The 110,334-nt window shown below is 44.8% G+C and overlaps 3 protein-coding genes across 3 annotated transcripts; 1 reads left to right on the top strand and 2 right to left on the bottom strand.

Moving 5' to 3' along the window:
* Nucleotides 1–19,395: 19,395 nt before the first annotated feature.
* LOC140727345 (G-protein coupled bile acid receptor 1-like) lies at nucleotides 19,396–21,549 on the bottom strand. The gene has a single exon (XM_073044618.1). It carries the CDS (start codon nucleotides 21,139–21,141, stop codon nucleotides 20,011–20,013), a length of 1,131 nt encoding a protein of 376 aa, XP_072900719.1. The 5' UTR covers nucleotides 21,142–21,549; the 3' UTR covers nucleotides 19,396–20,010.
* Nucleotides 21,550–41,422: 19,873 nt separating this feature from the next.
* aamp (angio-associated, migratory cell protein) lies at nucleotides 41,423–101,208 on the bottom strand. The gene is made up of 11 exons (XM_073046278.1): nucleotides 100,992–101,208; nucleotides 99,008–99,130; nucleotides 94,329–94,448; nucleotides 92,442–92,581; nucleotides 88,920–89,064; nucleotides 86,603–86,686; nucleotides 77,231–77,346; nucleotides 72,043–72,155; nucleotides 68,253–68,343; nucleotides 66,337–66,491; nucleotides 41,423–43,302 (listed from the first exon to the last, which is right to left on the bottom strand). Exons 1-11 carry the CDS (start codon nucleotides 101,083–101,085, stop codon nucleotides 43,227–43,229), a joined length of 1,257 nt encoding a protein of 418 aa, XP_072902379.1. The 5' UTR covers nucleotides 101,086–101,208; the 3' UTR covers nucleotides 41,423–43,226.
* A 268-nt stretch (nucleotides 101,209–101,476) lies between these two features.
* On the top strand, nucleotides 101,477–108,652 carry LOC140728092 (uncharacterized). The gene is made up of 3 exons (XM_073046279.1): nucleotides 101,477–101,630; nucleotides 104,620–104,851; nucleotides 108,146–108,652. The coding sequence occupies exons 1-3, from the start codon at nucleotides 101,594–101,596 to the stop codon at nucleotides 108,330–108,332; spliced, it is 456 nt and encodes a 151-aa protein (XP_072902380.1). The 5' UTR covers nucleotides 101,477–101,593; the 3' UTR covers nucleotides 108,333–108,652.
* The last annotated feature ends 1,682 nt before the right edge of the window (nucleotides 108,653–110,334 follow it).

The raw sequence follows: 110,334 nt of genomic DNA, 5'->3' as shown, positions 1-110,334 counted from the left end.
AGCATGTACCTACAATGTAAACGGCATTATAAAAAGAGGTTTAAAGTGTTTACAGTGCAGTGATTGAGGTTATAGATAGAGGGGGATGGGAGGGGGGAACTAGAATGGTTGATCAGATTAACTGCCTGGGAGAAGAAACTTTTAAGGTGGTGTAAAATGTTTTAAAAGCCTTATTGCACTTTGCAGAAGGAAACTTCGGAAAAGACAGTTTGCAGGGAGAACAGTCATTTTCCTGTCCACTGTGTCCTAGACTCCCACCCTGTTCTCTCCCCTCTCTCATTATATCATTCCAGTCAACATTCAGGGGAGCTCTCCCTCAGATGAGGGGCCATCACAGCAGGGTGGCATGATAATTGGCAGTGAGCGTAATGCCTTACAGCATCAGCGATCAGGGTTCAATCCCACCACTCTCTGCAAAGAGTTTGGACATTCTCCTCGCGATCCTGTGGGTTTCCTCCACGAGCTCAGATTTCCTCCCACATTCCAAAGGCCTACAGGTTGGTAAGTTGTGGGCATGCTCTGTTGGCCCCTATCTACCTGAGACGCCACTGGGGAAATTCAGGGTTGTAAACCCTGGGACAGAAGTAGTGGATCTATAGAAGTTTGTCAAAGTTTTAGGTAATATACCAAATCCAGGCAAACGTTTAAGAAAGTAGTACCTTCTTTGTGATGGCATTATGTGCTTATCCCAGGACAGATCGTCGCATATGATAACGTCAAGCAATTTAAAGTTACTGACCCTCTCTACCTCCAGTGTCCTAATGAGATCTGGCTCATGGACCCCCAGCTGGTGAACTATGAGCAGACTCCACTGCTACCCCCTACGCGATCCGTTCAGAGCTGTGACATCATCAAGAGCATGGGTGTGGACATAGAGGATCATATGGTATAAGAGGCAGATGCTCAGTGAGTGGAGCCCTGGAGATTGCAAGTTCTCCCTGTGACCACGTGGGTTTCATCCTGGGTGCTTTGGCTTCCTACCACACCCCAAATACCACTGTAAACTGCCCTAGTAAAGGGGCGGAATCTCGGATGTGTGGGCGGGAAGAAAGGGGCTTGTTTTGGTGTTGCTGCTTTGTTGCCTGCATCGTTCTGCATGCTATCTTGCCGCCAGAATGCACGGCAGCACTTGCAGGCTGCCTCCAGCACGTCCTGAGGTTGTGTTGGTTGTTAAACACAAATGACCCATTTCACTCTATGTTCCAATCAACCTGCATCTGGAGATGTCTCTGAATCTGTGCTGCTGCCTTCAGAGGCCCTTGGACAAGGAGGAGGGGTGACTCGACAGAGCTGTACAAGATGATTAAAAGGCATAGATTGAGTGGACAACCAGAGACTTTTTCCCAGGGCAGAAATGGCCTATAAAAGGGGGCATAATTTTCAGGTGAGTGGAGGGAAGTATAGGGGATGTCAGAGGTAATTGTCTTTTTACACAGAGAGTGGTGCATGGAACATGCTGTCGGGGTGGTCGTAGACACAGATACATTCAGGACATTTAAGATACTCTTAAATAGGCACATGGATGATAGAAAAATGGAGGGCAATGTGGAAAGGAAGGGTTAGTTTGATCTTAGAGTAGGTTAAAAGGTCAGCACAACATCGTGAGCCAAAGGGCCTGTACTCTGCTGTACGCTGAGGTACCCTGTTGCTCAATGTAGGTTTTGGCCTTCCACATCCTCCCCATCTTATCACTTCCAACTTATCAGTATTAAACTCCATCTGCCAGTGCTCTGCCCGTTTTGCCAATTCATCATCATCCTAACTGGAATATTTGGCGCTACCAAACGTGTGTGACAGCTTCCTGGTAGTCAAAATGCTAAGAAATCTGACTAGAACCATCTAACATTACAGCACAGAAACAGGCCTTTTGGCCCTTCTTGGCTGTGCCAAACCATTTTTCTGCCCAGTCCCACTGACCTGCACCTGGCCCATATCCCTCCATACACCTCTCATCCATATACCTGTCCAAGTTTTTCTTAAATGTTAAAAGTGAGCCCGCATTTACCACTTCATCTGGCAGCTCATTCCACACTCCCACCACTCTCTGTGTGAAGAAGCTCTCCCTAATGTTCCCTTTAAACTTTTCCCTTTTCACCCTTAACCCATGTCCTCTGGTTTTTTTCTCCCCTGGCCTCAGTGGAAAAAGTCTGCTTGCATTCACTCTATTTATACCCATCATAATTTTTTACACCTCTATCAAATCTCCCCTCATTCTTCTACACTCCAGGGAATGAAGTCCTAACCTACTCTGTAACTCAGTTTCTCAAGCCCCAGCAGCATCCTTGTAAACCTTCTCTGAACTCTTTCAACCTTATTAATATCCTTCCTGTAATTCGGTGACCAAAACTGCACACAATACTCCAAATTCGGCCTCATCAATGCTTTATACAACCTCACCATAACATTCTAACTCTTATACTCAATACTTTGATTTATAAAGGCCGATGTACTAAAAGCTTTCTTTACTACCCTATCTACCTGTGACGCCACTTTTAGGGAATTTGTATCTGTATTCCCAGATCACTCTGTTCTACTGCACTCTTCAGTGCCCTACCATTTACCTTGTATGTTCTACCTTGGTTTTTCCTTCCAAGGTGCAATACCTCACACTTGTCTGCATTAAACTCAATCTGCCATTTTTCAGCCCATTTTTCCAGTTGGTCCCGATCCCTCTACAAGCTTTGAAAACCTTCCTCACTGTCCACTACACCTCCAATCTTTGTATCATCAGTAAATTTGCTGATCCAATTTACCACATTATCATCCAGCTCATTGATATAGATGACAAATAACAATGGACCCAGCCCTGATCCCTGTGGCACACCACTAGTGACAGGCCTCCACTCAGAGTAGCAATCCTCTACTACCACTCTCTGACTTCTCCCATTGAGCCAACGTCCAATCCAATTTACTACCTCACCATGTACACCTAGTGACTGAATCTTCCTAACTAACCTCCCATGCGGGACCTTGTCAAAGGCCTTACTGAAGTCCATGTAGACAAAATCCACTGTTTTCCCTTCATCCAGTTTCCCTGTAACTTCCTCAAAAAACTCTAATAGATTTGTTAAACATGACCTACCACACACAAAGCCATGTTGACTATCCCTAATAAGTCCCTGTCTATCTAAATACTTGTAGATCCTATCTCTTAGTACTCCCTTCCAATAATTTACCTACTACCGACGTCAAACTTACCGGCCTATAATTTCCTGGATTACTTTTAGAGCCTTTTTTAAACAACAGAACAACATGAGCTATCCTCCAATCCTCCGGCACCTCACCCATAGATACCGACATTTTAAATATATCTGCCAGGGCCGCTGCAATTTCAACACTAGTCTTCTTCAAGGTCCGAGGGAATACTCGTCAGGTTCTGGGGATTTATCTACTCTGATTTGCCTCAAGATAGTAAGCACCTCCTCCTCTTCAATCTGTATAGGTTCCATGACCTCACTACTTGTTTGCCTTGTTTCCATAGACTCCATGCCAGTTTCCTTAGTAAATACAGATGCAAAAAACCCATTTAAGAACTCTCCCATTTCGTTTGGTTCCATACATAGCCGACCACTCTGATCTTCAAGAGGACCAATTTTATCCCTTACTATCCTTATGCTCTTAATATACCTGTAGAAGCTCTTGGGATTATCCTTCACTTTGACTGCCAAGCTACCTCATGTCTTTTAGCCCTCCTGATTTCTTTCTCAAGTATTTTTTTGCATTCTTTATACTCCTCAAGTACCTTATTTGCTCCCTGTTTCCTATACATGTCATATATCTCTCCCTTCTTCTTTATCACAGATCCAATATCCCTCGAGAACCAAGGTTCCTTATTCTTATTCACTTTGCCTTTAATCCTGACAGGAACATACAAACTCTGCACTCTCAAAATTTCTCCTTTGAAGGCCTCCCACTTACCAATCACATCCTTGCCAGAGAACAACCTGTCCCAATCCACGCTTTTTAGATCCTTTCTCATTTCTTCAAATTTGGCCTTTTTCAAGTTTAGAACCTCAACCCGAGGACCAGATCTATCTTTATCCATGATCAAGTTGAAACTAATGGTGTTATGATCACTGGAACCAAAGTGCTCCCCTACACACACTTCCATCACCTGTCCTAACTCGTTTCATAATAGGAGATCTAATATTGCATCCTCTCTAGTTGGTACCTCTATATATTGATTTAGAAAGCTTTCCTGAACACATTTTACAAACTCTAACCCGTCTAGACCTTTAACAGTATGGCAGTCCCAATCAATATGTGGAAAATTAAAATCCCCTTCTATCACAATTTTATGTTTCCTGCAGTTGTCTGCTACCTCTCTGCAGATTTGCTCCTCCAATTCTCGCTGACTATTGGGTGGTCTATAATACAACCCCATTAATGTGGTCATACCTTTCCTGTTTCTCAGCTCCACCCATATGGCCTCAGTAGACAATCCCTGTAATCTGTCCTGCCTGAGCACTGCTGTAACATTTTCCCTGACTAGCAGTGCCACCCCTCCCCCCCCACCCTTCATCCCTCTGTCTCTATCACATCTGAAACATCAGAACCCTGGAACATTACTGCCAGTCCTGCCCCTCCTGTAGCCAAGTTTCACTAATGGCTATAATGTCATAATTCCATGTGTCAATCCACACCCTCAGCTCATTAGCCTTCCCCACAATACTCTTCACATTGAAATAAACACACCTCAGAAGATTATTACCACCACACACAACCCTTCTATTTGTGACTTTGCATGAAAGTTTAACATCATTTATTTTCACCCCCACTCCACTATCTACTCTGACACTCTGGTTCCCATCCCCCTGCAAATCTAGTTTAAACCTCCCCCCCCAATAGCACTAACAAACCTCCCTGCAAGGATATTGGTCCCCCTGTAGTTCAGGTGAAACCCATCTCTCTTGTCTCCTGCCCCAGAAGTGGTCCCAATGATCCTGAAATCTGAAATCCTGCCCCCTACACCAGTTCCTTAGCCACGTGTTCATCCTCCAGAGCATCCTACACTTACCCTCACTGGCACGTGGCACAGGTGAGCAATCCTGAGATTACCACCCTCGAGGTCCTGCTTTTTAACTTCCTACCAAGCTCTCTATACTCATTCTTCAGGACCTCCTCACTCATTCTTCCTACGTCATTGGTACCGATGAGTACCATGAGATCTGGCTGCTCACTCTCCCATTTCAGAATGCTGTGTACGCGATCAGAGACATCCCTGACCCTGGCACCTGGAGGCAACAAACCATCTGGGAGTCTCTGTCGCGACCACAGAACCTCCTGTCTGTACCTCTAACTATCGAGTCTCCTATCACTACCGCTCTCCTCTTCTTCCCCCCTCCCTTCTGCACTGCAGAACCAGACTCAGTGCCGGAGATCTGGTTTCCGCAGCTTGTCCCAGGAAATTCTTCCCCCCCAACAGTATCCAAATCGGTATACTTGTTGTTGAGGGGAATGGCCACGGGGAACCCTGCTCTGCCTGTCCTTTCCCTTCCCTGACGGTAACTCAATTACCTGGGCACTGCTCCTTTGGCGTAACTGCCTCCCTGTAGCTACTATCTATAAACACCTCATTCTCCCGAATAATCCGGAGGTCATCCAGCTCCTGCTCCAGTTCCCTAACGCGGTTTGTTAGGGGCTGCAGCTGGATGCACTTCTTGCAGGTGTTATTGTCAGGGACACCGGAGGTCTCCCTGACTTCCCACATCCTGCAAGACTAAAATCATCAATAAAAATTCCTTTTCTGATGTAAATTCTGTTAAATTATCATCGCAAACAGTGAGCAATGGCGAGGCGAGTTCGAGAGATAAATTCGTGCAGATGGAGTTCTGATGCCCGTTCAGCTGTCCCAGGAGCGAGGCTGGATTGCTCTGGGCACCAAGCTGATTTGAAGAGCATGAGAACAGCTTCAGGCTGGGTGACAAAATCTGGGCTCGGAGCGTGTCACTGGGTGGTGTGGTCTAGGCCCAGATCCTTTTGCAGCAGCAGTGCCTGGATCCTAGTGTGAGGGTCAATGCACTGTTTGGACAATTTAAAGATTGGCCCAGATCGGAGACAAGAGCCAATTTTGCTCACTTTCCGTGATCTTCACTCCTCTCTCCAGGGCACTGAAGCCTTTCATTATTCTGTCATTGGGTCCATTAAAACGTCGGCCCAAATAGACTGAAAAGACAAGGTATCAGTCAGGACAAAACCCGATTTCACTCATTCTCCATGATGGCCATCTTCACAGCGCTGAGGCTAAGAAGACTGCCCCAGCTGCTGTGCTCCGTGCCCGCTAATTTGATGAACTGATAAGCGAGGCTTTGGGCCTACTCCGAGCTACTCCAGCGTTCGGATCTGAGGACTCAATTTTTGGTTCGGAATGCTGTTGTTTGCATAACTTGTATTTTTTTTTCCTTTCTCTTGCTCACCGAGTGTTGCTCTTTTATTTTTATTTGGTTTTTTCTTTAAATTGTGTTCTTTCAGGTTTCTTGCTTTGCAGCTACCTGCGAGCAAGGAAATCTCAAGGTTGTATAATTTATACATTCTTCTTTTTCGCAATTTACTTTTAAATGAAGTTCATCATCAAACGTTTCCATAAGATGTACTTCAGATACTGTACATATATATCACATATTCATATTTGCCACAATGTTTACATAATTCATTACAGGTTAAATGTAAAAAGTACTTGCCATCACGTCATTTTTGAACACCTGGCTAAAATAAAACTAAATGTACTTGAGTTATCCCCGGATCCTGTGTTTTTCTTTTAATTAGTGTTATATCTTGGAGTCACAAAACGTAACAGAGAGAGATTACCCAAAATCGTTAAGTTCAGTATTAGGCACTAATGTGCTGAATTAGCATGTGTTAGTTAAAATCTACCTCAGAGTTCTAGTATGTACCCATTCCTTCTTCGTGGGTGTCTGATTGGGTCGTGGAATCTGACCACTCTCTGCAGCTCCCTGTGCGGCCAGTAAAGGGAGATGATGCACACTATCCCAGATTATCACTGACATGTGACAGGAAATTTATTTTGTGGTAGCAGTACAACGCAAAGACATAAAATTACTATAAATAACAATAAAAACAGAAAATAAACAGTGCAAAAAGGGAGCAAAATAGAGAGGTAGTGTTAACAGTTCAGAAATCTGATGGTGGAGGGGAAGAATCTGTTCCTGAAACGTTGAGTGTGTGTCTTCAGGCTCCTGTACCTCCTTTCTGATCGTAGCAATGAGAAGAAAGCATGGGCTGATTCTTTATGTCACCAAAGACTCTAGCAGAGTTCTACAGGTGTACCATGGAGAGTATTGTGACTGTTTGCATCAGCGTCTGGTGTGGGGACCTCAATGCACAGGATTGCAGAGGGTTACAAACTCAACCATCTCCATTGTGGGCACAACACTCCCAACAATCGAAGACATTTCAAAAGGATACGTTTCCAAAAGGCAGCATCTATCATCACCACCCAGAACATGTTCTCTTCTCATTACTACCATCAGGGAGGAGGTACAGGAGCCTGAAGACACACACTCAGTGTTTCAGAGCAGCTTCTTCCCCTCTGCCATCAGATTTCTGAATGGTCCGTGAATCCATGAACACCACCTCATTATCCCATTTTTGAACAATTTATTTTGTAATCTTTGTGCTGTACTGCTGTTGCAAAACAACACATTTCATGTCATATGGCAGTGAAATAAACCTGGCTGAATCTAAGCAGTGAGGAATTGATTGTGGGTTCACGGACTGTTCAGAAATCTGATGATGGAGGGGAAGAAGCTGTTCAGCTTGAACATTCAGAGCTGCAAAGAAGGGAGTCAAAATTCAATGCAAGATCAGTCAAGGATGTTGGTCACACTTGCTTCAATAACTGGAAGTCTGTGACAAACCTCCACCCACATCCCTAGATGCAACAGGGTCCTTTCTGTTTACTTACGCGTGAACGACGCAGATGTGAATATCAGAGATTCAGAATCGGGTTTAATATCACTGGCCTGTGTCGTGAGATTTGTTGATTTGCAGCAGCAGTACATCGTGATGTATAATAATAAAAACATTACAATAAGAAATATACTGCATATATAAAACATTTAAATTGGATACGTAGTGCAAAAGGAGAGCAAAAAGGGAAAAAAAATAGTGAGGTAGTGTACATGGGTTCATTGTCCATTCAGAAATCTAATGGTGGTGGGGAAGAAGCTGTTCTTAAAACATTGAGTGTGTGTCTTCAGACTCCTGTACCTCTTCCTGATGGTAGCAATGAAAAGAGGACATGTCCTGGGTGATGAGTATCTGTAATGATGGATGCCACCTTTTTGAGGCACCACCTTCTGAAGATGTCCTCGACGCTGGGGAGGTTAGTGCCCATGATGGGCCAAAGGCATCATTAGAAAGCTTTCATCCCCTCATCCAGCTCTGGAAGCCTTGTCCTATAAGATGGAGACCACAGTTGTCTATCAATGCACAAGTGTGGGAAGGCCTCCACATTGTCTTGTGGTAGCGAAAAAGATTGCCAAGGAAGTCAATGGTAGGAGTGAGGCCAAGGACAGGGATACTGTGTTGCAAAAGGTTAATGGCCTAGCATGTACAGCTGAACAAAAAATTCTAGAGGGACTCAACAGCATCTATGGAGGGGAATAATGAATCGACGTTTCAGGTCGAAATCCTTCATTAGGACTGGAAAGGAACGGGGACGAAGTCGGAATAACAAGGCGGAGGGAGGGAGAGGGCAGGTGATAGGTGAGACGAGATGAGGAAGAAGGCAGGAGGGTTAATCGCCCCTAACACACCCATCTATCTTCCCCACATCACCTGGATCCTCTCCAGTCTTGTTGAGATCCTCCTGCATTTAGGTGATGTAATTTGCAGGCACAGATAAATACCACAGGGCATAACCTTAAGGTGCAAAAGGGAAAGTTTAAAGGATGTCTGGAATGGTCTAACAGGCTGTTCCAACTCTTGTATTTGATTCTTTGATTTATGAAGGCCAATGTGCCAAAAGCTTTCTTTACAACTCTATCAACCTGTGATGCCACTTGCAATGAATTATAGACCTGTGTTCCCAGATTGTTTATATTGAGAACACAACAAAAGAACCAGCACCAATCACTAGTCACGGGCCTCCAGTCAGCGAGGAAACCATCTACTACCACTCTCTAGCTTCTCCCACAATCTGATAATCCAATTACTACCTCATCCTGAATGCCAAGTGATTAAACCTTCTTGCCCAGCTTCCCCATGTGCAGTTTGTCAAAGGCCCTGCAAAACTCCGTGTAGTTGCAGACAATGACCACTGTCTTGCCTTCATCAACTTTCCTGGTAACTTCCTCGAAAAACTTTGTAAGGTTGGTTAGACATGACCTACTCTGTAAAAAGCCATGTTGACTCAGTCCCTGCCTATCTGAATACTTATATATCTGGTCTCTTAGGATTCATTTATTCATTATGTGGGTGATCATGGTCTTGACCATGACTGCTCTTGACAAATTTTTCTGCAGTAGTTAGCCATTGCCTTCTTCTGGACAGTGTCTTTACAAACTGGGTGACCCCAGCCATTATCAATACTTCTCAGACATTGTTTACCTGGCATCAGTGGTTGTATAACCAGAACTTGTGATATACACCAGCTGCTCATACGACCATCCACCACACGCTCTCATGGCTTTACGTGACCCCGATCAGGGGGTGGGGGGGGGTAAGTAGGTGCTACACCTTGCCCAAGGGTGACCTGTAGACTGGCAGAAGGAAGGAGCACCTTTCTCCTTCTTTGGTAGAGATGCAGTTCTAACACTCGTCCACCCGCCACCCTTAGAATACCTTCCAATAATATACCCATTACTGATGTCAGACTCATCGCCTAAAATTTCGCTGTTTAAAGCCTTTCTTGAACAACGGAGCAACATTAGCTGTCCTCCGATCCTCCAGCACCCCACTCATGGCTAGGGACATTTTAAATACCTCTGCAATGACCAGTATACAAGAAGCAGCAACAACAAGAAGATACCCTTTTTCCACCCCTACTACCACCCCCCCCCCCAGCCATCCACACACAGATGAGCCTCAACCCCCAGAGAGGCCTCCTGAAACCATCTGTGTTGTTGTTAAGGACTTGAGACCTGGAACGTCCATCTGACAGAGACATCTCTGCAAGATGTTTCTGCTTTGGGGGAGTTCTATAAATATTTAATTTCAGCATTCTGAGTCTAATCTGATAACCACCTCTTGCTCCATAAAAGGTTTGAGTTCTGCTGTGGTGATCGATGATGGAGCAACTATGACCTATTTCCTGGAGGAACGCGTCCCATAGGTTTGATCCAAGATATGTTGATATCTAATAGCAATCCAGAGCAGTGGGATTTGTTTTTTCTACTTTCTAACATTCCTCTTTTCTTACTCTCTAAGATAAACCGCCACGATGGCTGACAGTCCGCTGGCCACATTAACTCTTTGAATTCATAGAACAGTACCACAGATTACAGGCCCAACCAGCCCAATGACCCGCATGTGATCAATCAACCTACTTGCTCTTCAGCATGTGGGAGGAAACTAGAGCACCCGGAGGAAACACATGCAGACACAGGGACATTGTACAAACTCATTAGAGGCAGTAGCAGGAATTGAACCGGAGTCGCTGGCACTGCAGCAGCATCACGCGATGGAAAAAGCACTCACAGGTAATTGGAGGTGGGGGTAGGGTGGACGTGAGAGAAACACAATTGTGTACAAGTTCCTTTAAACACAAAGTCTGCTCAGTGCTAATATTGCAAGCACCACACCAAAGAGCAGAGAACATGGAACATTATAGCACAGTAGAGACCCTTCAGCCCACAATGTTGTGCTGAAATTATAACCCACTCCAAGGACAATCTAACCCTTCCCTCCCACAGCACCCTCTATTTTTCTCTTATCCATGTACCCATCTAAAAGTCTCTTAGATGTCCCGAATTTATCTGCCTCTACCACAACTCCTAGTAAGGTGTTCCATGTACCCACCACTCTGTGTAAAAAAAAAAACTACCTCTGATATCCCCCTATACTTTCCTCCAACTACATTAAAATTATGTCCTCTTGTATTAGCCATTCCTGCCCTGGGAAAAAGTCTCTGACTATCCACTCCATCTATGTCTCTTATCATCTTATCAAATCACCTCTCCTCCTCCTTCTCTCCAGAGAAAGAACCCTAGCTCACTCAAACTTTCCTCTTAAAGCACGCTCTCTATTTCAGACAGCATCCTGGTAAATTTTTAAAGGGGATGGGGGGGGGGGGGGTCCTAACCAGTACTATAAAGGTATACCCAATAAACTGATCATTGAGTGTAGATCCATAATTCCTTGAAAGTGGCATCACAGGTCATAAAGAGAGCTTTTGGCACATTGGCCTTCATAACTCAAAGCACTGACTAGGGGAGTAGGGGTGTTATGTTGCAGTTGTATAGGATGTTGATGTGACCTAATTTGGAGTACTGTGTGCAGTTCTGGTCACCGACCTACAGAAAAGATGGCAGTGAGATTGAAAGAGCGCAGATAAAATTTACAAAGATGTTGCCAGGACTCGAGGACCTGAGTTGCGGGGAAAGGTTGTATTATTTCCTAGAGCGTAGGAGAATGAGGGGAGATTTATAAGAGGTACACAAAACTATGAGGGGTGTAGACAGGGTAAATGCAAGCAGACTTTTTCCGTTGAGCCTTGGTGAGACTAGAGCTAGACGATATATGTTGAGGGTGAAAGGCAAATGTTTAAGGGGAACATGAGGAGTATCTTCTCTCTGAGGTTGGTGCAAGTGTGGAACGAACTACCAGCAGAAGTAGTGGATGTCAGTTCAATTTAGGAGAAATTTATTGAAACTTAGATATTTGTGAATACGCCAGACACAGCAGTCAGACCGGAAGGATCTACAGTTTTCAGGATGGACCGAACTACTGACTCTGGTAAGGCAAAAGGAGATTGGGTGTTTTACGGTCAATACTCCCACGTGGCAGTTATGTCAAACTTGTGTTTCCCTAATTTGGAACACATAATGATCAAGGATAGGCCATTCAATTTGCCTTGGGAGTTCACATCTGTGATCCTGACCACAGCTTATATATCACTGGCAACCAACTATAAGCAAGCAGTCGCGGTACTGCAGGACATCTCTGCAGACAAGAAACAGATGATCATGACGCATTTCAAATTATAGTCAGAGACTTCAACCAGGCCTGTGTGAAAAAAACCCTGCCTAGTTATCACCAGCATACAACCCACTGCACCAGAGGTCCCAACACACTAAACCATTGCTACACCATGATAATAATGCCTACCGTTCCTTACCCAGACTGACTGCATTTCGGTAAATTGGATCACTTGGCTGTTCTCCTGCGACCTGCATTTAGCCTTTCACTCAGTGTCAGCAACACCAAGGAATTGGCCATAGACCAGGAGAGGCAAACTAGAGGTCCATGAGCTAGTCTTCATCAGAGGATCCAGGTGGAGAGGGCTAGCAACTTTAAATTCCTGGGTGTTACTATTTCAGAGGACCTGCAAAGAAAGCATGGCAGTGCCTCTACTTTCTTAGCAGTCTGCGGAGATTTGTCATGACATCAAAAACCTTGACAAACTTCTATAGATGTGTAGTGAAAGTGTACTGACTGGCTGTATCATGGCCTGGTGAAAACCCAATGCATTTGAATGGAAAATCCCACAGAAGGTAGTGGATTCGGCCCAGTACGTCATAGATAAAGCCCTCCCAACTACAGTACATGAAATGCTGTCGTAGGAAAGCAGCATCCATCATCAGAGATCCTCACCACCCAGGCCATGCTCTGTTCTCGCTGCAGCCATCAGGTAGAAGGTACAAGAGCCTTAGGACTCACACCACCAAGTTCAAGAACAATTACTACCCTCAACCATCAGGCTCTTGAACAAAAGGGGTAACTACACCCACTTGCCCATCCACTGAGGTGTTCCCGCAACCAATGATCTCACTTCAAGGATTCTTAATCTGGCTATTTCATGTTCTCGTTATTTATTGCTATTTATTTATATTTGCACATGCAGTTTGTTGTCTTCTGAACTCTAGTTGATCTTTCATTGATTCTGTTATAGTTACTATTCTATGGATTTGCTGAATAGAAAATGTATCTCAGGGTTGTTTGTGGTGACATATACGTAGTCTGATAACAAAATTTACTTTGAACTTTGGAATTTCTATAGGTACATGTTGGGAGGGGTATGATGTGCCATGGTCCAGGTGTAGGCGGATGGGACTAGGCAGATTAATTGTTTGGCACAGACTAGATGGGCCAAAGGGCCTGTTTCCGTGCTGTAGTACTCCATCATTCTATGACTGTAGGCTTATTATCACTGAAATGTGATGTGAAATTTCACGGCAACAATAGAGAGTAAGATATAAAAATCTATAACAGCATAAAAGGTATAGTGAGGTGGTGCTCTTGGGTTCATAGACCATTCAGAAATGGAGGGTAAGAAGCTGTTCCTAAAACACTGAGTTGTTTTTTCAGGATCCTGTACCTCCTGATCGTAGCAATGAGAAGATAGCATATCCCGGATGGTGACTATCTTTAATGATGGACACTGCCCTCTTGAGGCATTGCCTCTTGACCATCTCCTCGATGGTGGGGAGGATTACCCATAATGGAGCAGTTTACAACTCTCAGCAACTCTACCCTCTCTACACTCATGATAGTGTGGCCGGGCACAGCTCAAATATCATCTATAAATTTGCCAGTGACACAACTGTTGTTGGCAGAATCTCAGATGGTGACGAGGAAGTGTTCAGGAGTGAGATAGATCAGCTGGTTGAGTGGTATCACAACAACGTCAGCAAGACCAAGGAACTGATTGTGGACTCCTGGAAGGGGAAGTGGAGGGAACATCAGCAGTGGAAACGGTGCGTGATTTCAAACTCTTCAGTGTTACCATCTCTGATGACCTACCCTGGGCCAACATATTGATGCAATTACAAAGAAATCACAACAGCTGCTATTTTTCATTAGGAGTTTGAGGATATTTGGTACATCACCAAAGGTTCTAGTACATTTCTACAGATGTATGTGGGGAGCGTTCTACCTGTTTGCAACACCATCTTGGTATGAAGGGCCACTGCACAGGATCGGAAAAAAGCTGCAGAGGGTTGCAAACTCAGCTGGCTCCGTCGTGGGCACTAGGCTCCCCAGCATCAAGGACACCTTCAAAAGGCAATGCTTCAAAAAGGTGGCACGCATCATTAACAGCCCGCATCATCCAGGAATGCACTCTTGTTAATACTAGCATCAGGGAGGAGGTACAGGAGCCTGAAGACACACACACTCATTTTAGGAACAGCTTCTTCCCCTCTGCCTTCAGATTTCTGAATGGACATGAACCCATGAACACTGCCTCACTATTTTTGACTTTCTTTTTACACAATTTAATTTATTCTTGTTTCTATACTTACTATATGTTCATTGTAAGTTAGAGTTCTTCTTTTGTACTACACTGTACTGCTGCCACAAAACAACAAATTTCATAACGTACGTTGGTGATAATAAACCTGATTCTGACTCTTTCCCAATCCTGTGCATTGGCCTCCGACTGGTGATGAAACCAGTCATAATGTTCTCCACAGTACATCTGTAGAAGTTAGCTAGAATCTTTAATGATGCACCTCAATAATAAGCAAATACCTTCAGCTTGCTAGGACCCAAACTGAACCCCCTACCAACACAACTGATTGACAGATGACACAATAGCCACTGCCCTACACACCATCCTTACATATCTGGAGAAGAAGGATGCTTATGTGAGAATGCTGTTCTTGGACTACAGTTCAGCATTCAACACCATAGTTCCATCCAGGCTCGACAAGAAGCTCAGAGACCTTGGCCTTGACCCTGCCTTGTGCAGCTGGATCATGGACTTCCTAGCAGATTGCCAGCAGGTTGTAAGAGTGGGCTCCCTCACCTCCAACCCTCTGACTCTCAATAGAGGAGCCCCTCAGGGCTGTGTACTGAGTCCCCTCCTTTACTCCCTGTTTACCCATGACTGTGTTGCCACCCACAGCTCCAATCTGCTAATTAAATTTGCCGACGACACTACATTGATTGGCCTTATGTCAAACAATAATGAGGTGGCCTACAGGGAAGAAGTCATCTCTCTGACACAGTGGTGTCAAGAAAACAACTTCTCCCTCAATGTTGCAAAAACAAAGGAGCTGGTTGTGGACTACAGGAGGAATGGAGACAGGCTAACCCCTATTGACATCAATGGATCTGGGGTTGAGAGGACAAACAGCTGGAAATTCCCTCAGCATCTTCATCACCAAGGACCTCATGTGGTCTGTACACACCAGCTGTGTGGTGAAAAAGGCACAACAGCACCTCTTTCACCTCAGATAGTTGAGGAAGCTTGGTAGGGGCCCCCAAATCCTAAGAACTTTCTACAGGGGCACAATTGAGATTATCCTAACTGGCTGCATCACTGGCTGGTACGGGAATTCTACCTCCCTTAATCGCAGGACTCTGCAGAGAGTGGTGTAGAAAGCCCAGCGCATCTGTAGATGTGAAATTCCCAAGATTCAGGACATTTACAAGGACAGGTGTGTAAAAAGGGCCTGTAGGATCATTAGGGACCCGAGTTACCCCAACCACAATCTATTCCAGCTGCCACCATCCGGGAAACGGTACTGCAGCATAAAAGCCAGGACCAACAGGCTCCAGGACAGCTTCTTCTACCAGGCCATCAGACATTAACTCACGCTGACCTGAGTGTACTCTGTATTACATTGATTGTTCTATTTATTATAAATTACTATGATTGCACTTTGCAATGGAGACGTAATGTAAAGATTTTTACTCCTCATGTATGTGAAGGATGTAAGAAATAAAGTAAATTCAATTCAAATCTCCTCAAACTCCAAGTGAAGTAGAGCTGCTGGTATGTCACCTTTGTGATTCCACCATTATATTGGGCAAAGGATAGATAGTCTGAGATTTTCCAGTTTTAGGAAACCCATTCTCCTTTGTCCCACTGTCCACCTGGGGTATCTCTCTCTTTGTCCATTTCCCCCATTACCCAGACATATCACCCTCCACCTCCTGGTCCTTTCAGGGTAGAATTCACGTACCAATTCACCAGGGTTATTTCTCTCTTGCTTCACATTTTACTCCATCCCCCCCCCCACCCTCCCCCACACCGGCTCCATCTGCTCATCCCTCCTTCGTATGGTTCCAGCCATCACTTCTCAGCCCCCTGTCTCAACCCCACTCCCTCACTTCTTACACCATTAGACACAGGAGCAAAATTAGGCCATTTTACCCACTAAGTCCACTCCGCCATCCCATTATAGCGGATTCATTATCCCTGTCTATTCCATTCTCCTGCCTTCTCCCTTTAATGCCCTTACTAATCAAGAACCTACCAATCTATACTTCATATATAACCAATGACTTGGCCTCCACAGCAACTAATCCCACAAATTCTCCACCCTGTGTCCAAAGAAATTCCTCCTTATCTCTGTATTCTGAGGCTGCACCCTCTACACTCTCCCACGATTTGAAACATCCTCTCCACGTCCACTCTGTCCAGGCCTTTCAATATTCGATAGGTTTCTAAGAGATCCCTCCTTGTTCTTCTAAACTCCAACATGTACAGGCCCACAGCCATCAAAAGCTCCTCATATGTTAACTCCTTCATTCCCAGGATAATTCTTGTGAACCTCCTCTGGACCTTCTCCTGTCACGATGTGCACTGGTAACGTCGGAACCCAAGTGCAGAGGAAAGGCAGACTTTGATGTAGAGACGGTGACCAAAGTTTATTCATAAAAATTGCAACGGAACATTGGCCGGGCGACACCGTAACATGTATCATTCTCAAAATTAGGACCCTGCAATTAGTGCTAATCGGGCTTTGCTTAAATAATACAAGTAATATGGAATCCAAGGGCCGATCAAAATAAATTTAACAAGTTTAAAGAGTAAGTACAAGGAGACCGCATTACAAAGAGTGAGTCCCTCAAGAAAAGACGGAAGGAACTCTGAAGCAACAATTAACCAGTTCATGATCGCATAATAATCTCAAAACCCAAGGCTCTCCTTCCCCCCACACAAGACTGAAGAGCCCATTATACGCTCCAATGCCAGCACATCCTTTTTAGATAAGAGGCTGAAAATTGCTCAAAACACCCCAACTGTGGCCTGACCAGTGGCTTATAAACCTTCACTCACACACCAGGGACAATTTACAGTGGCCAATTAACCCAACGACCTGCACATTGCTGGGATGTGTGAGGAAACCAGTGCACCCGGAGGAATATGTGAGAACATGCAAACTCCACACGGACAGTGCCCAAGGTACGGATCGAACCCAAGTCATCAAAACTGTGGGGAAGAACTCTACTCATTGTGCTGTCCTGGTTCTTCTTTGTTACAAGATATTCCAATAAGGCCAAACAAGTAAGAAGTATAAATAGTTTTATTAAGTTATCAAAAAAGTATTCACCCTGGACACAGACCCAGTTGATTCCTGTGCTCCTGGTTTTGACATCGGCACCCAGACCCTTGATTCCAATGCAGGGGTAAGTGGAGAGACTGGCCTCCTGTCAAACTAGGAACAGAAACTAACCAGCTAGTCTGCTCCGGTACAATTCAGAACACATTAAATCTCAATAAATAACATTTCAAAAGAGAAATGAACAAATACATGTCCAGTAGCAGATGCTGGAAATCTGAAACAGTAACAGACAAATTCAGCTGGTCAGTCAGCATCTGTGGAGAAGGAAACAGAAGCAACGGGGACCTGAGGGACAACATCGCAGAGTGATAAGTGTGGGAGCAGGCCTTTCACCTCAACTTGTTGCACAGGGAGCTGGTCCCATCTCCACGCATTTGGGCCACAGCTCTCTAAACTTCCTCATCCGGATATCGGGAATGAGCTGCCAGAAGTGGCTGAGGCAGGAACATGAACAACTACTTGGACAGGTATATAGAGAGCGCGTCTCATGAGGATAGGGATGAGCTAGGGTTTTTCTCTCTGGTCTAAAGGTGGTGAGAAGCCACTGGACAGAGATGTGCAAGATGAATCCAGGCACAGACAGAGTGGACAGTCAGTGACCTTTATCCCCAGGGTGGAAATTGCTAACTTGAGGGGCTTAATTTTAAGGTGAAGGGAAGAAAGTAGGTTGGCGGTCTGAGGTAAGTTTGTTTTAATTTACACAGAGAGTGTTGGTTGTGTGGAGCACCCTGTTGTTGGTTGTGTGATGGCAGAAACATCAGGGACATTTAACCTAGACTAGACCTAGACTAAAACCTACAGACTCTCACAACTACCTAGACTATTCCTCCTCCCACCCTGTCTCCTGCAAAAATGCTATCCCTTTCTCTCAATTCCTCCACCGCATCTGCTCTCAGGATGAGGCCTTTCATTCTAGGACAAAGGAGATGTCTTCCGTTTTTAAAGAAAGGGGCTTCCCTTCGTCCACTATCAACTCTGCCCTCCATCACGTCTCCCGTATTTCACGCACCTCTGCCCTCACCCCATCCCCCCGCCAGCCCACCAGGGATAGAGTCCCCCTGGTCCTCACCTATCACCCTACCAGCCTACAGATCCAATGTATAATCCTCCGTAACTTCCGCCACCTCCAACGGGATCCCACCACCGGACACATCTTCCCCTCCCCCCACTCTTGGCTTTCCGCAGGGATCGCTCCCTATGCGACTCCCTTGTCCATTCATCCCCCCCCATCCCTCCCCACTGACCTCCCTCCGAGCACTCATCCCTGCTACACCTGCCCCCACACTTCTTCCCTCACCACCATCCCAGGCCCCAGACAGTCTTTTCAGGTGAGGCACCACTTCACCTGCGAGCCAACTGGGGTGATATACTGTATCCGGTGCTCCCAATGTGGCCATTTATACATTGGGGAGACCCGCCGCAGACTGGGAGACCGTTTCACCGAACACCAGCGCTCAGTCCTCCAGCAGTGGCGGGATCTCCCTGTGGCCACACACTTCAATTCCACAGACCACTCCCACTCCGACATGTCTGTCCATGGCCTCCTCTACCGTCAAGATGAGGCCACACGCAGGTCGATGGAGCAATACCTTATCTCCCGCCTAGGTAGCCTCCTTCCTGCTGGCATGAACATTCAACTCACAGACCTCCGTGGATACCCCTGCCCCCCCCCTTACCCCCATCCCTATCTATTATTTTAGTCTGGTTCTCTTTCTCTCTCTTTTCCCCCCTCACTATAATCTCCCCCCCCCCCCCAGCCCTACCTTTCTTTCTCTTTTATTTCCCATAATTCTCCACCTTCCCCCTAGTCCATTTCCCTCCAGCCTATCACTTCCCAGCTCTCTACTTCATCCCTCTCCCCACTTCTTATCCCCCCTCGACCGTCCCATGTTACTTCAGTCCTGATGAAGGGTTTCGGCCCGAAACGTCGTTATTACCTCCTCCCATAGATGCTGTCTGGCCTGCTGAGTTCTGCCAGCATTTTGTGTTTTTATTTATTTCCAGCATCTGCAGATTCACTCGTGGGACATTTAATAGACCCCTTTGTAAAACAACAAAATGGTCCAGAGAAGTTTCTAGGCAATTTACACACAGATAGTGCCGGAGGAAGACAGCAGGTCCGGCAGCATCTGTGGAGGGTAATAAAATGTCGACATTTCGGAGTGAGAACTTTCATCAGGGCTGGAAGGAAAAGGGGCCCAGGCGCTGAGCAGGTCGGGCGGTGTCTGTAGAGAGAAAAACAGCTACCCTGTGCCGCTGATCTGAAACGGGAGCTCCCGTTCCCCTACCACAGACGCTGACCGGCCCGCTGATTCACTCCACCGTTCTGTTGCTGTTGAAAGGATTACACCAAAATTGTACACTGCAGGACGCCACCAACGTGACTGACGGTGGCCCCCGTCCTCCTGGGGTGGACGCCGGACGGAGAATTCCCCCTGATCTTCTCGGGACCGTGGGATCCCGGGCAACTTTCGGGGCAGGAACGGAGGGAGAGTGGTGGGGAGAGCGAAGTGAGGTTTTACCTGATCTGCGATCACCCGACCCCTGTATGTGGGGCAGCGCTGCCCTCCGGCGACACGGCCGGGACTGGTGGGGTGCGTGAACCCCCGATTTGCTGCATGGGGAACGCCGCCAGGCCCTCGCCCAGCCGCCGTCGGGCCCTGGAGCAGACTTGTCTCCACACCCGGAGGTACTCCTTGTTACCGAGGGCCAGCGCGAAAGGGACGAGGGCGGCGCTGCTGACGCCCAGGCAGGACAGGATGATGTGGGTGTCGAGTCCCCCGTCCGGCAGCAGGAAGCGGGCGTGCAGATGAACGATGTAGGGCAGCCAGCAGACGAGGAAGATGAGGAGGAAGCCCGTGACGCTGCGGGCGTACCTGAGATTGAGCCGGTGCTCCAACACCGACGCCGGGTCCCCTCCTCGCTCCTGGGCGCACTTCATTCGGCTCGCACCTTCCTCCGTGCTCCCTGCTGCCCCCTCCTCGCTCCTGGCGCCTCGCACCGCCCTGTATTGCCTCCGAATGTCCCGCATCTGCCTCCGAGCCAGGCGGAGGAGGCAAGCGTTCAGGGTGCAGGTGATCAGGATGGACGGCATCAGCAGACCGTAGACTTCCAGGTAGATGTACTCCTGCGTGAAGACGTGGCTGAAGCGGCAGCAGCACGACTCCCCTTCTCCCTCCCGGGGCGGCCAGCCGTTCCAGCCCAGCAGCGGTAACGAGGCGAAGAGCAGGGGCAGCAGCCAGACGGCCAGAATGGCCGCGGGGGCGCGTCGCTGCAGCCAGCCGCGGTGCCGCAGCGGGCGCGCGATGTAGAGGTATCGGTCAGCGTGCACGAGCACCAGGTTGGCGAGGAGGGAGAGCACGGTGAAATTGGGGAAAAGGTGGGCGAAGAAGCAGAAGAAACGGGGGGCGAGCGGCCGCTTGCGGCTCATACCGGGCAGGGAGGGCAGCGCGATGCCGGTGGCCAGGTCGGAGAACGCCAGGCTCAGGAAGAACCAGTTGGTGGTGGTGTGCAGGTGCCTGTTGGCGAGGATGCCCACGATGATGAGGAGGTTTCCGGCTACAATGAGGCCGGAAAGAGGCAGCGTCAACCAGCGAATTAAGTCCAGGTGCGAATTCGGGCAGTCTTTCGTGTGATTGGCGTTAACGTGGCAGCTCTCGTTCATGGTCTCGGCCGGCGACCGGCGCTCTCCGAACGGCGGGGACACCGGCTCCCCACAACGGAACGAGTTCTGACTCCTCCGGAACCGTCTCACGTCCGGATTCCCCGATCTTCCTCCCCTTCGCGGGCACTCGGCTGAAGCCCAACGCTGGCGTTGCTAAGGGTTCCCGAGTGCCTGAAGATCTTCCCCTCCGAGAGGTCTCAGCTCCCCGGCGTCCACCCTCCGCCCGGGGTAACACCAGCGTCCGTAAATCCGAAACTGGTACTCGCCCGTCACCCCGCTCCGGAATTAGTCAGGGGTTAGTGGAAGGCTGCGTTCCCAAACTAACGCTGCCGGTGGCCCGATGCAAAGTCATCACAACACGAAAAATAAAAGCACGCAGGAGATTCCAAATAAAAGCTCTGAAGATTTCTCAACTACTTCACAATCAATCCAGGTGTCAGTCCCGTTGAACGTTCCTGGAACCCGTCCAGATGCAATAGCATTGGAAGGAGGATGTGATGCTGAGGCTTTATAAGGCAAAGGCCCGGCCGGACTTCTGAGCGGTTCATGGGTCCCTTATGCTGGCATTGGAGAGGGTCCAGGGGGAAGTTTAGGAGAATTATCCTGGGGACGAAGGGGTTAACGTTTGTTGGCGCTGAGCCCGTACCGATTGTATCTGATTGGTTGGGTGCGTGAAACGCGCTGCCGGGTTGATGGTAAGGGCAGATATATTAAGGGCATTTAAAATGCTTTTAGAAAGGCACATGGGTGATAGAAAAATGCAGGGCTCCGTGGCAGGAAAGGGTTAGATTGATCTTGGAGTGGGTTAAAAGATTGGCACAACATCGTGGCTGAAGGACTTGTCCTGTGTTGTCTGTTTGCTCTATGGTCTGTTGGGATGTGGGCTGGGGTGGGGGTGTCTAATGGGATTAGTGTGACCGGGAGGTGGTGGTCAGTTTGACCTCCATGCTGTACCATACTCTAATGCTCTCTGTAGGAGACTAGGAAACCAGTTGTTGTGAACTCTCTCCTGCCCAGTTCTGCCCCACGATTTGCCCTGCTCATGCCCGATGGACATGGGAATGGGAGATGGCTGAGTTCAGTGACCAGTGGAAGAAGTCTCCCCTCCACTGACTGTGTGAAAGTAACAGATGATCAACGAGGAAGGAAAATGAGGAAATGAGAAACACAGATAAATACAAAAACCCCACACACAAAAAACTATATCAAAGTTCACAGGCAACACACACAAAATGCTGGAGGAACTCGGCAGGGCAGCATCTATGGAAAAGAGTAAACAGTGGATGTTTTGGCCTGAAATGTTGACTCTGCTTTTTTTCCACTGCCTGGCCTGCTGAGTTCCTCCAGCATTTTGTGTGTGTTGCTCAGATTTCCAGCATCTGCGGATCTACTCTTGTTTGTCAAAGTTCACAGAAGCCAGCCTCCCCTCCATGGACTCTGTCTGCACTTTTCACTGCCTCGGTAAAGCAGCAGGCATAATCAAAGACCCCAGCCACTTGGACATTCACTTCAATCCCCCCCCACCCCACCATGGGGCAGAAGATATAAAAGCCTGTCACCACGAGAGCAGGCTCAAGGACAGCTTCTACCCCACTGTTATCAAACTATTTCCCCCTACAGTAATTAGGACACACCCTCACAATCTACCTCATTATGATCAAGCACCTCATCGTACTTTCTCTGTCACTTGTCAGCACAGAACAGGCTCTTCCAGCCCAAAAAGCTGTGCTGCCCAGAAACCCTAGCCTAATCACAGGACGATCTACAATGACCAACCAACCTACTAAATCATACATCTTTGGAATGTAGGAGGAAACCAGAGCAAACCCACATGTTCACAGGCAGATTGTACAAACAGCGTCAGAATTTTAATTTGACACCGCGTTCAGTGCAGACATTGTGGGCCAAAGGGCCTGTCCCTGTAATGTTCTATGTTCTCCAAACTACGAGACGTACAGGAATGGAGTCCAGTCATAGAACAGGCCTTTCTGCCCAGCTTGTCAATGCTAGCCATCAGATACCCTGGTGGTTTATGGAACTTGTATGTCCATTGTTCATTAAACTAGCAGTGGAAATTAATAATGTCATTATTATTAATACAATAGAATTATTGTTGCTAAGAAAATGGCTGAAATGAGGTGGTATAGCTTTAAAGAGATTAGAGGAACACATGGTGAGGTGTCAGAAGTTATTTTATACACAGAATGGTGGGTGTGTGGAACGCCCTGCCAAGGGTGGTGATAGAGGCAGATACATTAGGGACATTTAAGAAACTCAAAGATAGGCACAAGGATGATAGACAAAGTTATGTGGGAGGGAAGGGTTAGATTGAAATGTTGATACAATGCCGTGGCCAAAAGGGCCTATACTAGATAGATAGATAGATAGATACTTTATTCATCCCCATGGGGAAATTCAACTTTTTTCCAATGTCCCATACACTTGCTGTAGCAAAACTAATTACATACAATACTTAACTCAGTAAAAAAAAATATGATATGCATCTAAATCACCGTCTCAAAAAGCATTAATAGCTTTTAAAAAGTTCTTAAGTCCTGGAGGTAGAATTGTAAAGCCTAATGGCATTGGGGAGTATTGACCTCTTCATCCTGTCTGAGGAGCATTGCATTGATAGTAACCTGTCACTGAAACTGCTTCTCTGTCTCTGGATGGTGCTATGTAGAGGATGTTCAGAGTTATCCATAATTGACCGTAGCCTACTCAGCGCCCTTCGCTCAGCTACCGATGTTAAACTCTCCAGTCCTTTGCCCACGACAGAGCCCGCCTTCCTTACCAGCTTATTAAGACGTGAGGCGTCCCTCTTCTTAATGCTTCCTCCCCAACACGCCACCACAAAGAAGAGGGCGCTCTCCACAACTGACCTATAGAACATCTAATGTTCTAAAGCTCTAATGTTCTCTGCTCATTTCTATAAACAGTCCATCTGACCCAGAGAAAAGGTCAGGTTTAGATCTTTCATCTCCTGCCTGCACTTGGGAATTGTTCACATAAGGGTCTGCAGAGGCTGGATTCTGCAGCAACACACAGTCTGCTGAAGGAATTCAGTGGGGTGAGCAGCTTCTGTGGGAGGGGGAGGAATTGTCAACGGTTTGGGCCAAGACCCTGCGTCAGGTCTCAGAGTGAGTGGGGAGGGGATAAAGAGGAGAGGGTGAGCGAAATGGTGAGACAGGATCCTGAGGTGATCAGTGGACTGAGGAGAGGTGAAGGAGGTGGCTAATGGCGATGGAAAGGTCAAGAGAGGGTAGGATAAGTGTAAACTGATCACCTTTCACCCCTCCTCAATCAACCAATCATCTTGGGCTCCTGTTTCATCCATGTGCTCGTCTCTTTGTACTGGAATTGGAATTGGATTATTATTGTCCTTTGTGCTGAGGTACATAGGAAACATTAGCTTTGTCATATATACAGTGAAATGCATCGTTAATGTCAAATCAAATCAGCAAACAGACTGCACGCTTCCAGCACCAACATAGCACAACCTCAATTTACTAACTCTAATTGTACATCTTTCAGGTGTGGGAGGAAACCGGAGCACCCGGAGGAAATCCACACAGTCACTGAGAAAACATGCAGTCTCCTTACAGACAAAGGTGGGAGTCAACCCCTAATCTTACAGTTGGCTCTGTAAAGCGTTTGCCCTAAAGCTTGTCTTGCACACTGTTTGCCCAGGTCATTTCACCACACAATACATCGAGGAGAACAAGGTAAAACAATAAAAGTGTTCAGAATAAAGTGTTCCAATTGCAGAGAAAAATGCAGTGCAGGTAGACAATAAGGTGCAAGACCACAACTAGGTAGATTGTGAGGTCAAGAGATTTTTTTTTCCCCCAAGAAAGAAATGTCTGTTAGGAGGGGCATAATTAAAGGAGATTGCAGGAAAGTGTAGGGGAGACTCCTACTGACCCACTGAGAAAACAATGCCTCATACACCAGGAGGTTCATCAACTTCAGCTTGCTGTTTAACATGATCATCCCTCAGAGTCTGGATGGCAAACTGTCCTTGTTGGGACTCAACACCCCTCTCCGTAACTGGATCTTGGACTTCATGACAGAAAGAGCCTAGTCAATAGCTGTTCCTCGATGTCCTGGTGGCTTCTGGGGGGGGTCTGCAGTACAATCCCATCAGTGTGATTCTACCATTCCTATTCCAACCCAAATGGACTTGGTGTCTGATCCCTCCATAGTTCCTCCCGAGTGCAGCTATGATATGGTCCCTGGTTAGATATGCAACTCTCCCCAACCCCCACTTTTACCTCAATAACCTGGTACATTAATCACCCATTCCTGCCCCTCTCTCAACCAAGTTTTAGTAATGGCCACAACATTGTAGTTCCATGTACCGATCCATGCTCTGAGTTCATTAATACTCCTAGCATTAAATACACACATTTCAAACCATCCAATCCATCATACCTGCTATTTTGATTTTGCCTTTCAACACTTTCCCTTCCAGTCTAGTCCTTCCCTGACTGACCTGGTGCTCTGGTTCCCAGCCCCCTGCAAAATTAGTTTAAACTCTCCTGAGTAGCATTTGCAAACCTCCCAGCCAGGATATTGATTCCCCTCCAGTTCAGATGCAACCCATCCCTCATCCCCAGAAAAGGTTCCAGTGATCCAAAATGTGCTCCTGCACCATCTCCTCAGCCACTCATTTATCCATGTTATCACCCCATTCCTACCTGCACTAGCCCTTGGCACTGGGAGTATCCCAGAATTACTATCTTGGATGTCCTTCTCTTCAGGCTCCTTCCTAACTCTAGGACCTCCTTCTCTTTTCTGCCTATGTCAATGGTGCCAATATTCACCACAACCTCTGGCTGTTCACCCTCCTCCTCGAGAATATCCTGCAGCTTCTCCGATACATCCTGGACCCTAGCACCCAGGAGGCAACACACCATACTGGTGTATCTTTTGTGGCCACAGAATCTCCTTTCTGTCTCATAGCTATCAAGTCCCCTAAAACTACCAAACTGTCTGACTTTACTTTTCGCCGTCGAGCCTCAGTGTCGGCCACGGTGCCACCAGCCTGGCTGCTGCTGCCGTAACCTGATGGGTCAACCCCCCCCCCCCCCCGCCGCACCCCCCAGTGGTATCCAAAGAGGTTTTCTTATTGTTGAGGGGAATGGCCACAGGGGAAACCCTGCTCTGACTTCCTAATCCCCTTTCCTCTCCTGATGGTCACCATCTACTGTTTGAAGCCAGTACTCTAGGTGTGACCATCTGTCAAAAGTCTTGTCTATAATGTCTTCAGCCTCCCGAATGATCCTGAACACATTCAACACCAGCTCCCACTGCTCAGCCCTGTCAGTCAGCTGCTGAAGTTGAGTGCATTTCCCGCAGATGCATTCATCAGTGAAACCCTCAGCTATCCTGAATTCCCACATCTGACAAGAGCAGCATTCCATCCTGACTACTCTGTACTAACAAAAAAGCTTACTTCTTCTTAACTGTGCCACAGCCTGTTAAGCCAAAGCCTACCACTCTGTTGCTGGCACACTCCGACAATGGCCACACCGACAGTGACCGCTCCAACAGTGACCACTCCGACAGTGACCACTCTGACAATGGCCATTCCGACAGTGGCCATTCCGACAGTGACCACTCCGACAATGGCCGCTCTGACAATGGCCACTCCAACAGTGACCACTCCAACAGTGGCCACTCCAACAGTGACCACTCCGACAGTGACCGCTCCAACAGTGACCACTCCGACAATGGCCACTCCGACAATGGCCACCCTGACAGTGACCACTCCGACAGTGACCACTCCAACAGTGACCACTCCAACAGTGGCCGCTCCGACAGTGACCACTCCGACAGTGACCACTCCAACAGTGACCGCTCCAACAGTGACCACTCCAACAGTGACCACTCCGACAATGGCCATTCTGACAATGGCCACTCCAACAGTGACCACTCCAACAGTGACCGCTCCAACAGTGACCACTCTGACAGTGACCAGTCCGACAATGGCCACTCCAACAGTGACCACTCCAACAGTGACCGCTCCAACAGTGACCACTCTGACAGTGACCACTCCGACAATGGCCACTCCAACAGTGACCACTCCGACAATGGCCACTCCGACAGTGACCGCTCCAACAGTGACCACTCCGACAGTGACCACTCCGACAATGGCCACTCTGACAGTGACCACTCCGACAGTGACCACTCCGACAGTGACCACTCCGACAATGGCCACTCCGACAATGGCCACTCCAACAGTGACCACTCCAACAGTGGCCGCTCCAACAGTGACCACTCTGACAATGGCCACTCCAACAGTGACCACTCCGACAATGGCCACTCCGACAGTGACCACTCCGACAGTGACCACTCTGACAATGGCCACTCCGACAGTGACCACTCCGACAGTGACCACTCTGACAATGGACAATGGCCACTCCAACAGTGGCCGCTCCAACAGTGACCACTCCAACACTGGCCGCTCCAACAGTGACCACTCCAACAGTGACTGCTCCAACAGTGACCACACCGCTTGAGCCTACCCTCCTTCTATTTGCAACTGGGTTTAGGCCTCTGATGCCAACACTTTCTGCACCTATGCAGTCCAAGCAGAGTGTCCTTGCCCGAATCTTCTCCTTTTATCCTCTCTCTGCTGACTTCCACAGGGTTCTGACACCGATACTCACTCTCCCAGTCCCTGAGCTGCCAATAAAAGGCCAGATTTACCCAAGTCTGTTCTTTTTATATTCACACACCAAACTTTTGGTAGGCCACTGACGCAGACCCTCGTACCGGTGCAGCCAAAGAGGCCTGCCTTGCCTGAATCTGCTCCATTTACACTCTCTTTTCCAATTTCTGTAAGGCTTGGCTACAGACACTCATACTACCCGCACCTGAGATTCAGGAGTACTGTTACACTCAGGTGTAGCGGATTCTTCAATGCTTTTTCTGTTACAGTTTTGTTTTACCAGTCAAGGTTGTTAGCCCTGAGCCGAACCCTTTAAACTGAAGGACCAGTAGACCACTCTTAGTCTAGCCTTTACCCTTTGACCCATTTGTCATGGGTGACCCTACCAAGAGCCAAATTATAAAGCCCTGACACCAATCAACATAGCTCTCTAGGTCATTAAGGCATGCAAGCCTCCAAACCCCACAACAAGGTTGTGGTCCTCCTGGAGGATAATTTTGTATACCTCTATCAAATCTCCCTCATTCTCTTTTGCTCCAGGTGAAATAACAGTCCTAACCTATCCAACCTTCCGTTATAACTCAGATCCTCAAGTCCTGGCAACATCCTTGTAAATTTTCTCTGTACTCTTTCAAGCTTATTGATATATTTCCTGCAGGTAGGTGGCTAGAACTGCTCACAGTTCAACATATCATCCTAACTCCAGTACTCAATACCTTTATTTATAAAGACCAATGTTCCAAAAGCTTTCTTTGCAACACTATCTACCTGAGACACCACTTTCAAAGAATCATGGATCTATATTCCCGGATCCCTTTGTTTTATCACACTCGTCAGTGTTCCACCATTCGCTGTGCAAACACTATTCTAGTTTGTCCTCCCAAAGCACAACACCTAACACTTGTCAGCATTAAATTCCATCAGGCATTTTTCCAGCTGGTCCCGATCCCGTTTCATGCTTTCGTTCTTCCTTATTATTCACTACACCGCAACTCTTGGAATCATCCGCACATTATCATCCTTACAAGAGACAGGTGGGAGTCAGTGGGTTTTGTAAAGTGGTAAATTGGTTTATTGTTGTCACATGTGCCGAGATACAGTGTAAAACTTGGCATGCATGCTGTTCATACAGATCATTTCATTACACAGTTCACTGAGGTAGTACAGGGTAAAACAATAACAGGGTGCAGGATAAAGTGCAACAGTTACAGACATTTTCAACCTCTATTTGATACGGTCAGAAGTTCCCACTTGCTTTGAAAGGGCAACAGTGCCCAAGAAGACCCGTGTGAGCTGCCTTAATGACTGTCGTCCAGTCGCACTCACATCTACAGTGATGAAATGCTTTGAGAGGTTGCTCATGACTAGAATCAACACCTATCTCAACAGGGTCCTGGACCCACTGCAATTTGCCTATCTTCACAATAGGTCTATGGCAGACACAATCTCAATGGCTCTTCACATGGCCTTAGATCAATACAAACACCTATGTCCAGATGCTACTTATTGACTACAGCTCAGTGTTTTACTCCATTATTCCTACATTTCTGTTCAAAAAGCTATAGAACCTGGGCCTCTGTACCTCCCTCTGTAACTGGATCCTCCACTTCCTAAATGGAAGACTACAATCTGTGCAGATTGGGAATAACATCTCCACTTCACTGACAATCAACACAGGCACACCTCAATGGTGTGTGCTTAGCCCACAGCTCTACTCTCTCTGCACCCATGACTGTGTGGCTAGGTACAGCTCAGATGCCATTTATATATTTGCTGATGATACAACCATTGTCGGCAGAATCTCAGATGGTGATGAGAGGTCGTACAGGAGGGAGATATACCAGTTAGTGATGTTGTGGCAACAACAACATTGCACTCAATGTTAGTAATACAAAAGAGCAGATTGTGGATTCAGGAAGAGTAAGATGAGGAAACACACACCAGACCTCATAGCGGGATCAGAAGTGGAGAGAGCGAGCAGTTTCAAGTTCCTGGTTGTTAATATCTCTGAGGACTTAACTGGTCTTAACATATCGATGCAGCTATAAAGAAGGCAAGACCATGGCTATATTTCATTAAGAGTTTGAGGAGATTTGGTAAGTCAGCTAAAACATTCACAGATTTCTACAAATGTACAGTGGAGTGCATTCTAACTGGCTGCGTCACCCTCTGGAATGGGGGTGGGGGGGCCATTGCACAGGATCGAAATAAGTTGCAGAAAGTTTTAAAATTAGTCAGCTCCATCATGGGCAACAGCCTCCATAGTATCCAAGACATCTTCAAGGAGCGATGCCTCAAAAAGGCAGTGTCCATCATTAAGGACCCCCACCACACAGGGCGTTACCATCAGGAAGGAGGTACAGAAGCCCCATGCAAATGTTCCCACAACCACTATACAGAAGGAGGCATGCGCTCAGTGATTCAGGAACAGTTTCTTCCCCTCTGCCGTCCAGTTTCTGAATACACTTTGAACCAATGAATACCACCTTACTACTTTTTTAATTTCTGTTCCTGCACTACTTAACTATTTTATATATTATATATAAAACACACACTTACTGTAAATCACAGCTTTTTCTTATATTATCATGTATTTTATTGTACTGCTGCCGCAAAGTTAACAAATTTCGCAACATATGCTGGTGATTTCAAAACAGATTCTAATTCAGAGAAAGTGCAATGGAGGGAGACAGTAACGTGCAAGATCATAAAAAGCTGGACTGTGAGGTCAAGAGTCCATCTTATCGTAGTAGGGAACCACTCAATAGTCTAATAACAGTGGTGTAGAAGCTGTCCTTGAGCCTGACAGTACATGCTTTCAGCTTTTATATCTTTTACCTGATGGGGGGGGTGGGGGGGAAGAGGGAATGTTCAGGGTGGGTGGGGCATTTGATTAAGTTGGCTGCTTTACTGAGGTAGCGAGAAGTGTAGACAGAGGCTATGCGTGGGGGGGGGGGGGGAGGGAGTCTGGTTCCTGTGATCTGCTGAGATAAACCTGCAGCTCTCTGCTGTTCCTTGTGGTCACCGGCAGTTGCCATACCAAACCATGGTTTTTAGCACAACATCACTTATAAAGGACGATGCTGTTACTTGTCTCATCACTGGTTTAGTGAGTCTGCTACTGGAATTGTAGACCGAATTCTGTTGCTATGATGATGACTGTTGTGTCTGTGCACAACTTCGTATGTGTTAAGTATAAGCACACAAGCAGGAGATGAAGTTTGCACAGTTCTGCAATGTATTTGACCGTTTCCTTTAGTAAACCAGCGGTTTAGGGCTCAAGCAAGTTTGTAAAATTATAACAATTTCGCCGAACGTCTTGCTTGCTGGTTTTGCAGAGGTTACTAAGTTGCGTAAGAGATTGCACGTTCAGCTAAGTAGTGTAGGGGCCTTCATTTGCTCCTCCACGTTGTTCACATTACAATACAGTTCCACCCTCTCCATAACTGACTACCAGCCTTCATTAGCATTATCAAATTCATCAGCTTTCCCGACTGAAGCCATCGCCACGTTATTTTCACTTTAAGTTCAGCACGTCTTTCACTGTTACGCCTTCAGCCTTCCGCTTTCTCATGCAGTTTAACCCTCTCTGTTTCATTCCATGACTGTTGGTGCAGTTAGTGATATTTTCTGACATTCAGGTTCGTACTCGTCACCAATTTGTGTCTGAGCACAACCACATGTATACTAAATAAAACCACATTTCCATTTGCAGCAAGAAAGAGAAAGCAATGCTCTCACGTAGATAACAGCCCATGCACAGACAACAGATCAATACTGTGGGGGGGGGGGGGGGTCATTGCTTTCTAAAAGAAATAGATCCATTCATTGCAATGACGTTGTCCAAAGGCAGGAAAGGATGTGAACTGTCATCTGGGCCTTAAAAAGAAATGGTCTGGAGGCTTCAAATATCCTGCATGTAATGGGCCCAATGTCCTTCTGCAAAACTTGTCAAAGGACTTATAGGAAAGGGTGGGGGGTGACAGATGGCCAGGGGTTTGGTGCATTGGGGTGGGAGGTGGAAAAATCAGTGATGGGGCGTTGTTGCAGGGGGTTGTGATTCAGTCAGCTCCATCACTGGCACAATCCTTCCCACCATAGAGAATGTCTTCTAAAGGCGATGGCTCAAGAAGGCAGCTTCAATCATGAAGGAACCTCACCATATAGAATATGCCCTTTTCTCATTACTACCATCAGGGAGGAGATACAGGAGCCTGAAAACACAATTCAGGAATAGCTTCTTCCCCTCCATCATCAGATTTCTGAATGGACAATGAACCCATGAACACAACTTCACTATTTTACTCTTTTTTTCACCATTTATTTATATATTCTTACTGTAGTAAGTTCTATGTATTGCAGTGTACTGCTTCTGCAAAACAACAAATCTTGTGACATATGTCAGTGATAATAAACCTGGTTTTGATTCTGTTCTGACTTGATAGACCCAGGATAGGGCAGCTGAGGAGCAGATGGGGAGGTAGATGCTGGTCTGGTCACAATCCCACGGCCTCCAGTCACTCACAGAGCCGGCAGCAGCATCTGGTTTATCTCACTGTCACAAGCTCCGGCACGATATCCGGGTAGGACTGACGTAGGCAGGAGCAACAGCATTTCAGCCGCCCACCCCCAAGCACGTCACAACCCATGACTCAGATTCAAATTCACGAAAGGTTATGGGGAGAAGGCAGCAGAATGGGGTTGAGAGGGTTAATAAATCAGCCATGATGGACTGGTGACACACACTCGATGGGCCAAATGGCCTGATTCTGCTCTTATAGGTCACATGAGTGTAACTGGGCAGCATGGTTTTGCTGGTCCAGATGGGCCTGTTGCCGTGCTGTATCTCTAAGTTAAATTAAATAGAATTAAGTTATTCAGCCCCCGGAATCTGCTCAAGCTTTCCATCATGCAACACACGCAAAATGCTGGTGGAATGCAGCAGGCCAGCATGTCTCATTTATTATCCCCCTCAATCCCATTCTCCTGCCTTCTCCCCTAACCTTTGACGCCTTTACTAATCAAGAACCTAACAACCTTCTCTTTAAATATACCCAATGACTTGGCCTCCGTAGCCATCTGTGGCAAAGAATTTCAGTCAGTTCTGACTGTCTCCTCCAGAGTCTCCATCAGCAGAGGTCATCACAGGGCTGTGTGCTTAGCCCCCTGCTCCACTCATTTTACACACGTCACCGTGAGGCTAAACACAGCTCCGATGCCATATTCAGGTTTGCTGATGAGGCCACTGTCATAGCCAGAATCAAAGGTGGAGACGAATCAGGGAGATTGTAAATCTGGCTGAGCGGTGGTGCCAAAGCAACAACCTCTTTCTCAATGTCAGCAGGACCGAGGAATTGATTACTGACCTCAGGGGGAGGAAACCACAGCTCACAAGCTCATCGGGGGATCAGAGATGGAGAGGGTCGGCAACTTTAAATTGTTGGGTGTTATTATTTTGGAGGATTTGTCCCAGGCCCAGCATGCATGCTATTACGAAGAAAGCACTGCAGCACATTTACTTCCTTAAGAATTTGTGAAGGTTCAGCATGACATCTAAAATTTTGACAAACTTTTATAGATGTCTGGTGGAGAGTGTATTGACTGGCTGCATCACAGCCTGGTATGGAAGCACTAATGCCCTTGAATGGTAAGTCCTACAAAAAGTAGTGGATACAGCCCAGTCGATCAGTATTGAACGTATCTAAACTAAATGTTGTCACAGGAATCGAGCATCCATCATCAGGGACTCTCACCACACAGGACATGCTCTCTTCTCACTGCTGCCATCAGGAAGAAGGTACAGGAGCCTCAAGACTCACACCACCAGGTTCAGGAATAGTTATTACCCCTCAACTATCAGGCTCTTGAACCAAACGGGACAGCTTCACTAGCTCAATCATTGAAATGTTCCCACAACCTATGGACTCAATTTCAGAAACTGTTTATCTTTCTCTTTGTATTTGCATTTCTGTTTTTTGCACACTGGTTGAATGCCCATTTGGTATGGCCATTCACTGATTCTATTATGGTTATTACTCTAATATTGAGTATGCCTGAACTCAGGGTTATATATGGTGACACAGATGTATTTTGATAACTAATTTACTTTGACTTTTGAATTCCATGGATATATCCTCTGAAATTTCTTTTCACCTCTGTTCTAATGGGACAAATCTTTATTCTGTGGCTGTGCCTGACACATTGCCTCTCTGCTCCAGAAACCTGGGTTTAATCTCAACCTCCAGAGCTGTTCCACATTCTCTCTGTCCCCAGGCCAGACACAGAAACACTGAACATCTCAGCACAGGTACAGGCCCCTCAACCCAGCAAACCTGATGATGCCAAAGTAAACTACCTCAGTTGTAGGAGCAAACTGAAAATAAAACACAAAGCGTTCAAGATAACAGCCGATTTATTGGTTATGGGGAGAAGGCAGGGGAATGGGATTGAGAGGGAAAGTAAATTGGCTCTGAATGAGTGATGAAACAGACCCAATGGGCTGAATGGCCTAATTCCTCTCCTAAGTTTTATGGTGATCGTTATACTTGACCCTGAGCCGGTCAGAATGAGGACTTGTTTATTATCTATCTGGAGATACAACACAGAACAGGTCCTTTCAGCTTAACAAGCCATGTCACCCAGCAACCCATCTGTTTAATCTAATCACAGAACTATTTACAATGACTAACCTGATGTGTTAAAGATTAAGATATGTTTTATTTCTCAAATGCACATTGAAACATCTAAACATGCAGTGAAATGCAGCACTTGTGACAAATCAAATCAGTGAGGATTCTGCTGCAAGCAATCGTCACCATGTTTCCAGTGCCAACATAGCATGACCATAACTTAGTAACCCATAACCTGTACATCTTTGGAATATGGGAGGAAACCCATGCACTCATGGGAAAGACGTACAAACTTCTTACAGAGGATGCCAGAACTGAAATCTGAACTCCGATGCCCCGAGGTGTAATACTGTTGTACTAACTGCTACGCTATCATCTCTAATAATATACTCTTCAGAAGCTCCAAGCAGAGCACACATGATGACCACTGAAGGTCAAACAGACAGGGCACCAAGACAACTTGTTCACCATTCTCAGGGAAGACACCAGACGTGCCCTTGTCTAAAGTTTCTGTGCTCATCTCCAAGAAAATATATGTAGATTATTTTAACTTACTCTCATTGTATATTTTATATATATATTTGTAATTTATCACAGGAACATAGATCAGTACAGGCTCTTTGGTCCATAATGATGTCCTGGTCTTTTAACATACTCAAGGTCAATCTAACTCTTCCCTCCTACATACCCCTTCATTTTTCTATCACCTATGTGGCCCATCTAAGAGTTTCTTAAATGTCCCTAATATATCTATCAAAATGCTTCTAATGTATCTATCTCTACCACCAACCCTGGCAACACATTCCATGCACCCAACACTGTGAAAAAAAGACATCTTGACATTCTTCCTATTCTTTCTTTTCAACACCTTAACATTATGCCCCCTTATGTTAGCCAGTTTTGTGGTGGGAAAAAGTCTCTAGCTGTCCACTCAATCTAAGCTTCTCATCAACTTGTACACCTCTATTAAGTCACCTCTCATCCTCCTTCACTCAGAAGAGAAAAGCCCAAGCTCACTCAACCTGTCTGCATAAAACATGCTCTCCAATCCAGGCAATATCTTGGTAAATCTCCTCTACACCCTCTCTAAAGCGTCCACACCCTTTCTATAATTAGGTGACCCGAAATGAACACAATACTCCAAGTGTGGTCTAATCAGAGTTTTATATAGCTGCAACGTTACCTCACATAAAGTTATGGATATCTAAGTGGCCGATTTCCCAAAGACTCAGAAATTTCTTCAGGTTGCTTCTTCATGTGTCACCTTTGGGACAGTTTGACTGTGAGTGCCCCACAGGACACCAGAAGCAAATAACAACGTGCAATGTCAGGTGGCCAACTTAGCAGCCACTAACAGAAGAACATCAGGAGCAGGGTAGAAGGTACAAACATCTGAAAGAACTTTCCACCAGGCTCAAGGACACCTTCCACCCCGCTGAATAATCAGTGATCCCCCAATCTACCTCTTTCTGGCCGTGGACATTATAGTTATTGTTTTATTCTGGGCAGATGGGGCTCATCGGTCATAGTCGGCAGCTCATTGATCAGAAGGTAAACTTTGATCTCAAACCACCAGTACCTTGTGGCTCTATCCACTCATGGGATCCCTTCAGGCATAAATCCCAAGGAAAAATCTGGAACTGGATTCACTAAAGCAACCCTATGATTACTATATTCTAGAGGATTAGAAAATTGCATATGTCACTCCACTCTTTAAGAAGGGAGGGAGGCAGAAGAAAGGAAATTATAGATCAGTTAGTCTAACCTCAGTGGTTGGGAAGATGTTGGGAGTCCATTATTAAGGATAAGGTTTCAGGGTACTTGGAGGCACATAATAAAGTTGGCCAAAGTCAGCATGGTTTCCTTAAAGGGAAATCTTGATGACAAACCTGTTAGAATTCTTTGAGGAAATAATAGGCAGGATAGACAAAATAAGTCAGTGGATGTTGTTTACTTGGATTTTCAGAAAGCCTTTAAGAAGGTGCCGCACATGAAGCTGCTTAACAAGATAAGAACTGATGGTACTACAGGAAAGATATTAGCATGGATAAAGCAGTGGCTGATTGGCAGGAGGCAGAGTGGGAATAAAGGGGCCTATTGTGGTTGGTTACCAGTGACTAGTGGTATTCTGCAGGGACTGGTGTTGGGACCGCTTCTTTTCACATTATATGTCAACAATTTGGATAACAGAATTGATGGCCTTGTGCCCAAGTTTGCAGACAATACAAAGATAGGTGGAGGAGCAGGTAATGTTGAGGAAGAAGAGAGTAAACAGAAGGGTTTAGACAAATTAGGAGAATGGTCAAAGAAGTGGCAGATGGAACATAATGTAAGTAAGTGTATTGTCATGCACTTCCGTTGAAGGAATAAAGGTATGGACTATTTTCCAAATGGAGAAAATTCTGTGCAAAGTGACTTGGGGGTCATTGTGCTGTCTTTAAAGACAGTGAACCCTCGCAAGGCAGAAGGTCCTGAGGGAGTACCTGGTAAGGCTCTGAAAACCTGTGCCAACCAACTAGTGGGAGTATTCAAGGACATTTTCAACCTTTCACTGCTATGGGCAGAAGTTCCCACTTGCTTCAAAAAGGCAACAATTATACCAGTGCCAAAGAAGAGTAATGTAGGCTGCCTTAATGACTATCGCTCAGTAGCATTCACAACCACAGTGATGAAATGCTTTGAGAGGTTGGTCATGACTAGACTGAACTCCTGCCTCAGCAAGGACCTGGACCCACTGCAATTTGCCTATCGCAGACACAATCTCCAAGGTTCTTCACATGGCTTTAGACCACCTAGACAACACAAACACCTACGTCAGAATGCTGTTCAACTATAGCTCAGCATTTAGTACCACCATTCCCTTAATCCTGATTGAGAAGTTGCAGAACCTGGACCTCTGTACCTCCCTCTGTAACTGGATCCTCGGCTTCCTAACCGGAGGACCACAGTCTGTGCAGATTGGTGATAACATATTCTCTTCACTGACGATCAACAGTGGTGCACCTCAGGGGTGTGTGCTTAGCCCACTGCTCTACTCTCAATATACACATGACTGTGTGGCTAGGCATAGCTCAAATACCATCTATAAATTTGCTGACGATACAACCATTGTTGGTAGAATCTCAGGTGATGATGAGAGGGCATACAGGAGTGAGATATGCCAGCTAGTGAAATGGTGCCACAGCAACAACCTGGCACTCAACGTCAGTAAAAGAGCTGACTGTGGACTTCAGTAAGGGTAAAACGAAGGAACACATACCAATCTTCATAGAAGGATCAGAAGTGGAGAGAGTGAGCAGCTTCAAGTTACTGGGTGTCAAGATCTCTGAGGATCTAACCTGGTCCCAACACATTGATGTAGTCATATAGAAGGCAAGACAGCAGCTATACTTTATTAGGAGTTTGAAGCAATTTGGCATGTCAACAAATACACTCAAAAACCTCTATAGTTTTACTGTGGAGAGCATTCTGACAGGCTGCATCACTGTCTGATATGGAGGGGCTACTGCACAGGACTGAAAGAAGCTGCAGGAGGTTGTAAATCTAGTCAGCTCCATCTGGGGCACTAGCCTACAAAGTACCCAGGACATCTTTAGGGAGCAGTGTCTCAAAAAGGCAGCATCCATTATTAAAGACCTCCAGCACACAGGACATGCCCTTTCCTACTGTTACCATCAGGTAGGAGGTACAGAAGCCTGAAGGCACACACTCAGCGATTCAGGAACAGCTTCTTTCCCTCTGCCATCCGATTCCTGAATGAACTTTGAAGCTTTGGACACTACCTCACTTTTTAAAATCTACATTACTTGTGTTTTTGCACATTTTTTAATAATCTATTCAATATATGTAATTTACTTGATTATTATGTTTTATTTAATTTATTATTATTTTTTCTCCCTCTCTGCTAGATTATGTATTGCATTGAACTGCTGCTAAGTTAACAAATTCCATGTCACATGCCGGTGATAATAAACCTGATTCTGATTCCCTCAAAGTTATCTGCAGGTTGAATTGGTGGTAATGAAGGCAAATGCAATGTTAGCGTTCATTTTGAGAGGGCTAGGATCAAAGAGCAAGGATTTGATTCAGAGGCTTTATAAGGCTTTTGCACTTGGAGTACTGTGAGCAGTTTTGGGCCTCTTATCTAAAAAGAATTGTTGGCATTGGAGAGGTTCCAGAGTATTCATGAGAATGATTCTGGGAATTAAAGGGATTACGCACAATTTGATGGCTCTGGCTGGTACTTTCCAGTTTAGAAGAATGAGGGGCAATCTTATTGAAACATCAAATGTTGAAAGACTTCGATAGACTGGGTTGATCTGGGACTAGAGACCACTTTCTCCCAATAGAGGGGTGTCCATTTAGAACAGAGATGAGGAGATATTTCTTCAGCCAGAGGGTGGTGACTCTGTGGAATTCATTGCCACAGACACCTGTGGAGGCAAAGTCATTGGGTATACTTAAAGCAGAGGTTCATAAGTTCTTAATTAGTCAGGGTGACACAGGTTGTGGGGAGACAGCAGGAGAACAAGGCTGAGAGGGATAATGAATCAGCCATAATGGAATGGCTGAAGAGACTTGATGGCCCACGTGGCCTAATTCTGCTCATTTGTCTTATGATCTTCCGTAACTCCTGTGACACTGCTGGTACTAAACTGTATCTGTCTCTGTTGTTGCTTTGGATTCATCGCTGCGTGGAGAGGGGGAGCCTGCTGCTTGGGTAACTGCTTGCTCTTGATATCCTACTGCCCTGACTTGTATATCAACTTTGGCCGCTAGGACCTAACATCCATGGTCGACCCCAACCAACAGAGTGCCTGAGTGCATATTGTTTTCCTTTGTACTATCTCAATGCACCATGTAATGAATTGATCTGTACCAAGTTTGCAAGACAAGTTTTTCACTATATTTGATACATGCTCTCTAAATCAGAGCGTTGTCTGGATTAGAGGGTGTGACTTATGAGCATTAGGTTGAGCGAGCTAGGGCTTTTCACTTTGGAGTGGAGGATGAGAGGTGACTTGATAAGAGGTGTACAAGATAGAAACACCTACAGCACATTACAGGCCCTTTGACCCACAATGCTGTGCCCAACATGCACGCACTTTAGAAATTACCAAGGGTTAGCCATTGCCCTCTATTTCCATGTACCTGTCTTAAAAGATCCCATCGTATCTGCCTCCGCCACCAGCAGCCCATTCCACACATTCACCACTCTCTGTGTAAAAAACTTACCCGACATCTCCTCTGCACCTAAAAACTGTGCCCTCTTGTGTTAGCCAAAATGGTGAGGTGATTGATGGGAGGGGGATGTCAGAGGTAAATTTCCCCCCACACCGAGTGGTGATTACATGAAACATGCTGCCGGGGTAGTGGTAGAGACAGATACATTAGGGGCATTAAAGAGACTCTTAGCCATGTGGATGATAGCAAAATAGAGGGCTATGTAAGGAGTGTTAATTGATCTCAAAAAAGTCAGTACAACATTGTGGGCTGAAAAGCCGGTACTGTGCTGTGATGTTCTATACTTTACGTGACAATGAAAAACCAATTCCACTTCTGAGCCTTCTCTGGCATGATTGATCTGAATCAGATCACGTCTCCTGTGCCCATTCCCCACAGCCCTCAAAGGCCTGATAATTCACAGATTTAGACACTTTACCTCTAAATACTCACATTCTCATTTCTCATTTTTTTTTAACTGCATTGCATTTGTGGTTTCTAAATGACAATAAACTGAAACTGAAATGATCCAGCCCTTACAACCCTAGGGTGAAGAATTCCCATAAATTCACCGCATGTACTTCTGGGGTTCTGGGGCAGCTCACTCACCTTTGAGCTCCACTGGACACTCAGCTCTCACCTGTGGCTCCAAGTAGCTGTTTGCCAGTGACAGCGGCCACAACCCAGTACTGTATACTGCTTCGACAGGCAGGCTGAACCAGGTGAGGATAGCCAGCTGTCCTCATATCCCAGTGAGACAGGGTCATGCTTGTCTTAACATGTGAAGTCAGCTCTGATGGACTGGGCGGGTGAGATCCAACAGCCAGGAAGGTGATGCTGCAAAGCTTCATGGAGAGCAAAGGGCATGACATGGTCATCCACTGCAACCAAGCAAGTCGGGATGACTACTCGTCCCACTGGACATGGACTACCAAGGTGAGAGTGAAACTGCACCAGTGAAACGGCTTTTCCACTCTCGCACACAGGTTTCAAATCTGTCATCACTGAATTCAACAGACCACCATTTCGAACTTAAACAAAACTCAAAATGCTGGAGGAGCTCAGCAGATCATTTACTAGGGAAATAAACATTCGAAATTTCTGGTGGAGACCCTTCATCAGGCATGGAAAGGATGCAGGAAGAAGCCATAATAAGGTGGGGGGGGGGGAGGGGAGCAGTACAAGCTGGCAGGTGAGGGGGGAGGTTGATTGTTTGGGAGGGGTTATGAAGTAAGAAGATGGGATGTAATAGGTGGAAGAGGGGAAGGGCTGAAGAAGGAAGAACCTGATAGAAGAGGACAGGCAGGCATGGGAGAAAGGGAACCAGAGGGAAGTGAGGAGTGAGAGGATAATTCGGGGGAGATGCGGCATTGGGGGTAAGCTCCCACTATCTATTAAATGCTCCCAATGGCTCCCAAGTAGCCTCTGACAACCAAGTCCAGCTCCTGCCCTTTGCATTTGGCTTAGCTACTAAGCCTGGTGAAACTATTTCTACTGACAGGAGATGGGGCCAAGGCAGGTTACTGGCATCTTAAAACCAATCACTTCAGGAAGATGGGGCTTGTCAGCCATGGTTGGCAGCTCATCTGAAAGAAAAATTCTAAACCTCTGCTGCCTTGTGGTAATACACCACTTCCGCTGACAGCTCATTTCACACTCTCACCACCCTCTGAGTGAAGGGAAATGCCCCCCCCACCCCCATCCCAGCTTTGTACTCAAGCCTTTGATTTATGAAGGACAATGTTATTCCAAATAGCACTCCGATACACGTTTACTTCATTTTGTTTTTAAGATGTTACACAATTCAATAACCAATTTTCCAATGAACACAATAAGTTCTAAGAGAAAACTGCCACTGTTGGTGCCAGAATATGCGGGCCGCCCCCAGTACATCCCTGGGTGTGTTGGTTGTCAATGCAAACACATTTCACCGTATGTCTAAATGTACATGTGACAGAAGATGAATCTCTGTACAAGAGACATAGATCAAATGGGCAGCCAGAGACATTTCCTCCCAGGATAGAAGTAGCCAATAATAAGGGGGCATAATTTTAAGGTGAATGGAGGAAAAGTACAAAGGGGATATCAGAAGTAAGTGGGGTTTTTTGCATAAAGTTCTGGGTACGTGGAACACTCTGCCAGGGGTTATGGTAGAGGCAGATACATTAGGGACGTTTAAGAGATTCTTAAGACAGACTTATGGATGATAGAAAAATGGAGAGCTATGCAGAAGAGTTAGGTTAATGTTAGAGTAGGTTAAAAACTCAGCCTAACAGTGTGGGGCCAAAAAGATTCTACTTTGCTGTGAAGTTCTATGAAGCTGAATCTGAACCAGGCAAGTTTAAAGGAAGGACTGGTCCAGAGGTTCTATGAAGCTGAATCTGAACCAGGCAAGTTTAAAGGAAGGACTGGTCCAGAGGCTGCTGAAGCTTTGGGATTTCAACATGGTTGTATCACAGATCACCGGACCTTTACTGATCAAAGCAACTATAGAATCTTCTTGATAGTGTTACAGATGAATGCATCTTGTTATAACTTGACTAAATCACTCATAAAATACTGACTTTATTTAGAGATACAGCAAGATAACAGGCCCTTGTGACCCAATGGACCCATGCCAACAGCACAGGTGAGATATGGAGCCAAGCTCTCTGCATGCTGCCTTATCAAACATTCCCCAGTGGAAGTCCCTTTATGAGTCTCCTTCCCACATACATCAGGGACCTGTGGTGGAAGAGTGGTGCCCTGTAACAAATTCATTAGTTTGTACATGGATCTTCCAGCTGCAGGTCACTTCTGTGGAAGAGACTGTGTACCACATGTACATGGAGTATGTGGGTTGCAGCTCCTATTCACATACCTGAGGGGGGCCACTTCTCAGCTTCTGATTGGATTTTAGGCCCAAGCTATTTATATGCGATCATCTAGTATGAAGAGGGCCTGGATGTCCATGTAAGGATACCTATTGGTGGGTCCTGGAAGTGGGTAGTAGAGGGTTCCACCTAGGAGGACTGTTGGCAATGGCACAGGCATATGTCTGTGCCCAGGTAACCAGGGAGAGGGATCACACAGTGTCTAGGTAGCATGGATGCATTCTGGGACTGATGGGTGCTGCAGGGGATAAATGCCACACTTGATGGGATGGGGAATATTTTCATTAAGTTTGTATTAATGATTGTGTTAGTCACTCTAAATATCTCTGTTTGGCATAGCATTGTAGAACGTAATTTGTAGTAAATGTAGATTTGTAACAAATATGGTCAACTACAATGCAAGTTAAGTGGCAGTAATTGTCCCTTTAAATTTGTAAACATCAAGCAGTGTTGGGAACCCCAGCCTCAAAGGTACAAAACAAACTTGCACACCAGTAACCCTCAGCTGCTCGCCAAACCTGGTTTCTGTCATGCCGTCTTCCTTTTGGAAATTAAAAGCACAAAAGGTTTTATTTTTCCTTTTATAAAAGTCAGTCAGAAAAGATAGTGCCCTTTGTCACATTTCAGGCCGTTAGGTGTGCAAAAGTCGACTCTGAGATGGAGCTTAAAAGCAAGGAAGCCCATCTACCGATCCGGCCGCTGGAGGTAAAACACTTTCGCTGTCCGGTCCCCCGAAGCACTGACAACCACTGATGCCTCCCTGTCAGAGTTAAAACAAAAATGAAAGTTAGAGGAGCATTTGGTATACAACTTGACGTAGCGGGTAGTGAGACTGCGAGGAAGGGCAAGCAGATGATAGGGCAAATTAGCAGTCAGTGGGATGAGTTAAAGTGTAACAAGAGCCAAAATTTAAAAAGAGCGATGAATACAGCATTGAAGATGTCATATTTGAATGCACGCAGTATACAGAATAAGGTAGACGATCGTGTAACTCAGTTAGAGATTGTCAGGTATGATGCTGTGTGCTTCTCTGAGTCATGGTTGACAGAAGATCATAGCTGGGAGCTTAACGTTCAAGGATACAAACTGTATCGAAAGGACAGGCATGTAGGCAGAGAGGGACTGGTGGCTCGGTTAGTGAAAAATTAAATCAAATCCTCAGAGAGGTGACACAGGAATGAAGGATGTAGAACCCTAGTGGGTAAAGTTAAGAAACTGTAATGGTGATGTAATGTGATATGGTGCAACTCAAACTACCTGCGTCTCAATATCACCAAGACCAAGGAGATGGTGGTGGACTTTAGGAGATCTAGGCCTCATATGGAGCCAGTGATCATTAATGGAGAATGTGTGGAGCAGGTTAAGACCTACAAGTATCTGGGAGTACAGTTAGACGAGAAGCTAGACTGGACTGCCAACACAGATGCCTTGTGCAGGAAGGCACAGAGTCGACTGTACTTCCTTAGAAGGTTGGCGTCATTCAATGTCTGTAGTGAGATGCTGAAGATGTTCTATAGGTCAGTTGTGGAGAGCGCCCTCTTCTTTGTGGTGGCGTGTTGGGGAGGAAGCATTAAGAAGAGGGACGCCTCACGTCTTAATAAGCTGGTAAGGAAGGCGGGCTCTGTCATGGGCAAAGTACTGGAGAGTTTAACATCGGTAGCTGAGCGAAGGGCGCTGAGTAGGCTACGGTCAATTACGGAAAACTCTGAACATCCTCTACATAGCACCATCCAGAGACAGAGAAGCAGTTTCAGCGACAGGTTACTGTCGATGCAATGCTCCTCAGACAGGATGAAGAGGTCAATACTCCCCAATGCCATTAGGCTTTACAATTCAACCGCCAGGACTTAAGAACTTTTTAAAAGCTATTTTTAATGCTTTTTGAGATAGTGATTTAGATGCATATCATATGTTTCACTGAGTTAAGTATTGTATGTTATTAGTTTTGCTACAACAAGTGTATGAGACATTGGAAAAAAATGTTGAATTTCCCCATGGGGATGAATAAAGTATCTATCTATCTATCTGGTATAAAGACCCTGATGGGAGTTATATATAGGCCTTCAAACAGCGGACAGGATGTGGGCTACAAATTACAATGGGAGATATAAAAGGCATTAAATAAAAGGAATGTTGCGATAATCACAGCGGATTTCAATATGCAGATAGATTGGGAAAATAAGGTTGGTGTTGGATCCCAAGAGAGGGAATTTCTAGAATGCCCACAAGATGGCTTTCTGAGCAGTTCACGGTTGAGCCCAAGGGAACGGTAATTCTGGATTGGGTGTTGTGTAATGAACCAAATCTGATTAGGGAGCTTAAGGCAAAGGAACCCTAAGGAAGTAGTGATAATAATATGATAGAATTCACTCTGTAGTTTGAGAAGCAGAAGCTAAAACTGGATGTATCAGTATTATAGTGAGGTAGTTGGAGGCACATGACAAAACAGGCCAAAGTTAGCATGGTTTCCTTCAGGGGAAATCTTGCCTGACAAATCTATTGGAATTCCTTGAGGAAATAAAAGGCAGGATAGACAAAGGTGAGTCAAATGATATTGTTTACTTGGATTTTCAGAAGATCTCTGATAAGGTGCTGCTTAACAAGTTAAGAGCCTATTATATTACAGGAAATGTACTAGCACAGTTTAAAGATTGCCTGACTGGCAGAAGGCAAAGAATGGGAATAGAAGGGTCCTTTTCTGGTTGGCTGCCACCTGTGGTGTGCCATAGGTTCAGTTTTGGGATCGCTTCTTTTCACGTTATATGTCAATGATTTGGCTGAAGGAATTGACAGTTTTGTGGCCAGGTTTGCAGGCGATATGAGGATAGGTGCAGGGGCACGTAGTATTGCAGGAGTCAAGACAGATTAGGTGAATGGGCAAGTAAGTGGCAGATGGGAAAAAAAGTGTAGGGAAGAGCATGGTCATGCACTTTGCCAGAAGAATAAAGGTGTGGACTATTTTCTAAATGGTGATTTAATTCCTAAGTCAGAGGTGCAAAGGACTTGATAGTCCTTGTGCAGGATTCCCTAAAAGCTTATTTGCAGATTGGGTTGATGGTAAGGAAGGCAAATGCAATGCTAACATTCACTTAGAAAGGATTAATATACAAAAGGAAAGATATGATGCTGAAGCTCTCTAAGCCACTGGTGAGGCCACACTTGGAGTATTGGGAGCAGTTTTAGGCCCCATATCCAAGAAAGGATGTGCTGGCATTGGAGAGGGTCCAGAGGAGGCTCACTAGAATGATCTCAGGAATGAAAAGGTTAACCTATGAGAAGTATTTGATGGCTCTGGGCCTGTACTCGCTGGAAGGGGGTGGGGATCTCATTGAAACCTATGGAATATTGAGAAGCGTAAACAGAGTGAATCTGGAGAGGATGTTTCCTATAGCGGGTGTGTCTAGGACCAGAGGGCACAGCCTCAGAGTTGAGGGACATCCATCTAGAACCGAGATGAGGAAGAATTTCTTTAGTCAGACGCTGGTAAATCTGTGGAATTTATTGCCAAAGACAGATGAGCAGCCCAGTTCATTTGAGTAAATTTAAGATGGAGGTTGATAGGTTCCTGATTAATTAGGGCATCAAAAGGTACAGAAGGCAGGATAATGGGCTTGAGAAGGATAATAAATCAACCATGATGGAATGACAGGATGTTGGCAGGACTACAGGGTACAGAGCCTGTGTCCATCTATTCATCCCTCCATCTATCTGTCTAGAGATACAGCACACACCCATCTGACCAATTAACCTACTAACCCATACATCTTTGGAATGTAGGAGGAAACTGAAGCAACTGAAGAAAGCTCACAGTCACGGGGAAAACATCCAAACTTCTTACAGGCAGCAGCAGATTTAAACCCCGTACACTGGTGCTCAGAGTCGTCTCAAATAGGGAGATTGGCCAAGCTGGGCATTTATTCTTTGGAGTGTAGGATAACGAGGGGGCAATGTTTAAAAATGAACCAACTAAAGAAATAAATTTATTTAGAAATATAGCAAGGAACAGGCCTTTCCGCACTGAACACCGAACCCACTTATTTAACCCTAGCCTAATCACAGGAAAATGTACAATGACCAATGCAAATAGTGCATCTTTGGCTGGCTGGTGGCACAGTGACATCAGCGCCAGACTCTGAAACGTAGGTTCCAGGGTTCAAATCCAGTCGGGCCATTCCCGAGTACGCTTTCCATCCATGCCAGGTTGAGTGTTGAGCTCGCAACTTGACCTCGTAAAATAAAGAAAATACTGTGAAAATGTCTGGGTGAGGAGTGGCGTGCCACACAGTCTTTCGTTCCGTGTCTTGTAGGGCATGAAAATGCCCGACACTGGCCCCTCAGGCCTGAGACAACGTCATCATTGTCATCATGCACTGCGGGAGGAAACTGGAGCTCCTGGAAGAAACCCAAGAAACCCACGTGCTCACAGGAGGAACGTACAAACTTCTTACAGAGGACACTGGAAATGAACTCTGAATTTTGATGCCTAAGCTGTAATTGTGCTGAGTTGCTATGTCACCGTGACGCCCCATTCACCTATCTATGAGAGGCATTGATAAGCTGGATGCTAACAGTCTTTGTCCCAGTGTAGGAGAGTCCAAAATTAGGGTGCATATACTTAAGGTAAGAGGAGAAAGATTTTAAAAAGGACATGGGAGACATTTCCACACACAGGGTGGTGAATATATGGAACACGCTGCCAGAGGAAGAGGCTGAGGCAGGTATAACAGTATCAATGAAGAAGCTTTGAAGAAATACATGGAGAAGTGAGGCTTAGAAAGATATGGGCCAAATGCAGGGAATTGGGAATACCTGTGTTTGCACCATGGTTGGCATGGCCTGGTTGGGCTGAAGGGTGTGTATCCGTGCTGTATTGATCTTTGACTATGAGAATCTGGGAAATGGGAAAATAAACTGAAATCCAACACCACAGCTGGCCAAACTACCAGAGAATAGAAAGGGATTGACAGGAAGCAAAGTGGTGGGTGAGAGTACAATGTGGGAAAAGTATAAGGGACCCAAACTGAATCACAGTCGGTTTGGAATGGTTCCGAAACAATGAGGGGCCAAAGGTTGTGGGACAGAGCTAACCACTAAAAGATAATAGATACATACGGATGTATTAGGAAGTCTGATGGAATGTTGATCTTTAGCTCAACTGATCTGGAATAGGAAAGTGCAGAAAGAATATTTCAGCTGTACACAGCCTTTCCAGATCACGGAGCCACGCTGCCCAGTAACCCACCGAGTTAAACCTAAACTAATCACAGGACTAGTTACAATGCTCAATAAACCTACTTACCAGTACATTTTTGGACTGTGAACAGAAAGCAGAGCACCTGGAGGAAACCCAAGTGATCAATGGAAGAACATAGAAACTTCTTACAGACAGCACTGGAACTGAACTCCAACACCCCTAGGTGTAATAACATTGGGGAGGGAGGAGGATGGGAAACAAAGCCACCAGATTTGTTTGTGGCCTCCAAGAGAAAGATCAAGAGATAGGCAAGGGTACCAAAAGAAAGTTATGGAATCAGTAACAAATTAAAAATTAGCTTTGTCACATGTACATTGAAACCATACAGGGAAATGTGCTGATGATGTGCTGAGGGCAGCTTGCAAATGTCACCACACTTCTGGTACCAACACAGCATGCCCATTTCTAACCTATATGTCGTTGGAATGTGTGTGGGGAGGGGGCGGGGTTGAAATAAGGGCACACAAGTAAAACCCACGTGGTCACAGGGAAAACAGAAAAACTCATTACCGATAGGAGGAGAAATTGCCCCCTGATCTTCCAGTCGCTGGATCTGTAAAGCGTTAGGCTGAATGCTGAGGTACCATGCCACCTTACATTCTATATGAAGTAACTGCCTTTGGTTTTGGGCATCCACCGGGGGGGGGGGGGGGGGGGGGGAGAGAAGAAAACCACCAAATTGTTAAGTACCCTCCAAGGCAAAGATCAAGAGATGGGCCAGAGTGTTAAAAGCAAGTGAGTTGTGGATTAGCCATGATTTAATAAACAAGCAAGATGGTTTCAAGGTTTGCAAGATCTCATCAGGTTCATGTTTCACTTGGAGTCTCCCTCATCTTTTCGATCACAGGTAGTGGGTGAATGTGAACAAGAATCGAGTTATAGAACTACAGCACAAAAACATCTGCTCATCAAATCTGTACCAAACTACTAATCTGCCTAGTCCCACTGACCTGCACCTAGACCGTAACTCTCTGTACCTGTCCAAATTTAACTTAAATGTTGCTATTGAACCCACATTCCCCCACTTCCACTGGCAATTTGCTCCACACTCTCAGCACCTTGTCATGAAGTTTCCCTCATGCTCCCCTTAAATATTTCACGTTTCACCCTTAACCCATTACCTCTAGTTCTAGTCTCAGCCAACCTCAGCAGAAAAAAGCTGTTTGCATTTACCCTATCTACATCCATCTAAATATGTATACCTCTCTCTGCACAGCAGCATAATGAATACCCTATCACTTTTCAGCATCAGCTGTAAGATTGGGGTGCAATTCCCACCAGTGCCTGTAAAGTTCAAAGTTCAAGGTTGAAAAGCAAATTTATTATTAATGTACATGTCACCATATACAACCCCGAGAATCATTTTCTTGCAGGCATTCACATTAAATACAAGACCACACCCCAACAGGACAAACAACAAATGTGCAAAATACTAGAAACTACAAATAAAAGAGAAATAGTAACAATAAAAAATAAATAGGCAATAAATATTGAGAATATGAGATGAAGAGTCCTTGGAAGTGAGTCTGCTGTACCTTCTCCCTGAGGGCAGCAACAAGGAGAGAGCATGGCTTGGATGCTGGGGTCCTCGATGATGAGTGCTGTGACAGTGCTCTGTGTGGATGAGCTCAATGGTGGGGAGGGCTTTACCATAGTGGACTCTGCTATATCCACTGCTCTTTTGTAAACTTTTCCATATAAAGGTACTGGTGCTTCCGTATCAGGCTGTGATACAACCAGTCAAGTATACTCTCCACCACCACACACCTATAAAAGTTTGTCAGAATTTTAGATGACATGCCAAATCTGTGCAAACTTCTAAGAAAGTCGAGGAACTGCCGTACTTTCTCTGTAATGCCACTTAGGTGTTGGACCCAGAACAGATCCTCTGAAATGATAACACTGAGGAATTTTAAATTGCTGACCTTCTCCACCTCCGATCCCCCAATGAAGACTGGCTTTTGGATCTCCAGTTTCCTTCTCGTGAAGAAAATCATCTCCTTGGTCTTGCTGACATCGAGTGAGAGGTTGGTGTTATGGCACCACTCTGCCAGATTTTAAATCTCCCTCCGATATGTGATTCATCGCCATCTTTGATTCAGCCAATGATAGTAGTGTCATCAACAAACTTAAATATGGCATTAGTGAGTAGAGCAGGGGCTAAGCACACAACCTGTGCTGATGGAGATTGTGGAGATGTTGTGCCAATCCAAACTGACTGGGGTCTGCAAGTGGGGAGATCAAGGAACCAGTTACACAAGGAGGTACTGAGGCCTAGATATTGAAGCTTATTGATTAGTTTTGAGGGGATTGTATTTAATGCTGAGCATTTAATATAGCATCTGCTATGGAGCTTTTGTGACAGTAGACAAACTGGAGTGGATCCAGGTCACTTCTCAGGCAGGAATTGATATGTTTCATCACCAACCTCTGAAAACACTTCATCACAGTGCTATTGGACAATTGTCATTGAGGCAGGTTACCACGATTTTCATCAGCAGCAGTATAACTGAAGCCTGCTTGAAGCAGATGGGTATCTCAGATTGCCAAAGCAAGAGGTTTAGGACACCAGTGAACAATCCAGTTGATCAGCACTGGTCTTTAGTACTCTGACAGGTACCCGTTCTGGGCTGGAGGCTTTCCGTGGGTTCACCCATCTGAAGAATGATCTTAGAGACTGAAATCACAGGGTTTTCGGGGTGTGTGAGTTCTTTAAGCAAGCCTTAAAGGAATTGAGCTCATCTGGGAGCAAAGCCTTCTTCTCATCTATATCGCTTGGTTTCACTTTGTATGGGGTAATAACTTTCCAGTTCTGCCACTGCTTTGAGCATCCTTCAGTGATTCAAGTTTGGTCTGAAATTACCACTTTGCACTCCAGTTTGTACTTTCTCCCCGTGACCACGTGGGTTTCCTCCTGGGTTAGGGTTAAAAAGTTGGGGACATGCCTCGTTGGTGTACAAAGCATGGCAACACTTGTGGCCTGCCACCCACCCTCCCCAGCCAGCAATCCTCAGACTGTGTTGATTACTGACACAAATGGCACATCTCACTGCATGTTTCAATATACGTGACAAATACAGCTCACTGTTCATCTTTAATCTCCTTTCGCTCCAGGGAACAAAGTAAATGCAGAATCTTATCAGATGAGGCAAATGCATGGGTTTCACTAAGATGACCTCAGTACAACTGCATCTTCCTTGTCTGTCAACAGGTATTCAGCAGAGACTTAGAGGAACAGTACAAGAGGCTACAATCGCTGCAATCCACAACCTGTAACTTTCCTTTGCAAGTTGAGCTTTTGAACTGTTGGAATGATCTGGTGCAGTGATCAAATGAGTCACATCAGTGCTAAAGGTGAAGAAAACCTGGCCTGAGGGTGGAATCTCTGGCCTGCAGGACTGCTTTGATAACACGAACTGGAGAATGTTCAGGGAGGCTGTTACCTATGGCAACCATGTTAACATTGAGGAATACGTGGATTCTGTGACCAGCTACAGAGAAGTTTACTGACGATGTTACCATCACAAAACACATCCAGGTGAGTGCAAATCAGAAGCCATGGCTTACCACAGAGGTCCATGCACGGCTGAGGGATCGTGACACTGCCTTTATATCGGGGGATGTGACAGCTCTCCGAGAAGCAAGAACTGTGCTTTCCTGCTCTATCAGGAAGCTGAACTGAGAGCATTCTCAGCAAATTTACAGGCACTTCTGCGATACCAGGGATACGAGGCGCATGTGGCAGGGAACTCAGAGGATTACAGATTACCAAGTCTACCCCGCATGCCAGTGACCAGGATGCTTCACTCCGAGAGGCAGAATGTCTTCTACGCCCAGTTTGATGCAAAGAACATAGTGCTGACGAGAAAGGCACCCCTCACCCTAGGGGAGCAGACACTCTGTCTGGCTGAAGCTGAGGTGAGGAAGACCCCGAGCCAGAATCAACCCACACAAAGCTGCAGGGCCCGATATGAACCAGGTCGGCTTCTGAAAGACTATGCAGCCAGCTGATGGAGGTGCTGACGGATAAATTCAACATCTCTCTGTAACAATCCATTGTCCCCTCTGGTTTCAAAACAGCAACAATCATTCCAATGCCAAAGTAGGTGACAGTAACCTGCCATCATCTGGTGGTATTAGTATCACTATTATGAAATGCTTTGAGAACATTAAAGCCTTTCTCCTGGCTACATTAGACCCTTTCCAGTTCACTTATCACTCTAAATGACCCACTGATGGTGCAATAGCCCCTGTCCTGTCCAACCTGGAAAATCGGGTCTCATATGCCAGACTGCTGCTTATAGACTTCAGTTCAGCGTTTAATACCATCATAGCCTAGAATCTGGTGGCAAAACTATCTTTGCTGGGTCTCATCACTTCCCTCTGCACCTGGATTTCCTAACAGTAAGGCCACAGTCAGTCAAGGTGGGCAGCAAGATCTCTAGTCCCATTACACTGAGCACTGGCGTTCCTGAGAGCTGGGTGCTCAGCCCGCTGCTGATGCATGACTGTGTCATTAGGATTCAGCTCAAAACTGAGTCATCAGGTTTGTGGATGACACAATAGTGGCTGGCCTCTTCGAAAATGACGTTGAGAAAAAGTACAGAGAGGAAGTGGAGTGGCTGGTGGATTTGTACGAGAACAACCACCTAAGCCTAAATGTGGAGAAGACCAAGGAAATCATTGTGGACTTCAGGAAGTGCAGATGAACTATTCTCCTTCTGCAAATACATGGCTCCTCCATAGAAAATGTTAAGGTGTTAAATCCACCAAGTTTCTGGGAGTTCACATCATGAATGACTTCACCTGGTCCCTTAATATCACCTCTCTGAACAAAGTGTCCTGTGGGGTGTGGTCTTTTTTGTATTTAATGTGAAGACTGAGGCAAGCAAGGCTCCCCCTCCCACTCCCCCCCATCTTAACTGCATTTTACAGGAGCACCATTGAGAGTGTCCAGACAAGTTGCATCTCCATCTGGTATGAGAGCAGCCGAATATCGGATTGGAAGTCCCTACAAAGGACTGTGAGAACAGCTGAGAGGATCATAGGGGTCTCCCCACCACCCATCAGAGTAATACTAAGGACCCTGCGCACGCAGCGCTTCTGATAGATGTCTAAGGTTCCCACTCGTCCATCCAGCATCCTCTTTGATTTTCTACCATCAGGCAGGAGACTCCAGTGCATAAAAACAAGAATGGTCAGGATGGAAAATAGTTTCTTCACTCAGGCTATGATTAGGCTTCTGAACTCCCTGCCACATTGTCACTGGTTAATCTGTTTCATACCTCATATTTAATTTATGCACTTAAGTTTGTTATTTATGTATGACTCATCTGTAGATTTTATCCTTATCTTCATAAGTTAACATTTGCAACATCTGTTATGTGTACTACTGTGCATTGCACCCTGGTTCAGAGAAACATTGTCTCATTTTTATATACATTATATAAATGTACTGTAGCGATGTACTACATACAGAGCTAGAGACGACACTCAGTAGGTAAGTCGTTTCGAGATTAGTTTATTCAAACTTCGCGGCGCTGGTATTTAATCCCTAGCGCCCGCCCTCTCCGGGCGGAAATGACGTCAGAGGTGCATTACCAAAGTCTCTCCCCGCGCGCTGGCTATTTGTGAGCCGGTTCACCTGTGCAGAAAGTGGGTCGCCACATAACCCCCCCCCCAGAACCGGCAATACACCACCCAATGTCCACAGTCTGGATCAGCCTCTGTTTGGGAGGTGTCTGAACCTTGACCGGCTGCGCCAAGTCCACATGGGCTGGTTTGAGTCGGTCCACCGTGAAAACCTCCTCTTTCCCCCCAATGTCCAGAACGTACGTGGACCCGTTGTTGTTGATCACCTTGAACGGCCCCTCGTACGGCCGCTGTAGTGGTGCCTGGTGTCCGCCCCTTCGTACAAACACAAACTTACAGTCCTGCAGGTCTTTGGGTACATGGGTCGGGGTCCGTCCGTGCTGTGAAGTCGGTACGGGGGCCAGGTTGCTGAGCCTTTCGCGTAGCCTGTCCAGGACTGCTGCGGGTTCTTCCTCTTGCCCCCTTGGGGCTGGTATGAACTCTCCTGGGACGGCCAGGGGTGCGCCGTACACCAACTCGGCCGACGAGGTGTGCAGATCCTCTTTGGGCGCTGTGCGAATTCCAAGCAGGACCCAGGGAAGCTCGTCCACCCAGTTAGGTCCTCTCAGGCGGGCCATGAGAGCCACCTTCAAGTGACGGTGGAAGCGTTTCACTAGTCCGTTCAACTGTGGGTGGTAGGCAGTTGTGTGGTGCAGCTGCGTTCCCAACAGGCTGGCCACAGCCGACCACAGGCTGGAGGTGAACTGGGCACCTCTGTCGGAGATAATGTGGGCCGGTACCCCGAAGCATGCTACCCAGGTTGCAATCAGTGCTCGGGCGCAGGAATCGGCAGATGTGTTGGTGAGCGAGACCGCCTCTGGCCAACTCGTGAACCGGTCTACCACCGTTAGGAAGTACGGCGCTCCTCGGGACACTGGCAGGGGGCCCATGATATCCACATGAATGTGGTCGAAACTCCGGTGGGTGGGTTCGAACTGCTGTGGCGGGGCTTTAGTGTGCCGCTGCACCTTGGCCGTTTGGCACTGCGCGCACGTTCTGGCCCATTCACTGACCGGCTTGCGAAGTCCGTGCCACGCGAACTTGCTGGAGACCAGCTGGACGGTTGTCCTGATAGATGGGTGCACCAAACCGTGTATGGAGTCGAAAACTCGCCGCTTCCAGGCTGCCGGGACGATGGGGCGAGGTTGGCCGGTAGCCACGTCGCACAGGAGGGTCCTCTCACCTGGGCCTACGAAAAAGTCTTGCAGCTGCAAACCCGAAACTGCGGTCCTGTAGCTGGGCATCTCGTCGTCTGCCTGCTGCGCCTCCGCCAGTGCTGCATAGTCCACCCCCAGGGACAGGGCCTGGATAGCTGGCCTGCAGAGTGCGTCCGCCACGACGTTGTCCTTTCCCGAGACATGCTGGATGTCCGTCGTGTACTCGGAGATGTAGGACAGATGTCACTGCTGGTGAGCCGACCAGGGTTCGGACACCTTCGTGAACGCGAAGGTCAACGGTTTGTGGTCCGTGAATGCGGTGAACGGACTGCCTTCTAAGAAGTACCTGAAATGCCGGATTGCCAGATACAGTGCCAACAGCTCCTGGTCGAAAGCACTGTACTTGAGTTCGGGTGGTCATAGGTGCTTGCTGAAGAACGCCAGGGGTTGCCAGCGCCCCTCGATGAGCTGCTCCAGCACCCCACCGACTGCTGTGTCGGATGCGTCCACTGTGAGGGCGGTCGGAACGTCCGTTCTGGGGTGCACCAGCATCGCGGCATCTGCCAAGGCTTCCTTGGCTTTATCGAAAGTGGCCGCGGCCTCCTCGTCCCAAGTAATGTCCTTGCCTTTACCCGACATCAGGGTGTACAAAGGGCGCATGATACGGGCTGCTGAGGGGAGGAAATGGTGGTAGAAGTTCACCATACCAATGAACTCCTGCAGGCCTTTGACCGTGTTGGGCCGGGCAAAGTGGCAGATCACGTCTACAAGGTGCACCGGGATTTGATGGTATCTCCAGACGAGGTCTACTTTGGAAAAGATTCTTGCCCCGTGCAGGTTTGCTGCAAAGTCCTGTATGTGTGGCACGGGTTAGCGGTCTGGAGTTGTAGCCTCGTTCAGTCTGCAGTAGTCGCTGCATGGTCTCCAACCCCCGGCTGCTTTGGGCACCATGTGCAGGGGGGAGGCCCATGGGCTGTAAGACCTCTGTACGATCCCCAATTCCTCCATCCTCTTGAACTCCTCCTTTGCCAGGCGGAGCTTTTCCGGGGGGAGCCTTCGTGCACGGCCGTGGAGGGGTGGTCCCTGGGTCGGGATGTGGTGCTGTACCCCGTGTCTGGGCATGGCTGCCATGAACTGTGGTGCCAGAACCGATGGAAAGTCCACCAGGATTCTGGTGAATTCGTTGTCCAACAGTGTGATGGAGTCCAGGTGTGGGGCCGGCAACCTGGCTTCACCCAGGGAGAACGTCTGGAAAGTCTCGGCATGTACCAATCTTTTCCCTTGCAAGTCGACCAGCAGGCTGTGAGCTTGCAAGAAGTCTGCCCCCAGGAATGGTTGGGCCACCGCGGCCAGTGTGAAGTCCCACGTGAACCGGCTGGCGCCGAACTGCAGCTGCACTGTGCAGGTGCCGTAGGTCTGTATTGTGCTGCTGTCTGCAGCCCTCAGGGTGGGTCCTGGCTTCCTGTTGCGGGTGTTGTACCCCGTCGGGGGCAAGACACTGATTTCCGCTCCAGTGTCGAACAAGAAGCAGCGTCCCAACTGTTTGTCCCAGACGTACAAGAGGCTGTCCTGGTGGCCAGCCGCCATAGTCATTAGCGGCAGCTGGCCCTGGCCCTGGCCCTTGCAGGGCGGCCAACAACGGCAGGCTTCTGTGCCCCACCGCTGATGGTAGAAACACCATTGTTCACTGTCCTCCTCACTCCTGCCTGTGTTGTGTGCGCCCCCCTGCCGGGCCTGATTTGGTCTGCTGTTGGGCACGTGGCCTGGTAATCTGACCGACGGACGCCATGCTCTCCCTCTTGGCTTTCCACAGCACGTCTGCCCGGGCCACCACCTTCCAGAGGTCACTGAAATCTGCGTCGGCCAGCAGCAGATGTATGTCCTCGGGCAGTTGCTCTAGGAACGCTTGCTCCAACATGAGGCAGGGCTTGTGTCCGTCAGCCAGGGCCAGCATCTCGTTCATCAATGCTGACTGCAGTCTGTCTCCCAAACCGTCCAGGTGAAGCAGGCGGGCACCCCGCTCACGCCGTGAGAGGCCAAAGGTCTCAATGAGCAGCACTTTGAATGCTTCATATTTGCCTTCTTCCAGGGGCGACTGTATGAAATCTGCAACCTGGGCGGCCGTCTCCTGGTCAAGGGCGCTCACCACGTGATAGTAACGCGTGGAATCAGAAGATATCTGCCGAATCTGGAACTGGGCTTCTGCTTGGCTAAACCTCACGCACGGTCGCAGCGTCCAGAAAGTCAGCAGTTTTAGCGAAACTGCGTGAACAGATGAAGAGTCGGTCATCTTTGGTCCAAATCTCGTTTGGACCGTTGGGGTCACCAATGTAGCGATGTACTACATACAAAGCTAGAGACAACGACAGGCAGTCGGTAAGTTGTTTCTAGACTAGTTTATTCAAACTTCGCAGCGCTGGCATTTAGTCCCTAGCGTCCGCCCTCTCCGGACGGAAATAACGTTAGAGGTGCATTACCAAAGTCTCTCCCCACGTGCTGGCTATTTGTGAGCCGGTTTGCCTGCACAGAAAGTGGGTCGCCACAGTACATAGTTAAATGACAATAAACTTGACTTTGTGGTATCCTGGAGGATTTCTACACTCTCAGGGACTCAGTGGTTCATGTTCTGTGCATTATTTATTTACTTTTTCTATTATTTGCATGATTTGATCTTTTTCTCCCCACACATTAGATGTTTGATGGTCTCTGTGTGGGGTTTTTCATGGACTCTGTTGTGTTTCCTTGTATTGCGGCAGTCTGCAAGAAAATAGTAAGTTTGTACATGGTATACATACTTTGATAACGATTTTACTTTGAGAAACTTGCTGTGAGTGTATTCGATTGGAAAACCTTTCCAAGAGGAGCAAGGCCGGATGAGCACATGGTGGAAGAATCAGAGAACAGCAGAGGTCAGAGAGGGACTCACCGAATTCCTGAAGAGAAGATTTAAACTTCTTTCCCTCTGACTCTTTGACCAGGTGCTCATCCAGACTTACTACAACTGTACTCTTTCCCCTCCCCTTACCTTCTTATTCTAGCCCCTACTCCCTTCCTTTCCAGTCCTGCTGAAGGGTCTCAGTCTGTAATGTCAACTACCACTCCTCTGCCTGATCCTCAACAAAAACAATCGTTTAGGTACATAGAGGGTGGGGCTTGGTGGGATATCGGCCAAACACAGCAAACTGGGATTAGCTGTGTGGCACCATTGTCAGCATGGACTAGCTGGGCCAAACGGTCTATGTCTATGCTGTACTGCTCTATGACTGAGGTCAATCCTCTGGAATAGAAACAGAAAATGCCAGAAACACTCAGCAAGTCAAGCAACATCTATGCAACTTCAAAAGTTATAATGTTTCATTTTTAAGGTCCTCTTTACTCCTGCTCTTGGATTGACTGAGCTGTAAAATTGTTATTTCTTTTCTTGCAATTTAACGTTTCTACGCTTGCTTCTATTTTTATACATTCACCTATATGGTGATTTTTCCAGTAATTACAGTACTCTTGCATCTATTTTACTAGAAACTTTTTCGTTTCAGTAGCAAGTATCACAATACTTGAATCTTATTAGATAACAGTTATCAATGAAATCTCTGTTACCCTTAGTCTGGTATGAGAAATCTGCGACTACTTTTTAGTCAGCTCTTTCTTTGCTTTTGCAATACTTAATAAAACAGCTGTAAGCATTAAGTTTTGTGCCTCATTCTTGGCTTCTGAAGAATGGATTGCAAAAACATTGCTGCGTGCTCCCAGAAATGAGTTTCCAGCATCTGCAGTGTTTAATTTTCAAACTTTTGGTGGAGTTTTGTGAATGCAAGTTCCAAAGGCATTACCTCTTTAGCTTCATAATCATTGCTACGCAGCAAATAAACTCTTGACGTCACAAAATTCTTGGGCAACATCACTCAGTGGGACACCAAAGCTGAGACAACTTTTTCCAGTGAAAACCATGAAGCAATCGTGCTTACTAATAAGATGCTTCAAATTAATCATGCTCGGTAAAAGCCACAGGAAGGAAAAGCAGAGGAATATTGACGTGAAAAATTTCTCAATCCGCAGATGCATCCTGATCCGCTGAGCATTACTTAGCATTCAACCTTACTTCAGAGGGTTCATAGATATTTCAATACAATTATAACACACAATTGAGCAAGTTGCAGATTTTCTGGCTGAGCAAGCTAGGAGTTTTCTCTTTGGAGCAAAGGAGAATGAGAGGTGACTTGACAGAGATCTACAAGTTGATAAGAGGCATAGAATGAGTGGACACACATTCTTACAGGATGGAAATACATAATATGAAGGGGCATAATTTTAAGGTAACTGCAGAAAAGCGTACAGGGAATATTAGTGGTGAGTTGTTTTTATTTTTAAGAGAGTAGTAGGTGTGTACAGTACCCTGTCAGGGGTACTGGTAAAGGCAGATACATTAGGGACATTTAAGAGACTCTTAGGCGCATGGATGTAGAAAAATGGAGGGCTATATAGGAGGGGAGGGTTAGATTGACGTTAGAGCAAGTTAAAAAGTCAGCACAACATCATGGGCTGAAGGGCCTGTACTGTGTTGTACCGTTCTATGTTTCTTTTCCCAGACAGTCAATGGGTTTTGAAAATCAGGGAACTCGATACTCAGCTTCTTCATTGACATACCTCAATTAGCCAGAAATGCTAACTTTTCCTCCTTGCTTACCATTAACACAAGTGCACCTCCAGGTCGCGTGCTTAACCTCCTGCTCTATTCTCTGTACACCCACGACTGTGTGGCTAAGCACTGATCTGATGCAATCTTCAAATTCAATGTCGATACTACTGTTGTTGATGAATCACTGGTGGCAATGACCAGTTTACCGGAGCAAGATAAGACACTTTGCTTAGTGGAGCTGCGACAACAAGATCTCACTCAATTTCAGCAAAACTAAAGAGCTGATTGTTGACTTCAGGGAGGGGAAGAAAGGCAAACATGCACCAGTTTACATTGGCAATGATGCGATCACTATGATGTCCTTGGTATTCATCACAGAACTTAAGAGGAATATCACAAAAAAGAAACTTGTCGGTGAGAGAGGTACATTTAAGAGACTTTTAATAAGGAACATGGATGACAGAAAACTGGAAGGCTACATGGGAGGAAATGAGAGTAGGTTGAAAAGTTGGCACAGCTTTCCTTCACTATGCAGTGGTGGTGGTGGAGGCTAGTGGGGATAAGCTCTCACTAGCTATTAAGTGCTCCCAATCGCATGCATCTCAGGTAGCCTCAGACAATTAAGTTCTGTTTCTAACCTTCATGTGTGTCTTAGTTAGTAAGGCCGGTGGAACCGTTGCTATCGACAGGCGGCTCACGATGGAGAAGAAAACTCAGATCTCATACCTCCACTGCCTTACATCTATATCTACTCATGGGGAAGGCTTTGGGAAGAAACCCTGAGAAAAAAAAAGCTAGAATCCAAAAGGCAGTCTCTGTGTTCAACACTGACTGGCAAATCCTGTGACAGTGCTGGTGCCAAGCTATATCAGTCTCTGTTATCCCTTCGGATTGATAAGCTGTGTAGAAAGAGGCAGTCTGCTGCATGGGCAACAGTTTGCTCCCCATATCGATCTGCTTTGGCTCGCGTAGGATGCAATATCCACGGTCGACCCTGACCAGCGGAGGGACTCAAATTACTGGGCATTAACATATTAGATGACCTGTCCTGAGCCCTGTGAAGAGACACAAACATAAAGACAGCATGCCAGGATCTTTCTTAGGTTGAGGGGGTTCAGCTTGTCACTGAACACTAACCAACTTGTATATATGTACTGCTGAAGGTATCCTGGCTTGTTGCACCATGGTCTGGCAGAGCAATTCCAGTGCACAGGAATGCAAGAAACTGCAGAACAGTGGATTCAACTCAATATCTCACAGGCACATCCTTCCTCACCATGGGATAGTACCTACAGAAGCTCCTGGGAAGGCAACATCCAAAACTCCCCGCTGTCTCTCACAGCTCCCAGAAGCCTAAAATCCCACACCACCAGGTACGGAATCAGCTACCGTATGGTTCATGTACCAACTGGCAAAACCCCATCACTACAGTTTAACAACGCTGATCACTTTCACTAAAATTGACTCCCCTCCCACCCCATTTGTGCTTTCTCATGTAAAAATTGTGTACAACTTGTGTTTACTTTACGCGTTCATTCTGAATGCTACTTACCTGATGCTTTGTGCCTGGAATGTTGCTGCAAATAAGTTTTTCATTGAACCTGCACTCATGGACTTGTACATCTGACAATAAACTTGACTTTAACTTTGATAGAGGAGGGGTGGGAATATGAAGAAAATGCCAAAGTACCTTAAAACTTGTTAATGTACCTGTCTTAACAACTTCCTCTAAAAGTCCCTTCCATTAAATCAGTGATTCCCAATGGGAGCAATTAAGTGTCATAAGGGGGAATTAGGGGAAATAAAAGTCATTGGGGGCAAGTTCAAGATTTTTGGGGTGGGGGGGCATGGTAAGCATTACTCTAACTTAAGGCACAAGACCTGACCGACCATTAGTAGAGCAGGCACTTCCAAAATAACAAGACAAGGGACAGGAACACAGAAGGAACCACAGCTCTGCAGGTAGCCAGCAATCATTATCACAATGCGTCTGAAACTCAGCAATCTCATTCAACCTCATCAACCAGAGACAGTATTGTGGATGCACAAATCAGCAACTAGGGTGCCCAACAGTTTCCCTTGACTCGTGGCACAGAACGAGTTAATTCAATTTAACAGTTGGCAAGTCAAGAACACCCTCTCGACTTTCTCTACAGATTTACAGAAAACAGGTCAAGCAACGGTACAGCACTGGCTGGAACCTAACGATGAAATAGAACCAGTGAACCTGCCAACTCGAGGTGTTGAAAGTGACCTCAGCTTCATAAGTGCATCAAGAACCATCTTTGAGAATTATGAGACCTTACGTGATTGGTCAATCACACTAAATGGAATAGTATAAAGGTAGCTTGTCAAACACCAGCTCGGTCCCGACTAACATTCAGATTCCAATCTGAATCCTTGACAATGTAATTTGCTCTGTTGCGATCATCTTCATCTTTGTCTTTGCGTGCTGCTACCATTGCTCCATCCATGTCAACGTGCTGCCATCGTCAACATCTGATAGGCATCCCAGTTTGTGTTAATTGTTTATTTTAATTTAGCCCTGTTAATGATGGATAAATACGTATAGCGCAATCTCTATGAGCCTGAAGGTGGTGAGGCCTTGAATTCTAATCCCGCTAAGAAACAGAAACTATAGGAAGTGCGTCAATAGAAGGTTACGCACCTGGAGTACGGTTTTATTCCGTTCCCATCAGATCAGCAACACCCCATGTGTCCAATTTGTAATACTCTACTGTCTAATGAAACCATCAAGATTGCAGGAACACTTCCGTAAAAGCACCCTGAAAAGGCTATTTATGGCATACTCAGTTCCAGGAGATGAAAGAAGCATTTGAAATGCGCTGCACACGCGAATCATTTGCCAAGAAAGCTAAAAAATGACCGTTACAGTGATCTCATTGCTTCTTATAACATTTCCAAAATGATTGTAAAGTGTGGGAAACCTTATACAGTTGCTAAAAGGTTAATAATTGCGGCTCTATCACCACTGTTCCCAAAAGATACCAGTATTTTAAAACCAATTCCTCTGAGTAATAACTCTGTAGCTCGTCATAGTAACAAAATAAGTGAAGACATTGAGTATCAACATGCACAGAGCTACAAAAAAACAGAATATGGGATACAGCTGGACGAGTTAACTGTTCGAGACAGAGACATTGCTAATGGTATACGTACAGTTTATCAAAGATGGAAAAGTTTATGAAGAGATACTCTTTCGTAAAAAGTTAAAAATAAATATCAATGGAGAATCAATCTACAACAAATTCAAATTACATATTGAGAATAAAAGTATTCCAATTAGGAACATGATTTCTTGTGCAACAGATGGAGCATCATATATGACAGGTCACCATGCTGGTTTAATAGCATTTATGAAAAAAAGAATTCCAAGTCTGTTCACAATCCATTGTGTACTTATTTCCACTTGGCATGATTAACTTATTATTTAATTATTTATGGTTTTATATTGCTATATTTCTTCACTATTCTTGGTTGCCCAATTTCCCTCGGGATCTATAAAGTATGTCTGTCTGTCTGTAATTCATCAACACCTTCCAGCCAAAAACCTTAGCCATCGACCTTTTTCAAGCATGACTTTTTCAAGCTATCAACAAAATTAAAGCTCATCCAATAAATAGCAAAACATTTCACCAGTTATGTCAAGATAATCATGAAGAGTTTGAATGCCTGCTTCTTCACACTGAAGTGCATTGGCTGTCAAAAGGCTGCTGCTTAAAACGTTTCTTCAATCTTTCTGACACTGTCATTGAATTTTTGCTGCAAGTCAGTAAGAGTTTGGGAAACAAGATTGAACCTCTATGTGGAGATGTGGCATACCTAGCCGAAATGTATGGCAAAATGAACATTCTAAATATGAAATTGCGGGGTGAGAATTTCAATTTAATCCAGGCAAAAAGTGCAGTGTTCCACTTTTATCAGAAAACTGGAAATTATAAGCATAACATTGGGAGAAGAATGTTCTCACAGTTCCCTGCATGGCAAGTATGGCACTCTCTTTCACAGACAGTGATTTGCAAGAGTACTGCTTACACCTGCAGTCACTGAAGAAGTATTTTCAGAATCGATTCAAGGATTTGAATGATCTGGAAATTCCAGACTGGATAATTAACCCATTTTTTAATTTTTGCAAGGTGGAAGAACAGGAAGAGGGCTTGCAAGAAGAAATTATCGAAATTCAGAATGATGAAGCAGCAAAACTGCATTTCAAAAATGTCAGCTTTTGTGGTACATGGCTACACTGTCAAATGAAGTTTCTTGGCCTTTGGAGAAGAGCCGAACTGCTCTTCATGATACGTCCATCTTGTTGAAAGAGGCTTCAGTGCAGTGAACTCACAAAAACAGAAACTACTTGGACATTGTTATACATGGGTACTTGAGGCTTTTGCTGTCACAACCTGAACCAGATATTTCAACTCTTTCTGAAAACCATCAAGGATCACATTGGTACCAAAGCTGCTGTACAGCGCACAGGTACTGTGTAAGCTAGGTTTAAAGACAAATAAAACTTAAAAGCAGAATTTTTCTCATGTTAGCATATGGTAGAAATGTTTTTACACCAGAAGGGCATCAGAAAGTATACTGTGCCTAAGAAGGGTATCGGCAAGTATGGGAGTGCTTTAGGGGGTGTTGGCAAGTATGAAGGTGCTTTAGGGGGTGTTGGCAAGTATAATGGTGCTTTAGGGGGTGTTAGCAAGTATAATGGTGCTTTAAGGGGGTATTGGCAAATATGAAGGTGCTTTAGGGGGTGTTGGCAAGTATGAAGGTGCTTTAGAGGGGGTGTTGGCAAGTATGAAGGTGCTTTAGGGGGTATCGGCAAGTATGAAGGTGCTTTAGAGGGTATCAGCAAGTATGAAGGTGCTTTAGAGGGGGTGTTGGCAAGTATGAAGGTGCTTTAGAGGGGGTGTTGGCAAGTATGAAGGTGCTTTAGAGGGGGTGTTGGCAAGTATGAAGGTGCTTTAGAGGGTATCAGCAAGTATGAAGGTGCTTTAGAGGGTATCAGCAAGTATGAAGGTGCTTTAGAGGGTATCAGCAAGTATGAAGGTACTTTAGAGGGTGTTGGCAAGTATGAGGGTGCTTTAAGGGGGTGTTGGCAAGTATGAGGGTGCTTTAGGGGGTGTTAGCAAGTATAATGGTGCTTTAAGGGGGTATTGGCAAATATGAAGGTGCTTTAGGGGGTATCGGCAAGTATGAAGGTGCTTTAGGAGGTATCGGCAAGTATGAAGGTGCTTTAGAGGGTGTTGGCAAGTATGAAGGTGCTTTAGAGGGGGTGTTGGCAAGTATGAAGGTGCTTTAGAGGGTATCGGCAAGTATGAAGGTGCTTTAGAGGGGGTGTTGGCAAGTATGAGGGTGCTTTAAGGGGGTGTTGGCAAGTATGAGGGTGCTTTAAGGGGGTGTTGGCAAGTATGAGGGTGCTTTAAGGGGGTGTTGGCACATATGAAGGTGCTTTAGAGGGAGTGTCAGGCTAAAAAAAGGTTGTTAAACACTGTATCAGATCTTTCCCCTCTCACCCCAAAGCTATTCTCTTTAGCTCGATTCCATAATTCTGGGGAAAAGTTAGTGCATATTCACCCTATCCATGCCCCTTATGATTTTATACACCTCTTGAATATTACCCTCAGTCCTCCAAGTTAGAGGACTATACACAGAAACAGGCCCTTCAGCCCATCTAGTCCCTGATGAACTGTTATTTTGCCTTGCTCATACCCTCCTATCTGTGTATCTATCCAAACTCCTTTTAAATGTTGAAATTGACCCACATTCATCACTTCTGCTGGCAGCTTGTTCCATACATGCACCACCTTCTGAGTGAAAAAGCTCCCCCTCCAGTTCTTGAGGTCTAGCTCTGATGTGTGACCCAACTTCAGTATAAAAATGATTGCATTTACCCTATCTATACCCTTCAAATTTTTGTATGCTTCTATGAATCTTTATGGAAAAAAGTCTTAACCTGTTCAACCTTTCCCTGTAACTTATGTCCTCAACATCCTTGTAAATTTTCTCTATACTCTTTCAATCTTATTGATATCTTTCTTGTAGGTAGGTGCCAGATCTAAATTTAGCCTCTTGTACAACTTCAAACTTTGATTTATGAAGGCCAATAAGAATCAGAATCAGAATCAGACTTTAATCGCCAAGTACCTATGCACATACAAGGAATTTACTTCCGGCAGATGTTGTCTCTCTGCTCCTAACAATAATAATGATAAATATAAATGAAAACATAAATTGTACATACAGGTAGTGCAATCCAAGTAATAGTTAGCTGACAGTTAACCGGCAGTTAACTGTTCAGCAAAGTGACCGCAGTAGGGAAAAAACTTCTCCAGTGCCTACTGCTACAGTACCCAGTACAAGGAATTATGGATCTGTATTTCCAAGTTCCACTGGATGAAGTCCTAGCCTTCAACAAGTCAAAACTGTCACTCAGTTCAACTGAAGTAGCAGCCCCTGAGAATGTGAAGAGGGTAAGGGGTACGTGTAGAAGGGATGGGCGAGGGGTAAGTGTAGCAAAATATGTAGACAGGACCAGGGAGAGGATACGTTATTGGGAAAGTAACTAAGATTCCAGATAGCATGTGGCAACCACAAAGAAAAGGGAACCTGCGACCACAAGACAAAGTGTTTGGCGAAGTATTTTGAGCTATATACCTATTTTGAGTGTTTTGCTTGCGTCCATACCCATTCCGAGTATTACTCTTGCATCTATGCTTATTCCGAGTATTTCGCGTGCTTAGCTATGCAATAGCCAATCAATTGATGAATTTGAATCGGTAACCATATTTGCGAATGCAGTACCCTGCTTTTGGGTATAAGTATGACCTTCGTAAACCGACAAATGGGGAGTTGGCTACCTTACGCCCGAAGTGCGTGGGGCTGCGAACTCCTCTCTGAATAAAAACCGTTTCAGAGGTAATTTCGTGTCTCTGGTGTTTTTCCTCAACTGAGCAGGTTAATAATTTCAGGTTGACACCCCCAGTCTCTAGTCAAGCTCCAGAACCACTGCCACATTTCAGTATGTGTGCACATGTTGGGGAGTGTAAATGCTATGTCTTGGTGGTGAGAAGGTGAAGCAGAGACAGATTCACTCACTTGTTCACCACAAAGTCCAGGATTTCTGCCGCATGCCCACAGCATTCGTTTTCCATCCTTCCCGATCGGGCATCCCAGATGCGCACAGCCCCGTCGAGGCTTCCTGTGTATATAATCGGTGAGTGCTCCTCCCACAGCAATTGGACAATGCCAGCCTAAAGGATGGGAGAACTGGTCAGTGAGCCTGCACCTCAAGCCCTGGGTCAGAATCAACATTTCACACATTGATGAATCTTAAACACAAGAGATTCTGAAGATGCTGGAAATCCAGAGTAACCCACACAAAATGTTGGAGGAACTCAGCAGGTCAGGCAGCATCTATGGAGGGGGAAAAATAAGTTGAGTTTTCGGGCCAAGACCCTTCATCAGGATCTTGTTCGATAGTGAAAAAGGATCTAATGCTTTCCAGGCATATATGACAAATAAAACTCTTCTCAGGCTCCAGGCAGAAACAGGTATTGATTATAACCAACGTTACAATGACAAATTTCATCCCTGATGAAGATGGCAGTTTGTCATCAAAACGTCGGTTATAATCAATACCTGGCTGGAAGCCTGAGAAGTGTTCATTCATCTTGTTGGATAGTGTTAATGGCTATAGAACCAAGGTTGGCAGATGGCAAGATTCGGAGGAACAGAGAGGTCTTGGGGTCCACGTCCACTGATCCCTCAAATTTGCCCAACAAGTTGATTAAGAAGGTGTATGGTGTGCTGGCTCATTATTTGGGGAACAGAGTTCAAGAGCTGCGATGTAATGTTGCAGCTCTATAAAACTCTGGTTAGAATACACTTGGAATATTGTATTCATTTCTGGTCACATCATTATAGGAAGATTTAGAGAAGGTGCAGAGGAGATTTGCCAGGATGCTGCCTGGATTAGAGAGCATGTCTTATAAAGATGGGTTGACCAAGCTAGGGCTTTTCTCTTTAGAGCAAAGGAGGACAAAAGGTGACTTGCTAGAGGTGTACAAGATGATAAGTGTCATAAATTAAGTGGATAGCAGGGAGCTAAATTTTAAGGTGATTGGAGAAAACGGTAAGAGTTTTAGAACACTGCAGCACAGACACAGGCCCTTTGGCCCAGGTAGTCCATGCCGAACTATTAATCTGTAGGAGGTATGTCAGAGGTAAGATTTTACACAGAGTGGTGGGTGTGTGGGACACACTGCTACGTATGGAGGTGTGGTAGTGGAAGCCAGTTAAGAAATTCTTAGATAGGCACATGATGAAAGAAGAGTGGAGGGCTATGTGAGAGAGAAGGGTCAGATTGATCTTAGAGTAAGTTAAAAGGTTGGCACCACATTGTGGGCCAGGTAGGTAGGTAGGCAGCCATTGATCCCAGGGGATCACGGGTTTGCTCCTCTGGTGGACTGTGTCCTCTCCAGGGCACAAGCCTGGGCGGGAAGGTTTGAAGAACCGGCTGTTACCCATGCAGCGGGCTCCCCCTCTCCACGTCACTGATGTAGTCCAAGGGAAGGACAAGCGCCTATACGGCTTGGTTCCAGTGTCGTCACAGAGGCTGCCAGAGTGAAATTGTAAACAACATCAAACTGCCTTAGGTGCCTTGGCTCCAGATTTCTTCCTCAGGATTTACTCCCGAAGCCTTTCCCAAGGGTGGGTATGGCCGCAAGGCAGCGGAGGGTTAAAATCAGAGTTTCCCTTTTCCTAAGCGAGCTGCCACCCAAGGCTGACACACCCCATCTGCCCGAAGGTGGGCCAAAGGGTCTATGATCAATTCCAAGTCTCATGCAGCCCCTCAGCCTCTGATGTTCCAGAGAAATATTTTCTCTAGAAGTAATGAAGGGTGTTTCTCCTGTGTCCCACAGCTGAAGAGTACGCAGGAGTCCCCATTCACGTAGACGAAACGCTCACCCGGAATGGAAAGGGCAGACACAGTGTCTGAAGAATTCGTTTACCTGAAGCTGCCATTTGTGTCGGAGTGTCTGTGACGGAACATCCCAGATCCCAATGGTGCCGTCCAGATAGCCAACGGCGATCAACGGAAGCCTGCCACAGACAAACAAAGGTAACTAAAGTTCAACAAAGATTCTAATGTTGGTTTAAAATATAATCTTAAGTGGGCATCACTAGCAAGGTCAGCATGCTTCACCTGTCCTTGAATCACCTGGAGAAGACAGTGTTGATCTGCCTTCGGGAATCAGCGCACACCGAGAGAAGTTACCCATTGTCCACCCCACTGCCACTGGGGAGTACATTCTGCATTCCGTCACCGCAGTACCCTGAGAGTGTCAGCATAGTGCAGGCCTTTTGGCCCACAATGTCATGCCAACTTATTAACCTACTCTAAGATCAATCTAACCCTTCCCTCCTACATAGTTCTCTATTTTTCTATCATTCATGTGCCTACTTAAGAGTCTCTTAAACTTCGCCAATGTATCTGCCTTTACCACCACCCCTGACAGCACATTCCATGCCCCCACCATTCTCTGTGTAAAAATAAAACTTAAACCCCTCCCCAAACTTTCCTCCAGTCACCTTAAAATTATGCCCCCCCCCCCCCGTATTAACTCTGGAGAAAAGCCTCTGCTGTCCACTCTACTTATGGCTCTTATCATCTTGCAAACCTCTATTAATTTACCTCTCAACATCCTTTCCTCCAAAGAGAAAAGTCTTAGTTCGCTCAACCTATCCTCAACACGTATAGATACATAGTAAAAAAGGTTTTCCTGCTACCCATGCAGAACATTTCATATCACTGCATTGAGGTAGAAGGGAACAGTAATAGAATGCAAAAGAAAGTGTTAGTTACAGAGAAAATATCGTGCCAACAGACAGTAAGGTGCAAGGCCATGAGGTAGATTATGAGGTCAAGAATCCATATTATCATACTACAGGACCATTCAATATTTCCCAGCAGTTCTTGAGCCTAACGGCTTTTGTATCTTCTTGCCCAATGGGAGGGGGAGAAGAGACATGTTCGGGATGGCTGAGGTCTTTGATTTTGCTGGCTGCTTTACCAAGGCAGTGAGAACTATAGACAGAGTCCATGGAGGGGAGGCTGGTGTCAGGGAATGATTATAAATACAATATTCAGAGCCTCAAGCTGAAACATCAACCTTGCTGTTGCCTTCGCAGATGCAGCTCGGCCCACAATTAGATTTTTATATAATAATTTGAGAGCTCCAGGAGCAGGAATGAGATGGTCTGGGATGTTGTTTCCCTGGACCTCCATCAATTATGGAGGCAACTGCAAAGATTAGCCAACTCTGCTCTTTTTGTTAAAAAAGCTTCAAAAAGGCGAAGCCTCAAGAAGGCAGCATCCATCATTAAGGACCCTCACTATCTAGGACATGCCTTCTTCTCATTACTACCATAAGGGAGCCTGAAGAGACACACTCTCAACATTTTAGCAACTGCTTCTTCCCCTCCACCATCAGATTTCTTAATGGTCTGTGAACACTACCACACTTTTTTCGCTCTCTTTTTGAACCATTTATTGTTTTTTAAATATTTCTTTTTGTAATTTATAGGATGTTTTATGTATTGCACTGTACTGCTGCCACAAAACAATAGTATCACGTCAGTTGTAATAAACTTGATTCCGAAGTCTGTTCCAAAATATGGAGTGGTCATTTGTCTGTGGAAGGGTTAATTGTGTTTCCTGCTCTTTGAGAGTGTTCCTCAGTAAACAGTAGGCTGAGTAATGAACTATTGTATATACAGCTTCGATTTATCTCCTGTGTGAATGGCTGGTCTGTTTACTGTAAAACAAATTTGGGACGTACAGGCTTGGCTTGGGAAACTGTTGGGCAAGGCAGAGAAGTGATTGATTTTCCCAAACTTTCACAGTTGTTCTAGAAGTCCCATGATCCTCCATCTATGGTGCTACATTTGAAAGCTGTAGGCCGAGAAATGGAATTCCACTGTGGAAAGCTCTGAAGGTGAATTCCATACAGCCTTATATATGGCTGCCACAAAACAACAGATTTCGCAACATAATAAATCTGATTTTGAATCACCTAATGAACTAGTAGTGAGAACGAGCATTAAGGATGCAAAGGGATTTCGAGGTCCAAGTTCATAGCCCCCTGAAAGTGGCTACACAGGTTGATAAAGTGGTTAAGAAGGTATATGGCATGCAGCTTTATAAAACTCTAGCTAGGCCACATCTGGAATATTGCATAAAGTTCTGGTTGCCCCATTACAGGAAGAATGCCAAGCCTTCGTAGAGGGTGCACAAGAGGTTTACCAGGATAAGCGACACACACAAAATGCTGAGGAACTCAGCAGACCAGGCAGCATCTATGGAAAAGAGTAAACAGTCAACATTTTGGGCCGAGACCCTTCATTAAGACTTTACCAGGATGTTGCCTGGATTAGAGGGCACGTGCTATAATGAGAGGTTGGACAAACTTTTTTTGCACAGAGAGTGATAGGTGTCTGGAATGCAGTGCCTGGGGTATATCAGAAATATTGAAGATTTTTAAGAGACATTAAGATAGGCACATGAATGTGAGGAGAAAGGAATGGACATTGCGTATGCATAAGAGATTAGTTTAATTGGCCATTTGATTACTAATTTAATTGGTTTGGCACAACATTGTGGGCCAAAAAGCCTGTTTCTGTGTGTACTATTCTATATTCTATCATCCACCATCTATGGTGCTTAGTTGGAAAGCCTGAGGCTGAGAGAAGGAATCCCCTGAGGAAAGCTGTAAGGAGAGTTCAATAAATTGTGTCACCTACAGTCTAATGATTTGCAAATTTCATGACATAGGCTCAGTGGCCACTATATTAGGCACAGGAGTGGAATCCGGTGTTGTCTTCTGCTGCTGGAGCCCATCCACTTCCAAGGTTCGACATGTTGTGCATCTAGAGATGCTCTTCTGCACATCAGTGTTGTAATGCGTGATTGTTAGAGTTACTGTCGGCTTCCTGTCAGCTGGAACTAGTCTGGCCATATCCTCTGATCTCTCTCATTAACAAGGCGTTTTTACCAACAGAACTGCCACTCGCTGGATTTCTTGGGGTTTTTTCTCCCTCTGTAGAGACTGTTGTGCATGAAAATCCCAGGAGATCAGTAGCTTGAGATGCTCAAACCACCCTGTCTGGCACCAACAATCATTTATGACCAAAGTCACTTAGATCACATTTCTTACCCATTTTAATGTTTCGCGACGTTAAAGCAACAACAAAACCTCTTGACCATGTCTGTGCATATGTTTGAGTTGCTGGCACGTGATCGACTGATGAATAAAGTGGCCATTGAGTGTATGACAATAATAATAAATTTGATTCACCTGATGGACTAGTAGTAGGAAAGATCACAATTGAAACTATCGCGTGATTGCAGAATTACCAAATGAAAGGTTGGAAGGCTTTTGCTCAATAAGGGTGTCAAAGATCATAGGGAGAAAGCAAGAGAATGGGGTTGAGGGGGATAATAAAATCAGCCGTGATGGAATGGTGGAGCAGACTTGATGGACTGAATGGCCTAATTCTACTCCTTTGACTTATGCCTTATTAACCAGGTCTTAAGAAAGTAGAGTCATAGTTAATGATTCACATCATTATTGGGCAAGGCAGAAAAGTGATTGATTTCCCCAAACTTCTAGTTGCTCTAAAAGTCCCATCATCCTCCATCAATTCAGTTATTGTCTGGTTACCATGGACCCTTTTCTCCGTGCTTCAAAGAGACTCTAATCCTGTTGGAATACTGAGAACAATACAGAACATGTGACTTACACATTACAGAATCCCACAGACTCCACAGAATTGGAGGTAGGTTCTGCTTCATCCATTTGTTCCTTCTCTACGTGATCACTTGCGCTGTTTGGAACTGAGAAGACACCAACCACCTGTGAAAGACACAATGAGATGGTGACCACAAAGTTAAAAGTAAAAATATGTACATGTTACCATATGCTATCTTGAGATTCGTTTTCTTACAGGCAATTACAGGAAAATAAAGAAATACAGTAGAGTTTATGAAAAATTAACTATAAATAACAGACTGATATCAACCAATGTGCAAAGATAAAAAAAAGACAAAGTGAGCAAATAATTTTTTAAAAATGTAAATAACTAAGTTGTAGAGCCGTTAGTCCTTAGTGATTCTATAGGTTGTGGAGTCAGATCAGCATTCAGGTGAGTGAAGTTAACCACACTGGTTCAGGAGCCTGCTGGTTGTAGGGACGTAGGTATTGTAACTGCAATGCAACACAGGGAAATGAACAAATCACCCCTGCTTTTCTCCAGCAGCATTTCACATCCTTGGGTATTCCAAAGGCAGTTTACAGCAAATAAAATACATCTCTATAAAACCCAGGTGAGATCACACTTGCAATATTGTGCTCAGTTCTGGGCACCATATAGGAAGGATTCAGAAGCCTTAGAGATGATGCAGAGGAGATTTACCAGGGTGCTGCTATGATCAGACAGCATGTCTTATGAGGAAAGGTTGAGCAAGCTAGGGCTTTTGTCTTTTGAGCAAAGGGGAATGAGAGGTGAGGTGTACAAAATGATGAAGAATAGATAGAATGAACAGCCCAGAGCAGAATTGGCTCATATGAGGGGACATAATTTTAAAGCGATGAGAAGGAAGTATAGCGGGGATGGGATGTCAAAGGCAGTTTTTGTTTTAGAAACATAGAATATTGCTTGTGTGGTGGTGGAGGCAGGTGCATTAGGGACATTTAAGAGACCACATAGGCACATGGATGAAAGAAAAATGGTGGACTACGTGGAAGTAAAGGGTTAGATCAGGGGTTCCCAACCCTTTTTATGCCATGGACCAATACCAATAAACAAGGGGTCTGTGGACCCCAGGTTGGGCACTCCTGGGTTAGATTGATGTTGGACTACATTAAAATATCAGCACAACATAGTGGGCCGAAGGGCCTATACTTTCTATGTTCTATGAAATTTCATTAAAGTGTTCTCAATTCTATTGCAATGCAGGAAATGCTGTCCACAAATTTGTTGCAAGTTCCTAAAAGGCCAATGTGAAAATAATCAGATAAACTAATTATTTTTATTATTAGAACATGTAAGGTTATTGATCCTGTGTACTGGAATGAGTACCCAGCTCCTCTCTGAAAGTGAACCACATATTGCATGTGTGTGTGCCAAATTTTCCACACTATCTTTAGAGCACAACTCGTAGTGTTGTGAGATGGTGAAGACAGTGCAACAATGCTTATAAAACTTGTACAGTGATTGGATCTTAATCATGAAGATCATGTTTGACAAATCTTATTGAATTTTTTGAAGAGGTTACTAGGAAAGTTGACGAGGGTAAAGCAGTGGATGTTGTCTATATGGACTTCAGTAAGGCCTTTAACAAGGTTCCACACGGCGGGTTAGTTAGGAAGATTCAATCGTTAGGTATTAATATTGAAGTAGTAAAATGGATTCAACAGTGGCTGGATGGGAGATGCCAGAGAGTAGTGGCAGATAACTGTTTGTCAGGTTGGAGGCCAGTGACTAGTAGTGTGCCTCAGGGATCTGGACTGGCTCCAATGTTGTTTGTCATATACATTAATGATCTGGATGATGGGGTAGTAAATTGGATCAGTAAGTATGCAGATGATACTAAGATAGGTGGCATTGTGGATAATGAAGTAGGTTTTCAAAGCTTGCAGAGAGATTTAGGCCAGTTAGAAGAGTGGGCTGAACGACGGCAGATGGAGTTTAATGCTGATAAGTGTGAGGTGCTACATTTTGGTAGGAATAATCCAAATAGGACATACATGGTTAAATGGTAGGGCATTGAGGAATGCAGTAGAACAGAATGATCTAGGAATAATGGTGCATAATTCCCTGAAGGTAGAATCTCATGTGGATAGGGTGGTGAAGAAAGCTTTTGGTATGCTGGCCTTTATATATCAGAGCATTGAGTATAGAAGTTGGGATGTAATGTTAAAATTGAACAAGGCATTGGTGAGGCCAAATTTGGAGTATTGTGTACAGTTCTGGTCACCGAATTATAGGAAAGATGTCAACAAAATAGAGAGAGTACAGAGGAGATTTACTAGAATGTTATCTGGGTTTCAGCACCTAAGTTACAGAGAAAGGTTGAACAAGTTAAGTCTTTATTCTTTGGAGCATAGAAGGTTGAGGGGGGACTTGATAGAGGTATTTAAAATTATGAGGGAGATAGATAGAGTTGATGTGGATAGGCTTTTTCCATTGAGAGTAGGGGAGATTCAAACAAGAGGACATGAGTTGAGACTTAAGGGGCAAAAGTTTAGGGGTAACACGAGGGGGAACTTCTTTACTCAGAGACTGGTAGCTGTGTGGAACGAGCTTCCAGTAGAAGTGGCAGAGGCAGGTTCGATATTGTCATTAAAAAAAAAAAAAATTGATAGGTATATGGACAGGAAAGGATCGGAGGATTAAGGGCTGAGTGCAAGTCGGTGGGACTAGGTGAGAGTAAGGGTTCAGCACGGACTAGAAGGCCCGAGATGGCCTGTTTCGGTGCTGTAATTGTTATATGGTTATACGAAGGCTACTTGTTCCATGAGGAGTTACCCCCCCCCCCCCACTCTCATCAATTAAATACTGTGTCTGTGTCTCCTGACTGACACTAGGGTCAATGTGCTGTACCATTTGTTCCATGTTCTAAGCTCAATGCTCAATCAGCAGCCAGCGCCATCTGCTGGTTTCATTCCTGTATTACTTCCTGGACACTAAAGAGCAACTCCTACTGGGCTCAGCTGGTCTGTGTCCACGTTTGGGGTTCAGGTGCTCATCTGGGTCTCCCTTCCACCATCTGAGGTATTTATCCAGGCAGCAGTATGCGCAGGGCCCTTAGCATTGTCAATGATCAGTCCCAACCATCTAACAATCTCTGACTCCCTGCTGTCAGGCAGGAGGTAGCGAAGCATTAGGACAAGACCCTCAGGCCATGAGCCTTCTAAACTCCCTACCACCACCCACAGTCTCATCACCGATGAAGTGCCAGTAGCGTTATACTGTTTACTCTTTAAACTTGTGCCATAAAAGTACTTTATTTGCAGTGTGTGTGTGTGTGTGTGTGTGTGTGTGTGTGTGTGTGTGTGTGTGTGTGTGTGTGTGTGTGTGTGTGTGTGTGTGTGTGTGTGTGTGTGTGTGTGTGTGTGTGTGTGTGTGTGTGTGTGTGTGTGTGTGTAAAATATGTACTGTGTTGGGCACCTTGGTGCAGAGGAACGTTGTTATGTTTGGCGGTATCCATATGTACACAATAAATTGAACTTGAACATCTCATCTTCACTTATAATCTCTATTATTCTATTCAGTTCTCCCTCAGATTCAACCAACTTCACCTCAGATCCAATTTTGCTGATCATCTTAGAGATTCACTTCACTTGTCACACGTACATCAAAACATCCAGTGAATGCGTCCTTTGAGCCAATGACCAACACAGTCTGAAGATTGTGCTGTGCAGCCTGCAAATATCACCAAAAAACATCTCCACAACTTACTAACCCAAACCTAGCACATGTCCTCTTCTCATTGCTACAATCAAGAAAGAGGTACAGGAGCCTGAAGACACACACTCAATGTTTCAGGAACAGCTTCTACCCCTCCACCATCAGATTACTGAACAGACAATGAACCCATGTACACTACCTCACGAAACCCACGTGGCCACAGAAAAAACATGCAGACACCTTACAGACAGTGGCAGGAAATGAATCCCAACCTTACAGCCAGCTGCACACAATATTCCAAATTCAGCCTCACCAATGTCCCATACAACTTCAACTTAACATCCCAACTCCTGTACTTGTACGGATGGGATGCTAATCAAAGTTTTTCATTGTATCTTGCTAAATATGACAATAGTAAACAAATTTTCATCCCCACCACTCTCTATTCAAGAAGTTCCACTGATTTCATTCAATGTTATAGTTAGGATCCCCAGGAATGAAATTCCCTAAAGATAAAACAGTTTCAATTTAACCACCCTATCAAACCCATTTATACATTTTAAGGACATCCTTCACATCAACTCTGCCATAATGGTCCCAAGCACGGCTGTAAAAGGAGGATTGATGGGCATGGGGCGAGCAACTCCATCCTGTAAAAACCCAGAGCTACAGAAATGCCAATGGAAGCTCCAAAGATCTCATCCCGGGGGGGATCTTTACTGATGGGCTACACCCAGGGACAACTTGGAAGACTGGCCCAGGACAGAGGACTCTGGGGAGCTGCTGTCGGCAGCCTATGCCCCAGTAGAGGTGATAGGTTTAGAGAAAGTAAAGAATCACACCTTCATTCTACTCAAGTATAAACATCCTTATTAAAATCACGGAACTATGTCATAAAGGAGATTCTCCAGGATTTTCTGCCTCTTTGAAAAAACACTTTCCAATTTCGTCACAGAACATAGAACACAATCACACAGTACTGGCCCTTCAGCCAACAATGTTGGGCACACCTTTTAACTGACTTTGACCTTTTAACCTACTCCAAGATCCATCTACATCCTTCCTACAAATCCGTCCATTTTTCTATCATTCATGTGCCTATCTATATGCTCTTAAATGATCCAAACTCATCTCCCTCCACCACTATTTCTGGCAGGGTATTTCCGAATACCCACCACTCTGTGTAAAAACAACTTGCCTCTGACACTCCCCCCATACTTTCCTCCAATCAGCTTATAATTATGTCCCTTTGTATCAGCCATTGACTGGGAAAAAAGACTATGACCATCCATTCGATCTATACCTTGACTGATGTTGTACAACTCTATCAAATCACCTCTCATCCTCTACTCCAAAGAGAAAAGCCCTTTTGTATCTGCAACATCTAGCCCCTGGCAGGGTGCTCCAGGCACCCACAACTGTGTAAAGAACTTACCTCTGACATGCTCTCTATACTTCCCTCCAATCACCTTAAAATTATGCCAATCGTATTAGTAGATGTTCAGATTAGCAGGATTACCTTCCCCGTGAGGGGGTTGAGGAGTCTGGCGGTACAGTCGACAGAGCCTGTCAACACCAGGCTCCCACTGTCATTGGCAGCGATACAGGTCAGAGGCCCCTGGTGACTGTCCTGACCTAGAAACAGAGGAAGAGTATGAGAAACGTGGTTCACCCAGACAACTGATTGCTGGAGGAGGCCAACGTGAAGAGCAGCTCCACCACGATAAAGCAGCAGCAACTCTGATAGATAGATCATGTCAATTGGATGCCTAACTCTCCAAGCAAATCCTTTTCTCCCAGTTGAAGGAAGGTGAGCAAGTTCCTGGTGGGCAAAGGAAATGCTTCAAAGATAACATCAGAATCAGCCTGAGGAAATTCAACATTACATCTAAAAACTGCGAAGTCACTGCACTCAATAGATGCACCCGGAGGAAATCCGTTTAGGAGAGATTTGCACTACACGAGAACGACCTCTGCCGTGCTGAAGAGAGCAAGTGGCAGCTGCAAAAGGAGAAAATGAGAAACCAAAAAACCAACCATTAACCACAGCCACCACACTCATATTCACACTGCACCAGAATATGTGGTTCCCAGATCGGTCTCTACACCCCCCATCCCCCCCGAGGACCCACCAATCGAAAATCCCTTAGGAGAACATCACACTCGACTCGAGTGATCACGTTACAACTACAGACTGGCACATCTGCCCAAGGAGTGAAGCACAGGAACTGGAGAGGGGAAAGAAATGGAAAAATCTCAGAATACTGTTAGAGACTTACAGCCGCCAAACTTTCAGTTTGGTGAGCGTATCTGTGAACAGTTTTCGTGAACCTCCCGCTCCGACACTAATGCTCATCAGTCTGTGCATAATAACATTCCCTCCTTGCTAATAATCAACACTGGGGCACCTCAAGGATAAATGCTTATCCACTGCTCTACTATTTCTACACCCATGACTGTTGCAGGCACAGGTCAAACGCCATCTATAAATTCACTGATAGATAGATAGATAGATAGATAGATAGATAGATAGATAGATACTTTATTCATCCCCATGGGGAAATTCAACATTTTTTCCAGTGTCCCATACACTTATTGTAGCAAAACTAATTACATACAAATGTTATTGGTAGAATCACAGATAGTGACGAAGCGGCGCACAGGAGTGAGACAGATTGGCCGGTTGAGTGGTGCTGTAACAACAATGTTGCATTCAACATCAGTAAGACCAAGAAAATGATTGTGGACTTCAGGAAGGGGAAGTCGGGACACACCTGTCCAGAACAAAGGGTCAGTGATGGAAAGGCTGAGCAGCTTCAAGTATCTGGAAGATCTATCCTGGGCTCAGCATATAGATGCCATTACGAAGAAGGCATACCAGCCACTATTCTGCAATAGGAGCTTGGGGAGATTTGGCATGTCGCCAAAGAACAGCAAAATTCTACGGATGTACTGTGGAGACTGTTCTGACCGGTTGCATCACCACATGGTATGGGGAGGGACTAAAGCACAGGACTGGGAAAAGCTGCAGAAGCTTGTAGACTAAACCATCTCCACCACAGGCACTAACCACCCCACCATTCAGGACATCTTCAAAAGGCATGAAGGATCCTCACCACCTAAGACATGCTCTCTTTCTCATTACTATAATCGGGGAGAAGGTACCGGAGCCAGAAGATGCACACTCAACATTTTAAGGTAACAAACACAAAATGCCAGCATCTACAAAATCTCATGTTTCTGCTCAATGTTTTAGGAAGGTCTGTCAACCCATGGTGGACATGGACAATAGTTTGCAATTTTTGCACTATTTATTCTATACATTTTTACTGTAATTGACAGTATTTTATGTATTAAACTATTCTGCTATACCTTATTGATAATAAACCTGATTGTTATAGAAATACAAAAATATCAGCATACAATTAGAGGCCTCTAGGGTTGGCTTGCCTGAACTTTCCCTTCAAATGCTGTCTCTTACCCAACGCTCCCCACTTCTTCATTTCTACTCTCCCACTGTGAATACAAAATGCTGGAAGAACTGATCAGATTCAGATTTATTTATCAGCCAAGATTCAGAGGCTGTGGTTTTTGTTATACAAGGGGGCTGATGCAGATTGGGGCAGGGATTTGTAATGTGACTGAAATGTACGCCTGCTTGATACAATATTACATCAAACTCATCATTAAAATTTTCCCACAACCTATGGACTCACTTTCAAAGACTTATCTCATGTTCTCAATATTTATTGCTTAATTATTTATTATTATTATTTCCTTCTTTTTGTATTTCCAGCTTGTTGTCTTTTGCACATTGGTTGAACGCTCAAGTTGGTCTGGTTTTTCGTTGATTCTATTGTGGTGTTATGTACCCGTGACACGTGACAGTGGTACCCTTGTCCCGTGACTGGGGTTGAAGTTATACTGGACATGAGGTAATGGTGGAGTGATGTCATTTTCCCGCCAGTAGAGGTCATGTGACAGGTTTTTTCTACAGGGTATAAAAGGGAGACCCACCCTGTCGGGTGGGGCAGTTCGTGGCTGGATTTGCCAAGATGACTTCATGTTACTGTGTGATTTAATGTGATGACGCAGTTTAGTTAAAAATGAAGTTTTGTTAATGCCTAAAGTTTAAAAGGTCAGAGCCAACGGTTTCTTTGCTAATGGAGAGTGAAGTTTGGAAGACAAATCGAGAAGAATCGACTTTCGATGGATTGACTTCGACCTTGTGTGATCCTCATTCGGAAGGATTTCGTTTACTATTCTCACGATAGTCTCCGCTGGGAAAAGCGGGAGATTGAGAATATTTTGGAAGGAAAGGTCAGTCACTTTAAGTTGTTATATTTAATAAAATTCGACGTGGGAGTTCGACGCTGGGAATCGAAGGACATCGACGTGGAAGAGAATTTACATCGCTTTAAAAAGTCTCTCCTTTTAAAAGTACCGTGAGCTTTTGAACTGTCGGCATATCGTTCTTTGAACTGTTTTCTTTCGGCAATTCGCTTTAGAGAACTGAGTTCTTTTCAATACTGCTTTAAAGACTGTTTGGGACTGCAACGCTATTAAGAACTGTTTGATTCAGCTGCCAGCAGCTGGTTTCGGGTCATTGTTTGGGTTTGTTTACTTTTGAAGGGGGTTTGTTATCAGTGGTTAATAAACGTGTTATTTGTTATAAAACCCTTCGTCTAACTCATCTATAATTATTGTTGCCTGAATACGTAACATAATTATGGGGGCTACGTTCGGAATTGAATTATTTGAGTTTAAAAAGTTTTTTTGAATTTTGAATCGGTGTTTTGGTAACGGGGATTGCTCGTTGTTTTTTTTTTGATTGGCTTGTGAGTGGTATTCGGCAACGATGAATATTGATGAGTTTCTGGATTCGCCAGACGCGGACTTGTTAGCGAAGGCGAAAAAAACTGAAGTCTCTGAACTTGCTAATCGGTTACATCTTAAAGGGATTTTGCCAACTACATCAAAAGCTGTAATACAGAGAAAGATCGCATCACATTTTGTGGCTTCGGGTCATTTTGAAGAATCGATTTTAGAATCGTTTCCAATAAGTAATCTGGAGATGCAGTTGCAAATTGAACAAATGATGTTAGAAAGGTGTAAATTGGAAGCTGAGCAAAAGCAGAGAGATTTTGAATATGCAATGGAGAAATTAAGGTCTGTAGAACAGTCTGCTGATTCTAAAAAACCGTTTGTTGCTAGCCAAGAAATTAAATTGGTCCCTCCATTTAGTGAAACAGAAGTGGAAAGATATTTTCAACATTTTGAAACTATTGCTCGGATGTCAGAGTGGCCGAAAGATAAATGGTCAGTGTTATTACAGAGTGTAATCAAAGGCAAGGCACGACACGTTTACACAGCTTTAACTGCTGCGCAAGCATTAGATTATGATATTGTGAAAGAAAATATTCTCAAATCGTATGAATTGGTCCCAGAAGCGTATAGGGAAAGATTCAGGAGTTTGAAAAAGTCTGTGGAAAAGACTTATGTGGAATTTGCCTATGATAAAGCTATGTGTTTTGAGAGATGGGTTTCTTCTAAAAATGTAAATGAGGACTATGAGACATTGAGAGAGCTGATTTTGATGGAGGAATTTAAAAGAAGCATTCCTGTTGAAGTAAGGACCTACTTAAATGAGAGGGATACTGATAAATTGCAGGACTGTGCTAGATTAGCTGATGAGTATGTTTTAATCCATAAGAATAAATTTCCTCAGGGTAGAATTTTTAAGAGGAAAAATAATATGGAGACTCCAGGTAAATCAGAAATTAAATTAGAGGTTAATGAGAGAGGTAAGGAGGAAGGAAAACCTGTGAAGGAAAGACAGTTTGGTCTTATTTGTAACTATTGTAAGAAGCCTGGCCATGTAATAGCTAACTGTTTCAAATTGAAAAAGAAAGAGAAGGAAGCAGTTCCGGATGCTTGTGTGCAACATACTGAAGCACCTGTAAAGTTACAGGGTTTGGTAAACACAAATGAGGATTTGTTAGAGTCTGACAAAGTTAGAAAGGGATATGATCATTTTATAACTGAAGGGTTTGTATCCTTGAAAGAAGGATCTACTCTGGTGCCAATAAAAATTCTTAGGGATACTGGAGCTTCTCAATCACTGATGTTAGATAGTGTGTTGAAGTTTAATGAAGAGAGTGATACTGGTGAGGTAAATTACATAAGAGGTGTTGGAAGTGATTTTATGCCTGTACGTTTACATGAAGTAAATTTAAAGTCAGGGTTAGTTACAGGATTTGTTAAGGTAGGATTACAGCATAGCTTACCTGTGAGGGGTATTTCTTTATTGTTAGGTAATGACTTGGCAGGTGGACAAGTTTTTCCTGAAGTGCATTTGACAATGGAATCAGAGGTACCTGAGGTGAATTCTAACACAGATTTTTCTTGTGTTGTGACTAGAGCTATGGCTAAAAAGATTGATGTGCAGAATGAGGTTGTTACTCATGACTGTTCAACTCAGGATTTGAGTTTTGAGGATGTGTCAGAAACTTTCTTACCTTCGTTGTTTGAACAAGATTCTGGGAGTAAGTCTGACTATGAAGATTTATCTCTGTCTCGGAAGGAGATGATAGCAGAGCAGAATAGAGATCCTGAGATTGTAAAATTAAGGGAACAAGCTTTACTAGGTAGTGAAATTGAGAAGGTGCCAGTAGGATATTATTTGGAAAAAGGAGTGTTGATGAGGAAATGGAGGTCGCCTACAATTCCTGCAAGTGAGGAATGGAATGTTGTTTATCAGGTAGTTGTTCCTAAAGTTTATCGGAATGAGATTTTGACTTTAGCTCATAGTGTGCCTTTAGGTGGACATCAAGGGGTAAGGAAAACTGTGGACAAGGTTTTAAAACATTTTTACTGGCCTGGTTTAAGAAAAGATGTGGCGATGTTTTGTAAGACATGCCATACTTGTCAAATTGTGGGTAAACCAAATCAGGTTACACCAGTAGCTCCATTACAACCTATTCCAGCATTTGGTGAACCGTTTTCTAAAGTTATTGTAGATTGTGTTGGTCCATTACCAAAGACAAAAACTGGTTATCAGTATTTGTTGACTATCATGTGTACTTCGTCTAGGTTTCCAGAGGCAGTACCACAGGAATATAAAAGCTAAAACTGTGACGAAGGCTCTTATAAAATTCTTTACTTATTTTGGATTGCCTAAGGAAATACAAACTGATCAAGGTAGTAATTTTATGTCTGGATTGTTTCAACAGATAGTTTATAAATTGGGAGCTAAGCAAATTACTTCGTCTGCATACCATCCAGAATCGCAAGGTGCCTTGGAGAGGTTTCATTCTACTCTCAAGAATATGATTAGGACATATTGTGTGGAGAATGAAAGTGACTGGGATGAGAGTATAAACTTACTTTTATTTGCAGTAAGGGAATCGGTACAGGAATCTTTAGGTTTTAGTCCATTTGAACTTGTGTTTGGACATAGAGTTAGAGGACCTTTAGCTTTATTGAAGGAACAGTGGATTAGTAAGGAAGTGCATACTAATTTGTTGGACTATGTTTTGAAATTTAAGGACAGGTTACATAGAGCTTGTAGCTTAGCCAAGGAAAATTTAAAGTTGGCTCAGGAGAAAATGAAGACTTGGTATGATAAGGAAGCTAGGATGAGGATGTTTAAGCCTGGAGATAAGGTGTTGGTTCTTTTCCCAGTGCAGACAAATCCTTTACAAGCTAGATTTCATGGACCTTATGAAATTGTGTCTAGAGTTAATGATGTGGATTATGTAATAAAAACTCCAGATCGTAGAAGGTCAACACAACTTTGCCACATAAATATGATTAAACCATATTTTGAGAAACAATCTGATACTGTGACTGTTGTGGTTAGTGAGAATGAGTTGGATTTAACTGGGAACATGATAGATGATTCATCTGACTTTCATTCTAAATCTAACATTGTTTCTGTTAGGTTACCTAATTCGACTATTTTGGAAAATATGGATGAGAAATTAGCACATTTACAGCTAGAGCAGAAACAACAGATGAAGGAATTGATTTTTAAGTATAAGGATTTGTTTCCAGATGTTCCGAGAAGGACTACTATAGCTTCACATGATGTAGATGTTGGAGATGCCAAACCTATTAAACAACATCCATATAGAATGAACATGGAAAAATGTGAACTTGCTGAGAAAGAAATTGAATACATGTTAGAGAATGATATTATTAGACATTCTAACTCGAATTGGAGTTCGCCATGTGTTATGGTGCCAAAACCTGATGGTAGTATTAGGTTTTGTACGGACTATAGGAAGGTGAATGCTGTAACGAAAACAGATGCATATCCAATTCCTAGAGTAGATGATTGTGTAGATAAGGTTGGAAAAGCAAAGTTCCTTACAAAGATTGATTTATTGAAAGGGTATTGGTGTGTTCCACTAACGGACAGAGGTAGAGAGATTTCTGCATTTGTAACTCCATCTGGGTTATAGGAGTATAATGTTCTTCCATTTGGGATGAAGAATGCCCCAGGTACTTTTCAGAGAATGATTAATTCTGTAATTCTGAAAGATACTGATGCTTATATTGATGATTTAGTGACAGGAAATGATACTTGGGAAGCACACATTATTGCGGTGGAGAAATTGTTTGAAAAGCTTTCAAAAGCTAACTTGACTATTAATTTAGCCAAGAGTGAATTTGGACATGCTACTGTGACTTACCTTGGTTATGTTGTGGGTCAAGGTAAGGTAGCTCCTGTTCAGGCAAAAGTTCAGGCAATTTTGGAAATTCCCACTCCGACGGGGAAAAAAACTCTCAGAAGGTTTTTGGGAATGGTAGGATATTATCGAAAATTTTGTAAGAATTTTGCTAATGTTGCCCTTCCATTAACTAATCTTCTGCAGAAGAATGTAAAGTTTGTATGGACAGTGTTTTGTCAGGAAGCATTTGAAAAATTGAAAACAATGATATGTGAACAACCTGTGCTTAAGGCACCTGACTTTGAAAAACCTTTTTCATTAGCTGTAGATGCTAGTGATGAAGCTGCGGGAGCAGTATTGATGCAAAGGAATGAGGGTGATGAGGTTGATCATCCGGTAGCATACTTTTCTAAGAAATTTAATAAGCATCAAAGAAACTATTCAACAATAGAAAAAGAATTGTTATCACTTGTTTTGGCTTTGGAATATTTTGAGGTATATGTTGGTACAACTCAAAAACCACTTATTGTTTACACTGATCATAATCCGTTAGTTTTTCTGAGTAAGATGAAAAACAAAAACAGAAGATTGTTAAATTGGAGTTTGATGTTACAAGAGTACAATATTGTGATAACTCATATTAAAGGTAAAGATAATGTGGTTGCTGATTGTCTATCTCGATATTGAATGTACAATGTTTTTTTTTGGAGTGGTTTTTTTTATTGTAACACTCCTACTGTATTGTATATTGTGTATGTTATATAATTTATACATTTGTTTTTTTTTGTAAGTAATTGTTAAAAATTTTTGTTCTTGTCAGACCAAAAATGTTTTTTTTGGAGGGAGGTGTTACGTACCCGTGACACGTGACAGTGGTACCCTTGTCCCGTGACTGGGGTTGAAGTTATACTGGACATGAGGTAATGGTGGAGTGATGTCATTTTCCCGCCAGTAGAGGTCATGTGACAGGTTTTTTCTACAGGGTATAAAAGGGAGACCCACCCTGTCGGGTGGGGCAGTTCGTGGCTGGATTTGCCAAGATGACTTCATGTTACTGTGTGATTTAATGTGATGACGCAGTTTAGTTAAAAATGAAGTTTTGTTAATGCCTAAAGTTTAAAAGGTCAGAGCCAACGGTTTCTTTGCTAATGGAGAGTGAAGTTTGGAAGACAAATCGAGAAGAATCGACTTTCGATGGATTGACTTCGACCTTGTGTGATCCTCATTCGGAAGGATTTCGTTTACTATTCTCACGATAGTCTCCGCTGGGAAAAGCGGGAGATTGAGAATATTTTGGAAGGAAAGGTCAGTCACTTTAAGTTGTTATATTTAATAAAATTCGACGTGGGAGTTCGACACTGGGAATCGAAGGACATCGACGTGGAAGAGAATTTACATCGCTTTAAAAAGTCTCTCCTTTTAAAAGTACCGTGAGCTTTTGAACTGTCGGCATATCGTTCTTTGAACTGTTTTCTTTCGGCAATTCGCTTTAGAGAACTGAGTTCTTTTCAATACTGCTTTAAAGACTGTTTGGGACTGCAACGCTATTAAGAACTGTGATTCAGCTGCCAGCAGCTGGTTTCGGGTCATTGTTTGGGTTTGTTTACTTTTGAAGGGGGTTTGTTATCAGTGGTTAATAAACGTGTTATTTGTTATAAAACCCTTCGTCTACCTCATCTATAATTATTGTTGCCTGAATACGTAACAGTGGTTATTGTTCTATTATGGATTTATTGAGTATGCCTACAAGAAAATGAATCTCAGGATTCTATATGTGACATAAATGTATTTTGATAATAAATGTACTTTGAACTTTGATCAAGGCAGTATATTCCTCTTAAAATCTAACAAATAAATCTAATTAATTCTAATGAAAGGCCTTAAAGCATAAGTGCTTTAGTTTAGTTGTTCACAGTGAGGCACCTGAAATGGTGGGAAGGAACCTCCTACCACCCACTCATGCCTCAAATAGTCAGACTCCTCCAATTCCTATTTAGCAATAGGATCTGCTCCTTCCAACCCCCATCAAGCTGGTGAATCCCATCTCTCAACAGTGGGACTCTTCCCCAGTGATACTGAAGGCTAGAAACACAACCACATGCAAACAAGACACTACCTTCTTCGAGGTCAGAGAACACAGGATAGCAAGTCCTATTCAATCCCAATCCAGGAAGGTATGGAGGGAGACATCGGTGAGCTCGATTCTACTGCATTACCTTTGAAAACGTGAAGTGGTGTTCCTTGCTTCAAATCCCAAACCTTCACCGTTCCATCTTCATAACCAACAACCGCTCGTTTACCTGTAGGCACAGTGTGAGGTTACACAAAGGATAGGACAAGTAAGAGTGCAATTACCCCGTGTGAATCTGCTACCATCTGCTAGAATCCCACCTAAAGCACATACAGATAGGACATAGGAGATAGGTGCTCCCACTGTGGCCTCCTGTATATCTGTGAGACCCAATGGAGACTGGGAGACCACTTCACAATCACCTATCCTCCATCGATCAGAAGAAGCGGAATCTCCCAGTGGCCACCCATTGTAATAACACTTCCCATTCTGAAACGTCAGTCCGTGGCCTCCTCTACTGTTGCGATGAGGCCACACTCAGGTTGTCCTCGTTGTTCACGGGAATGGTACCGGAGGATTGGAGGGAGGCGAATGTTGTCCCCTTGTTCAAAAAAGGTAGTAGAGATAGTCCAAGTAATTATAGACCAGTGAGCCTTACGTCTGTGGTGGGAAAGCTGTTGGAAAAGATTCTTAGAGATAGGATCTATGGGCATTTAGAGAATCATGGTCTGATCAGGGACAGTCAGCATGGCTTTGTGAAGGGCAGATTGTGCCTATCAAGCCTGATAGAATTCTTTGAGGAGGTGACCAGGCATATAGATGAGGGTAGTGCAGTGGATGTGATCTACATGGATTTTAGTAAGGCATTTGACAAGGTTCCACATGGTAGGCTTATTCAGAAAGTCAGAAGGAATGGGATCCAGGGAAGTTTAGCCAGGTGGATTCAGAATTGGCTTGCCTGCAGAAGGCAGAGGGTCGTGGTGGAGGGAGTACATTCAGATTGGAGGGTTGTGACTAGTGGTGTCCCACAAGGATCTGGTCTGGGACCTCTACTTTTTGTGATATTTATTAATGACCTGGATGTGGGGGTAGAAAGGTGGGTTGGCAAGTTTGCAGATGACACAAAGGTTGGTGGTGTTGTAGATAGTGTAGAGGATTGTTGAAGACTGCAGAGAGACATTGATAGGATGCAGAAGTGGGCTGAGAAGTGGCAGATGGAGTTCAACCTGGAGAAGTGTGAGGTGGTACACTTTGGAAGGACAAACTCCAAGGCAGAGTACAAAGTAAATAGCAGGATACTTGGTAGTGTGGAGGAGCAGAGGGATCTGGGGGTACATGTCCACAGATCCCTGAAAGTTGCCTCACAGGTAGATAGAGTAGTTAAGAAAGCTTATTGGGTGTTAGCTTTCATAAGTCGAGGGATAGAGTTTAAGAGACGCGATGTAATGATGCAGCTCTATTAAAACTCTAGTTAGGCCACACTTGGAGTACTGTGTCCAGTTCTAGTCGCCTCACGATAGGAAGGATGTGGAAGCATTGGAAAGGGTACAGAGGAGATTTACCAGGATGCTGCCTGGTTTAGAGAGTATGGATTATGATCAGAGATTAAGGGAGCTAGGGCTTTACTCTTTGGAGAGAAGGAGGATGAGAGGAGACATGATAGAGGTGTACAAGATATTAAGAGGAATAGACAGAGTGGACAGCCAGCACCTCTTCCCCAGGGCACCACTGCTCAGTACAAGAGGACATGGCTTTAAGGTAAGGGGAGGGAAGTTCAAGGGGGATATTACAGGAAGGTTTTTCACTCAGAGGGTGGTTGGTGCGTGGAATGCACTGCCTGAGTCAGTGGTGGAGGCAGATAGACTAGTGAAGTTTAAAAGACTACAAGACAGGTATATGGAGGAATTTAAGGTGGGGGGTTACATGGGAGGCAGGGTTTGAGGGTCGGCACAACATTGTGGGCCAAAGGGCCTGTAATGCGCTGTACTATTCTATGTTCTAACACCTTATATATTGTCTGGGTACCCTCCAACCTGATGCATGAACATTGATTTCTCCAACTATGGTAACATCTATTTTTTGAACTTCACCATTCTCCATTCCCTTTTGCCCCCTCTCACCACATCTCCTTGCCTGCTCATCCCGTCCTTCTGGTGCTCCTCCCACCTTTTCTTTCTTCCAGGCCTTCTGCCCTCTCATATTAGGTTACCCCTTCTCCAGCCCTGTATCTCTTTCACCAATCAACTTCCCAGCTCTGTTTCACTGCCCCCCCTCCCGGTTTCACCTATCAATTTGTGTTTCTCTCTCCCTTCCCCCACCTTTTAACTCTACTCTTCATCTTTCTTTCTACAGTCCTGATGAAGGGCCTCAGCCCGAAACATCAACTGTACTCTTTTCCATAGATGCTGCCTGTCCCTCCAGCATTTTGTGTGTGTTGCACCCTCCCTCTCCCCAGTTCTCACCATCAGCAAGGATCTTGCCGCAGGTTGCTTGGCAGCCGGTGCCGGGCAAGGTTTTGCATTCTCCGCTGGGAATCTTCCACAGCCAGCAGCTCCCCTCATCCGTGCCAGCCAGCAGCACATGGGCACAGGGATGCCAGGCAACCCACTAGGAAAGAAAGAATAGCAAGGGTCGTGGGTCTAAAGAATCTTTTGTACACTGATAAGCACAAAGTAAACCCAAAGAAAAATGTGTCCAACTCGAAGTTCAAATCAAATGTATTATCAAAGTACATATAGCAGTATGCAAACGTCTTGTACCGAGAGAGAGAGAGAGAGGGGGGGGGGGCCCTAAAGCTTTTGCACAGTACAATATTTGTAAATGTGGAGCAGAGAACAAGCTTGTAAATCTGGTGGGAGCAAAGGGTTGGGAATGGTAAGGGTTGTGAGACAGGTGGCAGAGGAGTGGCGGGGTGGGTGAGTGGCACAGGTACAGACACACCCAGCCCTGAGATACCAGGCAAGGTCATTTGATTCCAAATAATTAGTTTACTGATAGTTACAGAAGGACTCTATGGTGTTTCCCAATCCCTTCCCTTTTTCCCCAACCATGATTCTGCCTCCTACCCATTCTCAGTCCACAGCAGAGACCTAAGGAGTCTAAGACTTTTGCACAGCACTGTATATGTCACCATATTCAACCCTGAGATTCATTTTGTGGGCATTCACAATAAATACAAAGTAACACAATAGAATCAATTAAAAACTGTGCACGTGACAGACAATCAATGTGCAAATAGCAACGAACTACAAATACTAAAAAGAAAAGAACAAAATAATAACAGTAATAAGAATAATGCACTTAGGTTAACACTGCCTAGGACAGAGGGGGTAAGAGGAATAACAGACATAAATATCTACACGACAGTCAGATAAAACTTCCAAAGATACACTTACAACAACGAAAACAGGAATCGACACTCTAAGCAAGCATATGCTTTTGTTTTTGGAGTGAAGGAGGATTTGAGGTGAATAGAGGAGAGTATAGAGGGATTTTTTTTTAAATAACAGAGATCTTAAATTGAATTTTGCAACTATATTTAAATCAGTAGACAGACACAATGGAGGCAAAGCAGTAGTGAGGTCATGGACCGTATAGATTATTGATGAGGAGGTGTTTGCTGTCTTGAGGCAAATTAGGGTGGATAAATCACCAGCCCTGAAAAGGTGTTCCTCAGACCTTGTGGGAGGCACGTGCAGAAATTGCAGAACCCTAGCAGAGGTATTTAAAATGTCCTTAGCCAAGGATGAGCTGCAGGAGGATTGAGAATAACTAACATTGTTCTGTTGTTTAAAAAATGCTCTTAAGAATAAACCAGCCGATGAACCTGATATCAGAGTGGCTAAGCTATTAGAAGATGCTCTAAGGAAATAAATATTTAAGTATTAGAATAGACAGAGACTGATTAGCGATAGTTAACATAGCTTTGTGGCTGTCAGAGTGCACAGAAAATTTACAAGGATAATGCCAAGACATGAGGAACGGTGTTAAAAGAAAAGGCTGAATAGGTTAAAATTTTATTCCTTAGAACGTTGAGGAATGAAAAGATAGTTGATGGGGTATACAACATTATGAATGGTATAGACAGGGTAAATGGAAGCAAGCTTTTTTCCCACCGAGGTTGTGTGAGCTTTGAACTAGAAGTCATGGGTTCAGGGGAACATGAGGGGAAACTTCTTCAATCAGAGACTGGTGAGAGTGTGGATCGAGCTGCAAGTGGAAGTGGTGCATGTGGGTTTGATTTCAACATTTAAGAGAAATTTGAATAGGTACATGGATGGGAGCAGTACGGAGGTCTATGGTCTGGGTGCAGGTCGATGAGACTCGGAAGATTAACAGTTCAGCACAGATTAGAATGGCTATAGTGTATCGTGACTCTATGACCCAAGTGGTGGGTGCATGGAATTTGCTGTCAGGAGTGGTGTTAGATGCAGATACAATACATTAGGGATATTTAAGAAACTCTGAGGTAGGTAGGCACCTCAGAGTTGTTGTGATGGAAAATAACTGGTTCTTTGAGTCTCAACAGTACAGGCCTGGACACACACAGTTTTAATAATAAGGAATTTATTTACAAGGGGAAGTTGGGTCAACACAAGCAACTACAATATTCTAACAAAAAACGCTTAGGGTTAACACGTGTGGGGAAGGTCGGGTCGGCTGTACAATACACAGAAAGCGGTGTGGGGACAGGGTACAGTTACACATACAAAGAACAAGGGAAAAGCACTGCGACAGCTATCCCCCTTGACCTTGGATAGCTGCGGCTCCCTTACCAGGACCAACGATAAACCTTCCCAAACATAAATCAATGCACTTACCTTCAATGAGGTGGTCTGTAAGAGAGAGCGAGCCAGGCACATGTCTCACCTTTTATAGCATGGGGTTGGGCGAGATGATCCAATTAAGGTGACCAATAATTTAGGTGTGCATTGATTAGTTGGGAGGGACCAAATGTTGATTGGCATGTGGTGTGTCCCCCGACTAGCCAGGTGGCAGTGCGTCTGTCACGTGGCCGGTATCTCTGGATACACATGTGGATGATAGAAAAATGGAAAAGGCTTTTTCCACTGAGGCTAGGGGAGAAAAAAAACCAGAGGAATTGGGGTAAGGGTGAAGGGGGAAAAGTTTAAAGGGAACATTAGAGGGGGCTTCTTCACCCAGAGAGTGGTGGGAGTGTGGAATGAGCTGCCAGATGAAGTGGTAAATGCGGGCTCACTTTTAACATTTAAGAAAAACTTAGACAGGTACATGGATGAGAGCGTATGGAGGGATATGGGCCTGGTGCAGGTCAATGGGACGTGGCAGAAAAATGGTTCGGCACAGCCAAGAAGGGCCAAAAGGCCTGTTTCTGTGCTGTAATGTTCTATGGTTCTATGGAGGGCTATACAGGACGGAAGGGTTAGATGAATCTTACAGTAGATTAAAGGTCGGTGCAGCATTGTGGGCCAAAGTCCAGAACTGTGCCCAGTGTTATACATTTACAGACCCATACCCATCAATATGGAACTTCAATGTTACACAGTTGTAGATCAACCCTACCAGTACTGTACCAAAGGACCATAGAGAAAAACCCATTTCAAACCTGCACTGTAACCCTTGACAGACCTTTGCCTAATACTGTGCCCCTGTAAGTACAGTGTTAGACCTTTGCCCAGTATGAATGCTATACAGTGACAGACTTGTATGTACCTACACTATACACAGCATTTACAGATGCTGGAAATCTTGAGCAATACATACAAAATGCTGGAGGAACAAGCGAGTCAGACAGCATTCATGGAGAGGAACAAACTGTGCATGTTTCAGGCCAAGACCCTTCATCAGGTCTGAAATGTCGATCATTTATTCCCTCCTATACACACTGCCTGATTCACTGCTCTCCTCCTGCATTTTGTGTGCACAATAACAAGCTGTACGCCCAAGCACTGCTCTCCAATTGCTCTTTTGAGAGCTTTAAATTAGGTACTGTGGGCATTAGGTACCTGCAGGTCGCCCACTTCAAATGACCAAATTTCCTCCTTGGTATCGACTTTCCAAACTTTGATTAAGCCGCTCATGTCTCCCGTTACAAGCAGAGCCGAGTCGTAACTGAAGGAGGCGGAGATGACGGAATCATTGTGGCCTGTGTGAGAGACGAAATCCAAATCAACAACTAACACGCCAAGCACCTGCTGTCACCTTCCACCTCAGCGCCACCCATAACACTGATCCATTTTAATCCCACCTGCCTTCACATAGCTGCACAACAGCGTAGTAGTTCGTGCATTGCGTTACAGCGACAGCCAGCAATCACTGACCCAGGTTCAAATTCCACCACTATCAGTAAGGAGTTTTTACGTTCTCCCCATGACCGTGTGGGATTCCTCCCACATTCAATAGATGTATGGCTGAGGGTTAGTGAGTTGTGGGCACCGGAAGCATAGCTACACTTGCGGACTGCCCAGCACAATTCTCACTGATCTGATTCGGAACAAACGCCACATTTCACTGTATGTTTTGATGTACACGTGACAAATAAAGCAGTACAGTGCAACACATTTTAAAAAGTTACAATACGTAACAAAAAGAAATAAATATATATAAAAATAAATAAGTATGGCAAAAAGAAAGCAAAGTAGTGATGTACTGGTCACGGGTTCATGGACCATTCAGAAGTCAGATGGTGGAGAGGAAAAAGCTGCTCCTAAAACAAAATTGTGTGCCTTCAGGCTCCTGTACCTTCTCCCTGACGGCAGTAATAAGAAGATTAAGAGGAGGTAGAAAGGCTTGTCAAATAGTGGGAGCACAACATGTTGAGTCTCCACAAGGAGATGATTGTTGACTTCAGGAAGGTGCAGGTCGAATTTTCTTTGTATATCAAAGGCTCTGCCATGCAGAGAGTGAAGAGCATAAAGTTCCTTGGTGTGTATTTAACGGATGATCTTACCTGGACCCACAACAAGTCCTCATTAGTCAAGGCATCTACACTTTGAGAAGATTGAGGAATTCCAGCTCCCTGCCCCCATTCTAACAACTTTCTACAGTGTCCTGTCTGGCTGCATTATTTTGTAGTTCAGAAGTTGTAAGGCATTGGACTGCAAGACCCTACAGAGGATAGTCTAAACCACCAAGAGGACCATCTGGGTCTCCCTCGCCTCTATTTGTGATACTTACCAGGAACATTGTATACAATGGGCCCAAAGCATTGTTAAGGATCCCTGCCACCCATTTCACAATCTCCCTAACCCACCACCATCAGAAGGAGGTACAGGAGCATCAGGACTAGGGCCGCCAGACTGGGTAACAGCTTCTTCCCTCAGACTGCCCCGTCACCATTGAGGTTTCATCACAAGGACAGTGAGCTGTTTACCCATGCTACACACTACATGCACTTTGAATTATATTTTATTAACTTGCTCGTGATCTTTTGTTTCATGTGCTGTGTGTGACATGTGCTTTGTGGGTGAGAGCGGCACAGAGGAATGTTGTTTTGTTCGGCTGTATATGTGTACTGTCAAATGACAACAAGCTGGAACTTGAGGATGGTGAAAGTATCTCAGGACAGTTGGCACCTTCTTGAAGCACTGCATTTTGAATATGTCCTCGCTGGGGAGGAGGACAGTGCTTATGATGGAGCTGGCTGTTTGCAACCCTCTGCAACTTTTTCTAGTCCTGTGCATTTGCCCCTGTATACCACAGAGTGATGCAACCAGTTAAGAATGTTCTCCACGGTTCACCTACAGAAATCTATTAAGAGTCCTTAGTGATAAAACTTGCCTCACAAATCACCTTAAACTTTCCTCTCACTTCTCTGTGGTATTTGAGATTTCCCACCCTAGTAATGAAATTATCTAACTGCAATCTGACTATAAAGTCAGTGAGTCTGTTACCTGTACACACCAACAGCACTTCACCATCACTCACTCTCCACACGTAGGCTATATCGTCTTCGCCACCAGACACGGCCAGCGTGTTGGTCTTGGGGTCCAAACTCAAGCAGAATACAGCCTCTGAAAAGAAAAACGGCTACATTAGGCTTACCGTGAATCACAGAGTTTTTGAGACTATGTGCTATTGAAACTCAAAAAGCTGTAGTCCTTTACAGTTCAAAAAGGGGGAAAGTGTGGAAATTTCAGCAATGCAAGGGCTAAAATAGTGTTCTAACAGAACCGAGCACAGACACTTTGTACAGCTTTTTAGTTACTTACTTAAGAGACACAGCATGGAATAAGCCTTTAAACCTCATCACCCAGCTACCTACTGATTTAACCCCAGCCTAATCACAGGACAATTTATAATAAACAGTACATCTTTGGAAACTGGAGCATCCGGAGAAAACCCACACACACACATGGGAAGGAACACACAAATTTGCTTACAGAGGACACTGGAATTGAAGCCAGACACCCAAGCTGTAATATAATCACCGCTACACTACACGGTGCCCCATAAATACCATGAACTGTAAAGCAGTACAGCACAGGAGAGCATTTGGCCCATTTTGCTATGCTTTCCCATTACGTGGGCTCCCCTACTCTCACACCATTACAGCAGCGTCTCTGATTTCTATGTGTTGAAGTTCCCTAAGGCAACAGTCCAGATGAGCTGACAGAGACAGCAGGCAGACATAGTGCACCTAGTCTGAACACAGACTTTGAAAGCCTAACTCTCCTTTCTACAGACTTTCTGTCCAAGCCTTAGAACCAAGGTCACCAGGCATGCCAAGACAAAATAAAGATGCAAACAAAGAATTCTAGGAATACACACTACAGGACAGTTATTTTACTAATTCTCGCATATTATTGGCCTTTAACTCATATATTTAATTGGTTAACACCTAAAATATATATTCCGAATCGTATTCAAATATGCAAATGATAGGATTGAGAATGCCGCAAGTTTCTATTGGATCAAAATTTGCATACAACTGGTCAATTTCTGTATACAAATGTCATTTCTTTGTTCATACTTTAAAACAGATAGGAGCCATGCTTGTCTCCTTGTGCACAAGAAAATAAGTGTGATTGAGGAATGAGTGCAATTTTTCAGAGTCCAGTTAATCAGCAACAATACTGTGGATATGGTTTCCCCACCGACTGCTGCATGGTCCTCACTTAATTTAGATGTGCATCTAGACAACATGGCCAGCTGGTGGCACAGTGGCATCAGGAACGAATGGTCCCGAGTTCAAATCCAGCCGGTTCCCTTGCATGCTTTTCATCCATGCTGGCTTGAGCGTGGAAAAAAACACAACTGGAGAATGTTACAGAAATGCCACATGATGAGCAAAAAGATCAGTGCAAAAAGCTTGTCATGACAGTGCCCCGATGACCCCACCAGGAGTTAAGGACATTCTTCCTCTTCTAGACGACATTAGGGAAACAGCCTTAAACCAAACCAGAGGATCCTAAAAATAGTGAATAGATTCAGATTCATTTATTTGTCATGCATACATCAAAAGATACAGTGAAATACATTGCTTGTGTTAACAACCAACAAACCTAAGGATGTACTGGGGATAGCTTGCAAGTGTTGCTCACAGAGCATGCCCCCTATTGGATTAGACTGGATCTTTGCAGTTCTACCTTTGGATCTACCTTTGCAGTTTAACAATTCATAACTGCAAGTATTTTTATAAATAATTATATACATGAACTGTTTAGTACATTTCATTTTATATTTTACACACACACACACACATACACTCTCTCTCTCTCTCTCACTCTTTGACTTCCCCAGCAAATTCGCAGAGATTCCAAGTCCCTGCAGTAGTAACTGTTGGGTTCCTCATGCAGAAGACTGAGATGATCTGATGGAAATGCTGGATCTGGTGATACTGTGATCCAAAAGTTTTTGGAGGACATGAATGAAGCTTACAGCTTGGTGGTTATGGCCATTTTTGTTTTAAGTTCTACAAGAACAAATTGTGCGGAACCAGCTGTCAGTGGAAATGGTGGACGTGCGTTCAATTGCAACATTTAACAGAAGTCTGGTTAAGTACATGGATGGGAGGGGTATGGAAGGCTATGGTCCAGGTGCAGGTCAGTGGGACTAGATAGAATAACAGGTAGGAACCCCTAGATGGGCTGAAGGGCCTGTTTCTGTGTCATAGCATTCCGTGACAATTAACAAAGAAAGAAAAAAAAAGCCGTGGTCACCTCAAACTCAGATGAGAGATAACATCCCAGTGATAGCAATTAACAAGATTCAAGAGTTGTGACACCTGCTGAAAAACACTTGAGAAACTTCTAGAAAAAACATAATCAGCTACACTACAATTACTAGACAACTTACTGAACCATCGCATGTTGTGCATTTAATATTTGAGTGATATTGTAAATATATTGTTTAATTAAACGTTCTTTGCTGTTTACATAATGCATCACAGGTTGTATGTAGAAGTACGTAAATGGGAAATGTCATTACGCCACGTCATGTGTACGGGCCTCGCTAAAACTAAGATTGTAGCTGAGTTATTCTGGCTCAGTATTTCCTTTCCATTAGTTTTTTTTATGTTTTTGAGTTACAAAACATTACAAGGTGATTATATAAAAATTAAAAGCAAGCATATAAAAATTAACTACAAGAGGAATAATAATTCTACACGCTAATCCAGAAGGAAACAAAGTTAGGAGGCTGTAGATAGTAGGAAATCTTTCCCCAAAACAAAAACATCAAAATACTGTTGACATAATTTTAGGATAAAAGGAAAGGGATTCAAGGGTAAAATTTTTCACCCAGAGGGCAATTCAAGCCTGAAACACATTGCCTGAGGGGGTGTTGGGGGCAGAGGGATTCTCATGGTATGGAAGTATCTAGATTAACCCTCAAAATGACAAGCCAGAAGTTCATAGAAAAGCAGGATTAGTATAGGTAGATACCTGATGGCTAGTATGGACTGGATTGTCTAAATGGATTGCACCTTTGCTTGTGATTCTTAACTTTATTAACCAAGGGTTGAAGAGACAAATAGTCCTTGGCACAATGGCCAATGAAATTTGTGTCTTATCTCCATTGCTTATTTATTTATTTTGTGTATTTAGAGATACAGTGTGGAACAGCTCCTTCAGACGCGATGAGTGCGCCACCCAGCAACCATAGCCTAATGAAAGGATAAGTTACAATGGCTAATTAACCTACCAACCCATACATCTCTGACTGAGAGAAACCAGAGCATCTAGAGGAAACCCACACGGTCACGAGAATGTTCAAACACCTTCCGGACGGTGCTGGAGTTGGAACTCTTGTTACGTACCCGTGACACGTGACAGTGGTACCCTTGTCACGTGACTGGGGTTGAAGTTATTCTGGACATGAGGTAATGGTGGAGTGATGTCATTTTCCCGCCAGTAGAGGTCATGTGACAGGTTTTTTCTACAGGGTATAAAAGGAAGACCCACCCTGTCAGGTGGGGCAGTTCGTGGCTGGATTTGCCAAGATGACTTCATGTTACTGTGTGATTTAATGTGATGACGCAGTTTAGTTAAAAATGAAGTTTTATATAATGCCTAAAGTTTAAAAGGTCAGAGCCAACGGTTTCTTTGCTAATGGAGAGTGAAGTTTGGAGATCAAGAAAAATCGATTTTCGATGGATTGACTTCGACCTTGTGTGATCCTCATTCGGAAGGATTTTGTTGACTATTCTCGCTGTTGACCCCTGGGATGACCAGAAAGGGTTTGAGAATAGTGTGGAAGAGAGGTCAGTCACTTTAAGTTGTTATATTTAATAAAATTCGACGTGGGAGTTCGACGCTGGGAATCGAAGGACATCGACGTGGAAGAGAATTTACATCGCTTTAAAAAGTCTCTCCTTTTAAAAGTACCGTGAGCTTTTGAACTGTCGGCATATCATTATTTGAACTGTTTTCATTCGGCAATTCGCTTTGGAGAACTGTTTTTTTCAATACTACTTTAAAGACTGTTTGAGACTGCAAAGCTATTAAGAACTGTCTGACCAGCTGCCAGCAGCTGAGCTCGGACCATTGTTTGGGTTTGTTTACATTTGAAGGGGGTTTGTTATCAGTGTTTAATAAACGTGTTATTCGTTATAAAACCCCTTGCCTAACTCATCTATATTATTGTTGCCCGAATACGTAACACTCTAAACTCCTATCTCATCTGGGGCACCACAGTAGCATAGCAGCTAGTGCAATGCATGACAGCGCTAGCGCTTGGGGATTCAATTCCTGCTGCTATCTACAAGAAGTCTGTACACTCTCCTTGTGACTGTGTGCGTTTCCTCCTACATTCCAAAGACATACAGGTTAGGCTAAGTGTGCTATGTTGGCACTGGAAGAGTAGCAACACTTGCCGGCTGCCCTCAGCACACCCACAGACTGATGCAAACAAAGCATTTCACTGTATGGCTCGATGTTTCAATGTTCATATGACAAATAAAGATAAAAGGCAAAGTTAAGAATTAGCTTTAACAAAGTGGAGGTCACTTATGCTCTACCATTTTCAAACCTGTTTTGAAGCAATTCCGCGCACACATTTATTCTCAGCCCGTAAACTACCCTCCCCCCGTGAAGGGAGGAATTGAGTAAGCCTCGTAAAGTTGTTCAATTACTTGTGTGTCTGGTGAAAGTGAGATCGCTGTCATCCTGGACCACTTCCATGCTCTCACTGTCCTCGTCCTCTGTCTCCCACCCAGCATCATCTTCTGCTTCCTCCACCTCATCAGCGCAGTCGCCTGTGGAAGTGGATATGTTTAAAAATTAGCTCACAGCCAAAGGCGCCTTCCTGTGTATCACCCCATCAAATCAATCCACACCAATCCCGTGAACCCCTGCATATATACAAGGCCAAACTCAGAGACGCAAGAGATGTTGCAGATGCTGGAAGTAATGAAGCAACACACGCACACACAAATGCTGGCGGAACTCAGGTGGGGAATAAAGAGTCGATGCTTCAGACTGAGACCCTTCATCGGGACTCCATATCATGAGTCTCAGTCTGAGATGTCAACAGATGTTGCCTGACTAGTTGAATTCCTCTAACATTTTGTGTATGTTATCCCCCAATAAGAAACACCTCTCAGCATCTACCTTATCATTCCTGCTCAAAACTATACGCCTTTCAACAGGATAAGACTCCAAAGGAGCTTGAGTAGATTTGATACGTATATCACCGAAGACTCTTACAAATTTCTACAGATGCACAGTGGAGAGTATTCTGACTGCCTGCTCTGGAGACTCCAATGCACAGGAGCAAAAGGAGCTGCACAGCATTCAAAATAAAGTGATTATCAATGTATGTATATATCACCATATACTGTTTTGAGATTCTTGCAGGCACTCGCAGTAGAAAAAAGGAAATGCAATAGTTTTACAAAAAGAGACAAGGTTTGACAACCAATGCTCAAAAGAAGTCAAAACTGTGCAATTAAAAAGTAAAACTGAGCCTTTGAAAATGAGTCTGTGTTCAGAGCTGTGGTGATTGAAGTTATCCGCACCCATTCAGGAGCCTCTATGGTTGTAGAGACTGGAACACCCAGAGGAAACCCACACAGTCACTGGGAGAACAAACTCTTTACAGACAGCGCCAGAATTGAACCCGTGTCACTGATGCTGTAATAGCGTTACACTAACAGCTATACCATTGTGCCACCCATTTGTCATTATCACAGTGAAACTGGGCGCCATGGTAGCAGAGCAGGTGGCGTAACATTATTACAGCTCAGACCCTCAGAGGGGTTCAGAGTTCAATTCCAAAGGCATCTCAAACAAATCTGTACGTCCTCCCCATGGAATGCATGGGTTTTCTCCGGGTGTTCCAGTTCCCTCCAACGGACAAAGACGAACAGTTACCAATGGTTAATTGGTCAACGTAAATTGTCCCATTATTAGGCTGGGGTTAAATCAGGCTGCTGGGCAGCATGACTTGAAGGGCTGGAAGGCCCTATTCTGTGTTGTTGTAGCTCAACAAATAAACAAAAACAAACAATTCCTGAGCCAGGTAGTGTGGCAACAAAGTCTTTTGTACCTCCTTTCAAGTGGTAGTAGTAAGAAGACAGCTTGGCCTGGATGGTGGGGGTCCTTGCTGATAGATGCTACTTTCTTGTGGCAGTGCTGCTTGTAGATGCGCTCGATGATGGGAATGGATTGGGCTTTATCCACTGCTCTCCATATATTTTTCCTTTCTTGGACATTGGTGTGTCCATATCAGGCCACGATGTAACTAGTGAGGGTCTTCCCCACTGTGCATCTATAGAAGCATATCAAAGTTTTGGTGGCACAAGCTTCTAAGGAAGTAGAGGTGCTGTTACCCCTTCATTGCAATGGCACGTAGGACAGATCTCCTGATATTTTGTGCGTTTTGCTTGGATTTCCAGCATCTGCAGGTTCTATCTCCTCACCCTCACCCTCCTCCCGGCCCCTCACGCTCCTAATCTCAGGCATCAGCACCTCCTCAGCCCACCACGACCTTTCACACCCCTCATGACCGGCTCCTTAACCCCATGAACCCTCACCACCTCCTCAGCTCACCTCACCTGACCTCCAAGCCAGCCACCGACACCTGGATCACTCTCACCCCTCATCCTCTGGCCTTACCTGCCGCCCCTTCACCTTCGTTCAGCTCGATCACCTCCACAATCTCCTCGCCGTCGTGCAGCTCCACGTGAGAACCCGGATCCTCTTCCGTCATCTTCACCCGGTTTATACTAACTAGTGAGTTAACTAACAGGTAAACTAATACTGACCCGGAGCTTCACGCGAGCCAGGGGACAGGCCAAAGACCGACCCACTCTGAGGAGGGGGTGGAATATAAAAGTATGAGTGACAGCGGGAGTTGCCAATAACAGACACGGTATCTTAATGACGTCACACGGGACAACCAATTACTATCGGGGAAGGCGGTTGGTCATTGCACGTTGCCCTTTGACAAGGCGCTTGGGATCCTGGAAGATCAAGTTTTTATCGGTTGGAAAATCCTTTTCCAGGAGATTCCTGTCCCTTTGACGCCGTGCCTCATTCCCTTCCGCCATTAGCGCCTATCTCTGTGAAGTAAGGTCCGAGAAACGGTGGCAGGGCCCGCTTTAAACTTGTGTTTACCCCGAAAAAGACTACCATGACCGTGAAGCCCTGCGCGGGCAGGTGTGCGCGCATGCGTGTACGTGCCGGGGAGAGGCACGCCGGGATACAAGAGGACCAGGATGGCGGTGGGTTGGAGGAGCGGCTCACTGGCGAGAGGTAAACTTCGTAGGTCATTCACCGCGGGAGGAACGCAGCCGGTTAGGCAGAAAAGTGGTGGAGGTTTTGGGCTGAGTGCCTGCAGTAGCACTGAGTGTAGAGAGGGAGATGGCCGAGGGCTGGCAAGCAATGCCAGCTCAAATTAAGTCTATTGCCATATAGTTTATTGACATTCAAGATTGTTTAATGCCATTTCCAGTACACAAGTGTAAGGAGAATGAAATAATTGTTACTCCTGATCCAATGCAGCACAAAAAAACCAGAATAGGATCAAGAACCTAATAATAAAAAAATACAGAGATAGCTTACATACATAGATCAATTGCTAAACTCCAGGAGTGTCTGTATATAAGGTGACTCTGACAGGAAATGATCAAGTACTGATTGTTGGGGTAGTGGAGGGGTGGGTTAGTGAGTGGAGGTGTTGATCAGCCTTACTTCTCGGGGAAAGTCTCTGTTTTTGAGTCTGGTGGTCCTGACGTGGATACTGTGGAGCCTCCTTCCTGATGGGAGTGAGACAAACAGTCCATGAGCAGGGTGGTGGGATCCTTCATGATGTTACTGGCCCTTTTCCGGCACCTTGCTCTATATATGCCCTTGATGGTGGGTAGGCTGGTGATGCTTTGGGCAGTTCTGACTACCTGTCGCAGAGCCTTCCTGTCTCCTGCAGTGCATTTTCCGTACCAAGCAGTAACGCTACTTGCTGAAAATGCACCTGTACTTCATATCTGCAGAATGATGTGAGTATAGATTTGCAAAGTCCAGCTCTCTTCAGCCTCCTCAGTAGAAGCATCGGTGAGCTTTCTTGACTGTAGGACGAGCTCTGATACCATGAGAGGTTGTGCACTCCCAGAAGATTGAGACTGATTGCAGCTTCCACTGTTATGCTGCCAATGTAAAGAGAGGTGTGAGTGCTGCGAGTTCTGAAGTCGAGACGACGTAGGAGCATTCAACAGTTTCAATGAGATCCCCCCCCCCCCCCCATTCTTCTAAACTCTAAACTCCAGCGAGTACAGGGCCAGAGCCACCAAACACTCTTGTTAACCTTTTAATTCCCGGAATCATTCTTGTGAAAATAATTGTTGTGAAGCGTCCAGTGTGATAGTGTAGTGGATTAGTGCTGGTCGCATTCACTTTCAACCTCCACTGCTGGCTAGCAGTCTTAAAAACAGGAGAGTTGAACGTGCAAGTGTCTCCCTGCCAGTACATAGCCTCTCCAATAGCAAGCCTCATGTAATGCCTCCTCGCTGGCGACATGCGGAAACTGACCTCCTTTCGGACTCAGGCTGAATTACAGGGGACGGGGAGGAGGTCTGTGTGTGAATTGAGACCCAGATCGCCCAGCCATGGGTAAATAACCTCAATGCTTTGTGGGCAGCCTCGAGAGAGATGTAGATTGTGCGCGTGATTACGGTGAGGGATGGCTTCAGCCTTTCAAGCAGTGACATGGTGTAAAAATTTGTGCAGTGTGTGATAAAATGGTCAGCAGACAAGATTGCTGACAAGTTCACTAAGTTAGTTTCTGATGAAAATTAAATTTAAAATTTAAGGATGAAACTGCTTTGTATTGGCCTAGTAACCTAATTTTGAAAACATGGAATACAATACTGCCACACTTTATAAAAGTGCCAATCTACTGTAGCCAAAATCATCCTTTTCTCTTTGGAGGAACGAGGATGAGAGGTGACTTGATAGATGTGTTGCCTCTCAGGCGTAGACTGAGTGGATAGCTTGAGATTTCTTCCTGTAGCAGCAATGGGTAATATCAGGGGACATAGTTTTAAGGTGATTGGAGGAAAGTATTGGGCCTGGGTGGTGGCAGAGGCAGACACAGGAGGGACATTTAAGAAACTCTTGGATATGAACACGGATTATAGAAAGAATGGAGGGCAATGTAGGAGGGAAGGATTAGATTTGTCTTGGAGTAGGTTTAAAGGTCAACACATCTTGGGCCAATTGGCCTGTACTGTGCTGTGATATTATAGTCACAGAACGATACAGCCCAGACAGAGGCCCTTTGGACCAGTGAGTCCATACCGACCACAGTGCCCACCCAGCTCATCCCAATTTCCTGTGTTTGGCCCATTTCCCCCTGTGCCCTGCCCCTGTCTGTACCTATCCAAGTGTTTCTCAAATGACTGCATTGTTCTCTTTTCAACCCCTTCATCCAGCAAGTCCTTCCGTATACTCACCATGGTGGGCGTGTTATGTTGGTGCCGGAAATATATGGTGATGCTTGCTGATTGCCCCCAGCTCATCCTTGGGTTGTGTTGGTTGTTAACAAAGTGACACATTTCACTGTATGTTTCCATGTACTGTACTGTGATAAATAAATAAATCTGAATCTTTTGCATGAGAGTTAAGACCCTGGTTTCAGATCGAACGGTAACTTCCAGTGATCATATGGGGCGCCACGGTAGCATAGTGGTTAGCACAATGCTATTACAGCTGGTGTCACTCTGCTTTTCAGTGTCAATTCCAGCACCGTTCTGTAAGGAGTCTCTGCACGTGCTCCCTATGGAATGCATGGGTTTTCCCCCGATGCTCTGGTTTCCTCCCACCAACCAAAGACATACTGGGTAGGTTATTTGGTCATTGTAAATTGACCCATGCTTGGTTTGGGAACTATCAGGGTTGTGGGGTTGCTGGGGCAACCTGGGTCAAAGGGCAGGCAGGGCCTGTTCCATGCTGTATCTCTAAATAAATAACTAAGGCATTCAAGCATTAAAAAAAATGCTAGAGGTACTCAGCAGGTCAGGCTGCATCTATGGAAGGTAAACAGTCCACATCTTGGTCCAAGATCCTTCTTCAAGACTCCTGCCCAAGTCTTGGCCCCAAACATTAACTGCTTATTCCTCTCCGTAGATGCTGACTGACCTGCTGAGTTCCTCCACCATTTTGTGTGTGTTAGCCTGAATTTCCACCATCTGCAGAATCTCTTGTGAAACTCAACCATGGTTTGACCTCTCATTCCTTGCCTCCTTCACAGGCTGTTGGTCTCTCTGCTTGCTCCAGAGCCCTGCCTCAAGCACAGTCCTGCACGTCCGCAGTCACCTGGCCACAGTACTGCAGCCACTCAGCAATAAATCTATCCACTGTAACTGTGGCTACAGGCCAGCACTGCGGGCAGAAGAGCATCCAGGAGGGCCAGAGTACCGGCGCCCAGAATACATCCCGCAGCGCAAAGCCAAGAATCCGATGGGGAAGATTGGGCTGGCCTGGTGAGGTTGGGAAGGGTGTGGGTCAGTAGTCGGGTGGGGGAAGGCATCAGTTATCATGGGAGAGTCCAGCACAGGAACAGGCCCTTCAGCCCACAAAGTTGTGCTGAGCCAAGAACAGTAATATTCAAATGACCAACTAATCTAAATCCCTCATGCCTACACAATGTCATCTCCTTCCATTTTCCTCCCTTTCATGTGTCTATGTATCTAAAAGTCTCTTAAATGTCCCTAATATATCTGCCTCTACCACCACCCAGGCAGTGTGTTCCAGAGACACCCACGACCCTCTGTAAAAACTTGCCCCTCACATCTCCTTTGAAACTATACCTTCTCACCTTAAATGCATGCCCTCTGGTACGAGACATTTCAACCCAGGGAAAAAGATATTGTCAATGTACTCTTATCTTATGAACCTCTATCAGCCTCTGCCACTCCAACCCATTTGTCCAACTGTTTGTTACAGCACAAGCTCTCTAATCCAGGCAGCATCCTGGTAAACTCGTTCTGCAATCTTCTTTGGTTCTTTGCCTTTGTCCTCCCTTCCCTCTGATTCCTTTCTGGTCTGCTGGTGATTGTGAGGGTCTCACGTTAGTCACTCAAACCCAGCCAGCATGTCTTATGGGGGATTGCCTGTTGAAAATTTACTATCAAAGTACATATATGTAAGTAGTAGCCTACTATATAAGAGCAAATTTTTTCAGCGATATGAAGAATCCCACCCATCCTGCTGAGGGACTGTTCGTTCTTCCACTCCCATCAGGGAGGAGGCAACGTAGCATCCACCCCAGGACCACCAGACTCTAAAACAATTACTTTCCCCAAACCGTCCGGCTGATCAATGTCTCCACCCATTAACACAGCCCTCCACCACTACTTTATCATGTCCTGTCAGAGTTACCTTACGTACAGAGACTCCTGTTCCTAGCGTCACTTTATGTACGTACAATCGGTCTGTGTATACAAGCTAATCTTAAATGCTTATCATGTTCTTTATGGATATTGTGTGTTTTTGTGCTGCATCAGATCTGAAGTAACAATCATTTCCTTCTCCTTCACATTGGTGTACTGTCAAATGACAATAAATGATCTTAAATATTGAATCTTGAATGATAAAACAACCAACGTGCAAATAAAAAATAATACTGAGAATATGAGTTGCAAAGAGTCTGAAAGTGAACCCTTAGGTCAGAATCTGTTCAGAGTAGGCCATAAGACATATGAACAGAATGAGGCCATTCAGCCCATCAAGTCTGCTCCACCATTCCATCATGGCTGATCTATTATCCCTCTTAACCACATTTTCCCTGTAACCTTTCACATCTAGACAAATCAAGAACCTATCAACCTCTATATACCCAGTGACTTGGCCTCCACTGCCATCTATCCCAATGAATTCCTTGATTTACCACCCTCTGGCTAAAGAAAATCTTCCTCATCTCTGTTCTAAATGGACATTCCTCTATTCTAAGGCTGTGCCCTCTGGTCCTAAGTGTCCCCATTATAAGGAACATCCTCTAACCATCCACTGTATCTAGGCCTTTCAATATTCTACAGGTTTCAATAAGATCCCCTCTCATTCTTATAAACGCCATCAAATATTCCTCCTGTGATAACCCTTTCATTCCTGGAATCATTCTTGTGAATCTCCTCCGGACCTTCTCCAATACCAGCACATCTTAGATAAGGGGTCCAGAACTGTTCACCATACTCCCAAGTGTGGGCTCACTGATGCCTCAGTATCACATCCTTGCATTTATATTCCAGCCCTCTCAAAATGAATGCTAACATTGCATTTGTCTTCCTCACCACTGACACAACCTGCAAATTAACCTTTAGGGAATCCTGCATGAGGACTCCTAAGTCGTTATGCACGTCTGATTTTTGAATTTTCTCCCCATTTAGAAAATAATCTATGCCTTTATTCCTTCTACCAAAGTGTGTGACCATACATGTCCCCCCACCGTTGAAGACATCCTCTATTCCCATTACTGACATCAGAGAAGAGACAGTTCAAGTTTGTTGTTGAATAATGTTATTCAACCGTATACGGGTAACCTCCAAATGAAATAGCATTCCTCCTGAGTAGGATATAACTCACACGCATAAAGTAATATTACCACAAATAAATAATAAAATAAATAACGGAAGATTGACATTTACCATAAGGTGCATATATGACACAAGTTAAAAAGTAAACATGATAGCATTATAAAAGCATTATAACTTCTGGTTCTTTGTGATGAGATCTGTGTGGTGGCAGGGAGTCAAGTAGTCTCACGGCCTGAGGAAAGAAGCTGTTTCCCATCCTGACAGTCCTTTCCCTAATACTACAGTACCTCCTGCCTGTAGGGAGGGTCAAAGAGATTGTTGGATGGATGGGAATGATCCTTCACAATGCTAAGGGCCCTACGTAGGCCACTCTCCTGATACATGTCTCAGATGGCTGGAAGAGAGCTCTCAATGATCCTCTCAGCAGTTGGCACAATCCTCTTGGAGGGTCTTGCAGTTGAAGACACACACTCAATATTTCAGGTTCAGCTTCTTCCCCTCCACTATCCGATTTCCCGGTGGTCACTGAACCCTTGAAAACTACGTCACTGCTTTTGCTGTCTTTTTCCACTACTTATTTATTTAGGTATATATTTCTTACTGTAATTTTTAGCACATTTTATGTATAACACTGTAATACATAAAGAATAGGGAGAAGAATGAGAGGGGATCTCATTGAAACATTATTTGCTGCTGCAAAATAACAAATTTCACAACATGTCAAAGATGATAAACCTGATTCGCATTTTGATTCTGAAGTTATCCACGCCAGTTCAGGAGCCTGATAGTTGAGGAGTAATAGTTATTTCTTGTTAATGGGGAGGGTTGTGCCCATGATGAAGCTGGCTGACTCTACACCCTTCTACATCCTGTACAAGAGATACACAGGATCGTCCCTATCAGTCTACATACCAAATCTCCATTTGGCCCATCGAGTCTGCTCTACCATTCCATTGTGGCTGATTTATTATTCCTCTCAATACCATTCTCCTGCCTTCTACCCTTAACTTTTGATGCCCTCAAACTCCCCATGAAACTTAGGTGTTGGCATGCCTTCTTCATGATTGCATCACTAGGTTGGGCTTAGGACAGATGCTCAGAGACTTTGATGCGGTGATTGGGCTGTATTGTCAAGGGGTCAGTCTCTGACACGTAGTCCTGCTTTTGCACTGTTTTATTCTGCTAGTATTTTACTTCCGGGCTCTGCCGATGATAGTCACCCCCTTTCACTTTGCTTTGTTGCAGGATAATTGGTCTCCCATCTGGCATCATCACCTTCCTCCTTGCGAAGCGAGAGGTGGACAAGAACCGGCTGAAACAGCTTAAGGCCAGGCAGCGGATGAAGAGTGCCAATGAGGGCGATTATCATAGTGAGCGTTACAGGCGAGGTGTAGAGGAGAATGAGACCGGTGCTGTGAGCAGGTCAACGTGATGGGGCGGGAACCCCTGACATCTTGGTCACCGCTTCCCTCCAATGGCTTAGCCAATCTGGCTCTGTCTTTATCTCCCTCTAATCTCAGGTCCAATCTGCGGAGGACACAGGATCAATGAAGGTGTATGGACAGTTGCCGTTTCAGTTCAAGACCCTTCACCTGGGCTCCTCTCAAAGTTCAAAATAAATTTATTATACAAGTGCTTATATGTCACCATATACTACCTTGAGAAAAACTATACTTAAATTGATAAAAATCCAATGTGGAAAAGAGGACAAATTGTGCAAATAATAAAGTAAATAAATAATACTGAGCTCCAGAGTTCTTGAAAGAGTGTCCATAGGTTGTGGAATCCGTTAAGTGAAATTATCCACACTGGTTCAGGAACCTGATGATGTAAGGTAATAACTGTTTCTGAACTGGTGGTCTGGGACCCAAGGCTTGTGTACCTCCTGCCCAATGGTAGTAGGGAGAAAACAGCATGGCCTGAGAGGGGTCCTCGATATGGATGCTGCTTTCTTGTGGCAGCACTGCTTGTGAAAGTGCTCAGTGGTGGGGAGGACTTTACTTGTGATAGACTGAGCTACATCTACTATATCTTGTAGGCTTTTCCATATCAAGCAGTGATGCAACCAATCAGGATACTCCACTGTGCATCTATAGAAGTTTGTCAAAGTTTTAGACGACATGCCAAATCTACGCAAACTTCTAAGAAGGTAGATGTGCTGTTGATTTCCTCATGTGTGCTGTTGTGCCTTCTTTGTGATGGCATTTACGTGCTGGTCCCATGATAGATCGTATGACATGATGACACCAAGGAATTTAAAATTATTGACCCTCTCCACTTCCGATACACTAATGATCCCCTGGTTTTTTGTAATTGAATATCATCTCCGGTTTTGCTGACATTGAGTGAGAGGTTGTTGTGGCAAGACTCAGCTGGATCTTCAGCCTTCCTTGTATATGCTGATGCTGAACCTTTGATTTGGCCAACAGCAGTGGTGTTGTCAGCAAACTTAAGTATGATATTGGAGTTGTACTTAGCCTCACAATCATAGGTGTAAGGCGAGTAGAGCAGGGGGATAAGCACAGAGCCTTGCGATGCACATGTGCTGATCTGGAAGGGTCTTAACCCAAAACATCTAAAGATTAAAAATTAACTTTATTTGTCACATGTACATCGAAACACACAGAGAAATGTGTCATTTGTGTCAACGACTAGCACAATCCAAGGATGTGCTGGGGCAACCTGCAAGTGTCACCATGATTCTGGCACCAGCGTCGCATGTCAACAACTTACTAACCCTAACCCGTACGTCTTTGGAATGGTTCACCTGGAGGAAACCCGCGTGGTCCTGAAGAGAACGTCCAACCCCCTTAGTGACAGTGGCAGGAATGGAACCCCAACTGATGGTTTTGTAGAGCGTTAGGCTAGCCACTATGCTACCAAGCCGCCCTCATCAACTGTCCATTGCCTCTCACAGAGTGAAGAGGGGAGAGAAAGGTCTCAGCCCAAAACATTGACTCTTTATCACTTACCTGCAGGAAAGGGGTCAATAAAATTGAAAGACTGCACAGAAAATTTACAAGAGAGAAAAAAAAATTATACAACTTAACATCCCAATTCCTGTATTCAGTACTTCGATTTATGAAGACCAATGTGCTAAAAGCTTTCTTTATGACCCTATTGCTGTGACATCACTTTCAAGGAATTATTGATCTGTGTTCCCAGATTCCTGTGTTCTACCACACTACTCAGTGCCCTACCATTCACTACCCTGGTTCCTAATATGCAACACCTCACACGTATGCCATTTTCCCAGCTGGTCCAGACCCTACTGCAAGCTTAGACAGTGTTCAGAGGCTTGCAGTGGTCCAGATCCTGCTGCAAGCCTTTGATGGCTCTGATAGATGTATACACAAGTATGACTATAATTAAAATTTGACACAATTCTTACAAAAGTTTACCTTGTTGGTCTTGGGCCACCGTTTTTCCGTGAG

This window comes from Hemitrygon akajei, chromosome 5 (assembly GCF_048418815.1).
Source record: "Hemitrygon akajei chromosome 5, sHemAka1.3, whole genome shotgun sequence".
NCBI lineage: Eukaryota > Metazoa > Chordata > Chondrichthyes > Myliobatiformes > Dasyatidae > Hemitrygon > Hemitrygon akajei.
Note: the sequence above shows the minus strand (reverse complement) of the source record. Positions and strands in the feature narration are given on the sequence as shown.

Coding starts and splice junctions, on each gene's coding strand:
- LOC140727345 (XM_073044618.1), bottom strand. CDS start 21,141: ATGAACGAGAGCTGCCACGTTAACGCCAATCACACGAAAGACTGCCCG.
- aamp (XM_073046278.1), bottom strand. CDS start 101,085: ATGACGGAAGAGGATCCGGGTTCTCACGTGGAGCTGCACGACGGCGAG. Junction 92,582..94,328: donor AGTGCTGTTGGTGTGTACAG/GTAACAGACTCA, acceptor TCTCTCACACAG/GCCACAATGATTCCGTCATC. Junction 66,492..68,252: donor GACACAAATGGCAGCTTCAG/GTAAACGAATTC, acceptor CCCATCCTTTAG/GCTGGCATTGTCCAATTGCT.
- LOC140728092 (XM_073046279.1), top strand. CDS start 101,594: ATGGCGGTGGGTTGGAGGAGCGGCTCACTGGCGAGAG. Junction 101,631..104,619: donor GAGCGGCTCACTGGCGAGAG/GTAAACTTCGTA, acceptor CCTCCTTCACAG/GCTGTTGGTCTCTCTGCTTG. Junction 104,852..108,145: donor GGGAAGATTGGGCTGGCCTG/GTGAGGTTGGGA, acceptor GCTTTGTTGCAG/GATAATTGGTCTCCCATCTG.